This window comes from Dipodomys merriami, unplaced genomic scaffold, assembly GCF_024711535.1.
Source record: "Dipodomys merriami isolate MVZ:Mamm:240054 unplaced genomic scaffold, mDipMer1.0.p SCAF_25, whole genome shotgun sequence".
Lineage (NCBI taxonomy): Eukaryota > Metazoa > Chordata > Mammalia > Rodentia > Heteromyidae > Dipodomys > Dipodomys merriami.
Genome location: NW_027203937.1, coordinates 23,482,357 through 23,603,685, shown reverse-complemented (window position 1 = coordinate 23,603,685; position 121,329 = coordinate 23,482,357). Strand labels below are relative to the sequence as shown.

Sequence of the window (121,329 nt, the reverse complement as noted above, 5' to 3'; positions counted from 1 at the left end):
ACCCCAATCCTCAGATTGGAGCATGTTCCCTTTCTGTAAGTTAACTATTTAGCTTGGCTGTCTCCTCCACTCTCTCAGCTGCATGCAGGATGGGTTGGGCATTACCTTGAATAGACTTTGTGAAGCTATTGCTCATTTTCTCTCACCAGTTCTGATAGGTTTGATACAGAGAGGAGCAAGTGCCAAGGTTTCCAGTGATGTTTGCTGTGACCTCCAGGCCATCCTCCCCAAGGGAACTAGTAGTTGAGAGAAGTACAAAGGAGAGAACCCAAGAGAGAGTCCAGGTTTGGCCCTTGGGGAAGCCAATTGCTTTCCATGGCTGTTAATGGCAGTCTCCCTAAACAGAACTTGAAAAAGCCTCTTTCTGGTGCAATGATGATAATCTGTAATAGTTACTAAGTGCCTTCACATTCCAGGCAGGATTATCAACAATCTATCTATACAGACATTTGTCTCTTGTAATCATCATTAAAAACTGAATGATGGCACCTAGAGATTAACTTGCCAGAGGTCAAACAGTAAATGGTAAAATCAAGAGATTCACCTGTGAGCTCTGTTTCTAGAGCTCATGCTAGTAAACAACTATACTGTATTGCCTCCTTGCCCTCTTGAGTTTTTTCCTAATAAAGACACACCTGTCTAACTTCTGTGAGAAATCAGTGTGTCCATTCTTTTTTTTTTTTTTTTTTGGTCCGGTCTTGAGGCCTGAACTGTGGGCGTGGGCGCTGTCCCTCAGCTCTTCAGCTCAAGGCTAGTGCTCTACCACTTGAGCCACAGCACCACTTCCGGCTTTTTCTTTTTGCTTATGGGGTGCTGAGCAATCGAACCCAGAGCCTCATGCATGCAAGGCAAGTACTCTACCACTGAGCCACCTTCCCAGCCCCAGTGTGTCCATCCTTGAGCCAGGGAACAGGGACTGGGAAGTAAGTTTCCCTCTGTGACACCCACCCTCTTCTCTCAATGCAGGTAGACTGGCTCAGGGATGGATACTTTTTTTTGTTGTTGTTGTTGGTTGTGGGGCCTGAACTCTGGGCCTGGGTACTGTCCCTCAGCTCTTCAAGTCAAGGCTAGCTCTATACTTGAGCCACAGCGCCACTTTTGGCTTTTTCTGCTTATGTGGTGCTGAGGAATCAAACCCAGGGCCTCATGCATGCAAGACAAACGCTCTACCACTGAGCCACCTTCCCAGCTCTGGATGCTTAATTCTTATGGTAGGAGAGAAAGGGAGTTTCCAAGTGGCAGGGTCTCTGTAGGCTTCCAGTGAGATAGTGGGGAGCTCATTACACACCAGAAAAAACTCTGCATGAGCCGGTGGGAATTTGTGAGCTGACCTTGCACAGGTTCATAATGCAGATTTTGTCTCAATTTTATTTAACTTCAGGAAAATCCTTGCTTTTTCTCGGAGCCTTAGTTTCTCTATCTGTAAATTAAGGGTAAATGTTAATCAGGCTAATCCATTCCCTCCAAAAGAAGGGTTTTCCTTAGCTCTACAGGCCCATCACTGACACCAAAAAGCGGTGACAGAAAGGTCTAGGGGCTGGAGATAGGATTGGGTGGGTTAACTGGGAAGGTTTGTCCAGCTACCCTATCCACATTAACAGGGCCGGGCTGAGATCTGCAGACTTCTAGTGTCTGTTTGGTGGGCCAGGGGCGTGGTTCTGCGGGATGAGCCCACTCTTCTCGTACCTCTTCAGCCCAGCCCACCCAAAGGGAGTCGCAGTCCAGGTGAGGGTCGATGGTGGGGTTTGTGGACCGCGCTGCGGCGGCCGCCAGGGACGCGGAGGCCCGCCGGGCCTGAAGAGCATCACGTCATCCTTTCCGCCGGGAGCCCGCCCCTCCCCGACTGCGCATGCGCAGCCCGGTCAGCGGGCGGGAGGGGGCCGCGGCGGGGGCTCCCGGGCGCTTTCCGCCCTTCTCCAGGCTCGCTCGGGCTGCGGCGCTCTCAGCAGGCGGCGACGCGGAAGAGAAGCGTTCAGGATGCAGCGCGGGGCAGCCCGGTGCCCCCCTGCCCCATCACGGCAGTGGCGGCCGCGGGGACCGGGCCAGGCCCGGGGGTGGCAACCAGAGCCGCGGTAGCGGCGGCAGCGGCGGCGGCGTGAGGGGCGGCCGAGGGCGGCCGGGCGCCCGGGTGTGGGGGCTCCGCGCCTCTCCGCACGGCCCGCCCGGCTTGGCCCGGGCGCCATGAGCGGCGGCGGCGGCGGCGGCGGTGGAGGAGGAGGAGGAGGAGGAGGAGGAGGTGGGGGCTCGGCGCCCAGTCGTTTCGCCGACTACTTTGTCATCTGTGGGCTGGACACCGAGACCGGGCTGGAGCCGGACGAGCTGTCGGGTAAGTGTGCGCCCAGGCCCTGCGGGGACCCCGTAGGACTCCCCCTCAGCCACCCCCGCTTTGTCCCGGGCCAGGGCGAGGGTCGGGCGGCGGGACGCTGGGTGTGCGCTGGCCAGGGGGGCGTTGACGTGGAGGTGGGGGACGGGGCGAGGGGCTGGGCGGCCGCCGGGGCCGCTCGGCCTCCGGGCCGTCCTCTGCGCGGAGGGCGCGTCGGCGACGGCGATGGGGAACCGCGAAGGGTGGTGCGCTCAGCCGGAGGGAGGTCGAGTGACTTTGTACAGAATCCTGGGGAGCTTGGCCTCCGACACTTCCTCTGGGGAGGGAAGAAGACAATCCACGTCCAAGGGAAAGTTACTTCCACCCAGACTTAAAAAAGCAAAACAGTAACTTGAAGAGTTTTTCTGGACTCTTCCCAAGAAACCCTTGAGACTAGTTTCTCAAAAACCGTTATAACCCGGCCCTGGGCTGGGTCCCCTGGGTTTGCCTACAGATTGTAGTTCTGCCCATCTGCGTGGGACATGAAGTGATGGCGTGAACTTGGGGCAGCACCAAGAAGGATGGGAACTCCTTTGGCACTAGGGAGGGCTCCTACCCGGGACGCCATGCCTTTTTATGAAAAGTAATTGATGTCCTTTATGAATAAAAGGGCAGCATCCTGGTTGGGGAAGCTGTGCTGTGTTGTGCTGTGCGATGATGCTTCTCAAGTTGCCTTTCAAAGGAAAAGGGGCGGTGGTGGTGGAGGGGGACGTGATGGTAGGGCCCTAACCAGATTTAACACTCATTGCAGGAAAAGTGTCAGCATTATAAAATTCCCATCAATTCCACCGTAGCATTATTGAAGCCTTTGAATTGTACCAGTTTGAAAAGTTTTTTTTTTTTTTTTTTTTGGTCTGGAATGCCCACTTAGTGGGTTTCAGTGGTTATGTTGTGCTTTAAATTTATGTCATTCCGATCTGATGGGGGAAACTCCTTTCTGCTTTTCTGTCATGATGTGGTCACTGTTCATCGCAAATTTTCTCTTTCGAAAGCCACCCTCCTGTTGACTAATTTGATTTTGCTTCAGAGACAGGATAGATTTTTGACTTTTTTTTTTTTTTTTGGTGGTGGTGTTATTGTCACTAGAAAAATTTCTGTGTTTGTAATGCAAAAAAGATTTGGTGCACACTTCAGATAATCAAAATGAACTGTCAGCCGGTCCCGGTGGCTCACTCCTGTAATCTTAGTTTCTCAAGGAGGCTGAGATCTAAAGAAACGTGATTTGAAGCCAGCTTGAGCAGGAAAGATTCTGAAGTTCTCATCTCTAGTTAATCACAGTAAAAGCCGGAAGTGGTGCTGTGACTCATGTGTTAGAAAGCTAGCCTTAAGCAAAAGGAGCTCAGGGACAGCTTCCAGGTCCAGAGTTCAAACCCCAGGACTGGCAAAAACAAAAAAACCAAAAAGACTTTTAAAATTATGATAAATTGGGGCTAAAAGTATGGCTTACATGGTGGGCCCTGAGTTCAAACTCCTGAAATGCAAGTAAATAAATATATACATACATAAAACTAGTATTTTAGCTGGGAGCTGTGGCTCACACCTGTAATCCTAGCTACTCAGGAGGCTGGGATCTGAGGATTGAGTTCCAAAGTTATCCCTGGCAGAAAAGTCTGTGAGACTCCTATTTCCAAGAAACTACCAGAAAACCAGAAGTGGTGTAGCTTAAAAGCTCAGGGACATCATCCAATGTGGAAGAAATAACTGTATTGCAAAGCTCATAGAACTCATAAATGTTATAGACCATGATAGACCATGAAAGTTAGGATGAATTTGTGACTTTAACTAAGCATCATTATCCCACAATACTGTGAAATTTGGGAAATTATATAATCACTTAATCACAATAAAGAATTTGAAAAAAAAAAAAAAAGCTCAGGGACAGCAACAAGGCCCTGAGTTCAAACCCCATGACAAACCAAAAAAAAAATTAAGTTTTCCTCAGATCAGTAGCAGTTTGGTGAAAAAAAAAATAATGAAGCAGTAATGCAATTAATACTAGGCCTTTTGTGAGGGTAACTTTATTGTTCTAAACTCATTTTTGTAGGTCTTAAGATTTTTGCAACCTGGGAGCCAGTGGCTCACGCCTGTAATCCTAGCTACTCAGGAGGCTGAGGTCTGAGGATCGAGGTTCAAAGCCAGCCTGGGCAGGAAAGTCCGTGAGACTCTTTTCCTTTTTTGGTCAGTTGTGGGGCCTGAACTCTGGGTCTGGGCACTGTCCTTCAGTTCTTCAGCTCAAGGCTAGCGCTCTACCACTTGAGCCATAGCTTCTGGCCTTTTCTGCTTATGTGGTGCTGAGGAATCAAACCCAGGGTCTCATGCATGGAGGGCAAGCACTCTACCATTGAGCTACCTTACCAACCCCTCCTGAGACTCTTAACTCCAATAAACGACCAGAAAACCGGAAGTGGCACTGTGGCCCAAGTGGTAAAGCACTAGCCTTGAGCTGAAGAGCTGAGGGACAATGCCCAGGCCCAGAGTTCAAGCCCCATGACTGACAAAAAAAAAAGGGGTGGGGGGCTGGGAAGGTGGCTCAGTGGTATAGTGCTTGCCTTGCATTCATGGGGCCCTGGATTCGATTCCTCAGAACCAATAAGCAGAAAAGGCCGGAAGTGGCACTGTGGCTCAAGTGGTAGAGCGCTAGCCTTGAGTTGAAGACCTGAGGGACAGTGCCCAGACCCAGAGTTTAGGCCCCACGACTGGCAAAGAAAAAAAAAAGATTTGCAAGTGCTATCATCTTGTCATATAAAGTTTGTGGCTTTGGGATGGTGTAGCTGTTGGAATTCAGTTCTAGGTATTGATGCTGGAAGGTACTGAGATAGGAAAATGAAGGAAGGATGGCAGGACCTGCATCCTGCTAGTTCATTGCTTGTCCTCTTGGTGTAGTGCACCTTTCGTGACATTTCACTGCGTCACATCAAGTGGGCTAAGGTTTTTAAAAAAATACATGTTGAGAAAAGTTAAAAATAGTTCAGTAGTTTTTAATAAAAGAAACTTAAAGGTGAAATAGACCAGTGTTTTTTTCTTTTGGTAGGATTTGAAGTTTGAACTAAGGGCCTTCCATTTGCCTCCATTCTCCCATTTGAGTTTTATCCCCAGCCTGCTAAATGTTCTTTTTTGATGTTGTTGGTGGTCATGAGCTTGAACTTGGCCTGGGCACTGTCCCTGAGCTCTTCAGCTCAAGGTGAGCATTCTACCACTTGAGCCATAGTGCAACTTCTGGTTTTCTAATGGTTAATTGGAGATAAGAGTCTCAGGAACTTTCCTGCCCTGGCTGGCTTTGAATCATGATCCTTAGATCTCAGCTACTTGAGTAGCTAGGATTACAGGTGTGAGCCAGTGGCACCCAATTTAAATGTTCTTTTATGATATATTTTATGGTGTCTGTTAAATTGTGTAGCTACTTGATTTTAGAAGATAAAAACATTGATTTACAACTGCTAAAACATAGGAATGAAGCTGAGAAGTTACTGCTAGTAAGGTCATGAGTTATGAGGTCAAACTTTCCTAATCTGCAATTGACACGTGTGTGTGTGTGTGTGTGTGCACGCGCACGCACGCGCGCACATGTAGTATGTGTGTTCCTGGGGTTTGAATTCAGAGTTTGGGTGCTGTCCTGAGCTTTTTTGCTCAAGGCTAGTGATTTACCACTCAATTTCTGGCTTTTGGGTGATTAATTGGAGAAGAGTCTCACAGACTCTCCTTGAACTGACTTCAAACAAGATCTCAGACTCTGAGTAGCTAGGATAAAAGTTGTGAACCACCAACCGCCTTGCTACTCTTGACTATTTCTGTGACTGGGGGCAAGCTAGATAATTTCCTTATGTCAAAGAGCATGTTAATAAAAAGCATTGCATAAGTAGATTCCTCAAATTATTATTATTATTATTATTATTATTATCGATAATGGGGCTTGAACTCTGGGCCTGAGTGCTGTCCTCAGCTCAAGGCCACTTGAGCCATAACACCACTTCTAGTTTTCTGAGTAGTTTATTGGAGATAAGAGTCTCATGGACTTTCTTTCCTGGACTGGCTTTGAACCACCTCCTGAGTAGCTAGGATTACAGATGTGAGCTACTGGCACCCAGCTCCCCAAATTGTTAAAGAACAAGAAAAGGGGGGCTGGGAAGGTGGCTCAGTGGTAGAGTGCTTGCCTTGCATACATGAGGCACTGGGTTCCATTCCTCAGCACCACATAAGCAGAAAAAGCTAGAAGTGGGTTCTGTGGCTCAAGTGGTCGAGTGCTAGCCTTGAGCTGAAGAGCTGAGGGACAGCACCCAGGCCCAGATCAACAACAACAACAAGAAAAAAAAAGGCATTTAACACTTTCATTGAAAGAGAATGTGATTCTTTTTTAATATCTGTTAATTATCTGGTTTAGTAAGCTAAGATTATATCTCTATGCAAGCTTATTGGGAAGTAAGAAGGATGAGTTGTATAAATGTGTTAAGAAGGGTGTTTTCTGTCTTTTAAATGTAGTTAAAATTGCTTAATGCCAAGACTATCAATAGATGGCCTTTGTTACAATAGACACTGTTTGAAGCATTTTTCCCCTCTTTATTTCTGGTAGTTTGTTAGGGGAAAGTGGACCAGCCAGGGGGATTCTTTGAATAAAACAATACAAATAGCTGTGTACAGTCCATGCTGAGGCTATCTAGGGTGCATTTTCTCTCTTCTGCCTGCCTTATAGCTCTCAAACTGGTGAGGTCATAGTCAGTGAAACTACAGGAAGTTGTGTATTACATTCAGGTTCTCTAGGGAGGTACTGAAAAGTGTGGTACTGAAAAGTGTATGTTCTTCAAGCAAAGTAAGTTACCTCAGCTAGTACTAAAACTCTCAAGTATATCCAGAACAGACAAATTGAAGAAGTTCTTTCTGGTTTTCTGTAGAAGGATTAAGATTTATTAATCTGTTTATAACAATAAGCATGGAGCTTGCTGTGCTGAATATAGACTCAGATCACTGGAATTGTGTCAAAGTCTCTTGCTGTCATCTTTTCCCCTTTCATTCTCAAGCATTTAAACATTCTTTGATGTGCGAGGAACTGGGAGAGGTGTCAATTTAATTTGTTTTCCTTTTAGATTAGTTGAGGAAGTACTTTAGTTTGGAAAGAGCGGAAGGTAGTCCATTAAATGATATACAAGTCTAATAAATTTTAAAAATTGGTGTCTGTTTATTGGTTTTCACATAAGCAAATCTGGAAGAAGTGCTTCTGATTTATGTTTTCTATTACTGGTGCATACTAAGTGAGATATCTGTATTTGCTTCCATCATTTCTACCTGAAAGTTTCATTCTGTAGTACTTAGGACCAGGTTTTTTTTTTTTTTTTTTTTTTTTGTGGGTCTTGGGTTGAACTCGACCTGGGCAATGTCCCTCAGCTCTTCAGCTCAAGGCTAATGCTCTATCACTTGAGCCACAGAGCCACTTTCAGTTTTCTGAGTGGTTTATTGGAGATAAGAGTCTCAGGGACTTTCTTGCTCCGGCTGGCTTTGAACTGTGATTCTCAGATCTCAGCCTCCTGAGTAGCTAGGATTACATGTGTGAACCACCAGCGCCTGGCTTTAGGACCAATTTCTAACAATGATTGAAAGTTCCTTTGGTTAGACTCACACCTAAGCCTTGAGTTAGGAATGTCTTAGTTTCTTTCATCCATAATTTTGGTTTTCTCAGGCTCTGGCAGAGGGCTTTGTCAAGAATTGAAGAGAAGTTGGGTGTTCATGGCCCACACCTATAATCCTATCTACTCAGGAGGTTGAGATCTGAGAATCACAATTCAGAGCCAGCCCAGGTAGACAAACCTAATCTCCAGTTAATCAGCAAAAAGTTGGAAATGGAGATGTGGCTCAGTGGTAGAGTGCCAGCCTTGAGTGACAAGCCTGAGGAGTTCAAGCTCCTGTAGCAGTGTGCACATGCGCGTGCATGCATGCACACACATGCGCGCATACACACACACACACACACACACACACACACACACACACACACACACCACACAAATTGAAGAGGAAAGACTGGGGATATAAGAATAGAGGGAGGGACTGGGAAGGTGGCTCAGTGGTAGAGCACTTGCCTTGCATGCATGAGGCCCTGCGTTTGATTCCCGAGCACCACATAAGCAAAAAGAAAAAAGCCGGAAGTGGTGCTGTGGTTCAAGTGGTAGAGCGCTAGCCTTGAGTTGAAGAACTGAGGGACAGTACCCAGGCCCAGAGTTCAGGCCCCACAACCGACAAAAAAAAAAGAATAGATGGGTGATTGGCTAGTATCCTATGTGAATTTTAAACACTTAGAATGCACTGAAGTAAAACTCTTAATGTCATTTCCTTCCTTTTTTCCGTTGCTACATTTCATTTTTCTTTTCTGGGACTTGAGTGATACTTGACATGCTTTGCAGTAATATAATAGGGTGAGGAGTGGGTTAAAATATTTGAATGTGGAAGAATATACAGTATTTTTTTTTCTAGTTCAAATTTCCATTTCATGTTACAAAAGAATACTATGTGTGGTTCCCTCTAGGATAGCTATTTGTTTTTATCTTGTGATATATTTTTATACTTAGAGAAACATTGGAATGGATAGAACAAAGAATCCCAGTACATCTTTTAGCCACTATTAATATTTTGTCCCATTTGTTTTGTCACTAGATGTGTGTCACTGTATATATGAGCAATTTACCAAGATACAGTTGATGTATTTAGAGTATTTAGAGTATACTCTTTAGTGACTTCTTTTTTGTTTCTGTTTTTTTTTTTTTTAGTTGGTCCTGGGGCTTGAACTCTGGGCCTGGGTGCTGTCTCTGAGCACTTCAGCTCAAGGCTAGTGCTCTACCACTTGAGCCACAGCATCACTTCCAGTTTTCTGGTGGTTAATTGGAGATGAGTCTCATGGACTTTCCTGCCTGGGCTGGCTTTGAACTGTGATCCTCAGATCTCAGTCTCCTGAGCAACTAGATTATAGGCATGAGCCGCTGATGCCTGGCTCTTTTTTTTTCTTTTTAATTGAAGGTCGTGGGGCTGGAACTCAGGGCCTGGGCCCTGTTCCTGAACTTTCAAGGCCAGTGCTCTACCACCTGAGCCACAGATCCACTTTTGGTAGTTAATTGGAGATAAGAGTCTTATGGACTTTCCTTCCCAGGCTGCCTTTGAACTGTGATCCTTAGATCTCAGCCTAACTAGCTAGCATTACAGATGTGAGCCACTGTTGCCTCGCTTCTTCAGGGACTTTTTAGTATGTCATCACTATAGTCTTGGAATATGTTTACTATTCTCTGCCTAAAACTTGTACCCATTAATAGTTACTTCCCATTTTTTTTTTTTTTTGCCAGTCCTGGGGCTTGAACTCAGGGCCTTGGTGCTATCACTGAGTTGCATTTTACTCAAGGCTAGTGGTCCACCACTTGAGCCATAGCACTACTTCTGGCTTTTTCTGCTTATGTGGTGCTGAGCAATCTAATCCAGGGCCTCATGTATGTGAGGCAAGTACTTTACCACGGAGCCACCTTCCCAGCCCAATTCCCCATTTTTCCTCAGCCTCCTAACCCTCCAGTCCTAGGCAATCACTAATCTCATTTTTGGTCTCTGTAGATTTGCCTTTTGAGACATTTTGTATATGATCTCTCTCTCTCTCTCTCTCTCTCTCTCTCTCTCTCTCTTTCTCTCTTTCTTTCTCTCTGTCTCTGTCTCTCTGTCTCTCTGTCTCTGTCTCTGCCTCTTAGTCTTTCTCTATTTTTCTGAGACAAAGTATCTATATAGTCCAGGCTGGTTTCAAACTTGCCATCTTCCAGCCTCAGTTCTCAAATATTGGGATTACAGGCATAGACCACCATGCTTAGATTATGTGATTTTATATGACTGGTTCCTTTTACTTAGGATAAAGTTCAAGGAAGTTCAGGCTTTACCATATATATATATATATATATTATATATATATTATATATATATTATATATATATATATAATTATTTTTTCTAATTGAATAATATTCCTTGGCATGAATGTACCACATTTTGTTTATTTTTAGGTGATGGACATTTCGGTTGCTTCCACTTTTTATTATTATGAACACTTGTATACATGCTTTTGTGGATATATAGTTTTATTTCTCGTGACTTACATACTTCAGAATGAAATTGCTGGGTCATATGGTTTAATTTTTTGAGTGACTACCTGCTGGTTTATTTTTCAAGATGGTGGCATCAGTTTACATTCTTATCAGCTATGTCTTCATCAACATTTTTTTTCCCCCCTTTAGTACTGAGGTTTAGACTCAGGGTTCCATACTTTCTGTTAAGTACTCTATCACTTGAGCTGTTCTGCTAGCCCCTTTTGGCTTTAGTTATTTTAGGTATAAGAGTTAGCTTGTTTTATGCCTGGGCTGGCCTTGAATTGTGAGCCTCCTCCAATCTTTGCTTACCAAGTAGATAGAATTATAGGCTTGAAAGCCGGGCGCTGGTGGCTCATGCCTGTAATCCTAGCTACTCAGGAGGCTGAGATCTGAGGATCGCGGTTCAAAGCCAACCCGGGCAGGAGAGACCGTGAGACTCCTATCTCCAATAAACCACCAGAAAACCGGAAGTGGCGCTGTAGCTCAAGTGGTAGAGTGCTCGCCTTGAGCTGAAGAGCTGAGGGACAGCGCCCAGGCCCAGAGTTCGAGCCCCACGGCCGACCAAAAAAAAAAAGAAAAAAGAATTATAGGCTTGAGCCACAATGTCCCACTATTATTTGTTGTTTTGATTGTAGCCACCCTCATGTGTGTGATTGTGATATCTTTGTTGGTTTGATTTCATACCATGATCACTGAAGGACATCTTATTTAAAATAAATAAGGGCTATCTCTTCCTCAGTTGTACAGATGCAATGGCCATAACAGGCTTGTTGAGTGGGTGTCAGTGACTCACGCCTGTAACCCTAGCTACTCAGGAGATCTGAGGATCATGGTTCAAATCCAGCTCAGGCAGAATCTCTAGTTACCTATCAAAAATCTGGAAGTGGAGCTGTGGCTCAAATGATATAGAGTCCAGTCTTGAGTAAAAGAGCTAAGAGACAGTGCCCAGGCCCTGAGTTCAAGCCTCATTACCCACCCATATACCCCTTGCCTTCCTTACCCCCAAACAACTTGTTGATGATGGCTCAGTGACAGAGCACTTGCCTAGCATATGAAAGGCCCTGGGTTTAAGACCCAGCACCATTATTACCATAACAAAAATAGTTTAATGAACCAGTTGCTAATTGGGAGTATGAACTCAATTTTGATTTTCTTATCAGTCAGGTTGATCCTGGGCCGATTTTCTCATGATTTTTTTTCTTTCTTTTTTTGCCAGTCCTGGGGCTTGATTCAATTCAGGGCCTGGGCACTGTCCCTGAGCTTCTTTTGCTTAAGGGCTAGCACTGTACCACATGAGCCACAGCACCACTTCTAGCCTTTTCTGTTTATGTGGTACTGAGGAATCCAACCCAGGATTTCATGCATGCTAGGCAAGCACTCTTACCATTAAGCCATATTCCCAGCCTCATGATTTTATTTATTTTTCTTCCTTCCTTCCTTCCTTTCTTCTTTCCTTCCTTCCCTCCTTCCTTCCCTCCTTCCTTCCTTCCTTCTTTCCTTCCTTTTTTTTTTTTTTGCTGGTCGGGGGCCTGAACTGTGGGCGCTGTCCCTCAGCTCTTCAGCTCAAGGCTAGTGCTCTACTCCTTGAGCCATAGAACCACTTCCGGCTTTTTCTGTTTATGTGGTGCTAAGGTCCTCATGCATGCAAGGCAAGCATGCTACCACTGAGCCACTTTCCCAGCCTCATGATTTTCTTATAGAATCATCTCTGCTCTGAAACTCAGATTATGCTAGCTACATAGATAGCTATGGCTTATCTCACTCACCAGTGCAAATTAGTATTCTAGTATAGGGAGATTTCCTAAGTTAGGTCATGTCGTTTTTTTTTTCCCCATCAAGTAGAACAAAAAAGAAGTGCAGAGAAGAGAGAAACACACAGAAATAATTAGAGCAGCCCAAGGGAAGTTAAGACACAAGCTGAATTTATTTGGAGAGACAATATATTCCTAGAATATAAGAGAACCCTACTTGACTCTCTCAGGTAGGAAAATCACATTTTAAAAAAGTGGATTTTACTTTAATGATATTTGGACTCTACTCTTGGAGAAATCCTGAGTCACAGTGTTTGCTCAGCCCTTCCTTCCTAGATTAAAAATAGTTTTCTTTGCCTAAGGCCTCCTTTGTCAACATCCTTTTCCAGGTCTGTATCCTTTCATAAACTTATTTTTTGGCTAAGTGCTGTGGAAGATGTATTTGGGCTTGGCTTAGTTCAGTTCTTCAGTTCCTGTTCTTAGATTGGAATCTCCATCAGATGTTCTTAGAAGTCTCTGAGAGCTGAGTTTACTTGTAAGGACCTACACTTTATTTAAATTCCTGCTGGATATGACATAGGGTGTAATGAGAGAGAGAAAGGGTTGCCTTTCAGGAGGGGATTACATCTTCTTGTGGAATTTAGTGATTAAACACAAATGATCATTTTTTAGGTGAGGCAGATTTTAGTTGAATGTCATGTTGTACATCTTCTGTAATTGATTTTGGTTTAGTGTATTTATAATTACTGGGTTGAGTATAATGAGTGAGATGAGCCCGGCCCTGGTGGCTCACGCCTGTAATCCTAGCTACTCAGGAGGCTGAGATCTGAGGATCATGGTTCAAAGCCAGCCCGGGCAGGAAAGTTCGTGAGACTCTTTTTTTTTTTTTTTTGTCGGCCGTGGGGCTTGAACTCTGGGCCTGGGCGTTGTCCCTTAGCTCTTCAGCTCAAGGCGAGCGCTCTACCACTTGAGCTACAGCGCCACTTCCGGTTTTCTGGTGGTTTATTGGAGATAGGAGTCTCACAGTCTCTCCTGCCCGGGCTGGCTTTGAACCGCGATCCTCAGATCTCAGCCTCCTGAGTAGCTAGGATTACAGGCGTGAGCCACCAGCGCCCGGCCGTGAGACTCTTATCTCCAGTAAACCACTAGAAAACTGGAAGTGGTGCTGTAGCTCAAGTGGTAGAGCCCTCGCCTTGAGCTGAAGAGCCACAGGGACAGCACCCAAGCCCAGAGTTCAAGCCCCACAGCCAACCAAAAAAAAAAAAAAAAAAAAAAAAAGATTGAGAGGGTCTCACACTGATGGAAAGTATATATGTCTCAAAAGCTATTTTAAGTATGTTCCCAGAGTATCATATATTTTTCCAGGAAATAATATGGCAACAGGTGTAGTTTAGACCATTATATTTCTTTTCTTTTCTTTTTTTTTTCTTTTCTTTTCCTTCCTTCCTTCCTCCCTCCCTCCCTCCCTCCCTCCCTCCCTCCCTTCCTCCCTCCCTCCTTCCATCCCTCCCTCCTTCCATCCCTCCCTCCTTTCTTTCATTTTTTTTTGCTGGTACAGGGTTTTGAATTCATGTCTTCACAGTTGTTTGGATGGTGGTCCACTTGAGCCATGCTTTAACCCTGGGGCTGGTTCTTTAGGAGATTGAGTCTGTTCCCTTTGTTGGCCATATTCTCATTTTGTTTTCGGTTTTTTTTTTTTGCCAGTCATGGGGCCTAAACTCTGGGCCTGGGCGTTGTCCCTGTGCTCTTCAGCTCAAGGCTTAGCGCTCTACCACCTGAGCCACTGTATGATGGATAAGTAGATCAGATAAAAATTTTACTAGTCCATCTGTAGTCTACTATATAGAATGAATTAGCTGATTTAGTCTAAAATACTTTTCAAAGAATGCTGAGAGGCGCCTGAGCAGTGGAAGTTTGTGGAGGTTCTTCTCATTTAGCTTCATTTCTCTGTAAGTATAGTTTCTCAGCTGTTCCCAGTTTGCCAAGCATAATTGAGTGTGTATTTATTTACTTTGGTCATGGAATAAAAAATGTCAGAGCTAGAAATTGGCTAGTCACTGTTTTTTTTTTTTTGGTTGGTCGTGGGGCCTGAACTCTGGGTCTGGGCACTGTCCCTCAGCTCTTCAGCTCAAGGCTATGGCTCTACCATTTGAGCCACAGTGCCACTTCTGGCTTTTTCTGTTTATGTGTTGCTGAGGAATCGAACCCAGGGCCTCATGCATGCAAGGCAAGAACTCTACCATTGAGCCACCTTCCCAGCCCTAGTCATTACTTTTGACAGATAGTGATGGTTAATATTTATAAATGAGGTGAGCACCAGGTTCACACTTGTAATCCTAGCTACTCAGGACGGTGAGATGTAAAGGTAATAGTTTGAAGCCAGCCTCAGTAGGAAAGTCTGTGAGACTTTTATATCTAAGTAATCATCAAAAAGCTTCAAGTAGAGTTGTATAGCTTGTACTTTGGGCCTGGGCACTGTACCTCAGCTCTTCAACTCAAAGCTAGTGCTCTACCACTTGAGCCTCCATGCCACATCTCGCCTTTTCTGTTTATTGGTGTTGAGGAATCGAACCCAGAGCCTCACGCATGTGAGGCAAGCACGCTACCACTGAGCCACCTTCACAGCCCTGCAATGTACTTTTAAATCATTTAAAAGTTTTTTCAACTACACTTAAATTTTTCTATCCACTGTTACCCAGAAAGTTAGAAACCAGATAGGTATACTAGTCACATCTGCCAGTAATTCTAGCCTTTTGGGAGACTAAAGGAGGAAGACCAGTAGTTTGAGATCAGCCTGGGCTATGTATCAAAACCTTCTGTAAAGCAGACACTGGCGGCTCATGCCTATAATCCTAGCTACTCTGGAGGATCTCAGTTCAAAGCCAGCCCAGGCAGCAAAGTCCGGGAGAGTCTTATCTTCAATAAACTACCAGAAAACTGGAAATGTCACTGTGGCTCAAGTGGTAGAGTGCTTACCTTGAGCTGAAGAGCTCAGGGACAGGGTCCAGGCCCAGAGTTCAAGCCCCATGACTGACAAAAACAAAACAAAACAAAAAAACCCCTCAAAACCTTCTGTAAAAATTAGGGCTAGATGGGCTGCGAATGTGGCTTAGTGGTAGAGTATTTGCCTAGCATACACAAAAGCCCTGGGATCAAATCCTCAGTACAAGATAAACAGAAAAAGCTTGAAGTGGTGCTGTGGCTCAAGTGGTAGATTGCTAGTCTTGAACATAAAGAAGCCCAGGAACATGGTGCTGGGAAGGTGGCTCAGTGGTAGAGCACTTGCCTTGCATGCCTGAGGCCCTGGTTTCGATTCCTCAGCACCACATAAGCAAAAAGAAAAAAAGCCAGAAGTGGCGCTGTGGCTCAAGTGGTAGAGCGCTAGCCTTGAGCTGAAGAGCTGAGGGATAGTGCCCAGGCCCAGAGTTCAGGCCCTACGACCAGACCCCCCCCCCCAAAAAAAAAAAAAAAAAAAAAAGAAGCCCAGGAACAGTGCCCAGGCCCTGAGTTCAAACCCCAGGACTGGAAAAAAAAAAAAAAAAAAAAAAAAAAAAGAGAGGGTTAGAGCTAGGGAGGTATCTCAGTGACAGAACACTTGCAAGACCCTTGGTTCAACCCCTAAAATTGAAAAGCAAAATAAAAGAAGGAAAAAGAAAGGTGGGTACTGGTTCACACCTATCATCCTAGCTGTTTAGGATGCTAAGATCTAAGGATTGAGGTTTGAAGCCAGCCTGAGCAGAGGCTCTTATCTCCAAGTAACCATCAGTTAAGCCTAGAAGTGAAGCTATAACTCAAGTGTAGAGCATCAGTCTTGAGTAGAAAAGCTAAGGGAGAGCACTCTGGACCTGAATTCAAGCCCTAGTACTAACACACACACACACACCCACACACCCACACACACACTCAAGCCCCAGTACTAACACACATACACACTCACTCACTCACTCACCCCCTGGGGCTCCCCCCACCCCCCAAAAAAAAGAATTATTTGAAACAAAGTTTCTCCTCTCCATATGGAGAATGAACCCAGGGCTTTGCACATGCTAGACAAGTGGTCTTACCACTGAAGCTAGTTCCAGCTGTTTTAATTTATGTTTGTTTTCAGATAGGGTCTTGATAACTTTGGTGCCTACCTTTACCTCCCTATCCTTCTTCCTCTGCCTGGTACGAAACATTATAGACAATTGCTGGAATTACAGGCAGGTAACATCATTCCCAGCTGCTATTTTCCTATTTTTTTTATTTTATTTTTTATTTTTGCAAAATAAACCAAATCCATTTTCATTTTTGTGGTAATTTATAAAGTATATGTAAGACACAAGTCACAAGGCTGGATAAAAATGTTATATTAGCTATTTTCCTATTTTTATTTTTTATTTTAATTAACATTTAAAAAATCAGGGAAATTAGATCACTGGCTTAATATTGGATTTCAGGGGTTTTGGCATGGCATTTCATAGAATGCCTTCTGTGTGGCTCATTTCTCAACCTCCGATATAGTAGAAGAGTTTTTTTTCTGAGTTGTAGTTAAGGCTTCTTGCTATTATTTTTTTACTCTATCTCTGTCTCTCTCATCTTTTATCACTTCTGGAAATCTTTTACTTAGACAAAATGGTTAATAGGACTTCTTAAAAACTTTTTTATTTAAATTGTGAAAATACTGTACAGAGGGTTATAATTACATGGGAAAGGTAATGAGTACATTTCTTATCAAGCATTGTTGCCTCCTCCTTTGTTTCCCCTTCCCATCCCTTCCCATCTCCCACCCCCCCTTAAAAACTTTTGAGAGAGCATGTTCCCTCTCTCCCCCCTTTTTCTTTTTCCCCTTCTGTTTCTTCTCTCTCTCCCCTCTTCTGTTTCAGTATGTTTTATGCTATTTGCCTGAAGTCTGTTTTCTCTGAAGAAAAATGGATTTGCATCTGCTAACCTTAGCAAACCCTCAGTGTAATCTATGCATTATATCTTTTGTGTTTGTAGTTTTGGTTTTGGCTGTGACTTCTGATTAACCATATTCTTATAATGAAAGGAAGCTACCTAGAAACTTTTAGAATTTTTTAGTCTTAAAGACAGAGAAGGAAATGACTTAGAAATCATAACCACAGGACACAACTGATGACAGTACATAGATAAACCCAATTTGTAGAAAATTACAGGCATTAAAAAAATAATACATGGGCTGGGAAGGTGGCTCAGTGGTAGAGCGCTTGCCTTGCATGCTTGAGGCCCTGGGTTTGATTCCTCAGCACCACATAAGCAGAAAAAAGCCAGAAGTGGCACTGTGGCTCAAGTGGTAGAGCGCTAGCCTTGAGCTGAAGAGCTGAGAGACAGTGCCCAGGTTCAGAGTTCAGGCCCTACAACCAGCAAAAAAAAAAACAAAACATTAAAATTTCCATGATGTGAATGTACTTGAATTTTTTCTTATGATCAGGGGTATCAGCTATGAACTTCTTTCTTTGCTTTTTTTTGCGTCTGGTTGTGGGACCTGAACTCTGGGCCTGGGCGCTGTCCCTCAGCTCTTCTTCTCAAGGCTAGCCACAGCGCCACTTCCAGCTTTTTTTTCTGCTCATGTGGTGCTGAGGAATCAAACCCAGGGCCTCAAGCATGCAAGGCAAGCGCTCTACCACTGAGCCACCTTCCCAGCCCCCTTTCCTTGCTTTTATGCAGCTTTTGTGTGTGTGTGTGTGTGTGTGTGTGTGTGTGTGTGTGTGTGTGTGTGTGTGTGTGTGTGTGTGTGTGTGTGTGTGTGTGTGTGTGTGTGTGTGTGTGTGTGTGTGTGTGTGTGTGTGTGTGTGTGTGTGCGCGCGCGCGCAGACATATGTGTGTTTAATTACTGGAACTCATGGTCTTGCTTTTTTTTTTCTTTTTGCTTGTTCTGGGGCTTGAACTCAGGGTCTGTGCACTGTCCCAGAACTTCTTTTTTTTTTTTTTTTTTGGTCCAGTCGTGGGGCCTGAACTCTGGGCCTAGGTGCTGTCCCTCAGCTCTTCAGCTCAAGGCTAGCGCTTTGCAACTTAAGCCACAGCACCACTTCCGGCTTTTTTCTTTTTGCTTATGTGGTGCTGAGGAATCGAACCCAGGGCCTCAGGCATGCAAGGCAAGCGCTCTATCACTGAGCCACCTTCCCAGCCCTGTCCCAGAACTTCTTTTGCTCAAGGCTAGCACTCTCCTGCTTGAGCCACAGCACCACTTCCAGCTTTTTCTGTTTATGTGGTACTGAGGAATCAAACCTAGGGCATCAAGCATGCTAGGCAAGCACTCTTATCACTAAACCACATTCTCTGCCCCAAAAACATATACATATATATTTTTTGTCGTTCGTGGGGCTTGAACTCTGGGCCTAAGCGCTGTCCCTCCGCTCTTCAGCCCAAGGCTAACGCTCTACCACTTGAGCTACAGTGCCACTTCCGGTTTTCTGGTGGTTTTATTGGAGATAAGAGTTTTATGGATTTTCCTGCCCGGGCTGGCTTTGAAGCGAGATCCTCAGATCTCAGCCTCCAGAGTAGCTAGGATTACAGGCGTGAGCCACCAACTCCCGGCTTATAGAATATTATGTTTGTTTTTTTGGTTTGTTTTTTTTTTTAGTCTGGGGGCTTGAACTCTGGGCCTGGGTGCTGTCCCTGCACTCTTCAGCTCAAGGCAAGTACTCTACTGCTTGAGCCACAGCGCCACTTCAAAACATACTTCTTTTTTTTTTTTTTTTTTTTGGGTCCGGTCGTGGGGCCTGAACTCTGGGCCTGGGTGCTGTCCCTCAGCTCTTCAGCTCAAGGCTAGCACTCTACCACTTGAGCCACAGCGCCACTTCTGGCTTTTTTCTTATGTGGTGCTGAGGAATTGAACTCAGGGCCTCGAGCATGCAAGGCAAGCGCTCTACCACTGAGCCACCTTCCCAGCCCCCAAAACATACTTCTTATAGATAACTTAGAAGTTATAGGAAGATACATAAGTTACTTTTCTATTGAGAATTAAGCTCTGTAAGCATTTTGAATGTTGTTTTTTTTTTTTTTTTCTCCCTAGTCCTGGGGCTTGAACTGGGCCTAGGCATTGTCCTTGAGCTACTTCTTTTTTTTTTTTTTTGGTTGGTTGTGGGGCTTGAACTCTGTTAAATCATGGACTTTCCTGCCGGGGCTGGCTTTGAACCGTGATCCTCAGATCTCAGCCTCCTGAGTAGTTAGGATTACAGGCGTGAGCCACCGGAGTCCAGCCTTCTTGTTTCTAAATATTATCACATAGTTTTCTGATATCCCATTGTTGATAAAGAGTTGTTTACCTAGCCTACTGAGGAGGCTGAGATCCAAGGATCAAAATTCAGAGCCATCCCGGGTAGAAAACATGAATCCCTTATCTACAGTGAACTAGAAAAACTATAAGTAGAGGTGTGATTTGAGTGGTAGAGCACCGGCCTTGAGTGGAAAAGCTAAGAAAAGCTTAAAGTTATAAATGTAATATATTTCTTTTTTCTTTCTTTCTTTTTTTTTTTTTTTGGTCGGTCGTGGTGCTTGGGCGCTGTCCCTGCACTCTTCAGCTCAAGGCTCTATCGCTGGAGCCACAGCGCTACTTCCGGTTTTCTTTAGTGGTTTATTGGAGATCAGAGTCTCAGAGTTTCCTGCCCCGGCTGGCTTTGAACCTCAATCCACAGATCTCAGCCTCCTGAGTAGCTAGGATTACAGGTGTGAGCCACCAGCGCTCGGCTAATACATTTCTTTAAAAGGCTTTCCTATAAGTGCCTGAGATACCTTTTGTAATCTATTCCCTTTTTGTTCTCTTAATGGTGACTTACAAGGAAGAAATACTTTATTTTTTATTTTTTGCCAATCTTGGGGCTTAAAGTCAGGGCTTGGGCACTGTCCCTGAGCCTCTCTGTGCTCAAGTCTACCGCTTGAGTCATAGCACCACTTCTGGCTTTTTCTGTTTATATAGTACTGAGGAATTGACCCAGGACTTTATGCAGGCCGAGAAATATTTTAAATTATAATATTTATCAGTTTTTTCTTTTTGTGTAGTCCATTTTGTATCTTTGTTACTGGAGATTATGACGATTATCTTGAAGCCTTCTAAGGGCTTTTTTGTTTTACCTTTCACATTTAGATGTGTAAGCCCAGAGCGCTTTTAAATACTGTACTCTAATGTTGTTCTGCTGAAAAAAGCTTCCCTAATTTTTTTCTTTTTTCTTTTTTTTTTTGGTTGAGTAAGAGAGAAACATTTCCATTGATCACAGCTGGGCCTGAAGTACAACAAGGCTTTGATATGACCAATACAGTCCTGTGTAGTGCACATTTTATGAAACAAATGCTAGTCTTTGTGCTTTGATATTGTACTAATTTGTAAATTTTTAGTGGCTTAGAAAACTGCAAAAAAAAAAAAAAGAAAAAAAGAATTTCCTGCTGCTGAAATCTGAGGCTCACAAAGCCAGAACAAGTAGAAAAGTCTGTGAAACTTTTATCACCAATTAATCAGCAAAAAGCCAGAAGTCAGATACTATGGCTCAAGTGGTAGAATGTCAGCTTGGAGTGAAATAGCTAAGGGAGAACACCCTGGCTCTGAGTTCAACCCTTAGTACTTGCACCAAGACAGTTTAAGAAAAAAGAACTTATGAAGCTGGCAATGTGGCTCAAGCGGTAGGATAATAGTTTTGAGTGAAAAAAAATGAACTTATTATTATAGGTCTTACAAATAAAGGATAATGTTCTGTTATTGAGGCTAAATGAATGCTAGGCACCTAGATTCTTAAATTTTCTAGTGTATAATTGCTTCTAGGTGTTCCTTTAAAGCTGTGGTTTGAAATATGGACTTAAGACATGTCAGTATTCTTGGGATAACCATATTTGTGCCTTGGTATATATCTGTGAAATGGCTATTCATTGCCCCTTTCATATAGTAGACTGTTAATTCTTTCTTAGGGAGTATTTGGGAATGTTCAGGGCATTTGCATGTCTTCTTTTTCAGAATTCCAGATTTGGAGGTGACTCTTGAACATATATATATATATATATATATATATATATATATATATATATATATATATATATGGCAGTCTGTTTGGGGAGAGAGGAGCTAATATTTTCTAATATTTGTTGAATATCCCATGTGGTCCATGTGCTTTATTTACTATCAAATCATTGAGTTCTTTCAGTACACTGGTAAGATAGTATTGCTAACTCCACAATACAAATGATGAAATAAATTTAAAGAAGAGAGCTGGGCGCTGGTGGCTCATGCCTGTAATACTAGCTACTTAGGAGACTGAAATCTGAGGATCATGGTTCAAAGCCAGTCCAGGTAGAAAAGTCCATGAGACTCTTATCTCCAATAAACCACTAGAAAACCGGAAGTGGTGCTGTGGCTCACCTTGAGCTGAAGAGCTGAGGGATAGCGCCCAAGCCCAGACAGAGTTCAAGCCCCACGACCCCCCCCCCCCCAAAAAAAACAAATTATAGAAGAGAGATTTTTTTTTTTTGGTGCCGGTTCTGGGGATTGAACTCAGGGCCTAGACACTGCTCCTATTCTTTTTTTCTAAAGTATAGTGCTCTACCATTTAAGCCACAACTCCACTTTCTTTTCTTTTTTTTTTTTGGTCAGTTGTGGGGCTTGAACTCTGGCCTTGGACACTGTCCCTACGCTCTTCAGCTCAAGGTGAGCGCTCTGAGCGCTCTACCACTTGAGCCACAGCGCCACTTCTGGTTTTCTAGTGGTTTATTGGAGATAAGAGGCTCATGCACTTTTCTGCCTGGGCTGGCTTTGAACCGCAATCCTCAGATTTCAGTCTCCTGAGTAGCTAAGTGGCGAGGGCTACCGGTGCCTGGCTATCTTTTTTTTTGGGGGGGGGGTCCAGTTGTGGGGCCTGAACTCTGGGCCTGGGCGCTATCCCTCAGCTCTTCAGCTCAAGGCTAGCACTCTACCACTTGAGCCACAGCGCCACTTCCGGCTTTTTTCTTTTTTCTTATGTGGTGCTGAGGAATCGAGCCCAGGGCCTCAGGCATTCAAGGCCCTCTACCACTGAGCCACCTTCCCAGTCCCCCCCCCTTTTTTTTTGTGGTTAATTGGAGATAAAAGTCACAGACTTTCCTCCTGGGCTGGCTTCAACTGTGATCTTCAGATCTCAGCCCCCTGAGTAGTTAGGATTACAGGCATGAACCAGCATCCAGCAGAAGAGAAATACAAAGCATTTTTATATATAACACTAATTCCTTTTCTTTTTGGTGCTAGTACTGTGGCTTGAACTCTGGGCCTTTTGCTCTTACTTTTTCATTCAAGGCTGGCTCTGTAGCACTTGAGCCACACTCTACTTCCAGCTTTTTGCTGGTTAATTAGAGATAAGAGTCTCATGGAGGGGCTGGGAAGGTGGCTCAGTGGTAGAGTGCTTGCCTTGCATGCATGAGGCCCTGGGTTCGATTCCTCAGCACCACGTAAGCAAAAAGAAAAAAGCTGGAAGTGGCGCTGTGGCTCAAGTGGTAGAGTGCTAGCCTTGAGCTTAAGAGCTGAGGGACAGTGCCCAGGCCCAGAGTTCAGGCCTCATGACTGGACCCAAAAAAAAAAAATGGGAGTCTCATGGAGGGATGGGAAAGTGGCTCACTGGTAGAGCCTTGCATATCTGATGCCCTAGGTTCAATTCCTCAGTACCACATAAGCAGAAATAGCCAGAAGTGGTGCTGTGACTCAAGAGGTCTAGCACTAGCCTTGAGCTGAAGGGACAGTGCCCAGGCCCAGATTTCAGACCCCAGGACCAACCAAAAAAAAAAAAAAAAAAAAGAGTCTCATGGACTTTCCTGTTTGTGCGCTTTGTACTCAGATCTCAGACTCCTGAGTAGCTAGAATTACAGGCATGATCCACTGGTGTCCAGCTGGCTTGGGTTTTTTTTTTTTTTTTGGGTCCGGTCGTGGGGCTTGAACTCTGGGCCTGGACACTGTCCCTCAGCTCTTCAGCTCAAGGCTAGCGCTCTACCACTTGAGCCACAGCGCCACTTCCGGCTTTTTTCATTTTGCTTATGTGGTGCTGAGGAATCGAACCCAGGGCCTCCTGCATACAAGGCAAGCGCTATACCACTGAGCCTTTTTCCCAGCCCCCCTGGCTTGGGTTTTTATTGAAATGGTGTGAACATCGTATGAGCCTTTGAGTGAGTTGTTTTGATTTAATGCTTTGCATAAAGTATTTATGAGATGATAATAGATGAATTATGGGGACATTTTTACTTTGAGAACTAAAATTTTGTTTTGGTACATACTATTACTATCTTTTTCCTCCTTTCTTCTGGGAATTGATTGCAGGTCTTTGTGAGTGCTAGACAAGTGCCTTGCCACAGAGCCCTCTTTTCTTTCTCTATGGCTATTCAAGGTGTATTCACTTTTAGAGCTTTTTTGTTATACACTGGAGATCAGAACTTTTCTTTAGCTCATTTTATAATAGATTGGTTACTTTGGCTTTTGCTTCTTTAACTGTATTAAAAACAGTATCTCTGATGCTGGGCGTTGGTGGCTCATGCCTGAATACTAGCTACTCAAGATCTGAGATCTGAGGACCACTGTTCAAAGCCAGCCTAGGCAGAGAAGTCCATGAGACTCTCATTTCCACAAGAAAACTAGAAGTGGAGCTGTAGTCAAAATGGTAGAATATTAACCTTCAGCAAAAAATCTCAGGGACAGCACCCAAGCTCTGAGTTTAAGCCCCATAACTGACAAAAAGAAAAAAAGTCAAAAAAAATAGTATCTTTGTTTCCTTTAACAGTTTCATGGACTTGATATTCAGAACTTGAAAAAAAACGCTTTTATTCTTATATTTTTTCAAGGATTGTATTTAAGCGGGGCATCCTGGTTAATGGTCATAATCCCAACTATTTTGGATGCAGAGATAGGAGGAGAGTTTGAAATAGTGAGTTCCTATTTCTGAAGCAAAATAAAAGAAGCTGGAGTCATGGTTCAAGTGGGCCTTGAGTTCAATCTCTTGTACTGCAAAAAAAGGTGGGGGGACGGGGTTGTTATGATAGGCTATATAAAGGGAAGCTCCAAAAAATTGCATATCAAAAAGATAAATAGAAAGGTAGGAGGCGTGGCTCAGTTGGTAGAGTACTAGCCAATGAGCAAAATTGGCAGGTACTGTGTTTGAGTCCCAGTCTCTGACCTTTAAAAAAGAAAAGCAATAGAAAGCTAAAATAATCCAGAAGCTTTTTTCTTGCATTTTCGGGATTATTAGCTATGGATTGGAAATTTGATAAAACTGAGAAGACTGAAACTGAGATTATTAGATTTATACAGAAACAGTTAATTTCTGTGAATGAAAGTCTTTTGACCCAGACAAATTACACATTAGAGTTCCCAAAAATTTTGAAATGAGATCTGTCACTGTCATTATGTTGGGAAAATGGAGGAGAACTGAAAATGAACAGGCTGACTTGATCATCAACAGGCAGGACTGTTTATTGAGGAACAGCCAGGGGCACAGAGGTTTGGAGGTTGTGCCAGAGAGTTGGGACAGGAGCATGCACGCACACATGCACACGTTATTCTTGGAGTGGCGGGAGACTGTTATAGCTTCTTTCAACAACTCCGGCAGTTTCTGGCTCTGAGCACACTTTGAATCCAGATGTCTTGAGAGTTGAGGTCTCTGTGATCTAAACACATTGATGGAGGTCACCAAAGCTGTCACTTAAGAAATAGCCTGGCACTGGTGGCTCATGCCTGCCATCCTAGCTACTCAGGAAGCTGAGATCTAGGATCGGTTCAAGCCAGCGGAGGCAGGAAAGCCTGTGAGATTCTTATCTTTAATTAACCATCAGAAAACTGGAAGTGGCATTGTGGCTCAAGTGGTAAAGAGCTCGCCTTGAGCTGAAGAGCTGAGGGACAGTGCCCAGGCCCAGAGTTCAAGCCCCATAATTGATATAAAAACAACAAAAAGAAATTAGGAATTATATTAATATTCTAAATCCTAGATTTAAAAAGAAAACTCTACTATTTCAAGACATGTACACTTAAGCCAGGCGCTGGTGACTTACGCCTATAATCCTAGCTACTCAGGAGGCTGAGATCTGAGGATCCTGGTCAAAGCCAGCCTGGGCAGGAAAGTCTGTGAGACTCTTATCTCCAATAAACCACTGGAAAACTGGAAGTGGCTTTGTGGCTCAAGCGGCTTTGTGGCTCAAGGGGTAGAGTGCTCGCTGTGAGCTGAAGGGCACAGGGACAGTGTCTAAGTCCAAGTCCCACAACTGACCAAAAAAAAAAAAAAAAAAAAAGAAATGTACACCACATAAGCAAAAAGAAAAAAGTCGAAAGTGGCACTGTGGCTCAAGTTGTAGAGCGCTAGCCTTGAGCTGAAGAGCTGAGAGACAGCGCCCAGGCCCAGAGTTCAGGCCCCACGACCGGACCACCCCCCCCCCACAAAAAAAATAGGAAATTCAGAGAATGAAGAAAAGTATAAATGAAACAAGCAATCATCTATGCTCTCACTTTTCAGAAATAATGTAATAGTACTTAATAGTGTGTCAGGCTTTGGAGATAAGAGACTCATGGAATCTCTTGACCAGACTGGCTTGAACCATCATCAGCCTCCTGAATAGCTAGGATTACAGGTGTGAGCCACCAGTACACAGCCATATTCTTTAATTTTTTTTAAAAATTGTTATTATTAAGGTGTTGTACAGAGGGGTTACCATTTCAAAATTCATGTAATGTGTACATTTCTCTTTTGGAGAATATCTCCCCTTCTTTCTCTTTCCATCAGTTTCCCTTCCTGACGGTGCCCAGAAGTTACGTAGGCCATTTTCTGGATAGTATATGCTGAATATCATAATTGCATTTGTTCACGCTTACTCCTCTTTCTGTACCTCCTTCTCCCCTCCCCTATCATGAAAAAGAAAAAGAAAAAAAAACCCCAGAAACATACACATACACCAATACTACCACCAACATAAACAACTCATGTTTCCATTTTGATAAATAGTATTTTACATTTTTAGGATTTACATTTTTGGATCCTAACATATTCTTAATCCCCCCATCTTCCCTTCTTATTTTTCTTTTTCACACCTTATTTTGAGATATTTAAACATAAATCATGTGTGTGTGTGTGAGAGTGAGAGTGAGAGAGAGAGAGAGAGAGAGAGAGAGAGAGAGAGAGTGTGTGTGTGTGTGTGTGTGTGTGTGTGTGTGTGTGTGTGTGTCGTGGGGCTTAAATTCGGGGCCTAGACCCTGTCCCCTGAGGTTTTTGTTCAAGGCTACCACTCTACCACTTGAGCCACAGCTCCACTTCTGGTTTTTTGGTGACTAATTGGAGATAAGAGTTCCATGGACTTTCTGCCTGGGCTGGCTTCAAACTGCAATCCTCAGTTCTCAGTCTTCTGAGTAGCTAGGATTATAGGGGCAAGCCACCGGCACCTGGCCTGGCCTTTCTTTTTATTTTTCTCCTTCCTTCCTTCCTTCCTTCCTTCCTTCCTTCCTTCCTTCCTTCCTTCCTTCCTTCCTTCCTTCCTTCCTTCCTTTCTTCCTTCCTTTCTTTCTTCTTTCTTTCTTTCTTTCTGGTTCAGGTCTTGGGGCCTGAACTCTGTGCCTGGGCGCTGTCCCTCAGCTCCAGCTCAAGGCTAGCGCTCTACCACTTGAGCCACAACACCACTTCCGGCTTTTTGCTTCTGTGGTGCTGAGGAATCGAACCCAGGGCCTCATGCTAGCAAGGCAAGTGCTCTACCACTGAGCCACCTTCCCAGCCCCCCCTTTTTTTTTGTTGTTGTTGTTGGTCGTGGGGCTTGAGCTCTGGGCCTGGGCGCTGTCCCTCAGCTCTTCAGCTCAAGGCAAATGCTCTACCACTTGAGCTACAGCGCCACTTCTGGTTTTCTGGTGGTTTATTGGAGATAAACTTTCCTGCCCGGGCTGGCTTTGAACCGAGGTCCTCAGATTTCAGCCTCCTGAGTAGCTAGGATTACAGGTGTGAGCCACCGGCATCTGGCTTGTTTTTATTTTTATATGATAACATCCAGCCAGGAAAATGCTGTTAATCTAATACTACAAATTTTTTTGAGATTTTCAGCATTTAAAGGGTTATATCTTACAGAAATTTATTATCCTATGTTCTTTGTGTCTTGCCTGTAGTAGATGGCTTAAAGCAGTGGTTTAAAGTTCTTTTTGGTTCACAGATTCCTTTGAAAATCTGATGCAAATTGGATATTGCATCGGTTTGGGTTATTTGACATTATGGCCTGTCAGGATATTGTCCCCAAATTTTTTTTAAATTTTAATTGTTATTATAAAGGTGATATACACAGCCTGTCCTCAAATCTTGAATGGAAAACTTTATCTTGGAGTTAACTTTGTCACTCCTGTGGTGGATGCTGCATCTTATATTTCATATATACATCTTTCTTAGTTAATTCAAGTGGTTTTTTTTTTTTTTTTTCTTTTTGTTGGTCATGGGGCTTGATCTCTGGGCCTGGGTGCTGTCCCTCAGCTCTTCAGCTCAAGGCTAGCGTCTACCTCTTGAGCCATAGTGCCACTTTCAGTTTTCTAGTGGTTAATTGGAGATAAGAGTCTCACCGACTTTCCTGCCTGGGCTGGCTTTGAACCATGATCCTCAGATCTCAGCCTCCTGAGTAGCTAGGATTACAGGCGTGAGCCACTGGCACCTGGCTTAATTAAAGTTTTTTATTTTACTTTTTTCTGTTCCTGGGGCTTGAACTCAGGGCCTGAGTGCTGACTCTCAGCTTTTTTGCTTCAGGATAGTGCTCTACCCCTTGAACTATAGCTCCACTTCCTGCATTTTACTGGTAAATTGGAGATAAGAATCTCGCAGACGGGGCTGGGAAGGTGGCTCAGTGGTAGAGCGCTTGCCTTGCATGCCAGAGGCCCTGGGTTCGATTCCTCAGCACCACATAAGCAAAAAGAAAAAAGCCGGAAGTGGTGCTGTGGCTCAAGTGGTAGAGCACTATCCTTGAGCTGAAGAGCTGAGGGACAGCGCCCAGGCCCAGAGTTCAGACCCCACAACTGGACCCAAAAAAAAAAAAAAAGAATCTCGCAGACTTTCCTGCCCAGGCTGACTTTGAAATTTGGTTCTCAGATCTCAGCTTCCTGAGTAGCTAGAATTACAGGCATGAGCCACTGGCATTGACTCAGTTAATTCAAGTTTTAGCCGAGCATATCCTTCCAAATTAAATGTCTGTGAATTAAAAAAAATTCTTGCATTTTGTCCCTAATTTGGCTGAGTATACAATTCTAGTTGGAAATAATTTTCCCTTTAGAACTTTGAAAACATGGCTCCATTGTTTTCCAGTTTCCAATGTTGTTGTTGAAAACCCCATCTATTCAGATGCTCTGTTCTTTGTAAGTGCATCTTTCTTTCTGGAAATGTCTAGAATTTTCTCTTTTTCCTGGCATTTTGAAGTGTTTTGGTCTATTTTTTTTAACCTATTATGTAGAGCCTTTGAGAATACTTTCAGTTTGGAAATTCATGCCTTTTATATGTGGGATATTCTGTTGAGTTATTTAGTAATTATTTCTGCTTTTTTATTTTCTTCATTTTACTTTTATCAAAAACTATTGCTTGTATTTAGATGTTCTGGACTGATTAATTTTCCTATATTATTTTCTCCAATGATTTAATTTTTTAAAATTTTTTTATAATCAAGGTGATATACAGAGGGGTTACAGTTACATAAGTAAGGTAATAAGTATATTTGGCTTTTTCCTCATTTTTCTCCCATTTTCCCTCTCCCCCAACCTCCCCCATCCAATGATCTTGTTATTTGTTCTCCTGCTGTGGATATTTCCTCAAATCTATTTTCCCAACTCTTCTATTAATTACCAAGTTTTTAAATGCTTATGTAATTTCCAAAGGCTTTTTCTTAGTGTTCTTTAAAAAAAATCCTAACATTTTTTTCATGTAATATACAACATTTTTTTTCTGAGAATATTTATGATAGTAATTTTTTTTTTTTGTCAGTCATGGGGCTTGAATTCTGGGCATGGGCTGTCACTGAGCTCATGCTCAAGGCTAGTGCTCTACCACTTTGAGCCACAGTACCACTTCTGGTTTTCTGGTGGTTAATCAGAGAGAATAAAAGTAACATGTATACTAAAAGTACACATGTACAAATCCAAAATCATCTGATAAATAAAGCATGGTTAGAAAAACAACAAAATCCCTCCAGGGGAAAACAAAGGAATACAGAATCTTTCTTAATTTTCCATTGAAAAGTTTGGTGGGCAGCTTTCTTAGATTAGTGTCGTAGAAGGAGCCTTGGTTGATTTGCAGAGTGAGTGTATACTTATGTGTATGTCACTGGGTCCACTGTCTTTTTTTTTTGTTGTTGTTGTCAGTCGTGGGGCCTGAACTCTGGGCCTGGGGGCTGTTCCTTAGCTCTTCAGCTCAAGGCTAGCGCTCTACCACTGGAGCCACAGCACCACTTCCAGCTTTTTCTGCTTATGTGGTGCTGAGGAATCAAACCCAGGGCCTCATGCATGCAAGGCAAGCATTCTACCATTGAGCCACCTTCCTAGCCTCACTGTCTCTTTTTTGAGACAGGATGTTACTATGTAGTCCATGCTTGCTTCAAACTTGTGATCTTTTTGTCCTAGCAAAAAGTACTGAGTACTGGTATTACAGGAGAGTGCTCATATCTAGCAAAATTTTGCAAAATTATAGCATACTACCAGAATTAAGATATTTTTACTGATGTCAAGATACAGAATAGTTTGTTTTATTTTTTTGGTTGGTCGTGGGGGCTGAACTCTGGGTCTGGGTGCTGTCCCTCAACTCTTCAGCTCAAGGCTAGCGCCCTGCCACTTGAACCACGGCACCACTTCCGGCTTTTTTCTACTTATGTGGTGCTGAGGAATTGAACCCAGGGCCTCATACATGTGAGGCAAGCACTCTCCCACTGAGCTAACTTCCCAGCCCAAGATACAGAATAGTTCTATCACAGGATTGCTTTTTTTTGTTGTTGTTGTTGTTGGTTGTGAGGCCTGAACTCTGGGCCTGGGCACTGTTCCTCAGCTCAAGGCTAGTGCTTTACCACTTGAGCCACAGCACCACTTCTGGCTTTTTCTGCTTATGTGATGCTGAGGAATCCAACCCAGGGCCTCATGCATGCAAGGCAAGCACTCTACCACTGAGCCACTTTCCCAGCCCAGGGTTGCTCTTTCATATCTACTTTCTTTCCTTTTTTTCTTTTTGTTCATTGTTTTTGTTTTTTCACCCTAAAGTGTGTATGTGTTTGTGTGTGTGTATGTGTGTGTGCATGTGTGTTTTTTCATTGCTAAGGATTGAAGAGTCTAGTATGTACTTAATGTGTGTGTATGTGTGTGCATGTGTGGGTGTGTATTTAAGCAGTGCTAGGCATTGAAGAGCCTAGTATGTGCTAGGTGTGTGTGTGTGTGTGTGTGTGTGTGTGTGTGTGTGCATTGCTAGGGATTAAAGAGCCTAGTAAGTGCTAGGCAATCCTTTTGCCACTGAGCTATATCTCTAGCTCTTTGTTTTTTCTTTTTTTGTGCTGGTCCTGAGTCTTTTTTTTTTTTTTTTTTTTTTGTCAGTCGTGGGGCTTGAACTCTGGCTCTTCAGCTCAAGGCAAGCGCTCTACCACTTGAGCTACAGTGCCACTTCCGGTTTTCTGGTGGTTTATTGGAGATAGGAGTCTCACGGTTTCTCCTGCCCGGGCTGGCTTTGAACCGCAATCCAAATATCTCAGCCTCCTGAGTAGCTAGGATTACAGGTGTGAGCCACCAGCGCCCAGCTGGTCCTGAGTCTTTAACTCAGGGCCTAGGTGCTGTCTTTGTGCTCTTCAGCTCAAGGCCAGCACTTTACCGCTTGAGCCACAGCACCACTTCCGGTTTTCTGGTGGTTTATTGGAAATAAAGAGTCTCATGGACTTTACTGCCCGGGCTGGCTTTGAACTGCGATCCTTAGATCTCAGCCTCCTGAGTAGCTAGGATTACAGATGTGAGCCACCAGCTCTTTTTTTTTTTTTTTTACTTAAGGCTAGTGTTCTACCACTTAAGCCATAGCTTCACTTCTGACTTTTGATGGTTTAGTGGAAATAAGAATCTCATGGGCTTTCTTGCCTGGGCTGGCTTTGAACCGAGATCCTCAGATTTTGGCCTTCTAAGTAGCTAGAACTACAGAAATGAGCCACTGATGACCAACTTCCTTTTACTTTTTTAATGCTTTATAGGGTGGCTAAAATGAATATGGTTTGTTCTCAGGGCCCTTGTACCTCTTTATTAATGAGCTGCTTCTTCCAAGGGTGGATAAAAGTCAGATTAAATTATATACCTCCTCTATCCTTGGAGTTATTTTACTGTGCTCTTTGTGCTGGTCCAATCTAATTCATGGGACTTTTGTCTAAAATTGGCATCCCAAGAGGAACCTGTACTCAGAACCTGACATACAAAATTTGCTTTCCTCAGCATGTTGTGGAAGATGGGGCAGAGGAGACAGAAGCTTTTTTTTTTTTTTTTTTTTTTGTGGTTAGTGGGGACTGATCTCTGGGTCTGAGCGCTGTCCCTTAGCTCTTCAGCTCAAGGCTAGCACTCTACCACTTGAACCACAGTGCCACTTCCAGTTTTTTCTGCTTATGTGGTGCTGAGGAATTGAACCCAGGGCCTCATGCATGCAAGGCAAGCACTCTACCACTGACCTACCTTCCCAGTCCTGAGACAGAGGTTGTAACCACCACCTCTTCCTCCTCTTCAGCCACACTCTAGATGGTCTCTCACGCTCACCTCTGTTCCACTCTTGATCTCATAGCTGCTGTGGTTCTCCCCTTACTTAGTAGCTGATTTTAACATCTGAATATGTGGCATATCTTAGGGACACCTCACAGCAATCTAAGGAAGATACCTTTCTCCTGAAGCTCTCATATATTACAGTGGTAGTTGACTTGATTCCTGTGTATGTTCAGGTATATGTATTTAACTGAGGGGATTTTCTAGGTGAGTTAGGAAGAAATGAACAAATTGACAACTAAAATGAAGAAGCTTAGGAGGACGAAATAGTTATCTTCTCTCAAAACTGAAGGCAGTTTAAAAATACATTCTGAGAATTTCAGACTGTAAATAAGAGCATTATATCAGCTGCGTGCTGCTTAATTACTTAGTACAGAAGGCAGGCCTTCCATGGGTGGCTCTTAACAGGTGCTGTCAAAGCAACGGGAACTAGTTTCACTTAAGCCATGGGTCTTTGTTGCTATAGCTTTTGCCAGCTGTCTGCTGATTTTGCTAGACTTCTTGAGTAAAGATTCCCAAATATACTTTTTTTTTCTTTCTTTCTCTCTTTCTTTTTTTTTTTTTTTAAATTTTTTTATTGTAAAGATACTATACAGAGGATTACAGTTACATGAGTGAGGTAATGAGTACACTTCCTCTTGAACCCAAATATACTTTGAGAGATAACATATGCTTAAAAAGAAAGTTTCTGAAGAATCAGTTTGGAAGAAGTGATCAAGAATTGAGAAGAACTGAAATTTGCTTTACTAATGAAGATTGGGTTTTATCAGAAATTGGAAATTTCTAATTAATGAGCTGCTTTTTTTGAGGATGGAAAAAGCTAGAGAGAAATTTTATTTATTATTATTATTATTATTAATTTTTGGTTGTGGGGCTTGAACTCTGGGCTTGAACACTGTCCCTCAGCTCTTCAGCTCAACGCTAGCACTCTACTAGTTGAGCCACAGCACTACTTCCGGCTTTTTCTGTTTATGTGGTGCTGAGGAATTGAACCCAAGGCCTCATGCATGCCAGGCAAGCACTCTACCACTGAGCCACCTTCCTAGTCCTAGAGAGAAATTTTAATTACTAAATAAATAACTCTGACTGGTATTATTTATTTTTGGAACAGGTAACTTAGAATTATTATTATTGTTATTATTATTATTATAATTTTGCTGATTGTGGGGCTTGAACTCTGGGTCTGGGCACTGTCTCTGAGCTGTTCACCTCAAGGCCAGCACGCTATCATTTGAGCCACAACACCACTTCTGGTTTTCTGGCGGTTTTTTTTTTTTTTTTTTTTTTCAGCAGGAAAAGAAGTTTATTTACCAAACTGCTGTCCCCACTGTGCATGGTGGAGAAGCATGGCTGTAAAACCTTTCTGGCGGTTTTATTGGAGATAAGAGTCTCATGGACTTTCCTGCCTGAGCTGGCTTTGAACCTTAATCCTCAGATCTCAGCCTCCTTAGTAGCTAGGATTACAGGCATGAACCATTGGTGCCCAGCATAGAATTATTATAAACTCATTTTTAATTAAAAAAATAAAAGAGGGTTGGGAATGTGGCTTAGTGGTAAAGTACTTGCCTAGCGTACCTGAAACCCTGGGTTCAATTCCTCAGTACCGCATAAATAGAAAAAGTCAGAAGTGGTACTGTGGCTCAAGTGGTATGGTGTTAGCCTTGAGCAAAAGAAGCTCAGGGATAGTGCCCAGGTCCTGAGTTCAAAGCCCAGGACTGTAATTAATAAATAAATAAATAAATAAATAAGAGCAACCTGAATGCTTTAGGGAGGGACTTTCTGCCTTTCAGTCCATGTCATTCTGTGATGAACAGTTTATCTCTCTTAATAATCATTAGCTCATTTGAATTCCAAACCACTTTAGAAAAACTATAATTGGAACAGAATTCTGTCAGCTAGAACACATAAATAGGATCCTGTGTAAGGGTGCTCTGATTGTATACCACATAGCTGAAGATCTAAGCTGCCCAGATAATAACCTTGATGGCTTGAGTGTGTTCTTTTCTTGTGCATTTCACAGTAACATCCTGATAGAAAGTGCATTGTCATCTCTCTCCCCTGATTCTACTAAGTTCTCTTATATGATATGACTAGTCAATAAATAAGATATAATTCAATTAAATTGTGCTTGATTAAATTTTCTGTACATTTTTATGCTACCTAGTAAAGTTATTATTTTTCTTATTTGCATTGTTTGTTTTTTAATTATTAAGGAGTTGTCCAGAGGAGTTACAATTTCATGTTAGATAATGCGTACAATTCTTCTTGGACAATGTTACCACTTTCACTTTCCCCTAAAAATTATTATTATTTTTGTTGGTCATGGGACTTGAATTCTGGGCCTGGGTGCTGTCCCTGAGCTCTTCAGTTCAAGGATAGCGCTCTACCACTTGAGCACAGCGATACTTCCAGCTTTTTTCTCATGGTTAATTGGAGATAAGAGTCTCGTGGACTTTTCTGCCTGGGATGGCTTTGAACTGCGATCCTCAGATCTCAGCCTCCTCAGTAGCTAGGATTACTGGTATGAGCCATTGGCATCTGGCCTGAAAATTATTTTAAACTGTTTAGCTGAAATTAATTTGTTCCTAATTTCTTAAACCCCTTAGGAAAGTAATATTTTAGAGTAGATTATTTCAGATAAAACTCTAATGATGTTATAGTAACTTTGTATCAATTTACCTCTTTATTATATCCTATTGTAATGTTTTTCAAACTATGAATGTTGACTGTCAGTTTAGGTCTGCAAGCATTATTTTTTGTTTTAATAGTATAGAGTAGGAAATAGGAGAGGGCTCAATAGTAAGGGTAAGTATTGTTTTATAAAAAAATTTATTTCAGGTAAATTGACATATACACATACATGTATGTGTTAATTGTTTTATGTTGTAAAATGTGTTTTGTACTGGAGTCATGGTCAAAAATTTGAGTAACACTGCTTTCTAGTAATACTCTTGTTATTTCGTTTATCATATAGCATTATGCCAGTACATTCAGGCTTCTAAAGCCAGGGATGGTGCCAGCCCTTTCATTTCAAGTACGACTGAAGGTAAAAGAACAAACAAACAAAATTGAGAACACCCAAAGCTTTTTGGTGGTTCTTACCTATGTCTCTCCAATAGCATTTTGTATCCTTTGGCCTTCTAACCTTCCTGTGCCTTTTTTTGACAGTAGAGTTTCATATTGGCATCTGTAGGTGGTGGGTTCTCTGGTTCTTCCCTTCTCATGTTAATGTTCTAAGTTCAGTATATTGTTTGAAGAGGGAAAGGGAGAAACAGGAGACGTTTATATGTTTCAAATGATTCTGTACTCTTCAGATTTACCTTCAAATCTGTTTTCTTTATGTTTTTGTATCTTTCAGAGTTTTTGGTTATATAAATGACAGTTTTTCCTAGGTTATGCTAATTTGATATTTTCAATTGACTTTAACCAACTACTATGGCTTTCAATGGGGGAAAGATGAATACTCCTTTTTAATTATTTGTGCTTTCTCCCCTCTATTTCAAGAAAATTAGTATTTTGTTAAAAATATTAAATATTTATTTTTAGTAATATTTTATTTCAAAGAGAAGCAAAGATAGCTAGTGGTGTCTGCTATTAATCATGCTATACTTTTTCAGCTTCTTTACTGACATGTTACCATTTTAATATCTTTCCTATTCTTAAATGGTTGGCGTTACTAACCCCCTTGCCTTCATTTCTGTATTTGCTGGACTACTGAGCTAATTCATTCATAACACTAGGTTTAAAGGGACTTTGTGGAGACGATTTGCTTTATTCTTCTTTTTACAGGAGAAAATTTTGAGCAGACACCATTGAGACGAACATTCAAGTCTAAAGTCCTTGCCCGATATCCTGAGAATGTTGAATGGAATCCCTTCGACCAAGATGCAGTGGGAATGGTTAGTATTTCTTAGCTACAGATATGAGATAGTTTACAAATAATTTATAGTAGGATTATGAGTCCAGCTGTGGTAGCATTGCTGCATAGTCTGTATTTTGTTCAGCCTATCAAATATTGAGAATATATAAAAATATAATAAAAATCATATGTTTCTGTTATGTAGCTGTACATATATAGTATTGAGTATTTTGGAGTACTAAGCTATTGAATGTTTGTTACATCAAGATTATATTACTAATGAAGTTTAAAGTAGTTTTCTCTCTCTTTCTCTCTCTCTCTCTCTTTTTTTTTTTTTTTGTTTGGTCTTCGGGCTTGAACTCAGGCTTGGGTGCTGTCCCAGGCTGTTTTTTTGCTCAAGGCTAATGCTCTACCACTTTGAGCCACAGTGCCACTGTGTCACTTCCAGTTCTTTTCGTGTTAATTGGAGATAAGGGCTTCCAGACTTTTTTATTTTGTGTGTGTGTGTGTGTCAGTTATTGGGTTTGAACTCTGGGCCTGGGCATTGTTCCTGAGCTCTTCCGCTTAAGGTAAGCACTGTACCACTTGAGCCACAGTGCCATTTCTGGTTGCCTGGTGGTTAATTGGAAGTAAGAGTCTCACAGACTTTCCTTCCTGGGCTGGCTTTGAACCACTTCAGTCTCATCCTCCTTAGTAGTTAGGATTGCAGGCGTGAACTATTAGCACCCGGCTTAAAGTTGTTTTCTTTTATTATATATTGTTTATATTTAAGTCTTTTGTCAGGTATTGTCTTTTGTTGTTGTTGTTGGTCTTGGGGCTTGAACCCTGGGCCAGATTGTTATCCCTGAGCTTCTTTTGCTCAAGGCTAGTGCTCTACCACTTGAGCCACAGTGCCACTTCCTGCTTTTTCTGAGTAGTTTATAGCAGAAAAGTGTCTCACTGACTTTTCTGCCTGGGGTGGCTTTGAAATGTGAGTGAGCCTTAGATCTTAGCTTCCTGAGTAACTAGGATTATAAGCATGAACCACTGGTATCTGGCTGATATTGTCTTTTTATTTCATCATAATTTTAGGTGGGATAGCATTTTAAATTTCATGTTGAATGTTACTCTGAGTAAGCTAACCTTTATTGAATATTCATCTTATGCTTGGCACTTTAGTAAGCATTTTACATAGATTAACTAATTTGTTCTTTACCTTCTACATGGGTAATTTTTTATTTTTTTATTTTTTATTTTTGTTGGTTGTGGGGCCTCAACTCTGGGCCTGGGCTCTGTCCCTGCAGCTCTTCAGCTCAAGGCTAGCGCTCTACCACTTGAGCAACAGCGCCACTGCTGGCATTGGGTTTGCTTTTTTTTTTTTTTTTTTTTGGTCAGTCGTGGGGCTTGAACTCTGGGCCTGGGCGCTGTCCCTCAGCTCTTCAGCTCAAGGTGAGCAGGCTACCACTTGAGCCACAGTGCCACTTCCCACTTCTGACTTTTTCTGTTTATGTGGTACTGAGGAATTGAACCCAGGGCCTCATGCATGCCAGGCAAGTGCTCTACCACTGATCTACCTTCCCAGCCCCCTATATAGGTAATATTAAAAACACACACAAATACACATGCATCACTTAAGAGAGATGGATTCTAAAACTCAGAGAAGCTAAGTAATATATTCAAGATCACATAGGTATAATTAGTCAAGCTGGAGTTTCAACACTGGTAGTTTGGTTCTAGACCTGCCTCTTTTTTTTTTTGTCGGTCGTGGGGCTTGAACTGTGGGCTTGGGCACTGTCCCTGTGCTCTTCAGCTCAAGGCGAGCGCTCTACCACTTGAGCCACAGGCCACTACCAGTTTTTTCTAGTGGTTTATTGGAGATAAGAGTCTCACAGACTTTCCTGCCCGGGATGGCTTTGAACCATGATCCTCAGATCTCAGCCTCCTGAGTAACTAGGATTACAGGTGTGAGCCATCAGCGCTGGGCTCTGCCTCTTTTTTTAAAATGATATTTCCCTGCCCCTTCCCCCACCCCCTATCTTTTTTGTGGTATTGGGTTTGGACTCAGGGTCTCTTATTTGCTCAGCTTGCTTGCTTAGCTAGCATTTTACTACTTGAGTCTTGCCTCTAGCCAGGCCTCTGCTTTTAACATCTATATTGCCTCTTACTTTTTAGTAGTGTTCTATTGTTTAGTGGATGATCTTGTTTAATGTCTACAATAACTCTCCAGACAAATACCACATATTATCATTCACAAGTAAGAATATGTCTTACTAAACCTTAAATTTTTGACTTCTACTCCATTGCTTATTAGAAAAACAAATGGGCATTGAAAAATTAAGTTCAAGGATAGTGGATATAGCATCATATAGATCCTTATATTTATTAACTCAAGTAGTTGGTGTTTCATTTGTACAGCCAGGTATATGTAGAACTGGAAAATGGGCAGTGATTGATTCAGGTCAGTTTGATTATTTATGTTTCTTTATATAACTTGTGAGTCAATAGAAAAATGAATGTCATTATTCTGATCATGTCATCTCCTTCCTTTGTGAAATGAGAATCTTTTTGATATGAAGAGGTTTTATTGATGACAGAATTCTGTCTAAAACTGTTTATTTACAAGTTTATTTTCAGATGTAAAATTGTATTTGTTAGTTTTCAGATGTATTTCTATCACTGTCTCTTAATATGTCTTTTAGTCTGTCATACTTAATCATCTACTATTTTCTCAATTTTCTTTTCTTTTCTTTTGCCAGTCCTGGGACTTGAACTCAGGGCCTGGGCACTGTCCCTGAACAACTTTTGCTCAAGGCTAGCACTCTACCACTTGAGCCACAGTACCATTTCCTGGCCTTTTCTGTGTATGCAGTACTGAGGAATTAAACCCAGAGCTTCATGCATGCTAGGCAAGCACCCTACCACAGAGCTACCTTCCCAGCTCCCGTTTTCTAAATTTCCTAAGCAATCTTACTTTCAGAATTTTGGGTCAATCTTGGATGGCTTGAACTCAGAACTTGGCACTGTCCCTAGGCTTTTGGCTCAAGGCTAGCATTCTACCATTTTTGGCTTTTGTGATACCTAATTGGAGATAAGAGTCTCGTGGACTTTGCTGCCTAGGCTGGCTTTGAACCACTATCCCCAGATCTCAGTCTTTTTTACTTTTGCTAGTCCTGGGGCTTGAACTCAGGGCTTGGGCACTGTCCATGAACCTCTCTGTGTTCAAGGCAGTTGAGCCATAGTGCCTCTTCTGGTCTTTTCTGTTTATATGGAACTGAGGAATCCAACTCAGGGCTTCATGCATGCTAGGCAAGCACTTTACCACTACACGACATTCCCAGCCTGATCTCTAAGTAGCTAGGGTTATAGGTGTGATCTACCAGTGTCCTGCTCTTTGTTTTCTTTTGTATGTTTGTGCATTTTCTTCCTGATTCTAAAATGTTCTAATTTTTATATTACTTGATGAATTTTAGTATCAACCCATATCTGAAGTTTTTTCTGAAGTTCCTATGCTGAGTTGTCTTTTTAGTGTTTCTCTAGTATTTTGCATATACTTCGATGTCGATAAACTGTATATTAACTGTCCTATAATTTTGTTTACGTGTGTATTGCATTAGAATAAGAAAGCTTTAAGGCAGGTATATATCTAGAACAGTAAGTGCTAGATAGATAGATATATAGACAGTGTGTCCTTAAGATGACTAGCAGTGAGTGTTCTCACTGCTTGCCTTGTTTCTTTTGCAGCTGTGCATGCCCAAAGGGCTGGCATTCAAGACCCAGGCTGATCCTAGGGAGCCCCAGTTCCATGCCTTTATTATCACAAGAGAGGATGGCTCTCGGACATTTGGGTTTGCCCTCACATTTTATGAAGAAGTGACTAGCAAGCAGATCTGCAGTGCAATGCAGACCCTGTACCACATGCACAATGCTGAGTATGATGTCCTACACACTCCTGTGGCTGATGGTGGAGACCAGTGTGGCATGGAAGACGGGGAAGGCACTCCTGGGACCAAGCTGCAGCGCTTCAACTCATACGACATTAGCCGAGACACTCTCTATGTCTCTAAGTGTATTTGCCTCATCACACCCATGTCCTTCATGAAGGCATGCCGGAGTGTGCTGGAACAGCTTCACCAGGCAGTTACTTCACCTCAGCCCCCTCCTCTGCCTCTTGAGAGCTACATATACAACGTACTTTATGAGGTGCCACTCCCACCTCCTGGCCGGTCCTTGAAGTTTTCTGGGGTTTATGGGCCAATAATTTGTCAGAGACCAAGTACCAATGAGCTTCCCTTATTCGACTTTCCTGTCAAAGAAGTCTTTGAACTGCTTGGGGTGGAGAATGTCTTTCAGCTTTTTACTTGTGCCCTTCTGGAGTTTCAAATTCTGCTCTACTCACAGCGTAAGTGCTTACGAGAGTTCTCTGCATAGGATCTGTAGAGTTCTCTGTATAGGATCTCCCTGCTTTCCATATTCAAATACAGTGGGATTGACTATAAAGGTCAAAGTTGTTAGAATTTGGGCAAAAGTGAGGTCTTTTGCAAATAGGTGGTGGGTGGCAAACTGATATAACATGACAGAGCTAGCATTTCTGGTTCATGGCCTTCTGGTAAGACTGGGAGGACAACTTTGTCTACTGATATCCCTTCTAATTGAAGCTGAAAAACTGGGATGGGGGATGATGGTCACCAGAAGTAATGTTCCATTAGTTCTGCTCTCTCTCTCTCTCTCTCTCTCTCTCTCTCTCTCTCTCTCTCTCTCTCTCTCTCTCTCACCTGAACTTACTGATTTTGCTTTCACTTACTGGCTGGTACTCTACCTTAGCCATACCTTCAGCTGTCTCAAGCTATTTCTGTTCCTTTCTCAGACCAATAGTAAAAGCAAGAATTCAAAAAGGATGATCCTTTACATTTTGAGAAAATGCGCTTTTTGTTCTTTCTGTTTTTTTTTTTTTTTTTAAATCGGTCATGGGGTTTGAATTCTGGGCCTGGGTGCTGTCTCTCAGCTCATCAGCTCCAGGTGAGCACTTTACCACTTGACCCACAGCAGCACTTCTGGTTTTCTGGTTGTTTATTGGAGATAAGAGTCTCATGGACTTTCCTGCCTGGGCTGGCTTTGGACCACAATCCTCAGATCTCAGCCTCCTAAGTAGCTAGGATTACAGGCGTGAGCCACTGGCACCTGGCTCTTTCTTTTTTTATTTAAATAAATGTGTGTGGTGTGTGGTGTGTGTGTGTGGTGTGTGTGTGTGTGTGTGTGTGTGCGCGCGTGTGTGTGTGCGCGCGTGTGTGTGTGCGCACGCGCGCCTAGACATTGTCCCTTAGTGTTTTTTTATTGCCAGTCCTGGGGCTTGAACTCAGGGCCTGGCCACTGTCCTTAAGCTTCTTTTTTCTCAAGGGTAGCATTCTATCACTTGAGGCACAGCACCACTTCGGCTTATTCTGTTTGTGTGGTACTAAGGAATCAAACCAAGACTTCATGTATACCACAGGCTGTACTCTACCACTAAGCCACATTCCCAGCCCCCTCCCTTAGCTTTTATAGTAAAGGCTGGCAGTCTACCACTTGAGCCACAGCCCCACTTCTGGCTTTCTTGTGGCTAATTGGAGATAAGAGTCTCTTGGACTTTCTTACCTAGACTGGCTTTGAACCATGATCCTTAGATCTCAGCTTCCTGAATAGATAGACATGAGCCAATAAACTGTAAGTGAGAAGTTGCATATTTGACTAACTAGTAAGGTAGATCAGTAGGAAACAGATGCTTATTAAATGAACCAGCTCAGTATCATAAAGTTCATTTATTCAGTGCATATTTATTGAGTACCTGTGTGCCATGAATTGTTTCAAGGTCCAGAAAAAGAAAAATCCTTTTTACAGTAGAACTTACGTTGTAGTGGGACAAGAAGAGGTAATTAAAAATAAAACATACAGTATGGAAAGTAGTTAATAAGGTCTGAAGAAAATAAAACAGGGAAAGGGATAACATTTGGGAAATAAAAGTTTTTTTTCCTGTCTCATGGAAAAGTTCTTTTTTTTTCCTTTGCCTTTAAAGAAATTCTTGTTGTATTATTATTTTTGCTAGTCCTGGGGCTTGAACTCAGAGCCTGGGCACTGTCCCTGAACTTCTTTTGCTCAAGGCTGGCACTCTACCACTTGAGCCACAGTGCCACTTTTTGCTTTTTCTATTTTTGTGGTACTAAAGAATTGAACCCAGGGCTTCATGCATACTAGGCAAGCACTCTGCCACTAAGCACATTCTCAGCCCAATAAATTGTTATAAAGGTGATGTACAGAAGAGTTACAGTTACATAAGTCAGGTAATGAGTACATTTCTTTTGGACAGTGTCACCCCTTCCCTCACTCTTTCCCAGTTTTCCCTCCCATCCCCACCCACAAGTTGTATAGTTCATTTTCAATGTAGTGTCTAGTGAGTGCTGCTGCTGCATTCCATATGTCTCCTCTTTTCGTTTTTTTTGGTTGGTCATGGGGCTTGTACTCTGGGCCTGGGCACTATCCCTTAGCTCTTCAGCTCAAGGCGAGCACTCTACCACGTGAGCCCCAGTGCCACTTCTGGTTTTCTGGTGGTTAATTGGAGATAAGAGTCTCATGGACATTCCAGTCTGGGCTGGCTTTGAACTATGATTTTCAGACTTCAGCCACCAGTGTCTGGCTGTGTGTCCCTTCATTTCTGTGCCTCCCTTTGCCCTCCCAAAGACAGATAAATGAACAAACAAGACAAAAAGAGAAGAAAACAAAAACAGCAATGAAGAAAAGAAAACCTTGTTTCCATTTCCTGGAGTTCATTTCTGTAAATACTATTTTATATAATCAGATGCACATAGCCATTACACCTTTGTGTGCCTCCCCTAAGAATATCCTCCTTTGTTCTCACTGTGTATGACTACCTAGGATCCTGTATAATGTCCCAGTGTATTATTATTAATTATTTTTGGTCAGTCATGGGGTTTGAACTCTGGGCTTGGGCCCTGTCCCTCAGCTCTCCAGCTCAAGGCTAACACTCTACCACTTGAGCCACAGCGCCACTTCCAGCCTTTTCTGTTTATGTGGTGCTGAGGAATCGAACCCAGGGCCTCACGCATGCTAGGCAAGCACTCTACCACTGAGCCATCTTTCCAGATCATGTCCCAGTGTATTTTAGATCCAGTTTTTGCATATTAGAGAAAACATGTGCTGTTCATCTCTCTGAGCTTGGCTTATCTCACTAACATGATTTGTTCTAAGTGTATCCATTTCCCTGCAAATGACATAATTATTTTTTCTAGTGGCTGTGTAAAATTTCATTGTGTATCACTACCACAGTTTTTACCTATTGTAGGACATCTGAACTGTTTCCATAGCTTGGCTAGTGAATAGTGCAGTGATGAACATGGATATTCAAGTGTCTTTATGGTGTCCTGGCTTGTGATGTTCTGGGTAGATGCCTACGAATAGTATGGCTGGATCATAGTGAAGATGTATGTTTTTTTTTTGAGGAACCTCCAGACTGTTGTTCAGAGTCTTTGTGCTGGTTTACATTCCCATTACCAGTGCAACAGGTTCCTTTTTCCCCTCATCCCTGCCAACATTTGTTGTTTGAATTCACGATGTTGGCCAATCTAACTGGGATGAGATGGAATCTCAGAGTTGTTTTGATTTGCATTTCCTTTATGGCCAGGGATGTTGACGATATGTTTCTTTGCCATTCTTACCTCTTCTTCTGAGAAGTTTTTCCTTAGTTCCTTTGCCCATTTAGTGATTGGTTTATTAGCTTTGGGAGGGGTTAGTTTCTTGAGCTCCTTATATATTTTGGATATTAGGCCTTTGTTGGATGTATTGCTGGTAAAGATCTCCCAGTCTGTAGGATGATAATTAGGGTAGGCCTCTCTGAGTGACCTGTTAAAATCTTTAAGAAAGTGTTCTAGGCAAAGGGCAGAAAGTATAAGGGGTGTAAGACAAGAATGTGCTTCATGTGTTCAAGAACAGTGAAGATAAGTGGATGGAATGGAGTGAAGGAGTAGTAGTGAAATAGGAGATGATGGTTGATTTTTTTTTTTTTTTGTCAGTTGTGGGGCTTGAACTCTGGGCTTGAGCGCTATCCCTCAGCTCTTCAGCTCAAGGTGAGCACTCTACCATTTGAGCCATAGCGCCACTTCCAGTTTTCTAGTGGTTTATTGGAGATAACAGTCTCACAGCATTTCCTGCCCAGGCTGGCTTTGAACCGTGATCCTCAGATCTCAGCCTCCTGAGTAGCTAGGATTACAGGCGTGAGCCACGGGCGCTCAGCTTGTTAAAATAATTTTTAAAATTCCTGATTGAGATCTAGTTCAGTAACATGAATTGATTTAGTTGTCAGTCTATGAGCTTTTAGGTATTTGTCTTTCTTGATAGTGTCATTTTGGTTGTTATAGTTGTTACGGGGGATAAGCTAGCACTCTACCACTTGAGTCATGGCCTCTCTTCCTTTTTTCTTTAGTTATTTTGGTGATAAGGTCTCATGATGCATCTATGCCCAAGCAGACCAAGACCACAGTCCTTGTTTAGGTTTCCTACATAGCTGAAATGACAGGCGTGGAGTATTATGCCAACTATTTGTTGAGAAGAGAGTCTCACTAACATTTTGCTGAGGTTGACCTTGCAGTCCTCCCTAAATCTGTCTTCCAAGTACTGGGATTGCAGGCATGAGCCTTTGCACCAGGGGACATTGACATCCCTAGAGTTAGTTCTAGCTACTCAGGAGACTGAGATCTGAGGATCTTGGTTCAAAGCCAGCCCAAGCAAAAAAGAAAAGTCTGTGAGACTCTTATTTCCAGTTAGCTACCAAAAGAAAGCCAGAAATGGTGTGGTAGCTCAAAGTGGTAGAGCACCAGTCTTGAGAACAAAGCTCGGGGACAGTGTCCAGGCACTGAGTTCAGTCCCCAGGAATAACACCACACACACACGCACGCACGCACGCACGCACGCACGCACGCACGCACGCACGCACGCACGCACACACAGCTTTATTACTGTGCAAAAGTGTCTGAGAGGTAAAGAAGCCTATTTTGGTTTCAGTGCTTCAGTAGAGCCCAGATCACTGTTTGTTTTGTTTTTGTTCTAGTTCCTTCTCCTACCCTTTCTACTTAAGAGAATGTTCTTAGCATATTCTGGAATAGTTAATATCTGAAGCAAGGTGCTATTTATTATTTCTTCTATATTTTATTACTAGCTGAAGCTGTGTGTGTGGCTGTGTGTGGTATGGTATTTCAACTTGTGGTGTACCAATGTTTTTTGTATTTCTGATACAAGAAAATCATGTTAAGTATATTTTTGTTGTATTTTATCCTTTCTGAATGTGAAATTGTATTGAAGATTTAACTTAGTACTTGGCAAGTGCCTCATTTTTGACTGTTGGATTTGAATGACTGCTTTTTTTTTTTTTTTTTTTTTTTTGACCTAGATTACCAGAGACTGATGACTGTGGCGGAGACAATTACAGCTCTCATGTTTCCTTTCCAGTGGCAGCATGTCTATGTCCCTATTCTCCCAGCTTCTCTCCTGCATTTCTTAGATGCTCCAGTTCCATACCTGATGGGCTTGCATTCCAATGGCCTGGATGACCGGTCAAAGCTGGAGCTGCCTCAAGAGGTGAGAACCTGAATATTTGTGCCTCTAGTCTCCATCCAGAATTCAGAAGACAAAGCTCTTGAGATGAGCCTACCATGTTGTCACTAACCTTATTCTCATTTATTTTGGGAGATATTAATAACCTTTCAGGGAAAAAGCATGAACAATGAACATTTAACTGGGTTTATATCATTCCAGAGATATTTGTCATCTTTATCACTTGACCTACACACATTATTCATTTATTCTTTTAAAAAATTGCTATTTATTATTATTATTATTATTTTATTTTTAGTGTATTTCTTTTTTAGACTGTGTCTCACTATGTAGCACAGGCTCACCTTAAATTATGATCCTCTTGCTTCAACCTCTGGAGGCTGTCCAGGTGTATATCACCATGCCTGGCTGAGTTGCCTTTTTCCTGCACATACGTTCAATCATGCTATTTTACATGCTCTTAAAGAAATGTATTAGTTTTTTTTTTTTCTGTTGTTGGTTGTGGGGCTTGAACTCAGGGCCTGGGTGCTGTTCCCTGAGCCTCTTTGTGCTCATGGACTTTCCTGTCCAGGCTGTCTTTGAACTTTGAACTTTAGAACTTAGCCTTCTGAAGACTACAGGTATAAGCCACCAGCACCTGGCTAGCTTTGAAGTTTTCTAATTCAAGATAAGGTAAACCTTGAGAGAATTTTCCACCTCTTCCTTTTATAAAATTTTTATTTATTTTTTGTTATACTGGGGTTTGAATTCAGGGCTTCACATGTTTGTTAGGCGGCAGCCACTTTACCACTGAGCCATGCCTATAACCCTTTTTTTGTGCTAGTTATTTTGAGATAGGATCTTTCTTGCCTGGGCTAGGATTACAGATGTGAGCCACCAGCCTCGGGCACAGCTGGTTTTCTGAAGGAGTGAAGTACTCTTTTTTTGTTTGTGGCGCCTGGGTGCTGTCTCTGAGCTCTTCAGCTCAAGGTGAGCACTCAACCACTTGAGCCACAGAGCCACTTCCCATTTTCTGGTGATTAATTAGAGATAAGAATCTCATGGACTGGCTGGTCTTGAACTGTGATCCTCAGATCTCAGCCTCCTGAATATCTGGGATTACAGGCATGAGCCACCGTTGCCTGGCCAGGAGTGAAGTACTCTTAAGGATAGACATAATGTAGATAGAATAAAAGTATCATTGAAAACCGGGCACCAATCTAAGGATTGCAATTCAAAGCCAGCTTGGGCAGGAAAGTCCATGAGACTCTTATCTCCAGCAAACTATCAGAAAACCGCAAGTGGTGCTGTGGCTCAAGTGGTAGAGTTGCTAGCCTTGAACTGAAGAGCTTAGAAGACAGTGTCCAGGCCCAGAGTTCAACCCCCATGATTGACCAAAAAAAAAGTCAGTGAATCAATTTTGAGATGTCTAAAGAAATGATACGTATTTCTAATAAAAAGTGCAATAATAAAGCAAACATGACCTCAAATTTTATTACTTAGAGTTACTTAATTTTAGCATTTTGGTTGACATTTTTAAACTATTTGGTATCTTTATGCTCTGGCATTAGAAGGAAGCTTTGTGACAAGACTAGCAACATTACTTGGGTTGTGTAAGGGAGCATCATCACAGTAGTGAGTAGGGCAGGCTTGGTTTAGAAAAGAGACTTTCTTTAGAACAACAGAGAATATACATTTCCTAGTCCTGCCCCCATCCCTAAGTCATAATTCATTAGTTGCTGCCTCATCTTTGGGCATTAGAAGTTTGTAGAAAGCCCTTTGTTCTTTTTTTTTTTTTATACCATCACATGAGTTCAACTGGCCCTGACAAATCAGGATGCTGAGCTGCCTTTGTGAGGTACCTTTGTCCTCTGCTTCTCTTTGGGGTTTCGTTGTCTGAATCTACAGTTATCTCAAGAAGGAAGCAAAAAGGAGTTAGGGGAGAATGGTAGAAGGGGTGTTACTTTTTTTTTTGTCTTAAGACTGTTTTCTCTTTGTTCTTATTCTCCACCCCCTTTGGTGTTTGTGTCTGTCTTGGGGCTTGAATTCAGGGCCTGGGTGCTGCCTCTGAGCTTTTGTGCTCAAAGATAGTGCTGTGCCACTTGAGCCACAGTGTCACTTCCAGCTTTTTGGGTGGTTAATTGGAGATAAGTCTCATGGACTTTTCTGCCTGAGCTGGCTTCGAACTACAATCTTCAGATCTCAGTTCTCTGAGTAGCTAGGATTACAGGCATGAGCCACCTGCATCCAGCTTTTATTTTTGGCCCCTTTCAGGACACTCTTCTAATAGCTGTTCTCTATTAATCTGAGAACAGAGCTTTCTTTCAATGAAAAAGGATACAGTGGGTTGGGGGAGGGAGATGGCTGTGATTTTGGGTTAGGAACTCAGAATGGGAACGGCATTATGACCCCCTGCAGGAAGAGATTTGGGAGAGCTTAGAGATCCATATGGCTGCTACTCTTGTACCTAAGTTCTGATGATTCCTTCTAAAAGGAGGAAGTTAAAAGACGAGGAATGATCATTTGAAATTTAATACCTCATCTAGGCTACTGCTTCTCCCCAAAACTATTATGCAAGAACTGGCTTCTTCTCAGCTAAGAAATGGGGTAACTAAGGAAGTGGTGGTAGATTTATAAATTGCTTCTCTCTGTATGCTGGGAGAAAAAAGCATGAGGCTATTTTATTAGCCTAGAAATTGAATGGATGGTCCTCTTTTTTACTTTGCCTTCTTACTTACTCTTTTTTTTTTTTTTTTTTTTTTAGCCCAGTTTTTAAAATAAAGGCTAGTGGTGTGTATTCTGAGGCTCCTAAGGGCTGGGAAGGTGGCTCAGTAGTAGAGTGTTTGCCTTGCATGGATGAGGTCCTGGGTTCAATTCCTCAGCACCACATAAGCAGAAAAAGCTGGAAGTGGTGCTGTAGCTCAAGTGGTAGAGCGCTAGCTTTGAGTTAAAGAGCTGAGGAACAACACCCAGGCCCAGAGTTCAAGCCTCACAACCAACAACAACAACAAAAAAAGAATTTGGAGTTTATAAAATTCTTTATAGACACTATATTTGGCGCATGGCAGTGGGAAAAAGCCAACCAAACGTTGTTGAGTGAATTTATTTTTAGCTGCCTTCATGTTTCCTCCTGGAGAAATTGCTTTTTTCCTCTAAAGAGAGGAGAACCAAGGGAGAAATGATTAAGTCTGGATCACATTGCCTTGTTCTGTCAGCAGTGTGAATAGGGCCTACAAAGCAAGTGATCTTTATGAGGAGATGAGTTAATTCTGTTTTTAGCATCCTTTTAGGTGATGGGATGACAGCATTTATACTTTTCAGTCTTCAAGGATAAGCAAAACATAGTCTATTTAAAAAATTTTTTTAAATTGTTATTATAAAGGTGATACACAACAGGGTTATAGTTATAGAAGTCAGGTAGTAAGTACATTTCTTCTCCTTTTCCTGTTTCTCTTTGTCAGTAATGGGGCTTGAATTAAGGTCTCAGTGCTGTTCCTGAGTTCTTTGGCTCAAGGCTAGTGCTCCAACACTTTGTACCACGGCTCTACTTCTAGTTTTTGAGTGATTAATTAGAGATGAGTCTCATGTGAGGTCTGGGAAGGTAAGTCAGTGGTAGAGCGCTTGCCTTGCATGCCTGAGGTCCTGGGTTCGATTCCGCAGCACCACATAAGCAAAAAGGAAAAAGCTGGAAGTGGTGCTGTGGCTCAAGTGGTAGAGTGCTAGCCTTGAGCTGCAGAGCTGAGGGATAGCGCCCAGGCCCAGAGTTCAGGCCTCACGACTGGACCCCCCCCAAAAAAAAAAAAGAGTCTTACAGTCTTTCCTGTTCTGGCTGGCTTTGAACTCCAATCCTCAGATCTCAGCCTTCTGAGTAGCTAGGATTACAGGCATGAGCCACTGGCACCTGGCTTAATTAAATTTTTTTAGCATCGGGCTGGGAAGGTGGCTCAGTGGTAGAGCGCTTGCCTTGCATGCTCGAGGCCCTGGGTTCGATTCCTCAGCACCACGTAAGCAAAAGAAAAAAATCCGGAAGTGGCGCTGTGGCTCAAGTGGTAGAGCACTAGCCTTGAGCTGAAGAGCTGAGGGACAGCGCCCAGGCCCAGAGTTCAAGCCCCATGACCGGACCAAAAAAAAAAATAATTTTAGCATCATTTCACTAAGGAATTTTCCTGTGTGTTTGTGTGTGTGTGTGTGTGTGTGTGTATTTAAGTCTTATGTCTGCAGTGATAACAATGTTAAACAGCATTTATTATTTCTTCTGTGCTCTACACTCTGCTAAACCCTTCGCATTTATTATAATCCTTAAAACAAGTATAATATAGGTAATGTTACTATATGTTTTACAGAGAGAAATAGACACATCCAGCCATTTACTAATGCTTTGGAATAAAGGCAATGACAATTGCCTTTTTTTTGTGTGTGTGTGTGAAAATACCGTACAGAAGGGTTACAATTACATGGGCAGGGTAATGAGTACATTCCTTTTTTTTGGGGTGGGGGGTCTGGTCGTGGGGCCTGAACTCTGGGCCTGGGCGCTGTCCCTCAGCTCTTCAGCTCAAGGCTAGTGCTCTACCACTTGAGCCATAGCGCCACTTCCGGCTTTTTTCTTTTGCTTATGTGGTGCTGAGGAATCGAACCCAGGGCCTGGCAAGTGCTCTACCACTGAGCCACCTTCCCAGCCCATGAGTACATTTCTTATCAAGCATTGTTGCCTCCTCCTTTGTATGACAATTGTCTTGACTAGAACAGGTTAATGGTTATAAGATAAACATATAAAAAGAAATGGCTTTTCTAATTTATAGCCACAAGAAAAGCCTAACAAGGAAAAATATTCAGTATTAAGTTAAATTGCATAAGAAATATGAAAGATTTCTGGTAAGCAGTAGAGGAAATGGTGATGAATGTAAAGGTGTGATTGAAGTCAGGCTAGGTGAATTTAAATTCAAGTTCTGTTAAAATCTGTGTGACTTTAGACCTGTTATTTAACCTGTCACTGTCTATTTTGTCTATAAAATAGGGATACCTAGCTAGAGCCAATTTTTGTTGTTACTAATCCAAATTACTTACCTCTTCAGCATTGTATGAGAATGCTGTCTATCTGCATCCTCTCACAGGCAGTCTTAAAGTCGAAATGAAGTACAGGGAGCCCTAACTAAGATCAGCCACTAAATCTCACAAATCAGGGCTTAGTCTCAGAAAGGTTAGTATACTCAGTGAACTCACAAAGGAAGATAGTGGCAGTGTAAGATTTGGAACCTATACTTTATAACTCATTCATTCTGTTCTCACTGACTGTAGAGCTTTACTTTAACAAACATTTACTATGTATGTGAGAGTTTTGTTAGGTGCTTAGTACCTACGGTATAATATCCTTACCACTCTAACAGAAGAATTTTTGTCTTTTTATTTCTACTTTATAGCTAGGAAAAGGAGTTACAAAGGCAAAGTAACTTAAGTTTAACATGTAGAAAGGGTTCTATCTCATTTCTGAGCCCCATTGTCTTTTTACATATTTCATATATTCCTATTTTAGATGTTTTCTTTTTCTTCTCTCTTTGGTACTCAGGAGTTGTTCATGCTTTTTATCTTGTTTTGATTTCCAGGCTAATCTCTGCTTTGTGGATGTTGACAACCACTTTATTGAGCTGCCAGAGGACTTGCCTCAGTTTCCCAATAAATTGGAGTTTGTCCAGGAAGTCTCTGAGATTCTCATGGCATTTGGCATTCCTCCTGAAGGAAACCTTCACTGCAGTGAGAGCGCCTCCAAGTTGAAGAGACTCCGGGCTTCTGACCTTGTATCTGACAAGAAGAATGGGAACATTGCTGGCTCTCCTTTGCATTCCTATGAGCTCCTCAAGGAGAATGAAACTATTGCCCGGCTTCAAGCCTTGGTCAAGAGAACTGGAGTGAGCTTGGAAAAAGTAAGATGCTATAAATGGATCTGTTGAAATTTATGTTGGATATGGAGGAGAAAACTAGTTCAGGACAAGACATTTGTAAGCAGTAAAAGAAAGCTTTGGATGGGTGACTTGGATTAAGCTCTTGTAGACATTATTTGAGCAAATGCTACTTAAATCTAAACATGGGTAGTTTTTCATGCAGGTTAAAGAGAGCCTGATATCATTCTGTATGTTCATACAGAATGGCAGAGACTCTTGTAAGATCATAGTGGTAATCCTTGTGTTCGGACCTATTGAGATCCATTGTCCTTGTGAGATTCACAACAGTCCAATAGAGCAGGGTTTTTTGTTTTTTGTTTTTGTTTTTTTTGGTCTCTGTGTGTGTGTGTTGTTTTTTTTGCCAGTCCTGGGGCTTGAACTTCTTTTGCTCAAGGCTAGTACTCTACCATTTGAGCCATAGCACCACTTCCGGCTTTTTTTTTTTTTTCTGCTTATGTGTTGCTGAGGAATTGAACCCAGGGCCTCATGCATGCAAAGCAAGCGCTCTACCACTGAGACACCTTCCCAGCCCCAGCAGGGTTGTTTTTTTTTTTTTTAAACTTTCATGGGGCTGGGAAGGTGGTTCAGTGGTAGAGCGCTTGCCTTGCATGCATGAGGCCCTGGGTTCGATTCCTCAGCACCACATAAGCAAAAAGAAAAAAAGCCGGAAGTGGCGCTGTGGCTCAAGTGGTAGAGTGCTAGCCTTGAGCTGAAGAGCTGAGGGACAGTCCCCAGGCCTCAAGTTCAGGCCCCACGACTGACAAAAAAAGAAAAAAAGAAAAAAAAAAAGAAAATGAGGCTTAAAAAGCCTAAACATTTTTACCCAAGATTTGATGTTAGTAAGTATCTGAGCAAGAGGTTAGATTCTCTTAGATTTTAGTCATGTGCTATTTCTAGGAATTTACTTATTTTCTATTTCCAACTTTGATGTAACTAAGCTTTTGTACTTGTTTACTTACTCTTTACTTAACTCATTCTCATTGCTAAATTACTTTTATAAGTTACTTATAAACTGGCCAAGGTAATTTCACTGGATTCCTTTTAGTGGCTTTCTCTTATAAAGTAGAATAGACTCCTCCACCCCCACATTCCAAAGGGATAGATAAGAGGTATAACTTTAACCATACACTATCTATCTATCTATCTATCTGTCTGTCTGTCTGTCTGTCTGTCTGTCTGTCTGTCTGTCTGTCTGTCTGTCTATCTATCTATCTAACTGTATTGTGTCTGTTTTGGGGCCTGAACTCAGGGCCTCTTGCTCTCCTTTAGCTTTTTTGCTCAAACTGCACTCTACCACTTGAGCCATGGCTTTTTTCTGGCTAATTGGAAATAACAGCCTTATGGATTTGTCTGCTTAGATGGCTTCAAACTATACTACTCAGATCTCAGCCTCCTCAGTACATGAGTCCTGGCATCTGGCTTCTTCATTGATTTTATAGATTCCCTCCTTTATCCTTTTTTTTTTTGGGGGGGGGGTCCAGTTGTGGGGCCTGAACTCTGGGCCTGGGCGCTGTCCCTCAGCTCTTCAGCTCAAGGCTAGTGCTCTACCACTTGAGCCACAGCGCCACTTCTGGCTTTTTTCTTTTTGCTTATGTGGTGCTGGGGAATTGAACCCAGGGCCTCAGGCATGCAAGGCAAGCATTCTACCACTGAGCCACCTTCCCAGCCCCTATCCTTAACACTTGAAATTGGCATCTTTTCATTCATGGCTGAATTTCTCTCTGACCATAATGATCTTATAGTCACTTACATTGAGTTGTTGGTTATCTTTAAATGAACTCAATCTTTTCCTTTGTGACAAAAATCTTTTTCTTTTCTCTCTACTCCCTACTCTTCTCCCCTTCCTTCCTTTCTCTTCCCCTCTCCTCTTTTCCCCTCTTGTTTCCCTTTTCCTCTTTTCTCTTTTCTTCCTTCTCCTCTTCTCCTTCCTGTTCTTCTTACTCCTTCTTTGCATATGCCAGACATATGCTCTTCCATTGAGCTAAGCCCTCAGTCCCTAGAACCCCTTTATTTTTCAGTTTTATTCTCAACTTTTCACTATTTGTTAAGAAAAAAACCCACTGGAAAAAAATTAGACTAGTTGCATTTCTTTTTTTTTTTTTTTTTGGTCAGTCTTGGGGCCTGAACTCTGGGCCTGGGCACTGTCCCTTAGCTCTTCAGCTCAAGGCTAGTACTCTACCACTTGAGCCATAATGTCACATCTAGCTTTTTCTGCTTATGTGGTGCTGAGGAATTGAACCCAGGACCTCATGCATGCAAGGCATGTACTCTACCACTGAGCCACCTTCCCAGCCTCTTATTTCTTCCCAGCCTCTTATTTATTAATTTTATTAATTTATTTTTTAGCCAGTCCTTGGCATTGCCCTTGAGCTTCCTGTGCCACTTCTCTTTTTTTCTGAGTAGTTTATTGGAGGTGAAAGTCTCATGGACTTTCCTGTCTAGCTGGCTTTGAATCATGATCCTCAGATCTCAGCCTTCTATGCAGCTAGTATTACAGGTGTGAACCACTGGTGTTGACTTGACTAGTTGCATTTCTTTGGCGTGAAAGAGTGTCTATATGCTTAGCTTTATTATTTTTTTGTTTTGTAGCTAGAAGTACGTGAAGACTCTAGTAGCAACAACAAGGATCTGAAAGTTCAGTGTGATGAAGAAGAACTTAGAATTTATCAGCTAAACATTCAGATTCGGGAAGTTTTTGCAAATCGTTTTACTCAGATGTTTGCAGATTATGAAGTGTTTGTCATTCAGCCCAGTCAGGATAAGGAATCCTGGTTTACCAACAGGGAGCAGATGCAAAACTTTGATAAAGTAAGTATACTCTGGCTGCAGAGGTGATGAATGAAAACTTCTGTTACATCTTGAAAAAGTTGAATAAATACTTTGTTTTTTCTTTTATATATATTACTAGAACAAGTATGATGGGTGTGTGTGTGTGTGTGTGTGTGTGTGTGTGTGTGTGTGTGTGTGTGTGTGTGTGTGTGTGTGTGTGTGTGTGTGTGTGTGTGTGTGTGTGTGTGTGTCTTTTTTGGTAGAGAGGGGCCTATCTTGGGGGTTAAACTCAGGGCCTAGGTATTGTCTCTGAGCTTTTTTGCTCAGGTCTAGTGCTTACCACTTTAATTACAACTCACTTCTGGTGTTTTGATGGTTAATTAGAAGTAAGAGTCTCACAAACTTTCTTGTCTCAGCTCGGTTGGAACCACAATCCTCAGATCTCAGCCTCCTGAGTAGCTAGATTATAGATAAGAGCTTTGGGTACCTTGGCAGGGTGGTGGTGGTAGGGCTTGAATTTAGGGCTTCATGTTTATTTATTTATTTAGTTAGTTAGTTTGTTGTGGGGCTTGAAATCTGGGCCTGGGTGCTGTCCCTGAGCTCTTCAGCTCAAGGTGAGTGTTCTACCACTTGAGTCACCATGCCATTTCCAGTTTTCTGGTGGTTTATTGGAGATAATAAGTCTTACATGTCGGTGGCTCATGCCTGTAATCCTAGCTACTCAGGAGGCTGAGATCTGAGGATTGTGGTTCAAAGCCAGCTCGAGCAGGAAAGTCCAGAAGACTCTTATCTCCAGTAAACCTCTCAGAAAACCAGAAGTGGTATTGTGGCTCAAGAGGTAGAGCGCTAGCCTTGAACTAAAGAGCTAAGGGACAGAGCCCAGGCCCAGAGTTCAAGCCCCACAACCTCCCCCCCCCCCCCCCCCCCCACAAAAGTACTTTTCTGCCTGGGCTGGCTTTGAACCAAGATTCTCAGATCTCAGCTTCCTGAGTAGCTAGGATTACAGGTGTGAGCCATGGGTACCTGGCGCCTCATGTTCTTACTTGGCTTTTTTGGTCAAGGCTTGTGCTTTGACACTTGACCCACAGCTCTACTTCTGGCTTTTTGCTGGTTAATTGAAGGGTCTCACAGACTTTATTCCTCAGTCTGGCTCCAAACTGCAGTTCTCAGTTCTTTTTTTTTTTTTTTTTAGTCTGTCATGGGGCCTGAACTCTGGGCCTGGGCGTTGTCCCTCAGCTCTTCAGCTCAAGGCTAGCACTCTACTACTTGAGCCACAGCGCCACTTCTGGCTTTTTCTGCTTATGTGATGCTGAGGAATCAAACACAGGGCCTCATACATGCAAGGCAAGCACTGTACCACTGAACCACCTTCCCAGCCCCAATTCTCAATTCTTTTTTTTTTTTTTTTTTTGGTCTGGGCCTGGGCACTGCCCTTCAGCTCAAGGAGCGCCATACCACTTGGGCCACAGCGCCACTTCCAGCTTTTTTTTGCTGAGGAATCGAACCCAGGGCTTCATGTATGCGAGGCAAGCACTCTACCACTGAGCCACCTTCCCAGCCCCAATTCTCTATTCTTAAGAGCCCAAGTAGCCAGGATTACAGACGTAAGTCATCATTACTTAGCCTATAATGGTCTTTTGATGTAGTTGTTATTACTATCCAGTCATTTATCTCCAGCCAAAAAGTTTTTTTTTTTTTTTTTGTCTAAAATTTTTTTTGCTGGGCGCTGGTAACTCACGCCTATAATCCTGGCTACTCAGGAGGCTAAGATCTGAGTGAGAATCGCAATTCAAAGCCAGCCTGAGTAGGAAAATCTGTGAGACTCTTATCTCTAATTAACCACCAGAAAACTGGAAGTAGTGCTGTGGCTCAAGTGGTAGAGCACTAGCTTTGACCAAAAGAGCTCAAGGACAGGGCTGAAGCTCTGTGTTTAAGCCCTAAGACTGACACAAAGAAAAAAACAAAAGCCAACCAAGAGGTCGAGACCAAGGTTAAGACCTAATACCAGCACACTCAACCTCCCCCCCCCAAAAAAAAAAAAAGTGAAAACAGAAAACAACAACAACAAAACCAAATCCAATTGGTTGCTTTAGTAGGTTATCAGCATAAGTTTGTGCCAGTGTTAGAATTTCTGGATGTTTGAAAACAATTTTTTTTTAAAACAATTTTTTTTAAGGGATGAAGGAATTTTGCAGTTTGCTTTTGAAAAAAGTCTAGCATACTCCAAAGAAGAATTAATTATCTTTTGGTTCTGTTGCTTGTGCTGGTCAAAAGGACAAATTCTCTTCTCTGTCAATGGCTGTTCTCTTTTGTCCCCACCAGGCATCTTTCTTGTCAGATCAACCTGAGCCCTATCTTCCCTTTCTCTCAAGATTCCTGGAGACTCAAATGTTTGCTTCTTTTATTGACAACAAAATTATGTGTCATGATGATGATGATAAAGACCCTATACTCCGGGTATTTGATTCCCGGGTAGACAAGATAAGGCTGCTAAATGTTCGGACACCTACCCTCCGCACATCCATGTACCAGAAATGCACTACTGTGGATGAAGCAGGTAAGGCCTCCTTGGAGTTGTATGTTTAGCCTTTGGGCTATGTCTCTAAGATGTCCCTGTTCCAAAACATGCCAACCTCCTTTCTTGTTTCTGCCTTTGCATATGTTATTACATCACCTGTAGTGTTCTTCCTTATTATTGACTTAAAAGCTGGGCACTGGTGGCTCATGCCCATAATCCTAGCTACTCAGGAGGCTGAGATCTGAGGATCCCATTTCAAAGCCAGCCCAAGCAGGAAAGTCTATGAGACTCTTATCTCCAATAAACCACCAGAAAACCAGAAGTGACACTGGCTCAAGTGGTTGAGCACTAACCTTGAGCTGAAGAGTGCAGGGACAGTGCCCAGGCCCAGAGTTCAAGCCCTACAACCAGAAAAAATCTGACAGTCTTTTTTTCATCCTTTAACATTGTGTCAGTTGGGAACATTTCTTGAAATAAGTAGCAGGAAATCTAAGCAGTACTGGGTAAAATAGGGATTTGTTTTTTTAATTAGCAAGAAGTACAGAAGTAGTGATTGCTGTTGTTTGCTTAACAGTGTAATGAAAAATTGAGAGTAAATTTTTTTCCTTTTTTTTTTTTTTTTGGTCGGTTGTGGGGTCTGAACTCTGGGCCTGGGCGCTGTACCTCAGCTATTCAGCTCAAGGCTAGTGCTCTACCACTTGAGCCAAAGCGCCACTTCTGGCTTTTTCTGCTTATGTGGTGCTGGGGAATTGAACCCAGGGCCTCAGGCATGCAAGGCAAGCACTCTACCGCTGAGCCACCTTCCTGGCCGTCAATTTTTTTTTCAACTCTCTTTAGTATGCTACTTTTATAGTAATGATGTTGAGTCATGGTTATTGAGATTTTTTTGGTGTCAGTCCTGGGACTTGAATTTAGGGCCTGGGCCTTGAGATTTTTTGCTGAAGGATACCATTTGAGTCACAACTTCACTTCCAGCTTTTTTTGGTGCTTAATTGGAGATGAGAGTCTCGTGGACTTTCTTGCCCAGGCTGGCTTCAAACCTCAATCCTCAGATCTCGGCCTCCTGAGCTATTGGATTACAAGTGTGAGTTACCAGTGACCAGCCAATTATGAGACTTTTTTTTGTCTGTTGTGGGGCTGGGCCTGGGCTTTGTCCTTCAGCTCTTCTGCTCAAGGCGAAGCTCTACTACTTGAGCCACAGCGCTACTTCCGGCTTTTTTCTTTATGTGGTGCTGAGGAATCGAACCCAGGGCCTCATGCATGCAAGGCAAGGGCTCTACCACTGAGCCACCTTCCCAGACCCGGGCTTTTTTTTTTTTTTTTTTTTTTTTTAATTTTTTGTTTTTGGTCCAGTCGTGGGGCCTGAACTCTGGGCCTGGGCGCTGTCCCTCAGCTCTTCAGCTCAAGGCTAGCGCTCTACCACTTGAGCCACAGTGCCACTTCTGGCTTTTTTCTTTTTGCTTATGTGGTGCTGAGGAATCGAACCCATGGCCTGAGGCATGCAAGGCAAGCGCTGTACCACTGAGCCACCTTCCCAGCCCCGGCTTTTTTTTTTTTATGCTGGACCTGGGACTTGAACTCAGAGCCTGGGTCTGCCATTGACCTCTACTTCTGGCTTTTTAATGGTTAATTGGAGATAAGAATCTTTTGGAACTTCTTGCCCGGGCTAGCTTTGAACTTTGATCCTCAGCTCTTAGCCTCCTGAGTAGCTAGGATTACAGGTGTGAGACACCAGCACTCAATTAGGCTTTTGTTTTTTAGATTTTGAAGCTAGAACTATTGACAGCTTGAATAAAATTTTGTCTTCATCAACCTTACATTCTCTAGTTTCTGTGTTTATCTTTAAATCCTTTTATTAAGATAATAATCCTTAACTGCTGGTGGCTCACACCTGTAATCCTAGTTTCTCAGGAGGCTGAGATCTAAGGATTGTGATTTGAAACCAGTTTGGCCCAGAAAGTCTGTGAGACTCTTATCTCCAATAAACTACTCAGAAAATGCCAGAAGTGGTGATGTGGTTCAAGTGGTAGCGTGCTAATCTTGGGCAAAAAGGAGCTCAGAGACAGCACTCAGGCTCAGAATCTGAGTCTCAGGACCAGTGTGCGTGCATACACACTCGCAGACAGACAGACAGAGGTAATAGTCCTCTTTTTAGATATGGTGGTGCACACTAGTATTCCAGCTGCTTGGGAGGTGGAGGTAGAAGGATTATGGTCTCAGACAAGCCTGGGCAAAAGCTCAAGACCTTATCTTAAAAAAATCAACAACAGGGCTGGGAATGTGGCTTAGTGGTAGAGTGCTTGCCTAGCATGCATGAAGCCCTGGGTTCAGTTCCTCAGTACCACATAAACAGAAAAGACTGGAAGTGTCACTGTGGCTCAAGTGGTAATGTGCTAGCCTTGAGCAAAAGAAGCTCAGGGGCAGTGCCCAGGCCCTGAGTTCAAGCCCCAAGACTGGCAAAAACAAAAAACAAAAAAACAAAAACACCACAACATGCTAAAGCAAGAAGGTTTAGGTGGTGGAGTGCTTGCTGACTAAGCATGAAACCTTGAGTTTAAGTCCCAGTATCACCAAAAAAAAAAAAACCAAAAAAAAAAAAAACAGTCCTCATGACTAAGGCTCATGTGTTTTCTATTCTATGTCAGTGGATTAGTAGAATACAACCATTCTTATCTCTTGAACTTAGCAACCTTCAAATTCCTGAACCCTGCTTCAGCGTTTGGACCTGGGCAACTTGAAAGAGATTTCTATGGGACTATGAGTTTAAGAAACGATCCCAAATTATGGTTTAAATAAGGATTTTAACCATTTTCATGGCAATATTTGTATTTGACACACCATGAGTAAGGGGATTTTCTGCTTATAACTACAGGTAGTAAAGCCAGAGGCTGTAATCACTTGAGTCCCTCCCTAACTATTTGCCCTAAGAGTGAGGCAGTTAATTTTTTTAATACATTTTTTATTGTGAATGAGGTAGTTAATTCTTAGCCATATGTTAAATACTGTAATATGTTTATTTTAATTACTCTGGTCTCAATTATGGCCAGAATATGTAGTAACATGGTCCTCTTAGAATCTGGATTTTGGAATATGGTATGAAGAATTAACTAAAGCTCATTTCAGGAAAATGAGTGTTTCAACATGCTTTAGATAGCTCTTTGCTTTGTTCTCAGAAACCAGATGAATATGCTTGCCATGGACATATCCCTTAACTATGTCCCAAATCCATTAGCGCAGAGCTCCTCTCACCAGCCTCATATCCCTAGACTGTAGGAATAGTTTAGACATCTCACTCATTCCAAATAGATACCTCAGCTTCTTAAACCAATCCTACTAGAAAATAATAACAACATAATATTGGAGATTTTTTAAAAATGTCACAATTTACAAGGGTATGTTTTGGCAATCTACTGCACTTGTATAATAATTTTACACATAAAGAGGTTTCTTTGGCTCATCACTATATAGACAGGTCCACAAATATTGCGAGCATGTGTTAGACTTTTTTTTTGTTAATTGAGAATGAGGGTGGGGAGAAGTAAGGAAGGCTTCCCAAAAAATGACACTGGACCTTGAACTCATAGCAAAGTCCAGAGATGGAGATTTTTTAATATGACTGTAGAAAATAACAGAATTACCATCTTTAAAATTTTTTACAATTATATTCTTCCCTGTTGTAGAGATCAAACATTGGTTCTCATTCATGGTAGGGAAATATCCCACCACTGAGCCACATCACAGTCATCTAAAACTGTCAAGGTGTAATTAGCGTATAGTAATCATTGTTTATGTATCGAAGTGCCGATTTGACCCAGTATTGCACGTTAAGCAAACCCTTTACCACTTGAGCCACACCTTCAGCCCAAGTGTTGGCATGTGCTTACATTTACAGTAAGAACTGATAAACATACCCATTACCCTAAAAAATTTTCTCATGTCACTTTTTTTTTTTTTTGTAGTCATAGGCCTTGAACTCTGGGCCTGGGAGCTGTCCTTCTGCTTTTTAACTCAAAGCTGGCACTCTACCACTGGAGCTACAGCACCACTTCTGATTTTTCTGAATGGTTTATTGGAGATAAGACTCTCACAGACTTTCCTGCCTGGGCTGGCTTTGGACCATGATCCTCAGATCTCAGCCTCCTGAGTACCTAGGATTATAGGCATGAGCCACTGGCACCCAGCCTGCCATGTCAACTTGTATTTGCTAATTTTAAACAAATATTATGATATAGTTAAATGCAGATATAATAACTGTTAATATTCCTGTCTGCTAATTTTGTTGTTTGTGTCAGTTCTGGGTTGGTTTCTGTCAATGATTTTTTTTTCCTTTCCCATCATGTGTTATATGCTATCTGACTTCTTTGCATGGCTGGTCATCTTTGATGTGATGAGTGTTAATTAACATTTAGAATTTTGGACATATTCTTATTGCATTCGTGCAAATATTCTTGATCTTATCTGGAATATTGTTAAGTTACTTGGAAATAGTTTGATTTTTTTCTGACCTTCCTTTTAAGTTTTGGTTGGTAGAATGAGAATCTTTTAGTATATTGACTAATTACTCTTCATTACTGAGGAAAGATTCTTCTGAGTTCTGTAAGCCTCCCAGATGATGAGATTTTCTGGTTTGGCAATTTCCTAGCCCTGGGAAAGAATTTGAGTACTAAGCCGGGCTCTGGTGGCTCATGCCTTGTAATCCTAGCTACTCAGGAGGATGAGATCTGAGGATCATGTTTCAAGCCAGCCTGGGCAGAAAAGTCAGTGAGTCTCTTATCTCCAGTTAACCACTAGAAAACTGGAAATGATGCTGTGGCTCAAGTGGTAGAGCTCTCGCCTTGAGCTGAAGAGTGCAGGGATAATGCCCAAGTCCTGAGTTCAAGCCCCACAACCAAAAAAAACAAAAAAGAATTGAGTACTGTTCCCTTTAAACTTTTCAGATGATTCTTTTGTTTTGTTAGAATAAATGTTTGTTTGTTTATTGTCTGTCATGGGGTTTGAGCTCAGGGCCTTGTGCAGTCCCTGAACACTTTTTGCTCACGGCTAGAGCTCTACCACTTCAAACCATGATTCTCAGGTCTCAGCCTCCTGAGTAGCTAGGATTACAGGTATTAGCCACTGGCACCTGGCTCTGAATGTTTTATTACTACGATGATGATGATGATGATGATGATGATGATGATGATGATGATGATGATGATGATGATGATGATGTATTTGTATAAAGGAGTTACAATTCCATCAGTCAAGTTATGAATACAATGCTTGGTCAGTGTCACCCCTTCCTTTGTTTTCTGAGATGATTCTCCAGCTGTTAGTTGTTGTTTTACTTGTGTGAAATGGTCAGTTACCTTGGCAAATACTCAGGATGGACCCTCTGCAAAGTTCTTGGATTTCTTTTCTTTTCTTTTTCTGGTCATGGGGCTTGACCTCTAGCTTGGGCACAGTCCCTGAGCTCTTCAGGCCAAGGCTAGCTCTTTACCACTTGAGCCACAGTGCCACTTCTGGTTTTCTGGTGGCTAATTGGGGATAAGAGTCTCACGGATTTTCCTGCCCAGGCTGGCTTTGAATTGCGATCCTCAGATCTCAGCCTCCTGAATAGCTATGATTACAGGCATGAGTCACCAGTGCCTGGCTAGTTCCTGAATTTCTGGATTCTTTTTTTTTCTGCCTCCTCCTCCTCCTCCTCCTCCTCCTCCTCCTCCTCCTCCTCCTCCTCCTCCTCCTCCTCCTCCTCCTCCTCCTCCTCCTCCTCCTCCTCCTCCTTCTCCCTCCTCCCTCCTCCTCCTCCTTCTCCTCCTCCTCCTTCTCCCTCCTCCCTCCTCCTCCTCCTCCTCCTCCTCCTCCTCCTCTCTCCTCCCTCCTCCCTCCTCCTCCTCCTCCTCCTCCTCCTCCTCCTCCTCCTCCTCCTCCTCCTCCTCCTCCTCCTCCTCCTCCTCCTCCTCCTCCTCCTCCTCCTCCTCCTCCTCCTCGTTTGGGCACTGTCTCTCAGCTCTTTAGATCAAGACTAGCACTCTACCACTTGAACCACAGCACCACTTCTGTTTTTCTGGTGATTAATTGGAGATAAGAGTCTCACAGACTTAGGGCTGGGAAGGTAGCTCAGTGGTAGAGTGCTTGCCTTGCATGCCTGAGGCCCTGGGTTCGATTCCTCAGCACCACATAAGCAAAAAGAAAAAAGTCAGAAGTGGTGCTGTGGCTCAAGTGGTACAGCGCTAGCCCTGAGCTGAAGAGCTGAGGGACAGAGCCCAGGCCCAGAGTTCAGGCCCCACGACCGGACCAAAAAAAAAAAAAAGAGTCTCACAGACTTTCCTGCTGGGAACTGTGATCCTCAGATCTACTGAGTAGCTAAGATTACAGGTGTAAGCCACCAGTGCCCAATTCTGGTACCATTCCTTATTAATGCTACCACCTTGGCTTCTCTGAGGCCAAAAATACTTGGGTGTCTTTTTTTGAACCCAGGACCATGCTCATAGTAGACAAGTCCTCTACTACTAAGATATATCCCCAGCCCCTACTTGGCTTTCTTTAACTCAGGGAGTCTACCAGACTCTCCCTCGATTTCTGTTTCTCTCCCTGTACCACAGATTAGAAACTCTCTAAGCAGTTAGCTGAGGCATTTTTAGGAGTTGTCTAGTTTGCTTCCTTTTTCTCAGAGCTACTTCCTTCCAATGCCAGATGTCTAGTGTTTTGAAGTTCATTGCTTCACATAATATATATTGTCTGTTTTTTTCTTCTTTCTGTTGTTTCAAGAAAGAAGACAAATACCAGCCCCTTCTATTTCATCTTGGCTGGAAATTTAAGCATAGCTGCTTCTTGAAAAATGTTTGACTTGATTTTTTAAATTCTCATCTAGAGAAAGCAATTGAACTACGTCTGGCAAAAATTGACCATACTGCAGTTCACCCACATTTACTTGACATGAAGATTGGACAAGGAAAGTATGAACCGGGCTTTTTCCCTAAGCTGCAGTCTGATGTGCTTTCCACTGGACCAGCCAGCAACAAGTGAGTCAACCCTGCAGATCCCTGGCTAAGATTCTAAGCTGCGGTTGTCACCTGGAGTTGGTTACCTCTTACCCCCGTACCCTCAGATTTTTTTTGTTGTGTTTGCCAGTCCTGGGGCTTGAGCTCAGAGCCTGGGCACTGTCCCTGAGCTTCTTTTGCTCAAGGTTAGCATTCTGCTATGTGAGCCCCAGCACTACTTCCTGCTCTTTCTGTTCATGTGGTACTAAGGAATCGGCACCCCAGGCTTCGTGCATGCTGGACAAGCAGTCTGTACCACTAAGCCACATTCCCAGCCAACAGTCAGATTATGAAATAAATACAGAGAAGAACCAGAGCCTGTAGACTGTTCACTTATAAGCAAGAAAATAGTTTAGAATATCTGTAAGCTCCTGTCTTCACTGTGAAAATTTGAGTTGACAATATGCTCAGGACTTGCAAAAAGCCAGGCTACAGATGGGTTAAAATCATCTCGTACTTGGATCCCAAATAGCAGCTAACTACCATTGTATCTTCAGTAAGTGATGGTTGAAATAACTGAAAATTTATCTGGCTTACTCTCCTTCATTTTTGGAGGTGAGTTATCAATGAATGGCTATGAATGGCAATTCACCAGGTGAAGTTCTTTTTTTTTTTGGTTGGTTGTGGAGCTTGAACTCTGGGCCTGGGTGCTGTCCCACAGCACTCTACCATGTGAGCCACAGCACCACTTCTGGATTTTTCTATGTATTTGGTGCTTAGGAATTGAACCCAGGGCCTCATACATGCAAGGCAAACACTCTACCACTGAGCCACCTTCCCAGCCCCCCATGTGTATGTTTTTTTTTTGGTCCGGTCGTGGGGCCTGAACTCTGGGCCTGGGCGCTGTCCCTCAAGGCGAGCACTCTACCACTTGAGCTACAGCGCCACTTCCGGTTTTCTGGTGGTTTATTGGAGATAGGAGTCTCACGGTCTCTCCTGCCCGGGCTGGCTTTGAACCGCGATCCTCAGATCTCAGCCTCCTGAGTAGCTAGGATTACAGGCGTGAGCCACCAGCGCCCGGCAAGGGAGCTATAATTTCTTGTTTAGTTACTGCTTCTCCCCACCCTCCTCCCCCGTGCTAGTTTTAGTGCTTGAACTCAGGGCTTGGGCACTAGGCGAATGCTCTACAATTTGATCCACAGTACCACTAACACATTTTTGGTGGTTAATTGGCGATTAGAGGCTCAAGGACTTTTTTGTTTGGCTTTCAAACCACAACCCTCAGATTTCAGCCTCCTGAGTAGCTATGATTTATAGGCATGAGCCTCTGGTGCCCAGCTTCTTGTCACTGCTTTTTGAACTGCACTTCCTCAAGGTCTCTGAACTATCTCTGCTGTCCACTGTTGGTTTCTCAGACAGTCAAGTTTCTCCTGTTAGTGGCTTTGGGATATTCTTAATTGCTTGCTTGGATATTTTCAGGTGGACAAAAAGGAATGCCCCTGCTCAGTGGAGGCGGAAAGATCGGCAGAAGCAGCACACAGAACACCTGCGTTTAGATAATGACCAGAGAGAGGTAAGATATCTTTTTTTAATTATAATTTATTTTTCTATTGTCAAGGTGATGTACAGAGGGGTTACAGTTACATAAGTAAGGTAATAAGTACATTTCTTGTTGAACTTGTTACCCTCCCTCATTTCTCTCCCACTTTCCCTCCCCTCATTCCCCCACCCCAAGTTGTACAGATCATTTCCAACAGATTGTCTTATGATGAGTATCACTGTTGCATTGGTTCCTCCCTTGTCCTTTGTCTCACCATTTTGTTGTTCCCCTTCTGTTCCCTAATTCAGATAACATACACACAATACCCAGGGTACCAAAATCAAATACAGTGACTACAAGGGATAAACCATAGGGGGAAGAACACACAAAAGAAACAAATCACATAGTACATTAATAACAACAACAGCTGGGCACCGGTGGCTCATGCCTGTAATCCTAGCTACTCAGGAGGCTGAGATCTGAGGATCGTGGTTCAAAGCCAGCTCAGGCAGGAAAGTCCTAGAGACTCTTATCTCCAATAAACCACCAGAAAACTGGAAGTGGCACTAAGGCTCAAAGTGGTAGAGCACTAGCCTTGAGCTGAAGAGCTGAGGGACAGCACCTAGGCCGAGTTCAGGTCCCACAACCAACAAAACAAAAAAACGACAACGAAGAAAAACTCTTGTTTCCATGTCTTAGAGTTCATTTTGCTTAGCATCATCTTATATGGTCATATGTATGTGGCTATTGAGCTATTCTGCTCATCTGCTAAGATTATCCTAGACATATAGTAATTATTGCAAATAAGGGGAACCATAACTTTGACAAGAAATGACCCTATAATCATGCTCCATATGCCTTCTCTGTACCAGTTCTTCAACCTCTGGTCCGATTCATGTATGTCAGCCATATCTATTCCCCATAAGTAATAAGTGCAGTTTGTTTTTTTTTGTTTGTTTTTGTCAGTCTGGGTCTTAAACTCTGGGCCTGGGTGCTGTCCTTTGAGTCACAGCACCATTTCAGATTTTCTGAAGATAAGAGTCTCAAGGACTTTCCTGCCTGGGCTGGCTTTGAACGTCGATCCTCAAATCTCAGTCTCCTGAGTAGCTAGGATTACAAGCGTGAGCCACTGGTGCCTAGCTTAGGTCTAGTTTTTTATTTTTTTTGTGCCAGTCCTGGGGCATGAACTCAGGGCCTACGCACTGTACCTGACCTTTTCTTTCTTTTATTCTTTTGGTCAGTATTGGGACTTGACCTCAGGGCCTGAACACTGTCCCTGAGCTTTTTCTGCTCAAGGCTAGTGTTCTACCACATTAAGCCACAGCTTGCTTCCAGTTTCCTGGTGGTTGTTAGAGATAAGAGTCTAATAGACTTTCCTTCCTCTGCTGGCTTCAGCTTGCTGAGTAGCTAGGATTACAGGTGTGAACCACCAGCACCCAGTCTTTCTTTAATTTTTAATTTTTAATTTTTGCCAGTTCTGGGGCTTGAGCTCAGGGCCTGGACATTGTCCCTGAGCTTCTTTTGCTGAAGGCTAGCACTCTATTACTTAAGCCACAGCGCCATTTGTAGCTTTTTCTTTTTATGTGGTACTGAAGAAATGAACCCAAGGCTTCATGCATGCTAGGCAAGCATTCTACCATTAAGCCACATTCCCAGCCCTCTTTTATTTTTTATTTTTATTTTTTCATTGTTATTGTAAAGGCTATGTACAGATGGGTTACAGTTACACAGGTCAGTAGAGAGTATATTTCTTTTTGGAACTAATGTCATCCCTTTCCTTTCTCTCTCCCCCCCAGTTTTTCTCTCCTGTCCTTATCCACAAATCTTATAGTTCATTTTCAACATAGTGTCTAGTGAGTACCACTACTTCATTTGTTAACCCCTTGTCTCTCCATTTCTGTGTCCCCCACCTTATCCTCCCAGTCCCTGAGCTTTAAAAAAAAATTGCCAGAGCTGGAGGCTGGTGGCTCATGCCTAAATTCTAGCTATTCAGGAGGCTGAGATCTGAGGATTGTGGTTCAAATCCTGGGCAGGAAAGTCCATGAAACTCTTACCTCCAATTAACCACTAGAAAACTGGAAGTGGTGCTGTGGCTCAAGTGGTAGAGTGCAAGCCTTTAATTGAAGAGCTGAGGCACAGCACCAGGCCCAGAGTTCAAGCCCCATGACTGAAAAAAAAAATTGCCAAAGGCTAGCACTATACCACTTGAGCCACAGTTCCACTACTGGCTTTTTTGGTGGTTCATTTGAGATAATATTCTTAGTGACTTTCTTGCCTGGGTTAGCTTTGAGCTGAGATCTCACTCGAGTATGTTACATCTTCCCTGGCCAATGTAGTAAAAATCTTACAACTCTTCTTGTATGCTTTCTGCCTCACTTGAATATTACAGTTTTTTTTGGGGGGGGTTTGGTGCCATTCCTGGGTCTTGAACTTGGGGCATGCACACTGTCCCCAGGTTCTTCCCCCCCACCCCCACAAGGCTAGCTAGCACTCTACCACTAAAGCCACAGCTCCAATTCCAGCTTTTTTTTTTTTTTTTTTTTAAAGTTTACTGGGAATAAGAGTCTCACAGACTTTACTGTCCAGGCTGGCTTTGAACTGCAATCTTCAGGTCTCAGCCTCCTGAGTAAATAGGGTTATAGGAGTGAGCTTTGGGTGCCTGGCTTAATATTAACTGTTTTCAGCAGTGGCTATTGAATTCATCTTTTTGGTCAAAATCACTGTGGTAAACACTTTGAAATATAAAGATAATAAGGAGGTACCTGTCTTTAGAATACAAAGTTAAGAATGCAACATAAATAACTTCTGTAGAAGAAACACTTGAATTACAAGTCCTCATGATTACTGGTGAGAGAGAGATCAGTTCTACTTGGAGTAATCAACAAAACTACTTGGAGAAGTCAGCAAGTATGTAAGATTGGAGAATAATAGGATTTTGGAGAGACTAGCATTTGAAGTATAGCAAATGAATGCTAGGACTAAAAACTTGATTTATGTTGTGTAAAGCAGGTCTGGGCAGAATATTTTGGATGAGTGAATTACAGAAATAGTTAGCAAATGAGTAGGAAGGTAACAATAGTCTAAGTGATAGAAGCTGAATACTAACTTCATGGGTTAGGAGGTAGGGGCAGGCTAAGGAGGCCAAACAGAATGGACAGAGTTGTGCTGCTAGAGTACATTTGGTGGAAGGGAAAAGAACAGGGTAAAAATGTTGGTCATGAACCTGAAATACTGAGATGCTGGGCTGGGAAGGTGGCTCAGTGGTAGAGCGCTTGCCTTGCATGCCTGAGGCCCTGGGTTTGATTCCTCAGCACCACATAAGCAAAAAGAAAAAAGCCAGAAGTGGCACTGTGGCTCAAGTGGTAGAGGGCTAGCCTTGAGCTGAAGAGCTGAGGGACAGTGCCCAGACCCAGAGTTCAGGCCTCATGACCGGACCCCCCCCAAAAATATGTGCAGTTCTCTATAGTGGTTTGAGTCTGTGTTAAAACAAACAATCTAAGCATATTGTAGAAAAGAAGGAAATGCAGTTGTTTTGAGTGTGCAGCCTTATTCTCTCAGCCCCTAATTTAGCAAGTTTAGAAAGAATAGGTATCATTGATATGGGAAGAAGAATTAAATTCTGCTTAATTTGGTGGAGAAAAAGATTTTCTCAGTGGTGCTTTTCAAATTTGATGAACTATATGCTGTAGCTATGGCTTTTGGTTTTGTTTTTTATTTTTGCCGTGTGTGTGTGTGTGTGTGTGTGTGTGTGTGTGTGTGTGTGTGTGTGTGTGTGTGTGTGTGTGTGTGTGTGTGTGTGTGTGTGCGTGTGTGTGCGTGTAAGTGCATGTAAGTGTGTAATTTTTTTTTTTTGCCAGTCCTGGGGCTTGAACTCAGAGCCTGGGCACTGTCCCTGAGCTTCTTGTGCTGAAGGCCAGTGTTCTACTACTTGAGCCACAGTGCCACTTCTGGTTTTTTCTGCTTACATGGTACTGAGGAATTTAACCTAGGGCTTTTTGCGTGCTAAGCAAGCACTCTACCACTAAGCCATATTCCCAGCCCCTACCCTTTGTATTTTTAATCAAAGGTAACTCTTATACTTATGGAGTGCTTTATATCAGCAAAATCATATTATCTCAGTTTTTCCCTTTGGTACAATAATTGCTTTTTTGTTTTGTTTTAATGCCAGTCTTGGGGCTTGGGTGCTGTTCTTGCTCAAAGCTAGTATTCTGTCTTTTGACAACATATTTCCACTTCTGGCTTTTTGGTGGCTAATTGGACATAAGAGTCTCATGGACTTTTCCTGCATGGGCTGGCTTTAAACTGCAACCCTTGGATCTCTGCCTACTGAGCAGCTAAAATTATAGGTTACCGGCATCCAGCTCAGAATTGCTATTTTTTTTTTGGGGGGGTGGGTCACGGGGCTTGAACTCAGAGCCTAAGCACTCTCTTTAACTCCTTTTGCTCAAGGTAGAGCACTAGCTCTACCACTTGAGCCACAGTGTCGCTTCTGGCTTTTTCTGTGATTAACTGTAGATATGAGTTTCTCAGACTTTCCCTCCCAGGCTCCTCAGATTTCAGCCTCCTGAGTAGCTATGATTACAGGTATGAGCACAGGAGCCTGGCAAGAATTTTATTTTAAATTTACTGCTCCCAGTATTATCTGAGCCATGGGAGAAGCAAACCAGAAAATGTGAGGTAGTAATGCCCTCTTCAGGCACCCATCAGTACTGGTTTTCTATGGTTTGTGTGAATGGACACAAAAGATCTTCAATTTTTCTGTTTCATGCAGAAATACATCCAGGAAGCTAGGAATATGGGCAGTACCATCCGCCAACCCAAACTATCTAACCTCTCTCCATCAGTCATTGCCCAAACCAACTGGAAGTTTGTAGAGGGCCTGCTGAAAGAATGTCGCAACAAGGTAAGCTGTGGACCCTTCTCTGTGTGTGCTATGGATTTCTTTTTAATTTTTTTGTATTTATGTAATTTACAAAGATATTTTAATTTAATATGTCAATTTATGAGTAAAATGCTTCTTGGTCATTGTCACTTTTTTTCACAATCTTCTGCATCTCTCAGTGGCTGATCATCTATTTTTTTTTTTTTTTTTTGCGGGTCTTGGGGCCTGAACTCTGGCCTGGGTGCTGGTCCCTCAGCTCTTCAGCTCAATGCTAGTGCTCTACTACTTGAGCCACAGCGCCACTTCTGGCCTTTTCTGCTTATGTGGTGCTGAGAAATCAAACTCAGGGCCTCATGCAAGGCAAGGACTCTACCACTGAGCTACTTTCCCAGCCCCCTGATGGTCTAATTTTAATGTCTTTCTAAGTTTGTAAACATAAGGATTTTTCTCTGTCTGATGGCTGCTTCTCCTATTTTTTTATAATTTCTTATTTATCCCTTATATGATGAATTTAATCTTTAATGTATAATACACTAAGTAATACTTTTTTTTTTTTTTTTGGGGTCCGATCGTGGGGCCTGAACTCTGGGCCTGGGCGCTGTCCCTCAGCTCTTCAGCTCAAGGCTAGTGCTCTACCACTTGAGCCACAGCACCACTTCCGGCTTTTTCCTTTTTGCTTATGTGGTGCTGAGGAATCAAACCCAGGGCCTCATGCATGCAAGGCAAGCGCTCTACCACTGAGCCACCTTCCCAGCCCTACTAAGTAATACTTCTTATAATTTCCATCCTTTAAGTTTACTAAAGTCTTACTTAAAAGTATAACTTTTATTAATTGTTAAGTTTTAATTCTTCTATTCCATTTCAAGATGTATTTTCTTGGTTAAGTTGGAATAGGAAACCCCTGAGATTGGGCCTCCCGACCTCCCTTTTAATTCTTCTTGCACATTAGCTTTCACTTTAGGGTACATGTTAAAGTCACCGAGGAGTATGATTATTATTATTTTTTTTTTTGGGTCCGGTCCTGGGGCCTGAACTCTGGGCCTGGGCGCTGTCCCTCAGCTCTTCAGCTCAGGGCTAGCGCTCTACCACTTGAGCCACAGCGCCACTTCCGGCTTTTTTCTTTTTGCTTATGTGGTGCTGAGGAATCAAACCCAGGGCCTCTGGCATGCAAGGCAAGCACTCTACCACTGAGCCAACTTCCCAGCCCCCGAATATGATTATTCTTAATTATCATTTGAATTTACTTTTTAGTAGAATCAACAATATCAGCATATCATAATTTTTAGGGTAAGTCTGCTAACTTAGTCTTTATTACATCCTTTTTACCAATGAAATGAAAAGATTTTTCTGTATTTTCAAAGAAGTATTTATGTTTAGGGAGAAATAAGATACTTTTTTCCTATAGAAACATATTATTAATATTATTGTTATTTTGGAAGTTAGATTTTTATATCAGAAGTGATTTTATTTTCCCCTTCAGTACTGGTGTTTGAAACTCAGGGGCTCCTGCTTATTAGGCTGTTACTGTGCTCTGCCACTTGAGGCATATCCACAGTGCTTTTTTGTACTGGTTATTTTTGAGATAGGGTCATCTTTCTTTCTAGAGTGCAGTTAGCTTGTAGTCAGCTTCTTGTAGGTTTATATTTTTAGCTAGGCAGATACGCACATGTTATCATGCTCAACATTTTCTGTTGAGATGGAGTCTTGAGGATGTTTTTCCTGAGGCTAGCCTGGAAGCATAATCCTCCTGATCTCAGCCTCCCTCTTAGACTGAATGACATATACACACCATTGGTTGAGAACGTGACTCAGATGTGTCCTTGGTTTGTCTTTGAATTGTGATCCTCCTTGTAATCCTGACTTTACCTTCTGAGTAGTAGAATTACAGATATGAGCCACCAGCACATTGCAGAACAGATATTTTATTATTTTATACATATATAACTTGAAAAATAATATTTAAATAGTTGTACAAAGGGGTTTCAGTTCAACATGACCGTTTATGAGTACAGTGTATCTTGATTGAGGTCACCCTTTCTTTTTTTGGGGGGGGTCCAGTTGTGGGGCTTGAACTCTGGGTCTGGGCGGTGTCCCTCAGCTCTTCAGCTCAAGGCTAGCGCTCTACCACTTGAGCCCTAGTGCCACTTCCGGTTTTTTTCTTTTTGCTTATGTAGTGCTGAGGAATTGAACCCAGGGCCTCATGGAGGCAAGGCAAGCGCTCTACCACTGAGCCACCTTCCCAGCCCCTGAGGTCACCCTTTCTATCCTTCTCCCCATCTCTCCCAATCTTATCCATTCCCTCAAGTTACTTGGTTCCATTTTCACATATGCACATTGACTTCATTCACCTGCCCATTCTCTCTCTACAGAAATGATATTTTAAATTCAGGTTTTAAAAATTATCAAACTACTCTAGAGTCATTGAGTTCTATGATTTTCCCTGCACTGTTCTTTTTTTCTATCCTTAGAGAATTGATGCTACACTTTTTTTCCAAAGAATATTCGTCCATTGTCTTGCCATTTGTTCTCAAGTTTTAAGATAGACTCCTAGGCTGTGACAGCTTCCAGTGTCTAGTGCCTGGCTAAATGATGACTAATGACATCCCATTTTGTGACATGCTACTGTATAGGAAAATGTGCATCTTAGGACTGAAGAAATACCATAAGTAGTTTCACATCACAAAGCATTGACTAGCATGTGGAGCAATAGGAACTCTTATGTTCTTGGAATTAGAAATTGGTATAATCACTTTGGAAAACAGCATAGCAAGTAGATATTGGTATGATCACTTTGGAAAACAGCATAGCATTATACAGCAATTCTTTTCCTAGGTGTATTCTCTAGAGAAACTTTGGCAGTGTGTCAATTAATTGTAACTTTTGCAATGTGACAATTAGTTTAAGAATAATATTCTTTGTAATAGCCCAAATCTAAAACACTAAGGGCCAATCAGTAGGATAACCGTTAGCGGAATGCTATATAGCAATGCAATGGAACCACAGTGTCCATCAACTTTGAATATCACAAACATAGAGTGAAAAAACAAATCATGGAAGAAAAACATACAGCCAAACTGTATTATTTTAGGAATACAAATACAGGTACTTTTCTATAGTTTCATTGTGTATGTTATCATTTTTGGTGAGAAAGTGATTGGAAGAGGGCCTCAATGGTTAGAAATGGACAGTGTTTCCTTCCTTCCTTTTTTTTTTTTTTCTTGGTTAGTTGTAGGGCTTGAACTCAGGCCCTGGGCATTGTCTCTGAGTCTTTTTGCTCAAGGCTAGTGCTCTACAACTTTGACCCACAGTGTTACTTTCAGTTAATTGGAGATAAGAGTCTCATGGACTTTCCTGCCCAGGGTGGCTTTGAACCGATCCTCAGATCTCAGCCTCCTGAGTAGTTAGGATTATAGGCATGAGCTACTGGTGCCTGGCTTATTTCTTAACATAGTTCTCTACACACACACACACACACACACACACACACACACACACACACACACACACACACACACACACACACACACACACACACACACACACACACACACACACACACACACACACACACACACACACACACACACACACACACACACACACACACACACACACACACACACACACACACACACACACTGTGTGTGTCATTGTAAAAAAAATGAAAAAAAAAAACAAAGCAGTAGAACACTGGAAAGAATAATGAGTTAGTTTTTCTTTTTTCTTTTTTTTTTTTGGGTCCGGTCCGGTCGTGGGGCCTAAACTCTGGGCCTGGATGCTATCCCTTAGCTCTGCAGCTCAAGGCTGGCACTCTACCACTTGAGCCACAGCACCACTTCCGGCTTTTTCCTTTTTGCTTATGTGGTGCTGAGGAATCGAACCCAGGGCCTCATGTATGCAAGGCAAGCGCTCTACCACTGAGCCACCTTCCCAGACCCATGAGTTACTTTTTCAAGCTAGCATTAGGGCTGATTTTTTTCTGCTTTTAATTTATCAAAATTTATAACATAGTTAGATATTAAGAATTTGTACTAAAAAGTTCAGGCTGACTTGGGTTCAAATCTGGATCTGCTACTGTTTTACTATGTAGTTTTGGGGAAATTACTTAAGTTCTCAATTTCCTTATTAGTATATTGAAAATAATAATAATACTTTTCTCTTAGAATAATGTTACGAGGCTTAAATGAGTTAATGCAACACAGTACAGTCATGACACATACTTAAAAACTGGTTATCATCATTATACAGCTTGTGTTCTTTTGGTTACAATAGACATCGAAGATTTTCATTTTAAATTATTTTCCATAATTTTTTATCCCTTTGAAAATTATTTCAGGCATTTTTATACATTGTATGTATCACTCAAGGTTTGTTTGTTTGTTTTTGTCCGTCATGAGGCTTGAAGTCAGGACCTGGGTGCTGTCCCTGAGCTTTTCCACTCAAGGCTAGCACTCTTGTCACTTTGAGCCACAGTGCCACTTCTGTTTTTCTGGTGGTTAATTGGAGATAAGCGTCTCATAGACTTTTCTACCCAGGCTGGCTTTGAACTGCGATCCTCAGATTTCAGCTTCCTGATTAGTAAGGATTATAGTTATGAGACACTGGTGCCTGGCTTGATGGCTCATTTTTAAATAAGTTATTGAAGTAGTCAGAATTAGAGAGTATTAGAGGTGAGCATGACATAAGATTTTTATTTAACTCTACAACATAAATGCAAAAAACTGAAGCTGAAGTGAGGATCATATGGTGATTGTTTGTGTTCTCTTCTCCTTTTTGAAAGTATAGAGTCCCCATAACTTGACCTATATGGCTATCAATATCCTGTGTGGCTGGGACTTATTCAGCTGGCACATGTTCATTCAGGCAGCCACAGCCCTCTCTGGTTGCATATGATTCTACTTAATGTGGTTGTCTATTCTACTTGTTGATTTCTAGACGAAGAGGATGCTGGTGGAGAAGATGGGACGTGAGGCTGTGGAGCTAGGGCATGGGGAAGTGAACATCACTGGAGTAGAAGAGAATACCTTGATTGCCAGCCTCTGTGACCTTCTAGAAAGGATATGGAGTCATGGACTACAAGTAAAACAGGTAATATATGTCTGGCCTCTCCATGTTGAGCAATTTGTCTTCATGGTTTCACTTATCACACTATGCAGCTTTGAAAATGGCATATACTGTTCTTAGAATGAATATGAAATAGCTCAGCAAATAGGATTCCAACTATTTTTTTCTTAAAAATAGTTTTATAACTTAAAAAAAAGCCGTAGGGCTTGAACTCTGGGCCTGGGCACTGTCCCACTTGAGCCACAGCGCCACTTACAGTTTTCTGTTGATTAATTGGAGACAAGGGTCTCACGGATTTTCCTGTCTGGGCTGGCTTTAAACTGTGGTCCTCAGATCTCAGCCTCCTGAGTAGCTAGGATTACAGGTGTGAGCCACCGGTACCTGGCTTTTACCAGACTTTTAAAAATACTATTTTTCTTTCTGGGAGTAAATTGAAAGTCAACCTAACAGATCTTTTTGACAGTTGGCCCTTGATTGGAGATAGAACAGAGAGAGATAGAGAATTTGAGTGCAGAAAATACTACGCATACTATAAGGATTCTTCACTAATTGTACATTGCCAGTGGGAAAGGTCAGCTATTAATATTTCTTTTGTAAACAGATGGCTTAACCATCTAAAGATTTGAATGAAGTCCTTAAAAATTGAATATTTAGCTGGGTGCTGGTGTCTCATGCCTGTAATCCTAGCTACTCAGGAGGCTGAGATCTGAGAATCGTGGCTTAAAGCCAGCCCTAGCAGGAAAGTCTGAGACTCTTATCTGTAACAAATTACCAAAAAAAGCTGGAAGTGGAGCTGTGGCTCAAGTGTTAGATTACTAGTCTTAAGCACAAAGAAGCTCAGGGACAGCCCCTAGGCCCTAAGTTCAAGCCTTAGGATCAGAAAAAAAAATTAGGTAGTTAATTAGCTGTAATAAAACTAATGTGGCATGTGATGAGTAAGTGCATCTGACAATTGATTGTGCTAAGTTCTACCTGAACAGTTTCTCTATACCAAGAAGGTAGAATATGTATAATTCCTTTAAAGTGTGGCTCTATAATTGAACTCCTCCAAATTCTTTTTTATTTTTTTCATCTTTAGTATGTTTCTTTGTTTCTTTTTTTGGGGGGGACTGGTCGTGGGGCCTGAACTCTGGGCCTGGGCGCTGTCCCTCAGCTCTTCAGCTCAAGGCTAGCGCTCTACCACTTGAGCCACAGCGCCACTTCCGGCTTTTTTCTTTTTGCTTATGTGGTGCTGAGGAATCGAACCCAGGGCCTCATGTATGCAAGGCAAGCGCTCTACCACTGAGCCACCTTCCCAGCCCCTTTAGTATGTTTTCCTAGTAATTAGAAGCTTTTTTAAAATATGAGTTTTTATAATTGCTGTCACCTGGGGACTGGTATATGAAAAATGTTTCTTCTCATCTTTTTACACTTAGGACATTCTTGAAGAATCTGGTGTTATTTATTGTATGGCCATATCCTTAAATAGGCAGTCAGGCTGTATTGAGCCTTGTAGTCCCCAGCACCTGCTCTGCAAAAGAGGAAGAGAGTAGTTTCTGTCTCCTGAGCAGCCCAGCTGCTGTTTTCCCACTCTTGTTCTTTCTCTTCCTGCTCACCACTATGATCACTGTGAGCCAGGAGCTTTCTTCTGGCCTGGTCCCCTAGCTTTTCTCTTCAGCATTATTGCACATGAGGGTTCTCTCTGTTTAGTGTGTGGCATATCCAGATAGATTGTTGTTTGTTTTTTTGCCAGTCCTCGACTTGAACTCAGAACCTGGCCACTGTCCCTCAGCTCTCTCTCTCTTTTTTTTTTTGTCGGTCATGGGGCTTGAACTCTGGGGCCTGAGTGCTGTCCCTCAGCTCTTCAGCTCAAGGCAAGCACTCTACCACTTGAGCCACAGCGCCACTTCTGGTTTTCTAGTGGTTTATTGGAGATAAGAGTCTCATGGACTTTACTGCTTGGGCTGGCTTTGAACCTCGATCCTCAGATCTCAGCCTCCTGAGTAGCTAGGATTACAGGTGTGAGCCACTGGCACCCGGCCTGAAATAATAATAATAATAATAATAATAATAATAATAATAATAATAATAATAATAATAATAATAATAATAATTCTCCTTCTCCTCCTCCTTCCTCCTTCCTCCTTCTTCCTCCTCTTCCTCCTTCTCCTCCTTCCTCCTCCTTCCTCCTTCTTCCTCCTCTTCCTCCTTCTCCTCCTTCCTCCTCCTCCTCCTCTTCCTCCTTCTCCTCCTTCCTCTTCCTCCTCCTCCTCCTCCTCCTCCTCTTCCTCTTCCTCTTCCTCTTCCTCTTCCTCCTCCTCCTCCTCCTCCTCCTCCTCCTCCTCCTCCTCTTCCTCCTCCTCCTCCTCCTCCTCTTCTTCTTCTTCTTCTTCTTCTTCTTCTTCTTCTTCTTCTTCTTCTTCTTCTTCTTCTTCTTCTTCTTTCCTCCTCCTCCTTTTCTCTTCCTCCTCCTCCTCTTTCTTCTTTCCTCCTCCTCCTCTTCTTCCTCCTCCTCCTCCTCCTTTCTTCTTCTCCTTCTCCTCCTCCTTCTTCTTCTCCTTCTTTGCACTGTCCCTCAGCTCTTCAGCTCAAGGTGAGCACTCTACAACTTAACCTATAGTGCCACTTCCGTTTTTCTGGTGGTTAATTGGAGATAAGAGTCTCATGGACTTTCCTTCCTAGGCTGGCTTTGAACTGTGATTTTCAGATCTCAGCCTCTTGAGTAGCTAGGATTACAGGTGTGAGCCACTGGCACCTGGCTTGGACTGAAATTCTTATTTCCTACTGTAACTGGGATGACAGACATGCACCAATATACTATTTCTCTCTCTCTCTCTTTCTTTCTTTCTTTCTTTATTTCTCTCTCTCTCTCTCTCTCTCTCTCTCTCTCTCTCTCTCTCTCTCTCTCTCTCTCTCTCTCTCTCTTTCTCTCTTTCCAGTCATGGGGCCCGACCTCTGGGCCTGGGCGCTGTCCCTCAGCTCTTCAGCTGTAGACTAGCGCTCTACCACTTGAGCCTCAGCTCCACTTCCGGCTTTTTCTGCTTATATGGTGCTGAGGAATCGAACCCAGGGCCTCATGCCTGCAAGGCAAGCACTCTACCACTGAGCCACCTTCCCAGCCCCCACTAGTTCTTTCTATTAGTTAGGGTCTTGCAATTTTTTGTGGGGAGGGGCCTGGTTCTGTCTGAAATCACCATCCTCCCAATCTAGCCTCCTATTGTAGTGGGGATAACCTGGGTAAGATGTGGCCTCACAAACTTGTTACCCAGGCTGGCCTTGCGTTTCTATCTTCCCATCTTAATCCATCTGATTTATTTAGCCTTTTGAGACAGTCTCACTTTGTAGCCCTACCTGACTTCAAAATCACTATGAGCCCAAATAGGCCTGAAACTCGTGGTCTTAATTACCTCAGCCATCTGAGTGCTAGTAGTAGTACAGATATGTGCCACCACACTCAGATAAAAGTATACTGAAAGTTGTACTCTAAAATCTAAGCTGATAGGTATTTCTCTTTCACATTGGTTCTAGGGAAAATCAGCCTTGTGGTCTCACCTATTACATTATCAGGAAAACCGACAGAGGAAACTCACATCAGCAAGCCTCAGTACTTCAGGTAAATAATCTCTGCATCACTGTGCAGAAATTTCTTGTCTCTCCATTTTCCCTCATTGGAATGATCATCTGTACCAAGCTAGTTATGGCTTTTGCTATAGAGCATTTTATTTTAAATATGGAGCCACCAGCCTCTTTGAGCATATCAAAACTATGAGATTTGTTTTTTTTAATGTGTTTTCATATCCTCTCTAGCAATGTAATAGAAAAGATATTTTGCAATTGGCTAGCCTTATATAATGAATTTGGATTTTTCTATGATGCTGATGTCCTTTATTTGAGGAAAGTTTTTTAGAGCATAGTCAAGTCCCTCCTTGAAACTCCAAGCCAAAGGCCTAATGTAAATGATCCTCTTTATTTCCTCACAAGGCCACTTGCCACACCTCCACTCTGGCTTTTTGGTGATTAATTGGAGATCAGAATCCCATGGATTTTCTGCTGGGCTGGCTTTGAACCCACAACTTCAGATTTTAGCCTCCTGAGTAGCTAGGATTACAGGGGTGAGAATGTGAAAGATTCTTTATTCTTCTTGTTTCTAATTTAATGTAATTAGCAGGGCTGAGGATATTGCTTATTGGTAGAACGTTTACTTGCCTAACATGTACAAAGTCCTGGGTTCAATCCCCAGCACTGGAAAATAAAAAACAAAACTGAAACAAAAATATTAGAATTTATAGAGATTCCAGGAATCATTATATAGTCTGTTTATTTTTGTGAGAAGAAACTGGGGTTCAGAGAAGAAATGAATTTACCTAAGACCATGCAGTAAATTACTATAAGAGCCCAGGTTAGCAACTAGGCATCTTGTTTCCTGCTTCATTGTTCTTTATATCATCAATGTCCTTGACCACATCTCTCTTTTACACTAGCATTTGTTACCTCTCCTGCCAGAGAACAAGTTTACTTTTCTTGGATGTACTTATCCTAATAGTAAAGCTAAGTCAAATGTTATAATAATGATGGGTGTTCATTCTTTGCCCTTGAACTAGTACTGACTGAACTTGGGAAGATAATTGGCTGGAAACTGGGAAGAGAAGTTCCTTAGGTAATCTTATTAGGAGTTTTGTGTCTATATTCTGGATGTGAAATCAAATAGTCTTCTCAGGAAGACTGTAGAAGTTACCACTAAGAGATAACATATAGCCAGAAATTCTGATCAGCTTGATAATAAAAACAAGTTTTAAACACTGGGCCAGACATGAGGATATAAAAGTATTATAATGTCTCTTCTAGAGGACCTAAGTAAGCATTCTATAACAGGTTCTTTTTTTTTTTTCCGTGTGTGTGTGTGTGTGTGTGTGTGTGTGTGTGTGTGTGTGTGTGTGTGTGTGTGTGTGTGTGTGTGTGTGTGTGTGTGTGTGTGTGTGTGTGTGTGTGTGTGTGTGTGTGTGTGTGTGTGTGTGTGTGTGTGTGTGTGTGTGTGTGTGTGTGTAGTTAATTGGAGATGAATCTCAGATTTTCTGGCCCAAACCTTAGGCTCCTGAGTAGCTAGGATTATAGGCATTAGCCACCTGCACCCAGCTCAGCATAGTTTTTTTTAAAAAATGTTTTCAAACAATTTTAATGATTTGGAGAGATGCTTATCCTTTAATAATAATATAAACAAGACACTAAATATGAAAACATCTGTTTATCTATAACAATATTCAAAGAAGGGAAATATGCTAAAGTCAGTAGTGTTTCCCTGGGGAAAGTAGGATTATAAATTATAACAGGTTCTTATCCATTTTTCTCTTTTGTAGCTCATTTGAAGCAGGAACAGGAAATGTTCAGTGGTTCCAAGTGGAAGCACTGCTTCCATGGATTATGATGAGTGCATGATGAATTAGGAGCCAATTGGTTACCTAAAAGCAGCTAACTTGTTTCTTCCTTCATTAAGTAGGGCAATTGTGATACCTTTTACGGAGATCTTTATCAATTATTGAAAATTAAATGAAGTAATATGTATAAAATAAAAAATCTGATCTCTAATGGGAACTAAATAAATACTATGAAATGATTGCTTAAGGTATTACCAGTGTCTCAAGCATTTCAAGGAATTTGTGATTTGCTATAAGGAGAGTACTAGCTATGTGATTATGCAGATCTCTTTAGACATGATCAACCTTGTTATTGTAGGAATACTTCTTGATTCAGAACGGAGGAAGTCTGATGCCAGTGCTGCCATGTCTCCCCTGAGGATCTCTCTAATTCAGGATATGAGGTCAGTCTGGGCTCACCTATAAGAAGCCATTGTTTTCCTGTTTTCAGGTGTTTCTTTGGTGTCCACTATTGTTTGTTTTTAGTGGTTTAGGGGATTGAACTAAAGAGACTTGTGCTTGCTAAACAAGTATTCTATTACTTGAACCAAGCCCATAGCCCTTTTTTGCTTTAGTTTATTTTCTAGTAAGAGTCTTTTACTTTTGTCGGGGCCAGAATTGAACTTCAATCCTCCTATCTCTGTTTCTTTGAAGCTGAGATTTAGGCATATACCACCAAGTCTAATTCATTGTGTGTGTATGTTTTGGAACTGGGATTTAACTCAAGGCCTAGAGTTCTCAATGGGCTTTTTTTTTTCTCAAGTGGCATTTTGTTAATCGAGCCAGTCTTCCAGTTCTAGGTTTTTGCTGGTTAATTGGAGGTGAGGCCCAAGGGTTTGCCTGCCCAGGCTATCTTCAAACCTTGATCCTCAGATCTCAGTCTCTTGAGTAGCTAGGATTATAGGCTGTGAGCCACCAGTGCCTGGCCTAATTTGTTTTTTGAAATAGGATCTTGCAACCTTTTTTGCCTAGTTGGCAATTGGCCTTGAAGCACAATTCTACTGTATCTATCACCCTTGTAGCTAGTATTATAAGCTTGATTCACTGTACTTGGACTGGATGTCTACTTTAGAAAGATTCTTTTTTTTTGTTGGTTGTGGGGCTTGAACTTGGGCTTGTGCCCTGTCCCTGCACTCTTCAGCACAAGGCAAGTGCTCTACTGCTTGAGCCACAGTGCCACTTCCTGGATGTCTACTTTAGATGACAGTCTCAGTGTCTTAAAGCATATTGCCTACGCAGGAAACCTTCCTTAGCGGTATTCTTTATAATGTCTTAGGTCTCTTGGCATTTCTTGGGAACTATGCCAGGTGAAGGAGCATAAGAGAATATCTTGAGGCTCCAGAGCTCAGGATTAGGGTATCTTCTATGTTCTTGTACCATCTTACAATGTGCTTTCCCTCTTTGTAAAAAGAGGGAAATGAATTAATTACTGGAGCCACTCTGCCAGCCCCCTTTTATGTTGATTTTTTTTTTTCTTTTGGTCATGGGGCTTGAATTCAGGCTGGGCACTGTTCCTGAGCTCTTTTGCTCAGGACAGTACTCTACTACTTAGAGCCATAACTCCACTTCCATTTTTCTGGTGGTTAATTGAAGATAGTCTCACAGATTTCCTGCCTGGGCTGGCTTTGAACTGCAATCCTCAGATCTCAGCCTCTTCAATAGCTAGGATTACAAGTGTGAGCCAGCAGCACCTGGCTCTATGTTAATTATTTTCAAGATAAGGCCTCTCTTTTTGCCATGTTAGCCTAGATTGTAATCCACTGGTACCCTTGGTTGCTGGGATGATAGGTGCATACCATTGCACCTAACCATTGTATTCCCCTTGTAGCTTGAGATGACAGATGTGTGCCACCAAGCCTAACCATTGGGACTCTTTTGAACTTTTATGCTTGGACTGGCTTTGAAAACCACAACCCTCTAATTTCTGCCTCCAGAGTAGCTTGGATTACACTTTCAGCTCCTTTTATTTTTTGAGGAAGTTTATTTTGGGTGTGTCTAAAATGTCTTTTCCTTCTTAAAATTATGACTGCCCTGTCTGACAATATCATGTGGAAGAATTTGGAGAACAAGAGAGAAGCGAGAATTCCAGTGACTTCATGGGTGAGGTATTGACAGTGAGTTCATCTCCCTACTGATCCTTACTTCTCTTGTTTATTCCCCTTTCAGGCATATCCAGAACATTGGGGAAATCAAGACCGATGTGGGAAAGGCCAGAGCATGGGTGCGACTATCCATGGAAAAAAAGTTGCTTTCTAGACACCTGAAGCAACTACTCTCAGACCATGAGCTCACCAAGTAAGACCACTCCACCTGGAGTAGAAACAGGTTCCTAGGATTGGTGTGGGAGATTGGAAACCCCTGTGTCAGAAGGAAAATATTCAGTATGTCATGAGCTATAAACTCAAATTGCGCAGGAAATTTTGCAGTATAAACTCAAATTGTACAGGAAGTTTTGCAGTATTTCTTCTTCATCTTTATTATTATTATTATTATTATTATTTTTGGCCAGTCATGGGGCCTGAACTCTGGGCCTGGGCACTGTCCCTCTCCTCTTCAGTTCAAGGCTAGTGCTTTACCACTCGAGCCATAGCGCCACTTCTGGCTTTTTCTGCTTATGTGGTGCTGAAGAATCGAAGCCAAGGCCTCATGTATGCAAGGCAAGCACTCTACCACTGAGCCACCTTCCAAGCCCTTCATCTTTATTTGTAGAACAATACTTCTACTCTATTTTCCCTTTCCTAATCTGCATTCCTAAAACTACCCAAGAGAGATAACAGAAGGATGGGATTCTCCATTCCTTCTTGCACTCAGATGACACCAAGCACTTGGTCATAAAGCATTTCCTCTGTCTGTTCCTGTCCTGAAGAGCAAAGATTTGGAGAATTAAAAGGAAAACATCTGAGTTATCTTTCTTATCTCTCTCTCTTTTATTTTTTTGTTGGTTGTGGGGCCTGAACTCTGGGCCTGGGCACTGTCCCTCAGCTCTTCAGCACAAGGCTAGCACTCTACCACTTGAGGCACAGTGCCACTTCTGGCTTTTTCTGCTTATGTAGTGCTGAGGAATTGAACCCAGGGCCTCATGCATGCGAGGCAAGCACTCTACCACTTCCCAGCCCCCTTATCTCTTTTATTTTCTCTTGAGCCCAAAACCAGCTTAAAGCAACCAATTCCTTGTATTACCTTCTAGTTCTGCTCTGAGTTTCCCTTAAGCTTAGAAAGACTTCCAAGAAGTAATCCTAAGGCACTCTCCCTTCCTCCATGCACCACCTAAGCAGAGGGAGTGGTCAAGCAGGAGATTTATGAAAGCCAGAACATGGATGGGTCTAGAGCATCTGAGCTTAATGGTCTCAGTACAGCAAATTGGGGCATAGATCTTGGGGAAGAGGAAGCTAATTTTTTTTAAATTATTTTTTATTTTTAGCCAGTCCTGAGAATTGAACTCAGGGCCTGGGCACTGTCCCTTAGCTTCTTTTGCTCAAGGCTAGCCACTTGAGCCACAGTACCACCTCTGGCCTTTTTTTTTGGGTCTAGTCGTGGGGCCTGAACTCTGGGCCTGGGTGCTGTCCCTCAGCTCTTCAGCTCAAGGCTAGCTACCACTTGAGCCACAGCGCCACTTCCAGCTTTTTTTTCCCTTGCTTATGTGGTGCTGGGGAATCGAACCCGGGGCCTCATGCATGCAAGGCAAGCCCTCTACCACTGAGCTACCTTCCCAGCCCCCTTTTCTGTTTATTTGGTACTGAGAGATCAAACCCAGGGTTTCATGCATTCTAGGCAAGCACTCTACCATTAAGCCACATTCTAAGCCAGGAGGCTCATTTGTTGTTGTTGTTTTGTAGCCCTATCAGAAGAAGTATGCTCAGAATCCAAACAGTAGATGCCTTCTTCCCTGGTATTATGACTCCTCTGCTATTTCAATGAGTAGAAAATAAAGATGCTTTTGCTTTGAAAAATTACATGTTGAATGGGGAATAGAGAGAAAGGAGTATTTTATCAAATATTAGTCCTGTATTAATCCATTTTTTTGTTGTTTTGTTTTTTTGGGTCCGGTTGTGGCCCCTGAACTCTGGGCTGGGTGGTGTCCCTCAGCTCTTCAGCTCAAGGCTAGCACTCTACCAGAGCCACTTCCGGCTTTTTTTCTTTTTTGCTTATGTGGTGCTGAAGAATCAAACCCAGGGCCTCAGGCATGCAAGGCAAGCACTCTACCACTGAGCCACCTTCCCAGCCCCTGTATTAATCCATTTTATACTGGTGTAGCAGACTATCTGATGCTGGATACTTTGTAAAGAAAAGAGGTTTATTTAGCTTGAAGTTTGGGAAGCTGAAAGTCCAAGACCAGGTGGTCCAGTCTTTTCAACCTCTCTTGAGGGCTTAAAGGTCTCAGACTTGCTAGGTAGGCGGTATATCACTTGAACCATGCCCCTAAGTTCTTTTGCTTTAGTTCTTTGTTTTAAGTTCTTTGCTTGCCTAGGACAGCCTGTATTGTGATCCTTCTATTTTCACCTCCCACATATCTGAGATAATGTGCTTAGATAGGATCTTGAGAGCTTTTTCCTTGTGCTGACTTCAAACTCTGATCTATCTCCACTTCTGGAGTAGCTAGGATTACAAGTATGAGCCATTTTCCCAGCCATATGCATGACATTTCTTATATTATTTGTTCATCTTTTATTTACCACTGATAAGCTTATTATTATCTATTTGGTTATTGCTTATTAAAACTTGCTTACATTGAGGGCATGAACCAAGTGCTAAACATATTGCCTAGCATCTAGTAAGTATTCAACCAGTGCATATAAAATGTGTGAATAGTTGCCCTGGTAAGAGGAGGAGATCAATCTTGGAAGGGTGTTATCTTAATAGATATTGTTCCTGAGTCCTTAGGATTTCCAATTAACTCTCAAGACTGTATACAGCTTGGAGATAGGGTAAGGTAGAGGCAGGTTAAGAGGGCTTATATATTCATCAGATTTATGAGATCTAGTGAGTTGTAAGTTCTAATAAAATAAGTTGGTTCTTTGTAGGGAGCCCAAACTCTTTCTCCTTAATTTCTCTGCAGTGATTAATATTCTTGTACTGCTCCTTTTCCCTTGTATCTAAGATTGTGGGGTTGTCATGACCCTACATCCTTTTGTTCCTTTGCTTCTACTCTTTTCAGATGTTGACTTTGACTGCATGCATACCCTTTTTCTGTCACTGTCTCTCTCTCTTCCTCCTTTCCTCTCTTCCTCCACCCCACATCTCTTCTCCCCCCCCCATCTTTCTCTTTCATTCATTTGGTGATCTTACTCATTCTCATGATTTCTGTTACCTCCAAGTGGGAGCTCCTAGCTCTGACAATCTTCTGAGCTTTAGTCCTGAATTGGTTTCCATTCAGATATCTCATTCAGATATCTTAGCTATAGCTCAGAGAAAAGAGACAAGCTTCACACTGTCTTCATTATAACTGCCTTTCAGTTTTGTAATGTTATTACTGTTTTCTTTTCTTTTCTTTTTTTTTTTTTTTTTTTTTTTTGGGTCCAGTCGTGGGGCCTGAACTCTGGGCCTGGGTGCTGTTCCTCAGCTCTTCAGCTCAAGGCTAGCGCTCTACCACTTGAGCCACAGTGCCACTTCTGGCTTTTTTTTTCTGCTTATGTGGTGCTGAGGAATCGAACCCAGGGCCTCAGGCATGCAAGGCAAGCGCTCTACCACTGAGCCACCTTCCCAGCCCTGTCATTAATGTTTTCTTGGAACATCCTTCCCCTACTTCTTTCTACCTATTTTCCAAATTTGGAGCTAGTTTTGGCTCCTTGCTTTGTTTTGCCAACCACGTACGCATTTCCAGTCCTTAGCCTCTGCCCTCTCCTGGCTTTGACATTTTTACTGCCTTATTTTAATCCTCATTCTTCCTTTACCCTTTACCTGTGTTAACTTTACATTTCATGAAATTGGTTGTGGTTCTACCTTTATTTCTAGGGGAGATTATAGAAATTCATTATTTAACTGAGCAAATTATAGTCATTAGGCTGAAAATAAGGACCTTTCTGTATTTGACTCTACCCTTGCTTTTCAGTCCTGTTGCTAACTGAGTACTTCCTTGCACTGTAGCCAACTATAGATTTTCATACCTACTCTTCATCCTGTACAATGCATGTCTAAATTTGTGCTGTCCTTCAGGTCCTTTTTGTTCTAGAATGTTTTCCAGGACTACCGAAGCTCATGATTCTTTTAAGTTTCCTGAAAGAATTTTTAACTTGGCAACTCATCAGGCCCTTTACCCAATTTATTCACTTAGACATATTTGAGAGTAGGTCTTTCTCTCTCTAGCACCTATGTGTAATGGGCCTTAGTTGATGAATTATCTCTTGAAGGTGAATCTTCACAGATAGACTGAATCCCAGATCTTTGTGGTTGGGCAATTGTATTCTGGGAAAACTAGGATAGATTCTATCCTTTTTTCTCTGTGTATTGATCTTTGACAGGGCCTGAAAATTGAGTTCTCATTGTTATCTGATGTTAATGCTGTACAACCTCCCAGGGCCTGGAACATCAGGCAAAGGAGCTGCCTTTTGATGAGCTGGCAGTAGGGATAAAGTGAGAAATTTCTGTGAAGAGAGGAAGGTCTGAATCTACACAACTCTTTCTTGTCTGTGACCTGGGTCAGAGGTAGAAGTAGAGCCTGCAGTCAATCACCTTTGAAGCAGTGTTCTTTTTGATTCATGGTTCTCAGGTCTGTTAAGTGTTTGCCTGGTAATAAATGGTCACTATAGACCTCTTGCTGTTGCTACTTACAATCCATATATTGGGATGACAGCTTAACTAGAAGCCTGAGAGGACCTGTGTCACCTCGATAAGCTTTCAGTTCAGCCTTAGATTATTTAGGATAGGAAATTACATGGCCTATCACACTGGACAGTATAACATCAACCCTTGGACAACAGAGAATATTTAATTTTTGTTGTTCCTGCTGTGGTTTAAACTACTTTCTTTGTAGATTCAGTTACACAGAATGTCAAGGTTTAAACCTTTGTAGAGTAACTCTAAGGAATTTTGATTTCCTTAGCTGTATACTTCTGAAAGAGTAACTGTCTTCTTTCTCCTCCTTTTTGATGGAGACTGATGTGCTGCCTCTTTCCCAACAGGAAATTGTACAAGCGCTATGCCTTCTTGCGCTGTGATGATGAGAAGGAGCAATTCCTCTATCACTTGCTCTCTTTTAATGCTGTTGATTACTTCTGCTTCACCAATGTCTTCACCACGATCTGTAAGTAGTTCTGTGCTCCCCACTGACCTGCTTAAGGCAGCCTTGCAAACAAATCCCAGCCTCACTCACTCTTCCCCCTCCCTCACCCCCTTTTATTTTGCCAGTACTGGGGCTTAAACTCATGGCCTGGGCACTGTCCCTGAGCTTCTTTTTGCTCAGAGCTAGCATTCTACCTCTTGAGCCACAGCACCACTTCTGGCCTTTTCTGTTTATTGAATTGAACCCAGGGCTTCATGCATTTTGTAATGCCAAGTGATTTTCAAGCAAGCCCAAGGGAGAAAGAGCTCTTCCTGAAGTAGCAGAAAGATGATAGGAGGAGATGTGAATCCAGGCTGGCTCTGCCCTTAACTTGTTAGGTGTCTGCAAACAGAGTCTACCCTTGCTGTGGCCTTAATCTCAGAGTGAGGTAGAGGGCTCAATATATTGTAAGGTCCTTCAAACCTTCTCTAATGCCAAGATTCTTTACTGGATAGTCTCTGAATTTGCTCCATGGCTAGCTCTTTAGCCAGACACTCTACTGCCTCAGCAGCTTGCTTGCACTCTTGTTTCTGTCTAACATCCTATCTTCATTCTCAGAGACTAAAGTTCAATAGGAGTGACTGGGCTAGAACTTAAGAGACTCAGGACAAACTATTCCTCACTGTGTGCCTTGGAAAAGAGATACTTATATGGACTTTGTTAAGATTATTATGACAGTTAATAGAATCCATGAGATGAGATATGAGAAGTGCTCTATAATGGTTACATTATTTAAAGAATCATTCATAGAGCCAGCAGATTGGATTTTGATATTTGGGTAGTTCTGGAGGAGTGATTTTGAAAGATAGATTGGCTGATGTTCTAAGCCATCCAGGGGCTCTGCTGTCCAGAACTCCATTGGAGCTGGTATAGCCAGGACTACACTCATGATACTTGCTTGGGGCATGTCCAGGCCCCATCAGGTATGGGAAAGATTCCTGATCGCTCTCAATACTTTTGTGGCTTCTCCTAAACAGTGATTCCATACCACATTCTGATTGTACCAAGCAAGAAGCTGGGGGGTTCCATGTTCACTGCAAACCCATGGATCTGTATCTCAGGAGAACTGGGTGAGACACAAATCCTGCAGATTCCCAGAAATGTGCTGGAGATGACTTTCGAGGTATGTGTTACATGGGTCTACAAATCTGTGGGGACTTGTTTGTAACAGCTGATGTGGGAAGTTTTCTGCAAGATTTTATGGAGGCCTTTGTGGGATTTAGATACCTCCCTATGCTTGGGGTGTGGAGAATCTCCAAGATTTCTTTCATCTGTTGAGCTCAAGTGTTCTTGGAGACCTCAGGACCCACTTCAAAGCCTCTTGCATTCAGGCTATTCTTCCTTTTTAAGTAGTAGCATTTTCTTTCCTAGTCTTGAGCCACTCAGGAGATAGTTTCCCTGCAAATGCTGAGGGACCAGGTAGCCAACAGTGGGTCAGATTTGTGCTTCTAAAGGAGTGCTACTCTTTTCTGCTATTTTTCTGACCTGCCTCATCATTTCTCTTCTCTTACAGTATCAGAACCTGGGGAAGCTCACTACTGTCCAGATTGGCCATGACAATACAGGGCTGTACGCCAAATGGCTGGTGGAATATGTGATGGTCAGGAATGAGATCACAGGACATACCTACAAGTGAGTGATCCCTCAGCTGTGCACTCTCAGGTATGCTTGGTTATGTGCATTCTCAAGGAGCCTCTTGAGGTTTGGCAGGCTGAGACAACTAACTATTGGCTCTGCCTCATGCACTTGAAAAGAAACAAGGAAAGTTTCTAAGTAAAGATATATAATGTTGCTGTGAACAGGTCCCAGCCCAACATGTTATTCAGGTAGCTTCTTTGATGACACATGGTTGATAAACAGGTCCTCAGGGGAGCACATAGCCTGATTTAAAAACCTATCCCCAGAGACTGACTTTGTTGATGGCTCTTGCTGAGCAGCAAAGGCAAGGACACTGGAAGAGCTGGCAGCTCTGACAGACCATTGCCTGACTTCTAGGTTTCCTTGTGGCCGGTGGTTGGGGAAAGGTATGGATGATGGAAGCCTGGAGCGGGTCCTTGTTGGGGAGCTGCTCACATCCCTACCTGAGGTGGATGAGAGACCATGCCGGACCCCACCATTGCAGCAGTCCCCCAGTGTCATCCGGAGGCTTGTAACCATCTCACCCAACAACAAGCCTAGTAAGTAGGAGAAGGGGTTAGACCTTCATGTCACCCATCACTAATCCCAGCTTGTGCAGCTATCTCAGGAGCCATTTGACAAACCCAGCTTAGAGCTGGCACCTCTTCTCATGATCAGTGAGGTAGGTATGTGCCCATTTTCATAGAGGCCTGGAAGGAAAGGGGAGTCAGCACAATCTGCTGCTCTGTGCTCTTTCCTCATGATCTTGGTACAGGTGAGCAGTATACTTTCTGGCCTCCGTTTTGGTTCCTCAGCTTCACAGTCATTGGTGGCCTAAATTTCTATAGTAAAATAGAAAATAAATGTTACCAGAATGTTTTAGACAAAGAATACTTAAAAGACAAGGTAACTTTGGCTTTCCCCAAAGATTTTGGGAAGAGTTATTGCTCATCAAAGCCACTACTTCCCAGGGTCTAGCTACCTTGCCTCTCCCATGGGCCCTCTTTCCTATATCCTCAGTCTCCTACTCAGTCAGCCAAGCACTGTTAGCCTCTGAGATTGGTTAGGGATGTCTGCTTGATTTTTGTCAGAGCTGAACACTGGGCAGATCCAAGAATCCATTGGGGAGGCAGTCAATGGCATTGTGAAGCACTTCCATAAGCCTGAGAAAGAGGTGAGCCTCCTGCCCTCCAACTCACAGCCTGTGTCAAATAGAGGGTTTTGTAATTACATTGTACTCTTCTATTACCATGTGCGACCTCAGCTAGTTTGAGATGGGCAGACTCCTTCCGGGGGGGAGAGGCCTTTGGCTCGGGTCACTATGTTTTCTCTCCATACTGATGATTTCCAGTGGAATCTCTGGGGTCCCCAAAGAATAGTATCTAGTCCTATCCACTTCCAGATTTGCTTGGGTCTCCAAATTATGGCTACATTGGCTTTTTGCTCTTGTTGAGGGACCTCCTTGTATGTGACCCAGAGCAATTATATATTTCTTTATTCATTTGCTCAGCACCAAAAACTGCTCTGAGCCAGGCACTGTGCCAGTGCTAGGGGAGCAGATAAAGCCCTTGCAGTCTTCTGCTGCACTCTTGGTTGTGGCTGTGGGTTTAGTGATGCAGTAGTGGGAGGGCAGCTCAGCTATGACCAGCCAGTGATTCAATCCTGTTGTTTTAACCAGCGAGGCAGTCTCACATTGTTGCTTTGTGGAGAATGTGGCCTTGTCTCAGCCCTGGAACAGGCTTTCCAGCACGGATTTAAATCGCCTCGGCTCTTCAAAAATGTCTTCATTTGGGATTTCCTGGGTGAGTTGGGCTTAAGGCATGAGGGTGGGAAAAGCTTACAAAAGCATAGGAGGGCTCACAACACAGTATGGTGTTGATCCTTGGGGTCTGAATTCAGAACCCAAATCAGGCAACTCTCAAATTATCTTCTGTTTGCTCTGATGTTTTTTTTTTTTTTTTTTTTGAGTCTGGTCGTGGGGCCTGAATTCTGGGCCTGGGTGCTGTCCCTCAGCTTTTCAGCTCAAGGCTAGCACTCTACCACTTGAGCCACAGCACCACTTCCGGCTTTTTTTCTTTTTGCTTATGTGGTGCTGAGGAATCGAACCCAGGGCCTCAGGCATGCAAAGCAAGTGCTCTACCACTGAGCCACCTTCTCAGCCCGCTCTGATTTTTCTTAAGGAGAATGACAAGATCCCTCTTCTTTCCTCCCTTGTGGATTTAGTTCTGAGTCCTTATACTTTTTCTTTATAGATCCAAATGGTCAGCTAAAAGTAGTGAAGCCCACGTCCTGTGGTGCTCACTTGGGACTTTTTCGTGCAAGAAACTGTTCTCATAGCTTTCTTGTATCTTTGAACTAGGAAAAAGGTCATCTTTATATCAAAGGTCACTTAAAAATTTTTTTTAAATGTCTGAAATATAATCAGTGACATCAGGGCACTCATGTTATTCTCATGAAGTTACTTGACTCCATTTGGGAGAGCCTTCTAGCAAGTGGCCTTCAGGACAGTCAGAATCAGGTGGGTTCTGAAAGCAGTTGCCACTGCAAACTTTTCTATTCTTCACAGAAAAAGCACAAACCTATTATGAAACATTGGAGCAGAATGAAGTAGTCCCTGAAGAAAATTGGCATACAAGGGCTCGAAACTTCTGCCGGTTTGTCACCGCGATCAACAATACTCCCCGCAACATTGGCAAGGACGGCAAGTTTCAGATGTTGGTGTGCTTGGGAGCCAGGTACTGCAGCCCCAGGGACTAGCGTGAATAGCAGCCAGCCTTGGAGAATAGTGCTAGAAGCCAGGGGTGATACAGGGTGGGAAATGGCTGGTGTGTGGCTACCCTTGAAGAGAACAGCTTAGAGCTCTTTCTAGAGGTCATTAACTTCTATCATGTGGTGTGTGTGTGTGTGTGTGTGTGTGTGTGTGTGTGTGTGTGTGTGTGTGTGTGTGTGTGTGTGTGTGTGTGTGTGTGTGTGTGTGTGTCATTAACTTCTATCATGTGGTGTGTGTGTGTGTGTGTGTGTGTGTGTGTGTGTGTGTGTGTGTGTGTAAATGGGGGAGGTAGGGTTATGATAAGAAGGTACAAAACTACTCCACTGGTAGAAGCAGAATTTGAAGCAGAATAAATATAGTCATTCCTTCAGTAAACATTTGGTTGTGCCAGGTCTTAATGAAAACTGGTGGGAAGAGATATGAATAAAACATGGTTCCTGCTGCTTAGAGGTTTACTTTCCTCTTTGGGGGAGCAGAGGAAGTGCTGGGTTTTGAACTCAGGGCTTTGCATTTGCTGGACAAGTGTTCTCAACCACTTGTTTTAGTTTTTGCTTTTAGGTCTGGGTCAGCTTGGACCATGATCTTCCTATTTATGCTTCCCATACAATTGGGGTGATAGGCATGTGCCATCATGCTTCAGTCTCATTGATTGAGATGGGTCTTGCTAACTTCTTGTCTGGTCTGGCTTTCAACCATAATCTGCCCAATTTTTACTACCCAAGGATTTAGGATTAGTCATGAGCCACTGTGCCTACTTTTCTTGTCCCAGTTTTAAAAAGCAGAAAGTTATCAGAAGCCAAAAGAAGTACTCACTCAAACTATGCTGAAAATGTAAAGGAGGGAGATCAAAGGTTTCAAAGAGAAGGTGGTATCTGAATGAACCTTTAATGGAGAATGTACTAAGAGCAATAGTAGGAAATAAAGTTGAAAGAGGCTAGGAATCTTGACCTGGAGTAGAGATAAATTTCTCTTATGATAGGACAACCTTGTTTAATCAGGGCTCTGAAATAATATGAATCTAACATAATCAATTGTGGGTTTCAGAGTGGACAGGACTGAGAGAGGCTATTCCAGTAGGATAGGTGAGAGAGTATGAAGCTCAGATTAGACCTAAGATAGTAGTTGATTTGGGCCATGTAAATGAAGCAATTGACATAGTAATTAAAAACAGACTGTAAGGGGCTGGGAAGGTGGCTCAGTGGTAGAGCGCTTGCCTTGCATGCATGAGGCCCTGGGTTCTATTCCTCAGCACTACATAAGCAGAAAAAAAAAGCCGGAAATGGTACTGTGGCTTAAGTGGTAGAGTGCTAGTCTTGAGCTGAAGAGCTGAGGGACAGCGCACAGGACCAGAGTTCAGGCCCCACGACCGGACCCCCCCAAAACAACAACAACAAAAACCAGACTCTAAGCTGGGCACAAAGGCACATGCCTCTTAGTCTCAGCTACTTGGGAGACTGAAGCAGGAAAATCACTTGAGTCCAGGAGTGTGAGGACAGCCTGGACAATGTAGCAAGACCCTGTCTCAACAATAGTAAAAAGAACTCCAAAATACTGTAGAACCACAGTTTCTAGGTTCACATATCAAGTGTCACTTACTGTGGCCTTGGACAAATTGTTTAATCTCTATGTGCCTCAGTTTCTCCACTTATGAAATGGAGATAATAATACCTTAGGGGCTTGTCCTCAAGTTAAATCTCTCATAACAGTGCTGGCATATGAGAAGTTAGTGCTTATTATTTTGGGTGGTGGTAGTTGGGGAGGGAGGGGCGGTGAGAGATGTTCTGGAGTGATTGCTGCAAATGGAAAGAGTGTTGATCAGCTACAGCTGGTGTCTAGCAGGTGGTAGTATTGTCTGGGGAAAAGGGGAAGGTGGAGGAGGAGGGACAGATGATAGTGCTAATTTGGGTCAGGTTGGCTTGGTGTCTCTCGGGTTGGGCATTCCCTAGTGGGATACAAGCCCTGTTAGTGAGGGAAGGGAGGCTGTAGGTAACTGCCAGCAGCACCAGTTTCAGACTTACATTCAGGGTTCCCTCTTGGCCTTGTCCTGTCTCTCTTCCTTTTCCCTTTCCTCTGACCTGCCTGAACTACTGCCCTGCCAGGGATCACCTCCTGCACCACTGGATTGCCCTGCTGGCTGACTGCCCCATCACCGCACACATGTATGAGGACGTGGCACTGATCAAAGACCACACGCTTGTTAATTCCTTGATCCGAGTGCTGCAGACATTGCAGGAGTTCAACATCACGCTGGAGACATCCCTCGTCAAGGGCATTGACATCTGACCTAGTACCAGCCAGCAGCAAAACTGGGAAAAGACTCCCTAGCAGCTCTGCATCTTCTTCCCAAAGGGAGACCTATGCAGGGGACAGAGAGGAGATGTACACTCATTGTAAAAAGAAAACTAGAGGATTTTTGGAAAAAATAATCTATTTTAGAGTTTATTTGCTGATTTACTTTTTACACACTTTCATGTGAAAGAGTGATAGGGAGAGGGAGTGAGGTTGGTGCCGCTTATTTTGAAGCTGGTGCCCTCCCTTGTGTGGCCACGCACTAGGAGCCTGTGGCCTCCTGGACTGAGCTGCACACATACAGGGTTGTTCTTCACCCTGCTGTGTTGCATTAATGAGGCCATTCCACATTGTTTTTAACTAATGTTTTCTATATTAACATTATGGATGTTTGGCTTTCACAGACCACACACAGTTGTGCTGATTGGGAAGCCCCATGCTCCATCAAAGGGATTTTTAGTAGTGCCTCTAAGCAAGCACTGAGGAGTCAGCCCCACATCTTTTTTTAATTTTTATTTTTTTTGTCAGTATTATTTGGGAAGAAGACATGCCTGGATGTGTCATCATGCTGTCATCGTGTGGAAAGTTACGTTTCCTGTTGGCACACTTTAGAGAAATAAACAGAAGCATGTTTTAACAGGTTTTCTTTTTTCTTAGGTTTTATTTATTTAACTCTACATTGTGTGTTTTAAGTATTGTTTTCTTTTTTCTTTTTTAAGGAAAGATAAAGCTTGTCACACTCTAACTGGCTATGTTATTACTGTTAAATTTATATTGTTTTGCAGCTTAGAAACCAGCTACAATATGGCCCACTTAATAAAACACCTGAAACAGAACTGCACAGGACATGGTCTTTTATTGGGGTTTGTGAGCAGTGAGTGTTGGAGGGTGTACCTTGGTCTGGCGGAGAGGTCTGGGCCTCTTACCAGCTGGCTTAGGATTGTGCCCAGGATCCCCCTGATGGCCTGGTATCTCCATGGTCCTTCCCCTTGCAGGGTCAGGATCCTTCATTTTGGACTGAAGTGGCTCATAGAGAGGGAGATGGAAAAGAGTTACTTTCCACATGACAAAGAAGGGATCTAAAGCAAAGAGAAGAAAAGACCTTGCCAGGGTTACAACGATCATTGCTTGATTGAGACTGGGTATAAGAACCAGGTATAAGCACACAGAACACAGGTGACTCTGTCTACCCTCAGGTAGGCGGTGGGGAGCAGAGGGGGAATCCGTTCTTGAAAGGTTTTATTTTCCAGGTGTAGCAAATTAGCAGAGCTCTGTAATATCCTAGAAACTAGCTCCCTTTATTTTTATTCTTCAAACAAACTGCTTTGGTAGGAAGCTCTAAAAATACAGGATGATCAAAAATATAGCCCCTCAAACCAGTCAGTTCCTTCTCATGCTACACTGGTTTGCATGTACTGTTCTTTCTGCCTGGAATGCCTTTCCTTTGCCTATATCTTGTTTGTCGCTCATGGGTTGCTTTTTTTTGGGGGGGGGGTCCAGTTGTGGGGCCTGAACTCTGGGCCTGGGCGCTGTCCCTCAGCTCTTCAGCTCAAGGCTAGCACTCTACCACTTGAGCCACAGCGCCACTTCCGGCTTTTTTCTTATGTGGTGCTGAGGAATCAAACCCAAGGCCTCATGCATGCAAGGCAAGCGCTCTACCACTGAGCTACCTTCCCAGCCCTCAAGGTTTGCTTTTATAGCATGGTCCTGCAATTTCTTAGATGTTGGTACAGCCTCTCTGGGTCCTCATTTTCTGCCTCATGTTAGGTCCATGAGCTTCTATAGAGGACCCTTTGTCCATCTCCATCCCTTGCCTATCAGGTTGTAAATGCCCAGTAAAGACGTTGGATGAGGAAAGTGGGTCTCCAGGAGAGCTGTAGTACAGTATACTGCCAGTCGGGGGCATTAGCAGACTGCACCGTATCTGGTTACTGCCGATCACAGAGTTCTCAGTTCTTTTGGGGAAGAGAAGATGAATTATGGCTTTGATCAGGGAGGGAGGATTCTTGTTCAGACAACCAAGATAGCATGAGACTCAGCTGTGTGTTTATCATTCAGCTAGGTCTGGGCTTACCTTAAGCCAGGAGCTTTATAATAGACCTCTTCCTTTTCTTCATAAGTCAGTAAAGCAAGTATAAATTATCCCAGGTTTGAAATAAGCTCTGAGCATTTTTATTTACTTGTTGACAACTGTCCTTTATTTGATTGAGATCTCTGCTCAGATGTCCTCAGAGATCCTTTCTTTAAGTAGGTTACAGACCTACCAGAAAGTTCCAATAGTCACTTTTTTTGGCAGGGGCGGGAGGATCATGGCTTTTTTTTTTTTTTGGTCTAGTCATGGGGCCTGAACTCTGGGCCTGGGCGCTGTCCCTCAGCTCTTCAGCTCAAGGTTAGCGCTCTACCACTTGAGCCTCAGCACCACTTCTGGCTTTTTTTTTTTCTTTTTGCTTATGTGGTGCTGAGGAATCGAACCCAGGGCCTGAGGCATGCAAGGCAAGCGCTCTACCAATGAGCCACCTTCCCAGACCCCATCATGGGTTTTTTTTTTTTTTTTTTTTTAGTTCATTTAAAATATATAATCAGAGTGTGGCTTTTTTTTTTTTTTTTTTTACGGTATTACATGCTTATTGTGCTTGCTTGCTCAGCTGGTGCTCTACCAGTTGGTATGTCTCTCTCTCTTTTCTTTTTCTTTTCTTTTCTTTTTTGGGTCCAGTCGTGGGGCCTGAACTCTGGGCCTGGGTGCTGTCCCTCAGCTTTTCAGCTCAAGGCTAGCACTCTACCAATTGAGCCACAGTGCCACTTCCGGCTTTTTTCTTTTTGCTTATGTGGTGCTGAGGAATTGAACCCAGGGCCTCATGCATGCAAGGCCAGTGCCCACCACTGAGCCACCTTCCCAGCCCCCAGTTGGTATGTCTCTATCCTGGGTTTTTGCCGTCTTTTCTCCCTCCCTTCCTCCCTCCCTCCCTCCTTTCCTTCTTTCCTTCCTTCCTTCATGGGGTTTGAACTCTGGGCCTGGGTGCTGTCCCTGCATTCTTTAGCTCAAGGCCAGCACTCTACCACTTGAGCCACAGAGCCACTTCTGGTTTTCTGGTAGTTAATTGGAGATGAAAGTTTCACAGACTTTCCTGCCCAGGCTGGCTTGAACCATGACCCTCAGATCTCAGCCTCCTGAATAGCTAGGATTATAGGCATGAGCCACCAGCACCCAGCTCAGCTTATTTATTTTTTTGAGATGGAATCTTACAGACTTTTCTGCTTGGGCTAGCCTCGAACCATGATCCTCCAGATCTCAGCCTCTTAAATACACCTGTCCCACTACTCATCTAAATATAAATAAATACATATATACACACATGTATTGTACAATGAATTTCATTATGCTATTTCCATGTATGCATATGATGGTGTACTTTAGTCATATTTACCCCTCTTATTCTATCAATTACACCTATTATTATTATTATTATTATTATTTGCTGGTTGTCAGGCTTGAATTCAGGGCTTGTGTTCTGTCCCTGAGTTTTTTTTGCTCAAGACTACTATTCTACCACTTTGAGCATAGCTCTACAAAAGCCTCATGGACTTTTCTGCCTGGGCTGGCTTCAAAGTTCATTCCTCAGATCTTAGCTTCCTGAGTAGCTAGGATTATAGGTGTGAGACCCTATTTGCTATTTTTTAATGTAAATTTCATTAAGGTGAGAAGTGGTTTACTTTATTCACTAAATATAGGTTCCCAGTAAGTGTCTAGAATAATAAATGATTTTATTGGTAGTATTTGAGATTACAGTTTATGGAACCAAATTCCTTAGATTGAATGCTTGGTCTGCTACTGTGACCTAGGATAGGCCACATGGCTTTCCCAAACGTCGGTGTACTCATCCATACACATGCCTCTATCAGTACTAGCACCTGCATCCTTGGGATGTGAGGATCAAATTGTCTGAAACAACAACAACTTGCCTGAAACATACCAAGTGTGTCATGGGCTCGGGAAGTACTAGTTACTACGCCTTTGGTCAGTTCTGTCCTGGTTCCTGAGTTAGGGATGACTGAAACCTTAACCCCTGTCCCCCAGGAATGCAGAATGCTTTAGAGGAGTATGCCATCGGTATTGACTACTATGGGATCTGCTCAGGGTGGAACATTGTCAGAAGTATGGGCCTGGCACAGTGAGCAAGGGCCTGGCAATAGGAATGTGCCTGCAGGCAATGAAGCTTAGTGACGTTTAGAGTCCAGTCCTAGCAGGGGAGGGTGCAAGTCTGTGGGATGCTTATCCACAAAAGGTGAGAGATTTTTTTAAAAAAAAGGGCCAGCAGGCATGGAAGGACTTTGAATGGGTTGCTCAAGAGATATGAACTGAATATATGCTACAGGCACAAATCACAGAGCCACATCATCAGTATGTGACATTCCTAGTATACTTATACTCCAAGTGCTACTCCTGTTGTTGATCCTCCTTGTCTGGTTGATGTGAGAAATGGGAATTCATGATCTGAGCACAACAGCTGGACATGGGGCAGCATGAAGGTAAGTGGGTGTCTTAAGGCAGTGTGCCTCAGATCATATGGCTGGAGCAAATCACTGATAACATGTGCTAGTAACAAAAGGGTCTGTTTGACCACATTTAACTGAGTTCTAAAAGGGAGTCATAGGTCATGGGAACATGGGGCAGCAGCATTTGGGTAACTGGGAGTATATCTTTTCCTTTGTCTTCTTTCAGCTTTTAGGAGCTGATTACCAGGGTCGGTGCTCAAACTAGAGTTAAATGACTTGTCTCATATGTCGTGAACAGTTGTACAGTGGGCCATGGTTGGGGTGGGGGGTGAGGGGTAGAGGGGGGGGGGCGCGGAAGAAGAACAGCACCCAGCACTCAGTTCTGTGTGTCACTCAGTTCTGTGTGTCTGTGACTTAGGCCTTGGTGGACTAAGTCAGTCAAAGCAGATGTTGGTGAAAAGGTAGATGGGAACATAGTTTATCAGTTAGGGTTCACTTGAGATCATCTGCTTTTCTGTTCCTTACAGCCGATTCTGCTGACACTCTCAGCACTCAGGAGTATGCTTGGTTACTTGATACCAGTGCTAGGCTAATTACCTGGCTGCCTGGACCTCTGAAGGGCCCTTTTCTGCTTCAGGCTTCACTGGAAGCTGCAACTTCCTGTCACCAGAGAAGTCCTAGGAATGAAATGTGTGGCCTCTGGATCCCAAGAGGTCTACTTCTTTGTGGTAGAGAATGCAAGATTATTGATTTGTTTTATTTTTCTTTTTCCTTTCTTTTCCTTTTCCTTCCACCTTCCCACCTTCCACTTTTCCCTTCCTTTATTCTTCCTTCCCTCCATCCTTTTTCTTGTGCTAGGAGTTGAACCCAGGTATGGCACATGTTTGGTGTATACCCTACCATGAGCCACATGCCACATCCTATCTTTTGTTTTATTTCTTTTACATCTATGGCCACTGGGTGCTATATAAAAACTTCAATATGTCTTTTTCTATTTCAAGTAAATAGGAGGATCATGAATATTTGTCATTCTTATGGAACAGCCAACAGTGTTTGCTTACAGGTTTCCCCCCAGAACTGTGCTCTCTTGCCTTCTGTCATTGTCCAGAGAGATCTGGACTATCTGGGCAGCCTGCAGAACATCACACAACTTCATTACATGGATTGCATCATAGTTACTGGGTGGGAAAGAAAGACCTGTCTATTTTCTTTAAGCCCTTGCAAGATACATATGCTCCAAAAGATGGATGATACACCCTAGGAAATTTCAGGATCTACTGCTTTTATGAAATTCTGTGGCAAGAACCCAACTGCACAGGGCGCCCTGAAGATGATCTGAGGGAGTTTTACTTTGCCCATAGAGCCTTGAGAAGTCATGCAAGGCTTTCTAGAGGTGAGTGACATATTCAGATTTAAATTTCCAGTGAAGATGTATGCGTTAGTGGTCATAGGGGAAATGAGCACTGCTTGACCTGGGGGGTGGGAGTGGAGTGCTGGGAAAACCATAGATTCTAAAGTTGCTTCAGAATCAAGATGGACAGAATCTGGTGATAGACCAGGAGCCAGGCAAGAAAGAATTGTTAGGGATGCCTTCTTGTACTTTGAGCCACACTAAAACTTGTGTAGTATATTATAAATGTAGGTGTTCACAGACTCACACTCACTTGTAGGTATACCCCTGAGCTGTTTTGAACTTCCTTTTGTCATACTACTCTGGGGAAAGTGGAGGAGAGGATGGTGGCATGCTTATGAGAAGCCCTGGAACTTAAAGTTGCTTCTTGTTTTACACTGACTGAAAATAAAGCTGACTATTTCCATAGGAATGGATCAGGCCTTGAGTATTTCTCCCCACCCCTCAGCAGGGGTCCCAGAAACTTCAGCTTTGGAAAGGTTTATTATAGGGTCTGACCTTTAACTCAAACTGCACAGGCTAAGCAGCTGCTACAACCTTGGAACTCCATGATGAATATTCCTGGAATATGGTTTGTTTTTTTTTGGGGGGGGGTCCGGTCATGGGGCCTGAAATCTGGGCCTAGGCAAGGCTAGCACTCTACCACTTGAGCCACAGCGCCACTTCCAGCTTTTTTCTTTTTGCTTATGTGGTGCTGAGGAATCGAACCCAGGACCTCATGCATGCAAGGCAAGTGCTCTACCACTGAGCCATCTTCCCACCCATGGAATATGATTTCTATTGCTAAGCTTCTGAACCTCCAGCTGAGCCAAGGCATCCCCTGAGCAAACCACTGGTTATTTTCCATCTTGGTCCAAGCTCTAAGTCCAAGCTGCTTTGTCCTTGGCATGTAGGCCATACCTTCCCTACAACTACATGCAGTCATGGCCAGGCAGCTCTTTGAATTCTTGTGCTCTTTCCCCAAAATGTTGCTGTCAATGGTGTTACAACCACTGAAACACATTAGGGACAGGCCTTTCAATAAAGAAACCTTTGGCCTAGTGCCCTTGTAAGATTTTGTCCTTTATTTCAGGTTTGGGGTTTTGAACTTAGCTCCATCACTGAGGCTCACTTAGTTGTGCATTTGTTAAGCTCAGTCCTCTGGCATCTTGAGACCATGTGGATTTGCACAATTTTATAGCAAAATATAATCAGAAAGTTGAATTAAAATTGTTACTTGGTTTTGTCTGTAAAATTTCACTTTACTGAATTTGCAATGATAGGTAATTCTTTTGGGAGGTTCTTACTTACTAATGCAAAAACCCCAAAGTGGACCTTCATCTGGGACACAGTCACAGCTAAGTTTTCATCCTAGCCTGCTCTGGGACCTCCATATCAGGTAATGTGCCTTCCTCTGTTTCCTATAAAATAAGTTTATCAGCTCTCTGTTATTGGTATGTGATGAAGACAAAAGGATCTAGCAAATAATTTTATTTTTTTCAAATTTTTTTTATTGTGGTTAAGTGGTTACATAATTTCCCAAATTTCACAGTGTTGTGGGATAGTGAAGCTTAGTTAAAGTCACAAACACATTCTAACTTTCATGGGGCAAATTGTCTATCATGGTCTATAACATTTTTGAGTTCTATGAGCTTTAGCAAATAATTTTAAAAGTGAGAATAAATCAAGAAAGGCACCAGTGGCTCACTCCTGTAACCCCAGCTACTCAGGAAGCTAAGATCTGGAGGACCAGTTTGAAGCTAGGCCAGACAGAAAAGCTCAGGAAACTTTATCTCCTTAAATAGCAAAAAGCATGGCTCATGTAGTAGAGCACCTTAAGCTTAGCAAGCTTGAGGCCCTGAGTTCAAACTCTAATACTGCCAATAAGTAAATAATGTAAGAACAAGTTAAGCAAAAAAAAAAATTTAAGAGGCACTAGATCGGAAAAGAGGTAAAACTATTTGCATATATGATCCTGTATATATAGAAAATCCCAAGTAATCTAAAAATGAAAGAGTTTGACTAGTTTTTAGGATTCAGGACCAACATACAAAAAGTGTATTTTTATGCAGTAGAAATGAGGAAACATAATGTTTTAATTTAATTTACAATAACACCAAAAGAATAAAATACTTATGAATCTTTAATAGAAGTGAAGAATGTATATTCTGAAAATTACAAAATATCGTTGAAAGAAATGGAAGATGACCTTGGTAAACAGATACCCCATGTTCATTGATTAGAAAATGTTGGTAAAATGGCAGCATTTCCCAAAGTGACAAAGACTCTGCTAAAACCCCATCAGACTTCTTTGCAGAAATCAATGTTGATCCTAAAATTCATGTGAAAATCCAACAGACCTAGTCTAGCCAGAGCAAGCTTGAAAAAGAACAAATGTGAGGTTGGGGGTTTTAGTTTAGTAGTAGAATGCTTCCCTAGCATGCACAAGGCCTTAGGTTTAATCCCTACCATGGGAAGGGGGGTAAGAAAAGCTGGAAGACGCATTTACCTATTTCAGAACTTATTACAGTAGTCAAGACTGCAGTTTTGGCATAAGGGCAGACATAGATAAATGGAATAAGACCAGGTACACTTATGGTCAATTGATTTTTTTGAAAGGTACCAATATTATGGGGAAATAAAAGTCTTCTCAACAAAGGGAACTAGATATCCACATATAAAAGAGTAAAGTTAAGGGACTGGGGATATGGCCTAGAGGTAGAACACTTGCCTAGCAAAAAAGTGAAATTGGGGCCCTTGCTCATATCATACATAAAAATGAACTTGAGATTGATTGAAGAACTAAACATAATAGCAAATGGTATAAAGCTCTCAGAAGAAAACATACACATAAATCTTTGTGACCTGGGATGAAGCAATAGTTTCTCAGCTATGAAAACCAAAACACAAGCAACAAAAGAAATTAGACTTCTTCAAATTTATAAACTTCATACTTCAAAGGATACTTGCTCAAGAAAGTGAAAAAACAGCCCATAGAATAGAATAATACATTTGTCACATATATCTGATGAAGAACCACTGTCCATAATATATAAAGAACTTCTACAAATCAATTTAAAAACAGGCAAAGAATCTCAATAGTTGTTTCTTCAAATAGTCTGAGCCAATAAACACATGCAAAATTGCTCAACATTTTTAATAGGAAATGTAACCACAATGAGTTACAGGTTAAGTATATCATTCAAAATTCTTGGGAATAGAAAAATTGGAATTTCAGAGTTTCTCAAATTTTGGAATACTTACAGAGACTTTACTGGTTGAGCATCCCTTGTCCAGAAATTTAAAAAAAAAATCTGAAATGCACTAGTGAGAACAAGGCCCTGAGTTTAAGATTTAGTACTGCAAAAATTAAATAAAAACATCGAGTATTCCAAAATCCAAATATTTTTTAATGCAATGGGCATTTAAAAAGTTTGGACTTTGGGGCTGGGAAGGTGGCTCAGTGGTAGAGCACTTGCCTTGCATGCATGAGGCTCTGGGTTCGATTCCCCAGCACCACATAAGCAAAAAGAAAAAAAAAGCCGGAAGTGGTTCTGTGGCTCAAGTGGTAGAGCGCTAGCCTTGAGCTGAAGAGCTGAGGGACAGCGCCCAGGCCCAGAGTTCAGGCCCCAGGACTGGACTCCCCCCCCAAAAAAAAAAAATAGTTTGGACTTTGTATTTTTGGGTTAGTGGTGCTCAATCTGTATTGCTTTTTTTTTTTTTTTTAAAGAACCTTTTGTTTATGTGGTACCAAGGACCTGAACCCAGAGTCTCATGCATGCTAGGCAAGCACTCTACCACTAAGCCACACTCCCAGTCCTCAATCTGTATTACTTTATATGTACTAGAATGTCTATGATCCAAAAGACAATGATTGGACATGGTGGACCATGTAATTTCATTACTGGAAAGATGAAGGCAACATAGTAAGACTCTGGGAGAAGGGAAGGAAGAGGAGAAAAGAGGAAGGGAGTGGAGGGGAAAGAGGAGGAGGGGAGTAGAAAAGAGGAGAAAGGGAGAGGGAGAAAAGAGAAAATACTTAGAACTGGGGTGTCTTTCAGTGGTAGAGCATTATGAGGTCTGGGGTTTGGTCCCCAGCACCACAAACACACCCACACCTCCCCTCACAAAGATGTAAATGTGGGCAAGGCTGTGGAGGAACCCTCATACATTGATAGCAGAAATGTAAACTGATGCAGACGGCACTGCAAACCAATCTAACAGTTCTTCAAAAGGTTAAACATAAGAGTAAATGACCCTGAAATTCTCCTAGTTAGCCAAGAGAAATAAAAGAAAATATTGATACAAAAGGTTGTACATGCAAGCTGATCACAGTATTATTCATTATAATCAAAACGTGGGAGCAGCCAGCTGAGGAATGGACTAGCACATTGCTGTCTCCATACAATGAGATGTTATCCAGCATTCAACTAAAGAGCTAAAATACTCATGGTCCTACAGGGAAGAGTTTGAAAAGACCATCATGGTCTGATTCTCTTTGTATGAAATGTCCCAGAACATGCAAATCAGCAGGGGCAGAAAGGAGATTAGGAGTAACAAATGTGGATTTGGGGTTTCCTTCTGGAGTGGTAAAAATGTTCTAAAAGTTGTGATAGTTTGCACAACTCTGTAAATATACTAAGATCATTGAATTCTATGCTTTAAACTGGCAAAATCTATGGTATATTATTTATATCTCAATAAAATCATATTTCCAAAGGCAGAGGCTGGGATGTAGCTAGTAACAAAGCAGATGCTTAGCATGTGTGAGGCCCTGGCTTCAATCCCCTGCACTGAAAAAAGCAGTCAGCAGTTGACAAATGCACATTGTTGTAGTTCCAAACTAGGTCTGGTTTATCACCCTTTTACGTAGGATGTTCCTCTGAGACTAAGGAGGCCGAGGGTGCAGGACAATCTGTGGTAAAATGTGGCAAATCCTAAAGAAATCAGGATGAGTTGGACATCCTCATTCTAAGGCACATTCCTTAGGAATGGGGTTTAGGATCTGCCTGACCTTACGGAGGGAAATTGCAGGGACTGTCCTGTTCTCAGCCTTGTGCTTAAGGAAGTCCAGAGTGGTGGAAAGAAACATTCTTAAATCTTTCAAGCAACAAAACATGCCTTACAATTAAAGAGGGAAAAACAAAACCAGAAAGAAAGCCTTTGGGAGAATCATCAGGACTCTCAGCTACATTGTATGTAATAATAACCATCACCATTTCCTGACCGAGGCCCTTACATTCACTCAACATCCTTTTCCTCACATATATTTCCCATCACTTTTCATATTTAGGCAGGTCATGGGACTAGTCCTGGTCAGGCAGAAATAGGCACAGGCCATGGTATGCCTACTTGGTCTCCTTCTTTCCTATTTCAGCCCAGCTTTCTTCTCAGCTGCTGCCCTGTTGATCTGCAGACTCAAGGACTATTACCACGTAAGAGACAGGAGTCACCAGCTTTGTGATTGTGTGTGTAGTCTAATCCTTACTCCAAAGCTTTTTTCCCTAAACTACTGGCTGTGGTTCTGCAGTCCTCTCAGACCCTAACCAATGCCAGACAGCCAACTGTCCTTGGGCTGACATGATGTGTTTCTTGTCAGGTCCTAGGAGACATGGCCTGTGGAAGGCCATTCACCACCCATCCAGCTTTGATTCAGGATGGTCACAGAGTGGGGATACCCAGGGCTGAAGTTAGAGGGCTATCTCATGGCCAGGCAACTAGAAGAGCAAGAAATCATTGACCCTTTATTTGCATGTATGAAAATATAGAGTGATGAAACCTGATAAAATTGTTTTAAGGAAAGGCACTCTGGCTCAAAGTGGTACAGTGTTAACCTTGAGCAGAAAAACTCAGGAACAACATCCAGGCTCTGGGTTCAAGCCCCATGACCGACCCCCCCAAAATGTTTAAAGAAGGGAGAGTGAGGTAAGAGTCTTAGAAGAGCTGATGTTGATTGGATACATTGTTTATATGCGTGGAAATGTCACAATTAAAACCTCTTTGCACAACACTTGGGTGCCTCTGAACTACAGCCATAGGCTGTTTTCCTTTGTTTAAGCACACACTGTAAGTCCTGGGCATAGAGATGTGTTTCTTTTTCCAAGGCTGCCAAACTGGGTAGTTTAAAAACCAATACTTATTACTATAGTTCAGGAGGCTGAGAAGTCTTAAGAGCAAGCTGATTTGGTGTCTGGTGAAGTCCCACTTCCTCCTCTTTTGGCCACCTTCTCATCTGAAGGAGAGGGAGAATCAAAGCTCTCTTGAGACTCTAATCCATTTATGAAGACTCCACCCTCGAGGCTTGATCTAATGTGGATTAATTCCCAAAGACCCTACCTCCTCACCACCACATGACGGGGCAGAGCTTCAGCATACAAATTTGGGTGGCACAGATATCGATAACAAAAGACAAGTGGGATGGGTGACCCAAGTCAGTTGGGATTGCTTCATCTGTCTGTGAAGATGTCTCCCCGAAGAACAAGTCAGACTCCTGGGAATCGCTCTTAGAAGGGAAGGGATTTCACTTAGAGGTATAATTTATGGGTCTTTTTGTCTAGACAAATTCTTTAAAAAATTTATATATATTTTTATTGTAAAGATACTGTACAGAGGGGTTACAGTTACATGAGTAAGGAATGAGTACATTTCCTTTGGAGCATTGTTGTCTAGACAAATTCTCACTCCTTTTCTAAGAATGAGGCAATTCCCTTTGCAACATGGGATGATTTAGGCCCAGAAATTTCTTCTTTTACATGTCTTGTTCTTACATGTCTCTGAAAGATAGGTCTTTAAAAACCTAGTTTGAACTGATGACTACATCTAGGGAAAGAAAGCAGTTTTCTAAGAAAGGACTGTTACCAGTGGTGTCCCAGATGCTCACTGGTTCTTGGACAAGTGTCTAAAATTAGAGCATCATTCCAATAAGGCAGGGAGCAGATATTCAAGCAAAGGAAAGTACAGTAGAAAAGGAGACTTTTATTGTGAAAAGAAAGAGGCTTTTATTAGAAGTGACAGTATGCTCCTGGAGAGACTTGTGGAACAGGCAGTTCAGGAGAAAAGGCCTGACTGCTTAAGCAGAGGAGACAGTACACCTCAAGGGGTGAGCTGGGCAGCTGGGATAAGGACATAGTGCCTGAGGCTACTAGGTGATTTGAAATGGAAGGCTTTTCCTTGTAGCTCCTCCCCATATGGTTTGATGACTGCACAGTGGCTTGGGAAGTCATAGGCCTGCACTTTTTTTCTTTAGGTTCGTACTTTTGAGAAGATGAAGGCTAGTGTTTGCACATTTGATCCTAGAATCCCCTCTGTCTATCCATCTGTGTTAGTAGGACATGACTAAACTGACAAGAGTATCAAGGCAGTTAGGGTCCTGTGGTTTCGTAGCTGGTTTCTTTCTTCTCTCTAACACTTCAATCAATCAAGTAGGTGTTGTACACAAGTTCTGTGATGGCACTTTGCTAGTGAGGATGCAGACTGAAATGAACAATGCTAGCTGATGGCTCACACCTGTAACCCTAGCTACTCAGGAGGCTGAGATCTGAGGATTGAGCCAGCCCAAAGCAGAAAAGTCTATGAGACTCTTATCTTCAAGTAACCAGCAAAAACTGGAGCTGTGACTCAAGTGATAGAGCATCAGCCTTGAGCAAAAAATACCAAGTGGGAGCATGAAGCCCTGAGTTCAAGGCCAATTACTCACATAAAACCATAAAACAAACTAAAAAACTGAAATAGAAAGGAGGCTACTTAATCTATGACTGGCCTCCATGGTGCCTTTTTTTTCACCTTTTTTTCTCCTTTAACATTGCCAGGGATTGAACCCAGAACTTTATGCACACTAGACAAATGTTCTACCATCATGCTTTATCCCAAGCCCCATGGCTCCTTTCTTTTACTTAAGATGACTCAATCACAAAAGCAGTGCATAGTCATCATAGAAAGTGTACAGTCAAGCCAGGCGCCGGTAGCTCATGCCTATAATCCTAACTACTCAGGAGGCTGAGATCTGAGGATCGCGGTTCAAAGCCAGCCCGGGCAGGAAAGTCCGTGAGACTCTTATCTCCAATAAACCACTAGAAAACCGGAAGTGGTGCTGTGGCTCAAGCGGTAGAGCTCTCGCCTTGAGCTGAAGAGCACAAGGACAGCACCCAAGCCCAGAGTTCAAGCCCCACGACAAAAAAAAAAAAAAAAAAAGAAAAAAAAAAGAAAAGAAAAAAAAGAAAGTGTACAGTCATTAACACATACTGGGAAGGAAACAAGTAGACCGACTCCAGCTGCTTGTTCAAGTTGGAGGAGATAAACGATTGCTTGGTAATCTTGTAAATATGAAAAGTCAAGATTTTCCTGCCACAAAATGCAGGTTCCAGAGGGAGGCATCAGAAGAAAATGGAAAACATGAACAACTTGGTAGCTAAGTGGCAGGCGAGGACTCCAAGTAGGTTCTGGTAGTAGAAGTGAGGACAGCCACTCTTTCCCTCCCTCATGAGAGGCCTGGTAGAGAGAAGATTGTCCAGTGAGAATCTTCCAAGAGGAAAGGCCATAAGGACATGAAGGTAGGGACCCCTCGGCAGCACCTGGTGAAGGCTGTTCCTTGGAAGAAATCAAGGAAAGGGGGCAGGGTTCCCGGTTTAGGTTAACTGGGGACAGAGAGAAGAGAACAGCTGCAGAGAGCAGGATGCCAGGGAAAATCAAGAGCTGCAGGAAGAGGAAATAGGAGTGAACATGAGCTCTAGCCTGGAAGTCAGCAGCGTTGGGGGAGGACCTTGGAATGCGCATACTATATGGAGTGAAGACATCAGCCATTTTTGTTTAAATGTCACAGAAAGGATGAATCTGCAACATGGAAAGCTTTGGGGGATGCATAGATGTCAGACAAATGAGCTACAAACAGGAAGGGGCAATATCCCTTTGTGCCCACTAAGACAGAGGAACTCCAAACACTTTGGTGTATACCTTTCAGCCTTTCTATTCTATGTGCACATATCATTTCTATGTCTAATTTTGAAAGTGGGATTTAAGGTGCACATCACCTACTAGTCTGGTTTTTTCTAGTTTGATGATATCACACGCATCTTTCCATTTCAGTACATCTTCACCTTTGGTGTCATTTCTAGGGTCTGTGTAGCATTCTATGTGGAAACCATAATGAGTACAATGAGCTTAAAGTCTTGTCTGGTCTTTGGGTCCTTATAACACAAACAGGTATTGGCCAACGTTTCAAATAGTTTTCTGTGATAGAGTAGTTTAGGTGGTACTTAGCACTGACTTCCAAGTTCTTAATGCCTTTCGGCCTTGCAGAGCTTGATGAGCTATAACACATTTCTAGACGCCCTTGCATCTTGGATTATGAAGGTGACTTGTTTTCTAGTACTCCTGTGAGGGTTGAAAGGTCACAGCTAGACACAGGCTATTTTTGGACTGCTTTTGGCTTTGTTTGTCTTTATGTATTAGGAAGATTCTAGAGATGAATCTATTAATCAACTAAGAGGTACAGAGAAACAGTTGCTTGGATGACTGCTTCTTTGTCTTGATGCTTGAGGGATTAAGTAACATGACCAAGGTTACATGACTAATAGGTGTGATTCAAGTTATGTGTGTGAATTCAGCTTTTCAATGTGTCTTTGAAGCTCTGGCTGCTGGAAAGGTAGGGCTTCCCTTTTGGGTCCAGATTGGGTATATTCTGAGAATCCTTCCTGAAAGCCCAGCCTATAATGCACCCCTCAGTTCTTCCTATTATTTTTCAGATTCTATGTTTCAGATTCTATGCTTCTCTGCATTAAATATCTAGAGCCATTTTGGTTTCCTTCAGGTTCCAACAAGCAGGGGCAAATGTCTGTTCTTTGGTTCATTCATAGAACAGCCCAATGAAGGAACTGAGGAACCATGACCCCCAGCTAGGCTGGTCTTCCATGAGTCTCATCTTCCAGGAGATGAATTTCCAGGAGGAGGATGGAAATTCCTTTGGCTGTGTGCTTACTGTGTGCCAGAGCCTGACACAGTACCTCAAACACCACCTCAGCCCTGACTCACTGCAACCCTGCAAAGGAGACATGATTACCCTGTATACAAAATGGGAAACAGATTCAGAAAGATGAAAACAATCTGCCTAAGATATTCCAGAGAATACATGACAGAATGTATATTAACAAACCAGATCTGCTTGAATACTCAGCCTATACTTGTTTACATGTCTCCATCTCTCCTTTTTTTTTTTTTTTCAGGGGCAGGGTGCTGGTACTAGGGTACAGGGTGCTGGTACTTGCATGCTCAAGGCTGGCACTTTTTCACTTGAGCCACATCTCCACTTTCAGCTTTTAGTGGTTAATTGGAGATAAGAGTCTTATGGATTTTCCAGACTGGACTGGCTTTGAACCATGACCCTTGGATCTCAGCCTCCTGAGTAGCTAGGATTATAGAAGTGGACCACCAGTGCCAGACACTAATTATAAATGTAATGCATATTCACTGCAGAATCTCGGTCTCTGTCTCTGTCTCTCACATACACACCCTTTGTATCAGGGTGACAAGATAGAAACAGGGGCCACTTTCTCCACAAATGTGTTTCTGTAATTGTAAAGTCCCTGATTCTTCCATCACACCTGCTGCCCAGTTTTTCATATGAGATTTATGAATTACATTTTTCCTTTCCTTTGAACACTGGCATGAACTATTTCAAAGATAAATAGTTGACAAGCTGGCTTTGTGCTGACCTATTATTAAGTGAAAGGGCATTGTCAGTTACTGGCAATAAAATTGCAAAATAGATAACAAATAATTACAAGGAATCACAGGTCACATCTTACCTTGTTATCTTACTAATTGGCTCTATGAGCTCATTTAAAAGGATTACAACATTTCTATTATCAGTAATCTTATATGATGATTTTTATCACATAAAATCACACTGACCAAAGTGTTGTGCATGCATGTATATGTATATGTGTATATATTTTGATTCCTTATTGTCTTCCCACAGGCTGCAGGCAAGATACCAATGTTTCCACAAGAATTTAAAAGATGTTATCTGTTGTCTGTTTAGCTTAACTTGGTCCAGGACAATAATTCATCATGATGGAGTTATTAATCGTAAGGCACCAGAAGAAAGTCAACAATGCACTCTGTGGCTAAAAATGAACTGTGAGAAAATCTTACATTAAAAAGTCCTAATGGGGCTGGGAAGGTGGCTCAGTGGTAGAGTGCTTGCCTTGCATGCATGAGGCCCTGGGTTCGATTCCTCAGCACCACATAAGCAAAAAAGAAAAAAAACTGGAAGTGGCGCTGTGACTCAAGTGGTAGAGCGCTAGCCTTGATCTGAAAAGCTGAGGGACAGTGCCCAGGCCCAGAGTTCAGGCCCCATGACCGGACCTAAAAAAAAAAAAAGTCCTATTGGAGGGAGGAAGGGAGAAAGAGAGAGACAGAGAGACAGAGACAGAGACAGAGAGACAGAGGGACATAGACACAAACAGAAACACAGAGACAAAGAGATGAAGAGAGAAAGGAACGGAAGAAGAAAGGAAGGAAGAAAAGAAAAAAGAAAAGGAAGGAAGGATGGATGGAAGGAAGGAAGGAAAGAAAGACGAAAGAAAGGCCCTATGCAAAGATTCATGATTCTCAAGATTGGCTGGGATCTGGACCTCATTCAATGTTCAGTTAGTTTGATGATCATGAAAATCACCTGCACTCCAGTTCTCCTCCTCCTTTTATGACAATATATCAACAGTGTCAATAGCTAAGAAGTACAGAGATAACCACTGAATCCCTCCTGTCCTTGGCCACCATTTGCCAGGGGGGTCACCCTTCACTGGTAACACCTTCTTCCTTTTCATTTCCTGTAGATCTTTCGAGAGACTCTTTGAGTATATACAAGCAAACACAAATACGGATTCTCGTTTTTTCTTCCTTGTTTACATAAAAGGCAGCAAAGTGTGCATGTTAAGCCTGGGGCTTGAACTCAGGGGCCTTGGTACTGTCCCTGAGCTTTTTTGCTCAAAACTAGCACTCTAACACTTGAGCTCCAGCTCCGTTTCTGGCTTTTTGGTGGTTAATTGGAAATAATAGACTCATGAACTTTCCTCCCTGGGCTGGCTTTCATCCACGATCCTCAGAGCTCAGCTTCCTGAATAACTAGGATTACAGATGTAAGCCACCGGTGCCTAGTTCCGTTTACTTTTTCAGTTGCATAATATTCTATTTTGTGAATGTCATGTACTTTATATTTATAGTCCTTTATTAATGGCTTTTTGGGTTGTTCCTAATTTTGTTGTTGGTGGTGGTGGTGGTGTCATGGGGCTTGAATTCAGTGCCTTGGAGCTGCACTGAGCTTTTCTGCTCAAGGCTAGCACTCTACCACATTGAGCCATAGCTGGACTTTGAGTTTTCTGGTGGTTAATTGCAGATAAAAGTCTCATAGAGCCGGGTGCTGGTGGCTCCTGCCTGCAATCCTAGCTACTCAGGAGGCTGAGATCTGAAGATCTCGGTTCAAAGCCAGCCCAGGAAGGAAAGTCTGTGAGACTCTTACTTCCAATAAACCAATAGAAAACTGGAAGTGGCACTATGGCTCAAGTGGTAGAGCTCTTGCCTTGAGCTGAAGAGCACAGGGACAGCGCCCAGGCCCAGAGTTCAAACCCCATGACCGACCAAAAAAAAAAAAAGTTTATAGGCAGAAAAAATAAAGTCCCATAGACCTTCTTGACTAGGCTGGCTTTGAATGTGATCCTCAGACTCCAGTAAGCTAAGTAGCTAGGATTACAGGTGTGGCCATCAGCATCCAGTGAGTTGTTTCTAACCTTTACTATTGCAAACAATGCTGTGAGAACAGCTTTATATAGGCAACATTTTCCCTATGAAAGTCTGTGTGGGGCTGGGAATGTGGCTTAGTGGTAGAGTGCTTGCCTAACATGCATGAAGCTCTGGGTTTGATTTCTCAGTACCACACAAACAAAAAAAAGCCAGAAGTAGCACTGTGGCTCAAGTAGTAGAGTACTGGTGTTGAGCAAAAGCACTCAGGGACAGTGCCCAGGCCTTAAGTTCAAAGCCCAGGACTGGCAAAATAAAAAAAGTTTGTGTGTAGGATAAACTGTCAATTCTGAATGTTCCCAATAAGAAGAACAGGTAATGGATTTGCTAGTTCCCTGATTTGATCAGCTACATTATATATCATTATTGAAATACCACCCTGAACCCTATATACATAGTTATAGTTATAATTATTTGTCAATTTTTAAAAAGATGTAATGTTAGGTGAAATCATATTTACAGTTTAAATAAAAAATTTAAAATTCGCCTTTGTAGAACTTAATGCCAATATACTCTCCCACCATAAATGTTTGAAATGACTGTGTGACCTGTTTTGTTATGAGAATATATCCCCAATTTTTGGATTTTTGTTAATAAACCTATGAATATTTCTATCTCCAAGATTTTTGTGTGTGGGGGGGGGGGAGGTGGTTGTTATTGTTGTTTTGCCAGCCATGGGCTTGAACTCAAGGCCTGGGCAATGTCCCTGAGCTTCTTTTACTCAAGGCTAGCACTCTACCACTTGAGCCACAGCACCACTTCTGGCTTTTTCTGTTTATGTGGAACTGAGGAGTCTAACCCAGGGCTTCATGCATGCTAGGCAAGCACTCTACCACTACCATTCCCAGCCCCTCTATCTCCATGCTTATTTTGCAGTTTTCATTTTGAATGAAGTTAAGAACATTTCTATATGTTTACAATTTATATTTTTTCTCTACTCATGTCTTTACATATTTTCTATTAAACAACTTGACTGCATTTATTGGCTTTTAGTGGCTCTTTCTACATGGAGGGATATTACTCCTTTGAGTGTGATTAAATATGAAAGAATTTACTTAGGAAGCTGAGATTTGAAAATTATGGTTCGAAGCCAGCTAGGTAGGAAAGTCTGTGAGACTCTTATCTCCAATAAACTACTCAAAAAATAAAAGAAAAAGAAGTGGAGTTATGGCTTAAGTGGTAGAGCATTATCCTTGAGGGAAAAACAAAACAAAACAAGGAACAAAAGACAACTCAGGGACAGTGCTAAGGCCTTGAGTTCAAGCCACCAGACTGGCACCAAAAAAAAAAAATATTTTTCCTGTTTGCCTTTACATATGGTATTTTTTAAACAGAGTATTAAAATTTGTTTTGACTAGTTGAATTTACTGATGTTTAATGGCTTTTGGGTTTTAGGTGATAGGAAATTTCCCCACCACAGCATGCAAAGTATTCCTACTGCTACATTTTCTTTTTTAGTTATTTTTGAGTTTTTTTTTTTTTTCCCATTTCAAGTGAATCTAGTGAGGCCTAAGGAATGGACTCAACTGCATTTTTTGTCCCCAAACCATTTACTTGCTTGTTCATATTTTCTCAGTGACTGGAGAAGTCAGCCTTGTTGTGTTGCATCCCTGTATGATTTTGAGACTGTTTCTGGTTATGATGTCCTCCCCCATTTGCTGACCTGTCTCTACATGCCAGCACTGCGCTGTTCTCTTCACCAAGGCTTCAAAAGCTCCCCTAACATCTAGAAGTGTTGACCTAGTTCTCCTGACATCATCCTGCCTTTTCACATTTTTTTACCAATATGTCTTGCTTTCTTTTTCTCTCTGAACTTTAGAATCAATTTTCCAAGTGAAAGCTTGTTTGTGTAGTCATTGGTTCTCATTAATTTGTGTGTGTGTGTGTGTGTGTGTGTGTGTGTGTGTGTGTGTGTGTGTGTGTGTGTGTGTGTGTGTGTGTGTGTGTGTGTGTGTGTGTGTGTGTGTGTGTGTGTGTGTGTGTGTCTGTTGTCTGTCTGCCTGTCCTGGACCTGGACACTGTCCCTGAGCTTTTTTTTTTTTTTTTTTTTTTTTTTTTACATGTAGACAGCCTAAGGAAGGCAAAGGAAACATGCATCCCTTGTTCCCCAGAATGTTTAGGCATGCCAGATTTTCTTTCAAGTTGCTACTTTCCTGAGAGGCACTAGCTAGCCCCCGGGAGAGGGAATCACCTTGGATTGTCCCTGAGCTTTTGTGTTCAAGGCTAGTACTCCACCACTTGAGCCACAGTTCCACTTCCAGCCTTTTGGTGGTTAATTGGAGATAAGAGTCTCATGGACTTTCCTGCCTGGGCTGGCTTTGAACCACAATTGTTAGATCTCAGCCTCCTGAGTAGCTAGGGTTACAGGCATGAATCACTGGCTCCCAACTCACATTAATTTTTTTATATAGTTATGGAAACCCCATACCTTTCTAATACTGAGTATTCCTATCCAGGAACATGTTAGATTTTCACTTGTCCAAGTTTCTTTTTGGATTGTATTGCATAATGTTTTAGAATTTTTTCACATAGGTCTTGAGTATTACTTGCTAAGTTTAATGCCTGATATTTAATATTATTTTTGTTTTTTGGGGGGTGGGGCTGTCATGGGGCTTGACCTCTGGGCCTGGATGTTGTCCCTGAACTCTTCAGCTCAAGGCGAGTGCTCTACCACTTGAACCTCAGCGCCACTTTCAATTTTCTAGTGGTTTATTGGAGATAAGAATCTCACGGACTTTCCTTGCCCAGGCTGGCTTTGAACTGTGATCCTCAGATCTCAGCCTCCTCAGTAGCTAGGGTTACAGGCATGTGCAACTGGTGCCCGGCTTTAATATTATTTTTGCTGCTAGTATATTTTCTCCCCCTCAAATGTCTTGATTATAATAATTTTGCTACCTATTGTTTGTGTTTTCTTCTTGCTGATAGTAGTTTTTTTTTTAAGTTAATTTGAATGCAGTCTTTCCACTCTTTACACTTTTATACCTCCATTTTTTGCTTAGTTGACTGCTGTACTCATGACGTCACTAGGTACATTCTGTGTATTCAGGCAGATACGGTTATGTTTTCAGGTCAACTGTCATCTTCAAACCTGAGGGTTTTGTGTGTGTGTGTGTGTGTGTGTATGTGTGTGTGTGTGTGTGTTCTTGTTTATTTGAAACAGTCACAGCCTCTCCAGTGCTAGGCTCAGAGGTATGTGCTACCTCACCCAGACAAACTTAGGTCTTAAAAATGAAATCTCCTGGGATGGCAGCGTATGGGTGTGAATCGTGGAAACACTCTGAATGACTGTGCAGTCACACATGGGCTCAGGCCTGCTGCCTGGGCACATGGCCACGCCCGGAGAATACACAGCTCAGCAGGGCCTCCAGGCAGCTGGGCCAGGCCCTGGGCCCTGGCTGTCAGTTTGAGACTGTGGTGGCAGCAGTGGCCACAGAAGAAAGGGATTTTGCATGGGCCCATGTGGAGATGCGCAGTAGGAAGCTGGCTTGTCTGCCCACTCCTGTGATGTCTGAACGAATATTCATTCTCTGGCCTTAACACTGAGAACAGGAGCTGCTGGCACCACGCAGTACACTCTGTCAGCAAATTCTTACACCATAAAGCAAACACCTTGACACTGTGGTAAAGCATTGTGTGGAGTGTGAAGAAGTCCTTGAAAAGTTTAGAAATTGGTGCTTAAACTGCCATAGCATTGCAAAGCAAATCATCTGCAGACTTGGAAATAGAAATCAAATATAAAAGTTGTTGTGTTAGATGGAAGAAAACATTCTTCTATGAGGCCTCACATTAACAAATTATCAAGGAAGACAATGTTAAAATGAATTTTTCCTCATAATTGAAGTTATAGGAGTGAATGCATAAATAAGCCCAGTGTGGTGGCAACACTTCAGAGGCTGAGGCAAGAGGATCAGGAGACTCCATCTCCAATTAACCAGCAAGAGGCCAGGCTGGAGGGAAGTCACAAGGAGAAGAGTGCAAGCTGAGCAGGCCTGAGGACCTGAGTTCAAAAGAAAAAACAAAGCATAAACTTTGATGAATTAAAAATTATTTTATGGGAAAATGATAAATCTTATACTCTGAGATGTAACATTAGGACAATATTCTTTTCTTTTTCTTTTTTCTGGGGGGGGCGGGTCTTGAACTTGGTACCCACCACTTTTGCTCATTGGCTAGTGCTCTACCAACTGAGCTATGCCTCCATTTACTAAGACAATCTACTTGTGTGTGTATGTGTGTGTGTATATGTCCTGGGGCTTGAACTCAGGGCCTAGGTGCTGTCTCTGAGCTTATTTTGCTCAAGGCTAGCACTGTACCAATTGAACCGCAGGACCACTTCTGACTTTTTCTGATGTAGTTTATTGGGGATAAGAGTCTCATGGACTTTCCTCAGTGGGCTGGCTTCGAACTGTGACCCTCAGATCTCAGCCTCCTGAACTCAGCCTCCTGAATAGCTAGGATTACAGGCATGAGCCACCAGTGCCAAGTGACAATATTCTTTCTTTCTTTTCTTTCTTTCTTTCTTTTTTTCTCTCTCTTTCTCTCTTTTGTCATTCCAGGGACCTGAACTCTGGGCCTGGGTGCTGTCCCTCAGCTCTTCAGCTCAAGACTAGTGGTCTACACCACTTGAGCCACAGAGCTATTTCTGGCTTTTTCTGCTTATGTGGTGCTGAGGAATCAAACCCAGGGCCTCATGCATGCAAGGCAAGCACTCTACCACTGAGCTACCTTCCCAGCCCCAAAATATTCTTTTAAACTCTGGGCCTTGAGCTATCCTAAAATGTTTCTGCTCAAGCCTGGGTCTCTACCATTTGAACCACACTTCTACTTCTGGCTTCTTGCCATTTAATTGGGGATTAGAATCTCTTGGACTTTCCTGCCCAGGCTGGCCTCAAACCTTGATCTTTAGATCTCAACCTCCTGAGTAGTTAGGATTATAGGTGTGAGCCACCAGTGCAGGGCTAGGACCAGATCTGATATCACTGAAGCATAACCTGGGTAAATGAGTGGCAGGAAAGAAGGCTGGATAGGCAGAATGGGATTATTTTACTAGTCTTTAGGTAGGTTATTTTTACTTCAATTTTTTTAGTAAAATCATACATACCATAAAGGGCATTAAACTTACAACAATAGTCCAATAAATATTTACATATGTCTAAACCAAAAAATTGCTAGAAAGATAGAGATATAAACCATCCAGTATTCTTGAATGTTCTTAAATACTTCATTTTAGGATACCCATCCCCAGAGAGAACCACCATTCTGACTCTATCTTTAGCTCTGCCTGTTGTTAAAAGTGGAATTACAGCCCCCTGGCTGCTTCTACTTTACCTGATGGTCATGAGATGCCTATGTTATCGCTTTCTGTTATTACATCCTATTTTTCCAGTGAATAAATAGATCATGATTCATTCATTCTCTAGTTGGCAGGTATTTGATTTATTTCTGGCTTTGTGCTAGTAAAAATTCAGCTGTTGGACACTTTCTTGTATATGTCTTTTGGTGACCAGATACATTCTTTTTTCTTGCTCATATATAGATGTAGAAGTGGGCAGGCATGGTCCACTCTCACTAGATCTAGTCAATCTGCTACTCAATATTCTTCAGAGTGATTGTACCAAAGGAGCTGGAAGACCCCTGGATTGGTTGTCATGTCCTGAGGCTGTAGGCAGGAGCAGCAACCAGGCCCTGAGCTCACGCATCAGACACAGAAGCAAGAGGATGGTCCGGGAGATTTAAGAAGGTAGAAGTGATAAACTTATTTAGATGCTATGGGAAAGAAGAGAATGGAGACCAGTGTGACTGCCAGGGCTTTCAAATTGCACTTGAGAAAGAGCAGCTTTGAGGAAGATAATGAGCTCTGTTCTGAGCATGTCTTAATTGGAAGGACTCATGGGAAACTAAAGGTAGCATCCAGTAGATAGGATGCCTAGGGCTGAAGCTAAGCAATATTCCAGACTAGAGATTCATGTTATGGAATCAAGAGAAGGAATTCTCCTCCCAGGAAAAAGACATAGAGAATCCTCAAAAGATGATGGAGAGGGTAGGAAGAAAAGTAAGAGTCTGTGTACCCTGTAAGTAGAACTTTCTTAGGGAGCAAGTAACCAACCCGTCAGAAGCTGCTCAGGAGTTAGATGAGCAGTGAAAGGTCCCTGGTGAATGCCAAGTTTAATCTAGTTACAGGACACTTCCAGTCTTTCTTCATAGTTGGCAGAAGCTCACACAAAGTGTGGTGAGCCTGCTCCCTCAGGTCTGCTTTACTGGCCTCACAGCCTAGGGGTGGTAGGGGCAATTCAGCCTCAGTCCCATCTTTGCCTGTGGCCTGAGAAGTTTTAGGGGACCACAATTGGACTAGAGGGCAGACAGCAGCTAGGCAGGGCCAACCAGGTCCCTCTTGACACTGAAAGCAGTGACAGTGGAACACTATTTCCCCTGGGGCCTTTCTTTCCCCTATGGAAATTCCCAGTTGTAAAACATATTGACTTTAATTTCAAGTGTCAGCAAAGTTGCCCAGGAATCTGGGAGCCAACCAGAGGAAAGCATGCTTGTATGGAAGTCAGGGCAAACAAAATAGGATTCAGAACATTTTTTGAGATCTGTGCCAGTGGTGAACTTTTCAGGGAAACATGACCCTCTAAGGCAAAAAGTACTAGGCCTTATCATTCTGAATTTGTATTCCTGCTGCTACACAAACTTGGAGAAACAGGAGAAAGAACAGCACGGTCTTCTTTCTTTACCAGGCACAAGAGGGCTAGAGGAGGCTCCCTAGAGTTTAATGGGCAGCTTTATGTATTTATATGCTTTGACTGGAGCTAAAGAGCTCTGTGCCACACAATGGGCAGTTTCTAGTTGGATTTTAAAAGAAATAACTTTGATCATTTCAAAAGCAATGAAGCCTGATGCAGCAGCAAGAAAAGAAAGCAGTAATTTATGGCTACCATTAAGGACACAAAGACAAAGGCGGAGTGAACGTTTCACTAAGTGAAGATTTACAAATGTATTTATAAAAAACCCCAAACACCCTTATGACTAGAAATAGCTGAGTGTCTCTCTCCCTACCAAACACAAAAGGGATAGAAGGGGAGAACTGAAGACAGAAAAGGGGATGCAACCTGCCTGCCTTGCTGAGACTGAAAAGGTCACAAGAAAAACAACCACTGAAAAGTCATTTTCTCAGATTCTTCAACAAGCAGCAGCCCAAACAACGCCCAAAGGCCAGCCTGGCCAATCCAGAGGCTCTGGCTGCAGACCGGGAAGCTGAGGGTGGGAGCTCTAGGAGGTGGACCAAAAGACATATGTTTTTGCATTTAGCTAGGTGGATTGTGTGTGTGTGTGTGTGTGTGTGTGTGTGTGTGTGTGTGTGTGTGTGTGTGTGTGTGTGTGTGTGTGTGTGTGTGTTTCTGCTTGGCCTTTTTGCTCAAGGCTGCCACTCTGCCACTTGAGGCCACAGCTCCATTTCTGGTTTTTTGCTGGTTAATTGGAGATAAGAATCTCCTGGACTCTAATGCCTGGGCTGGCATCAAACTGCAGTCCTCAGATCTCAGCCTTTTGAGTAGCTAGGATTGTAGTTGTGACTATCAAGGCCTGGCTTAAGGGTGTGTGTGTGTGTGTGTGTGTGTGTGTGTGTGTGTGTGTGTGTGTTTGTGTGTGTGTGTGATATTTATTTTTTTCTAATCACCAAAAGGAATTAGTGTATAGACATATATCCATACACATATGACTGTGTATGTATCACTTCATAGGAGAAAATGAAATGTACAGAGAAGCTCCATGAAGAGCATTCGTATCTCTTGAGTATGGTATTGAGTCATCTGTTTCTGGAGAGAGGCCGGGTGCAGTGGGCTACAGCCACCTGTGCCTGGGGAAACGTGTACTGCTCCCTTGAAAGTGCTGTATAGCTTGGAAGTCCAGGTGGCAGGCCCCAGCCTTTTTTCTCTCCTGGTCAAACCCAGTGTTTAGGAGTTCAGATGGTCCTAGGCAAAGCAGGAGCCTGTCTCTTGTTCTTGGTGGCTCATCCTTGACCCCTAGGCCCTTTTGCCTCCATGATTCAGGCTTCTCTGAAGATCCTTGGAATGGGATTGCTGTGAAATGAGAATCTTCTGCAGGGATTCTGCACCCAGCAGGGTCTGGGCCAGTGTCTGCGTGGCCCACCGTGGGCCAAGTGGCCCAGTGCTGGGCAGTGGGGGGGTGGGTGGGGGTGGGATCTGAGCGGGCCTGGCCGGGGAGCTAAGGACAAAGGCGCAGAGCGTGCGCTGGGGGTGAGCAGAGAAGCCGCGGTCGCCCCCTCCGCTCAATAACCCGTTTCCACGCATGGTGAGAAGTAGGTGGAAATGGTCCCAAGCCGGC

General features: G+C 42.6%; 1 protein-coding gene and 1 non-coding gene across 3 annotated transcripts; one reads left to right on the top strand and one right to left on the bottom strand.

Moving 5' to 3' along the window:
- Nucleotides 1-2,236: 2,236 nt before the first annotated feature.
- Nucleotides 2,237-95,146, top strand: Dennd5a (DENN domain containing 5A). Of its 2 annotated transcripts, XM_070035277.1 has the most exons (23): nt 2,237-2,326; nt 34,876-34,947; nt 35,691-35,800; nt 39,481-40,138; nt 45,173-45,360; nt 50,916-51,233; nt 53,841-54,059; nt 56,343-56,577; nt 63,392-63,542; nt 64,980-65,073; nt 69,812-69,943; nt 74,858-75,010; nt 78,494-78,578; nt 80,696-80,780; nt 82,543-82,671; nt 87,495-87,616; nt 88,612-88,757; nt 89,148-89,266; nt 89,630-89,811; nt 90,343-90,425; nt 90,930-91,053; nt 91,818-91,986; nt 94,121-95,146. In XM_070035277.1, the coding sequence occupies exons 3-23, from the start codon at nt 35,798-35,800 to the stop codon at nt 94,302-94,304; spliced, it is 3,579 nt and encodes a 1,192-aa protein (XP_069891378.1). In that variant the 5' UTR covers nt 2,237-2,326; nt 34,876-34,947; nt 35,691-35,797; the 3' UTR covers nt 94,305-95,146. The 2 variants fall into 2 exon arrangements, with proteins under 2 accessions (XP_069891378.1, XP_069891379.1); XM_070035278.1 differs by lacking the exon at nt 34,876-34,947.
- Nucleotides 95,147-115,044: 19,898 nt separating this feature from the next.
- LOC138836663 (small nucleolar RNA SNORA67) lies at nt 115,045-115,184 on the bottom strand. Its single transcript, XR_011374981.1, has one exon. It is a non-coding gene; the product is annotated as a small nucleolar RNA SNORA67 (small nucleolar RNA).
- Between the last annotated feature and the right edge of the window lie 6,145 nt (nt 115,185-121,329).

Excerpts from the sequence above, each read along its gene's own strand:
- Dennd5a (XM_070035278.1), top strand. Across the intron at positions 89,267-89,629 it reads ATCACAGGACATACCTACAA|GTTTCCTTGTGGCCGGTGGT; the intron begins GTGAGTGATCCC and ends CCTGACTTCTAG. Across the intron at positions 89,812-90,342 it reads CTCACCCAACAACAAGCCTA|AGCTGAACACTGGGCAGATC; the intron begins GTAAGTAGGAGA and ends GATTTTTGTCAG.